The sequence below is a fragment of the Podarcis gaigeae genome (assembly GCF_964106915.1).
Source record: "Podarcis gaigeae genome assembly, chromosome: 6".
Lineage (NCBI taxonomy): Eukaryota > Metazoa > Chordata > Lepidosauria > Squamata > Lacertidae > Podarcis > Podarcis gaigeae.
This window is the reverse complement of record NC_139682.1, coordinates 24,968,789-25,112,967: the sequence shown is the minus strand read 5'-3', so window position 1 is coordinate 25,112,967 and position 144,179 is coordinate 24,968,789. Positions and strand designations below refer to the sequence as shown.

Sequence of the window (144,179 nt, the reverse complement as noted above, 5' to 3'; positions counted from 1 at the left end):
CTGAAATTGTGTTTGATCCAGGTTCTTTGGTACATAAGGAGAAATTTCAAGCTGTTCTTTGGATGCTGTTGCCATTGGGAGTGGATAGAAAGCCGGGGGTGGCAGCTGTAGAATTCTTGACTTCTTTGGTCAAAATGCTTCCAAAAAAATTCAGCAGTGGGGTATGCAGGATCATATGGGCAAAGGTGGTATTTCCAATTTCCTGGCCGCAAAATCATTTCTGGCTTTATGGACAAAAGCCCACACTTTGAATTCCTCTCAGAAACAAACTGGAAGTCAGTGCAGAATGAAATGAAACTCGGGTGGCAATTCAGAATGCTGACTTGCTTTGAGTTAAATCAGGGGCAGTAAAGCCTTTTCAACCAAAGGGCCACACTCTATTTTTGGGAAGCCTCCCAGGGTCCACTTGCTAGTGGTGAAAGGAGCTAGGGACAAAAGTGGGTGGAGCAATGAATTACAACTTTGCCTTTGTACAGTAGGCTGCTTCCTACACACACTCACCTTCCTACCACCACCTTTTATCCATATAAACAAGATGCCTTATCAGAGTTACAGTTGTACCTCAGAAGTTGAACGCTTTGCGAGACTAACGTTTTAGCTCCCAAACACTGCAAACCCAGAAGTGATTGTTCCAGTTTGCAAATGTTCTTTGGGGGGATGCAGGGTAGTGCCTGAGGAGAGGGGGTGTAGACTAAGAAAAGTTCTGAGTGCCAGATAAAGGACTGCATTGAGCCCCCAGGCATGCTTTTGTTCACTGGGCATGACCAATGAGAAGAGAAAGGAGCCTGGGCCAGAGGCCATTCTAGGAACAAGCACATGGTATAAGGAACAGGTTGTTTTTAGTCACAAGGTACTTTACCAGTGTTGTCTTGGCTACCGATTTGCTTGACCACAGCCTCTCTTGTTATTGTCCTCTTTTTCTCTTCTCCAACCCCCTTTTGCTTCCTATGCTTGCAGACTGCCTACTATCCTGGGGAGTTTTAGTCTCTAAGTGAAGGCTCCTAGGGGCTGGAGCAGTAATTACAATCAATAGTATATTTGCTAAAAGAAGTATATTAAATAACATGCTTGTTACTTAATCACTCATGTGGCTTCTCTATCCACAGTATGTATACATTACGATGCACGGTTTAATGACATGGTCGTGTCAGCATGTGGGTTGTGGTCACCCCACTACACCAACTACTCTATAGATTCCCTAGAAGCATCCGTCTCCTGTCACATGTGTTTATTCATAGCACATTTGGCCCAGATTGATACACAGCATTTCCAGTTTTCTCAGGGCTCTTGCCAGCGATGAGCACCACTCAAAATAGCAGGAAACTTCACCCCACGTTCCCTAGCCTTTGCCAAGGAACAGTCCACAAGGCCCCTGTTAGTATACTTCTGAACATGCAGGGTTTGATATGGATGAGACAGATGAAACCAAGAACAAAGTAAGCTGCCTTTTGCCTACCTAGTTCAATATTGTCTACTGAGTGGCAGAAACTCTCCATGGTTACAGGAAGCTTTCTCTCCCAATCCTACCTGGAGAGGCAGGGGATTTAAATAAGGCTCTTCTGCAGGCAAAACAGATGCTCTACCACTGAGCTGTGGCCCTTCCCTAAGCTACAGAGAGAGACATTATTCCAAAAGTTTTAGTCCTGAGTCATTTAGGGCATTATAAGTTAGGACTGACACCTTGAATTGGGCTCTGTAGTGTATTGCCAACCAACTCAAATCACACAAAATCAGAGTTCTGGTATTCTGATAAGCCACTCCAAACGGTGATGGTTACATTCTGCACAAACTGCACCTTCTGAATTCTCCTCAAGGGTATCCCCATGTAGAGTACATTGCAGTAATCTAATTGGAAGGTTAGCAGATCATGGATTATCATGGAAAGATTACCTCAGTCCAGGAATGACTGCAGTGCTCAAACCATCCAGAGCTGAAAATGTGCCACTGATGCCACCTGGGTCACCAGTGACAGTGCTGCCCTGCATGCAAGGGCTGTCCTTTATTTTTGCTATTTGACTTTTTTTTTTAAAAAAAGCTTAGCCTCCATTTCAGCAATATAGGCAATTTAAAATGTACATAGAATGTACCTATTTTATTGGATATATGCAAAGAAGAAATATCTCTTTATCAGTTTGAGGAACATCAACTTAATCACTACATAAGATTGGATGACAGACGGACAGATGGACAGACAGGTGGCAGTAGAGAGAAAAGCAGCCCTCTAGATCTGGAAGCTTTGCTGCACCTGAGATCTTGAGTCTTGGGTTAGCTTTGGTCCATCTTAGAAACAGAAGATGGGGCATTGGAATGACTCTCATGATGGTGCTGGAGTTACAAAGGTGTATGGAAAGCATGTTCCTTGAGAATGGAGAAGACTGAGGGAACATTATCTTCCCATACCTGCACCAAAACTCGTTCTCTAATGCCCTAGAAGGTAGGACTAGATTTAATGGGCTTAAGTTATAGAAGAAGAATCTTCTTAATGATGAGATCAGCTTGGTAATGGAACCAAGTACTTTGGGCAGTGATGAATTTCTTGAGTGATGAGATTTTCAAATGAAGGCTGGACAGTCATCTGCTGGGGAAGCAGCACTGGATTTTCTGGTCTGAGAAACCTACACCTTTAACCTCCAGCTCTAAGATTCTGTGATTTTTGCCTTGGAGTCAATCAATTGCAATGTACAGCCTGAGATTGCATGTGAAAGGGGGCAGCAGTGGACCGGCGACAACAGAGGAGTTGGTCTTCACTTTCACAGCTGACAGGGCAACAGCCTGGTGGTGCTGAGAAACCTGTAACATAAAGATTGAAACGTGTGCAGCTCCACCAGGAAATTCCATGGCTAGATTGAAGGCTGGTACCCAGGAATGTAGGAGTTGGGAAATTAATTTCAGATGGCTCTGAAATTTGACTGCTAAATAAATAGTCTGCCTATCCCAGTATAAGCATGTAATTTAAAACAGCGTGGGGCTTTCAGGGAATTAAGAGTAAAGTGATTTCTTTTTTAGAGTAACTTGAAGCAGCCTTAAAACAGAAGGCAAAGTGTCGACAGCAAAATTCAGGCAGTTATCAAGTTTAAGAGTGTCAATGAAGTAAGGTAACAAAAAAAGCACACTGTGTAAAAGCTATTCTGGCTCACTTGATAGACACATTGGAAAGGCAGTTTTGCACAAGTGTATTTAGTATGAACTGGGTCTTGACAAAGGCTCTAAGGGCTGACCTTACTATGAGCATTCAATCGACAACTTTTTTTTTAATTTTTTGATCTTCCTACAAAGTTGGGATAGCACCCCCCTTATTTGCTTGTTTTATTTACCACTGTTTCTACTCCAGCTTTCAGTTTAATACCAAAACCAAGGTGGTTTTCAAATGCACAATAGAAATAGTTGACAATACAACCATAGCAAAAGCAGTACTATACCAGCAGATACCCCACTTAGCACTGCACTGAATTCCACTCCAATGCTGCAAAAACACAGCTTGCAACATGTTGCATGTCCGTCCTATTTGTGTCATGACTGTACTTCCAAATCCAATCTATCGTTAGACCCATCTCTGGTCCACAAGAAGCCTTCAACTTGTGGTGCTTTTATGAGTGAATGCTGTGCTTCTTCCATCTGAGTCATCCCCATCAGAAGATGAATATCAGAGTGTCAGGGCTGGTTCAGATGCAGGTTGGCACTCAAGACAGAAAGACAAGCAGAAAAATTAGCTCCCTGTTCAAGAAAACAAGGCAGCAATGCCTACAAGCAGAACTGGCCCCAATGAGACAGTTGCCAGGACTGAAGGCCTTTGCCTTCTCCTTCCCTCTAAGTCTTCTCCCCAGCCACATGTTTTCCTAGCAGCCTCAAACTACATCAGGGGTGGGGTGGGGATCTGTGCCCATCATTCTGCTACATGCATAGCCCTCCGTGTCCTAGGAGAAAAAGAGGGCAGGGCAGCTTAGGACATCAGGAGCAACAAGCTCCTTCTCCTCTGCTTCATCAACTCACTAAATCCTGTTGCCTCTTCAACATCCAACCATTCCTTCCCTCCCACCCCCTCTGACCTGTCCTCAATGTCCCAACACCATTCGCCTGGCTGTGAGCCTTCCTCCTCTGAGGTTTCTCTAGAGGGTTGGTGCCTCCCATTACTCCTCTTCATCCAGCTAGTCCCTAACATGGAGCCATTGCTATTCTGCTTCACCTGTACAAGGCAGGATACAGGCACATGCCCAGCAAAGTATCCTTGATACAGGAGAGAGCTGAGGATGAAGGACAAAGTGTGACTAGAAAACATTGCTTGTATTTTAAAATGGGGTTAATTCTGAAGGTTAGGAGCATCTAAGGGAAAAAAGTGGATATTAGAGAAAGCAGAATGTAAAGATTTAACCTTTGCAGTAAACTACCTCACCCCTCCTCATTCTGAACTTTTATCAATTTGTTGGAATGAGCTTCCAATCTGTCCCATATTGATCACCAGCACCTTGTCGATATCGGCTGTTGTAAAGGTGAGCTAAGCCCGCAATTCAGGTTAATGGAATTTATGTCTCACTAAGACATGAGAATGAGACAGAAAAACATGCACATATGCACTTATGTGTGCAGATATATGGAGGGATCTGACTTCTCTGTATATGACAACATGAATTTTCTTTTTTTGGGGAAAAAGAGAGAGCACATCTTCAAGCACAGCAGCTTTCAGCCTGGATCAAGAAGCAATTTGACAGCATCAGCCTAAGCCATTTTGAAGCCTGGGGTGCCAAAATAAATAAATAAGTGCCTCTGTATCACTTCAGTCCATTGTATCAAAAAGTAATTACCACTACCACCCTCAAATCTATCATTTGATTAATGGAGGAGGGCTGTGGCTCAGTGGTGGAGCTTCTGCTTTGTAAGCAGAAGGTTCTGGGTTCCATCTCTGGCATTCTCAGGCTGAGAGAGAGCTCTGCCTAAAATCCCAGAGAGCTGATGCTAATAAAGAATTCTGAGGTAGGTGGACCAATGATCGATTACAGTATAAGGGAGCTTTCTGTGTGATTCTTATGGTGTCTTACAGAAATCCAGAAAGTGTCCCCTCTCTGCAATAGACTTTTCTCCCTGCTGCCCAGGCACTTGCATTCATTCTCCCCTCTGCAAACTAGAAACAGGTGTGTGTGTGTGTGTGTGTGTGTGTGTGTGTGTGTGTGTGTAAAAGAGAGAGAGAGACCTTTCTTCATAGGGGAATCACTCCAGCCTCTTGATCATTTTGGCGGCTCTTTCTGAACCTTTTCCAATTTAACAATACCCTTTTTGAGCTGAGGTCAGGTGACCATGAAGTGGTTTCATGATACTTTGGTAGGCATTCTGAAGATCACACACAGAGAGAGACTCTGAAAGAGCCGGTATGTGGGAGCCCTTGACATCTGACAATGTCTGATAGACCCTATGCACACTTTTCTGTGAATAGGCCCCATGATAGAGGAACTGACTTCAAAACAACAGGCATAAGTGTGACAATTAGCTTCAATCATTCCTGCAATTCAGTGATGGGCGGACATGGGATTTTCATGTAAAAATGCTGTTCTGGTCATAATTCAGGTGATAATTTTTTAATTTTCAAAGTTTGAATTTAAGCAACTTTTGAAATCTAGTGACGTTCCTCTTGTAGCTCTCATGAATTCCTTCACAAAGGCGCAGGGTTAGAGCAACTCCTGAACGTTGAAATTCTGGTTTTGTTTTATGTGCAGAACAGGCAACTTTCCTTGGCCATGCTAATTAAAGATTGATCACTTAGGTGGCATGTACTACCACAAGGTCTCCCACCTTGGGCTTTCAGTAAAAATGATCCACAATTAATTAACTCTGTGTTCAGTCTATCTGACATCTACTCTGGCTTAGCATAAAAGGGGCTTTTAGAGAGACCACATGCTGTGTATGTGAAGGAAGTGATGCACTAATCAGTTTTTATCCTGGCAAAGCATGGGCTTGTGCAGGTTGTGGCCACTGACACCGTATAACCAAGCCACATCTCTCACAGTGCAAAGCTAAGCTAAGTCTAGGCCTTCAGAACTGTTTTGACATTTCTCCACTTAGCCACATCAGAGAAATGGCTAGGATCTAGGGTAGCCAGTACTCTATTTGAACGATGCTTCTGTTTGAAGGGCTGTCCAGTCCAAGTCTGGTTTGAATATAAAGAACCATCAGCAAGGAGAGCAGGGATTGTGCTGGAGCCTATCAATATCACCTGGAGAGCAGGTACACAGGTCACATGGTCATGCCATTGACTATGATGGTGCAATGCATCACATAACCATAGTACCATAGTTGTTTCTAAATTTTCATCTATACAGTGGTACCTCAGGTTACATACGCTTCAGGTTACAGACTCCGCTAACCCAGAAATAGTACCTCGGGTTAAGAACCTTGCTTCAGGATGAGAACAGAAATCGTGCTCTGGCGGCGCGGCAGCAGCAGCAGGCCCCATTAACTGAAGTGGTGTTTCAGGTTAAGAACAGTTTCAGGTTAAGAACGGACCTCTGGAACGAATTAAGTACTTAACCCAAGGTACCACTGTACATATAAATCAGTACATGCAAATCTTATGCAAATCAATATCCCAATTTTCCCCCTTTGTTGGATGATGAGTATATAAGAGGCCATGTTGCTAGGCTCTCCAGATAAAAAAAAGGTGGTGCATGCCTTGTCAATGTCAGAGAAATAAGTTTCTTAGAACAGCTGATATGCTATTAAAACACACATATACTTCAGTTAGTGTTTTAACTGTCAAACATTTTAATTCAAAATAAAGTTCACTTTTCTGTGAACAATATAATTCTGACATTTAGTTGGCCTGTAAGAACATTTTAAATGGCTGTTTCTAGTTGATTTTGTTAAGGTGCCAATAAAACTCTTCAACAGTTGTGACATTGGGGTAGGGGGCAAGACAAGCGGTCATGGGTTAGCAAACGAAATGGATAACTTTGCTGTGCAGGAACATACGGGTGTGAGAAGGAAACAAATTTTAACTGATACCACTTACGTTCTGTATATCTTGTAGTGGTGTACTGCATAGATGTTTAATTTGGCATTGGTCTATTAATAGAATGACATCTGGACTTGTATTTGGGATTGTTTTTCTTTTTTAGTTGTCTGATCTTCATAGCTGTATTTAATTGAACTGAATGACTTCATTTGTGGATAGTGATGTTTGCTCCCCCCCCCCCCGCTCTTGTTGGAAGAGGTTTTTTATATGGAAAGATTAATAAATAAAGATGTTTTCAAAATGGAATTTAGGAAGATGTCTTGCATTGTAGTTGCCAGAGAGCCTCTTGGCAAAACAACTAGAAAGCTGCATGCAGGTCATAGGAATATAGGAATCTATCTTATACTAAGTCAGAGCACTGGTCCATCTAGTGCCATACTGTCAACACTGACTGGCAACAGTTCTCAGAGTTTCATGCAAGGAGTGCTTATAATTGTGAGCAGACTGGGTCTCCTTCCTTGCTGATTTCCTTGAAATGTATTGATGATCAAAGTGCAACTCTTGTATTGGATTTCTCTTCTGATTGGGAAATCACAATTAGATTACATCTCACCCTCTCTGACAATCTCAGGAGATTTGGTGATTAGAGAGAGACCCCTGCTTTCTTTTGACAAGCTTTCTAATCAGCAACATATTACTGGGTACCATAGTGCTAATCTAATCCCTCCCTCCCATTTACACATTCATTGACCTGTGTGATGGTTCGCTATAATCATAACCAAGTAAATTTAGTAATAGGCGCTGTAATTAACTCCGTTCTGTGTACTTGGGCCAGTACTTCTGTAAATATCAAGCATGTTGTGCTCGGTTTCTTTCCGAATGAAAGAAATTGGGTGTGCATATTAGGGTCAATTAAAATTAATTCTGTTTGTATCGACTGCCTTTTTGCTTATGCAAAGATTGTGCAAAGCAAGTGTGCAGCGAGGGCTTCCTTCCCTCTAAAATCCATAATGTTTGCGTTTGGAGCTGGGAGGAGGAGAGAATAAAAATCACAGGCTGTTTGAAATTTAAATCAAAGCAACTCTGGTCAATAGAATCAAGGTTACAGTGCCCTGGAAGGTTTTCATTGGCCAGTACCAAGATGCATCCTGGGCAGAAGTGACATGAAAGGTCAATTAACAGGTGTCTGAGGGGCAAGCAGGATGGATGCTCGGATGGAAAGGCTGGTTCTTGCGTATTCACGGGAGTCATCTGAGTTTGCACGGAGGTTAAATTAACCTTCATGTGGGAGCCCAGTTTAAGCAATAAATACATAATAATTTTAATTAATAGCTGAAGCTCCACTCTCCCCCCCTTTTTTGAAAAAGGCATACTTCTAAGTGGATGAGAGGAAAGCAGGCAAAAATGAGATGAGATTGTGGGAAAGTGGTGGAAAAAACCTGGGAGTCCAGTTTCTAGTTGATGCACAGGCCTGAAGCTGGATTTGATTGTTATTACAATCATAACTTGGATCCCGAATGCCTTGGTACTCAGATGTTTTGGCTCCTGAACGCAGCAAACCCAGAAGTGAGTGTTCCGGTTTGTGAACGTTCTTAGGAACCCAAACATCTGACGGGGCTTCCATGGCTTCCGATTGGCTTCAGGAGCTTCCTGCAGCCAATCAGAAGCCGTAATTTGGTTTCCAAATGTTTTGGAAATTGAACGGACTTCCGGAGTGGATTCTGTTCGACTTCCAAGGTGCGACTGTACCAGGAAACACAGAGGAAAAACAACATGTGGAATTATCTTGTGAAATAAGGAAGGGGAAAGGAGACAAGCTAACACAACTGATTCAGAAACATTCATGCACAAGGGCAAATTAAGGAACATAGAAATTTAGGAATCTGCCTTATGTCAGGTCAGACTGTTGATCCATCTAGCTCACTATTGTGTATAGGAACAGTATTTCTCGGGGTTTCAGATGAGGCATTTGCAGCCCTAGCTAGAGATGCCAGGGACTGAACCTGGGACCTCCTGCATGCAAAGCAGATGCTCCACCACTTCCACTTTTGGGGTGGCCTCGACCCAGTATACCTGAAGGAGCATCTCCACCCACATCATTCTGCCTGGACGCTGAGGTCCAGCACGGAGGGCCTTCTGGCAGTTTCCTCACTGCAAGAAGCAAAGCTACAGGGAACCAGGCAGAGGGCCTTCTCGGTAGTGGCGCCCGCCCTGTGGAATGCCCTCCCATCAGATGTCAAAGAGATAAACAACTACCTGACATTTAGAAGACATCTGAAGGCAGCTGCGTTCAGGGAAGTTTTTAATTTGTGACATTTTAATGTATTTTTAATCTTTGTTGGAAGACGCCCAGAGTGGCTGGGGAAACCCAGCCAGATGGGCGGGGTACAAATAATAAATTATTATTATTATTATTATTATTATTATTATTATTATTATCATCATCATCATCATCATCATCATCATCATCATCATTATTGGTGTGGTTGGCAAGTGCTTTCCTGATACCTGTGTATTCACTGAATGTATGAAGGTGTTTTTATGAAAGGCAGTCTCTCTTTCTTGATTTTTTAAAATTTCTGATCAGCGTGTTTTATCCCTAGCTCTTTTCCTATTAAATTCAGGGTTGTTTCTCTACCTCCCCACCTCCCTCCAGATGTCAGCCTTTGATATTCTGTGGACTGCAAAATGCGAGTGGAAATGGTCAAAGGCAGGAAATGGAAGGTTTGGGTAACAAGGTAGGGGACGGACGCATGCATAGTACAGGGAGATGTGAAAGGCAGCTCTGAAACCTAGGATAAGGATGCGCAGACTGCCTGTAAAAACAAACAAACAATAACAGTCCAAAGTCCTCAGTTTCCTTTTTTCACATCTATGATGAGAGCGTGTTCCATTTGGCTTGCAAAATAACCCTGCACCTACTAAGGAAGGAGGTGAAAGACATGGGGAATATTTTCCCATTAAGCTTGGCTTTTCATCTACTTCCCTGATAAATGTAGTTGATGCTGATGGTATTTTTTCCATTCCTATCTAATCCCTAGTAAGACTGAACTATAGGCTGCTGTCTTGTGTCTTGGCTCAGATAATGTTTTTGTGCTAACATAACATAATGCCATACAATTAGAAATTATATGTTAGCTCTTAGTCATAGCCCACTGAGTTTACATTAGACAAAGGAAATTAAACGGGAACCAGAGGAGACCTAGTAAGTGCTGTGTGTTTCTTTTCTACTCAAGGAATATTACGTTTCTATTGATGAGCACATCATTTATGTCTACAGAAAGAAAGCTATCTGTGCTCCGTAAGTAGGAGGTTTCTTGGATTCATATTGACTTGGCTTATGCTAGTAGCCTTCATCTAGTTTCAAGAGGACTTTTTCCCCTCAAAAAAAGGTATGCTGCTCAATTGAATTCATTTTACGTAGAAGCAAATCCCACTAAACTCAGAGAGGAGAGAGTTTAGATTTGATATCCCGCCTTTCACTCCCTTTAAGGAGTCTCAAAGCAGCTAACAATCTCCTTTCCCTTCCTCCCCCACAACAAACACTCTGTGAGGTGAGTGGGGCTGAGAGACTTCAAAGAAGTGTGACTAGCCCAAGGTCACCCAGCAGCTGCATGTGGAGGAGACTCGAACCCGGTTCCCCAGATTACGAGACTACCGCTCTTAACCACTACACCACACTGGCTCAGTAGGGTTTACAGGGCCAAAGTCATTTTGGGCTTTAAAGGTCAGCACCAACACTTTGAATTGTGCTCAGAAACATACTGGGAGCCAATGTTCTAAGACCAGTGTTAGGGTCAGCTTCCAGTTACCAGTCTAGCTGCTGCATTCCATGTTAGTTGTAGTTTCCAAGTCACCTTCAAAGAATCTGATGTTTTATTTAAGTTTCTATAATCATGTATTGAGAGTTTTCTGTCACTACTGGTTTATAATACCAAAGGCATTCTGAGCAAGCATGTACTGTCGTTTTTTGTGAAATATTAAGATTTTTTAGTTTCATTTCTGCAGGATTAAAATATTAAGTTCATTTTTTTAATAAAAATATCCCATTACTTGAACTTGGAAGATAGGTAAACAAATACAAACATTTTCAACTCTCCAGACTCTGAACACACACACACACACACACACACACACACACACACACACGTGTACACAGGCGCATAATTTTTACAAGCTCATAATAAGCAGATTGGCATGCAATTGTTTTTATTCTATTTTCCTTCACTTTGTTGCATGTAGCCAAACCACAAGCCATTTCTGTTCCTGATTACATATAGAGGCATGTGCAGCAAGATGTCAGGTTGGAACATCAGATCATCAGTGCACTGCCTCAACAATAAGAATCCCCCCAAGCATTCATCCATTAGGCATTCAGACTCTTTCACACATCCCCCCCATCTATTCTCTCTCCCCTCCTCTCTCTTGTGAAAAGCTGGTCTTTCCAATGTTTGGTATTGGTGGTAGGAAGCAAGTGAGTTGGTGGGGGCAATAGCTAGTGAGTGGGAGGTCACAAGCTTTGTGAATGCCTGACTCCTGATGAAGGAATTAATTTTTTTAATATTTATTAAGTTTCTATACCACCCTTCAAAGATCACAAGGAAGCATTGGAAGCCATGGTTCTGCCACGAGGAGAGTGAGACGGACAGACAGACAAGACATACTGTTTAATGCTTTACTGTGTTTGATATTTTAATTTTTTTGGAAGCTGCCCAGAGTGGCTGGGGCAACACTGTCAGACGTGTAGCATAATAATTACAACAACAACAACAACAACAACACACATACAAGCTTGGAGGTCTGGCAATGGATCACAGTGGCTCAAACGTTTTTCTGAAGAATGCTACACAACTTCAGCTGCTGTGCTCTGTGGTAGGTCCACTGAACTCAAACATTTGTATGCCTGCCTGCCTGCCTGCAGGTCTCCCTCTTTTTCTCATTCTCCTCATGGTGGCTGCAGAACTGTGGCAAGGAAATGGAGTATGTGTGTGGCAGAAAAAGGTAGGAACTTGCTGAAGGGACAGAGCAAGGGATGGAGGTTGATGGGATGGGACCGATGGAGGACTAGTCAGAACAGAAAGGTTTGTGGGCCTGATCTAACTCAGAGGACAGCATTTCGTGTTCTTCCTGGCCGCTGAAAAGCAGTGTTGACAACAGAGAGCCTTCCTGCACAAATGAGGTACCATAAGCAAAAATGACCCCTCTCAAGTTATCACCCGCTTCACCTCTGACAAGAAGGAGACAGAGAGAAAGGCCTGCGTTGATGATCCAATAATAAGTGCAGGAAGGTAGAGGACTTCTACTGGCACCAGGGTACCAAGCCACATAGGGCATATGATAACCCTTTGAAATGGTCCTGGAAGCAGCTAGTTCAGCACTCTTTAGCACTGAGGAGGCAAAACCTTCATATGTGATACCCATCAAAAGCCTGGAAGTGGTATTCTGCACCAACTGAAGCTAACAGACAATATTCAAAGACAGCTCAGTATTAAATTAATCCAAGCAGCAGGTTAGCAGGTCACGGGTACATCCTTGAGTTCAAGGGTTCTCAATGTCCACCCAAGTACAAGGCCTCAAACATCTGCAGCTACTTGGCAGAGGGATGTAGTTGGTGTCAGAGTTGGAGGAAAGCAAAGCAAACTTGGAATAAGCTTTTCCCATTTAAAAAAAATGCATACTCTTGATATGTAAGGGAAATTCTGTTTTTCAAAGATAAACAGAAAGCTGTGAACTTTGAAGGCTCTCACAATCAGGACCTTTATGTTGATAGCTAAGTAAAGCTCCCTCAATGTCCTGTTTTATTTCCTAGTCTTATGTCTACATAGTGGGATCAAATCACGAAGGTCTCTCTCTCTCTCTCTTGTCCTGCCTATATATCCCCAACGCCATGCTGTTTAAATAACAGTGGAGGAATGTGAGGATCAGACCATTCAAAAGAAAAATAATTTCAGATCAGTGGAAGAAGTGGCAGGACTACATGTGCGGCAGCAATAACAATTATCCAGGACCAGTATGCTTATTTGTGCTGGGGGCTCTCTTGAATGTTTGGGAACCATGGAGCCAAAGTTAACATATTGCTGAGATGTAGATAGTAAGATAGATTTGCAGGGCCTGGAAATCAGGGGGTTGGGGGTTGGTTACAATAATTTTAGGAGGCCCTTCAGTTTTATGTGGCAGAGCACACAAGTCACAACAAATCTGTGTAGGGTAATAGCTATCGGTGCCAACTAGAGATTGATGTATTGGTCAGTTTTTCATTATTCCCATCTTAAGTTTAGATCTCCACATCAATTTGCAATTTTTAAAAAACAGTTCTCATGAAAATTTTGTCAGCAGTTTATTGTGTATTTCTCTCAATGTACACATCTTTGTCTTCCATTTTGCCTAATATGCACATTTTTGCGAAGCAATTGTTTTCTAATATAATGCTTTTTTGCATGTTGTTTTCACTTACCCTCGTATACTTCATTACTTGGCTGGAGAACTGCATTGCAACATTTGGAGAAGTGTGAATTTCTAGGGATGGCTGTGTTTCATGTTGAGTATTGATTCAGAAAGTGTAAATTTGATAAGCTCGTGTTTAAATGCAAACTGAATCACATTTCTCTCCTATCCCTAATGGCTTGCAGTCATGCTGGCTATATATTACCTCCAGTATTAGAGGCAGCATGCCAGCTTTTGGCTAACATGAACAGGAGAGAGCTTTTGTACTCATGTTCTGCTTGTTGGCTGCACACAGGTTGGCCACCAGGAGAGGGAAATACTGAACTAGATGGGCCATGTGTATGATCCAGCAAGGCTCATCCTATGTTCTTGTGTATTCTTAGGACCAGAGCTTCCCTGTTCAGATTCAGCATACTTCTGAATATAGGTTTTTGAATACAGGAGAAATGCCGTAGGGTCTTTCCTGTGATAGTATCTGTGATGGAAATCCCTTCACTCTGGACTAAAGCTGGTCTTGGGCCCTCTTTCAACACCAATTTAAAACACATTTTTATTATCTCAGAATTGTAGTCGGCACCATTGCCCATCTAGCCCATGGGAATCTGCCCAGGCCACACGCCTCACCAGGCCACACCCCTCATAGAATCATTGAATTGTAAGAGTTGAAAGGGCCCCCCCATCTGCAATGCAGGAATTTCAGTTAAAGCATCCATGACAGATGACCATTCTCAACAGGCCACACCCCTTACTAGCCCTTCACCAAGCCCTTCTTGAGAACTTTTCACCTGAATGGAATCTTGAATTGTGATAATGTCTCTTCCTTCCCTGGAGGGAGGATAGAGAGGGTTGTGTGTGTGTGTGTAGAAAATCTGTCTTTTACTTGGAATAAATATAGACTAAAGTACAAGTCATATTCATTGCTCCATCAACTGTTTACCTGTGGTCATGCCCACTAGGGCCGAGAGAGAATTCCCAGCCTATAGGCACTTGCCCGTCCACTGGTGGAGACATAATGCAGTTAACACAACTCATCTTGGATACCATGTTGTACCCAAACATGTCTTATGCTAGGTCCTTGCAGAATCAGAAGACCAGTTGGGTAATTGAAGGATCAACATGGATGGTTCAGTCCATATCAGGGAAGGATGCATTAAAAACAAAACAAAAATCCATCACAGTAACATTTAAATTGTTTGCAGAACTTGCAGTGATTAAAAATCTGACACCAACTTTCTCAGTAGGTAATTTTTTTCTGGGCTTTTACCAACTTCTTGCTTTGGTTAATCAAACCTCTTGAAGTTCTAGTTGATTTTGGAAATGCTGTCCTTCCCTTCTAACCATAAATCCTTGCAAAAACATCCTAAGGGGTTTCAAGCAGCTGTCCTCTGTTGACAATATCGCAGCTGCATTTCAGTATCGGATACGTTTCCCTGTGGGACTGTGATATCCTTTGTTTTCTTTGGAATGGAAGGCAACTTGTGAATAAATTATCAGCTTCAATGCTACGTGGAAATGCATAATTCAAGTTCATTTGACAATGACTCTGAGGTCAAAGATTTGATGCCCACTCTGGATAGGTACTGTTTGACTTTCGGTTTAGCCATTTGATGACCATCTGTCCTGACGCTTATCACAAATGAATCCAAATGAAATGTCCTGTGGTTCTCTAATTGTGATCCATATGATATGGGTGGATCTACCTCAGGCATAAGAGGTGGGTGGAACATCAGGGTCTATCATGTGTTCTACTCTTCAACAACAACAATAATAATACTAAAGAAATGGGCACACATTGTTCTTATCCACCTTTGGAACATCACTACAGTGGGAGTAGAGAACAATGGGTCCTAGTGAGTGGTGAAGTCAACAGTTTGGTATGAGGCCAAACCAAAAGTGCTACTGGTAAAATCACTTTAGCTACAAGTATGTGAACTGTCTAGCATCTGTTTGCCTCTTGTGTTTTCAGATTCTGAGAATACTCCAAGAAATAAAAGCCCCATACCTCGGGTTACAGACACTTCAGGTTACAGATGCTTCAGGTTACAGACTCCGCTAACCCAGAAATAGTACCTCAGGTTAAGAACTTTGCTTCAGGATGAGAACAGAAATCGTGCTCTGGCGGCGCGGCAGCAGCAGGAGGCCCCATTAGCTAAAGTGGTACTTCAGGTTAAGAACAGTTTCAGGTTAAGAACGGACCTCCAGAACGAATTAAGTTCTTAACCCAAGGTACCACTGTATTTATAAATGTGTAATACCGGAAGCGTTGATGATCATAAAAAAGCAAGGGTATTCTTTTCTGTATGCTATAAACCACTTTTGGCCACAACTCCCAATGAAGCTGAGGAGGCATCTGGGTGTGACCCATCTTGAGCAAACCAATTAAAAGTTTCTGTGTTGGTTCACTTCAATATAAAAAAGCTTCTCTGGCTACAATATTAATGTTTATATCTGAAGCATCCGATACCTGCACAGATAACATGTATGTACAGAAGGAATGTGTACTATAGAACAGTGTTTCCCAACCTTGGGTCTCCAGCTGTTTTTGAACTACAACTCCCATCATCCCTAGCTAGCAAGATCAGGGATGATGGGAATTGTAGTCTGAAAACAGCTGGAGACCCAAGGTTGGGAAATACTGCTATAGATAATGATGTGCATAGCGGGGAGAGAGGGAATTCTACTTGCTGGCTCTGTCCTGATCTCCAAATGTTCATCTGAACAGAGCCTACATCTGCAAAGATTGGCCTCCAGTTTCTCAAAAACCTTTCATCCTCATGTGAAGGAGGCTTCCATTTTTCTTCTTCTTTGTCACAGTGCTTTAGAATTTCTTTAGAACTTTGGTGAATGTGTTTTTCTTTCCTTTGTACATTTTCAGGCTTCTATGAAGCCTATCTAGGATGATGCCAGAAGCCCTTCACACTGTTGGCTACCTGAATCCGTGCATTCTCTGGGGAACCTAGATCAGGGCCTCCAAAGGTGAGATAAATGTGGCAGAAGGTGATCGTTCAAGTGATCAGGTCCCAGTCATTTGGGGCTTTAAATGTTAAAACCAGCCCTTTAAATGGTACCTGGAAACAGACTGGATTCTAAATGAATATGGGCTGTACGTGAGACGGCTTTGCTCAAACCGAACATGTGGAAGTTGGTGACAGAAACAACAGGCAAGATTCTTGACACCCCTTTCTTCAATAGTTAAACTGTGGAACTTGCTCCCACAGGACACAGTGAGGTAGATGGCTTTAAAAGAGGAAGGGGCAAATTCATGGAGCAGAAGACTATCAATGGCTACTAGCCATGATGACTATGCTTTGCCTCCACAGCTGGAGACAGTAATGTATCTGAAAACTGGTTGCTGGAAACCACAAGAGAGCCGAGGCCTCAGTGCTGCTTGTGGCTTTCCCACAGGCATCTGGGTGGCCCTGCAAGAACAGAATGCTGGACTAGATAGGTCCTCTTATTCTGTTCTTAATCCATACATTAATTGTTTGTGCAGATGTTGCCTGGGCTACTGTAGTAGTTATAGGGAGAAGCAGGCACTGTGCTTTATAGGTGTTTTGGTCAACTGGCACAGGATGAGGCTGAGGAAGGTGATAATAATTCCTAGTATTTCTAAAGGGCTAGATGCAGGGGGAGCATTATGAATTGTTTTGGAACTTGCTAAACCCTGCCAAATTTTAATTGTTGCAAAATGGCCTGACTCTAACCTTCCAGCACTCAGAAAATGGCTTTCAGACATTTGAAATCTGGCCTCCTTAATGGCTGAATTGACTGTAAAAGTCTGCCTACGCGAGGTCAAATAGAAATGCAAAATATTTGGAAAGACTTGAGCTCCATTTATTGTTTATATAAACAGTAACTGCAAGTTGGACATTCATTGCCACGAGGCCTTTTCTCTGCTGTTATAAAGCTACCCCCCATTGAATACATTTGTTTGTTACACAGTAAATATTTGAAAAGGAATACTTTGTAATTAAATAGCAAGTCTCCACATATGTGATTGCAGTATGATTCCTACAGGATAAGAGAACACACTGTAAAGCCAATGGCCTCATCCTTTGCACCAACTCTGATAGATATTGTTGCCCAACGCCCAAGTGGTGTGAAATTCCAAGGGTTTCAGAAGCTTAACCAGGGTTCGTGTTTTCTTTTGGATATGTCTTTATGATATATGGCTTATTTACACCTGTACACAACCTGAGCCTATGATGGAGGGGTTCACAGTATTAGCACCCCAAAAGGGTCTTCTTTCTCCCATAGCTGCAGCCTTGGATTCAAACATAAATCAACCATTGCTTTCAAATGTTGCTCTGACTATCTCTCCAGCTTGCTGCTTTACTTCTCGGTCACATCACTGCAACTTTCAACTCTAATCTCTGGATTTGTCCTGAGCTGGCACAATGGCCATACCTATTTGCCTTCCCACACAGAGCCCTATTCCTTTGTTCCCCTTAATGACCTATCACCCGGGTTGTCACCTCAACAAAGGAAGCTAGCCTGGCTTATATTTTGACACTGGCCAGATCCAGGCATTAGAAGAACCTCACGTACAGCCTGCTTCCTCCCACCCAAATTCATAACAATAAGTTCATAATACATGCATTGGTGCTTGCTAATATGAGACTGCACATATCTCATGTGAGATGCATAGACTTACAGACTCAGACTCATAGAATTGGAAGGTTTCCTAAGGGTCATCTAGTCCAGCCCCCTGCAATGCAGGAATCTCAACTAAAGCATCTAAGACAGATGGCCGTCCAACCTCTGCTTAAACACCTCCAAGGAAGTAGAGTCCACAAACTTGCAAGGGACTCCATTCCATTGTCGAACAGCTCTCACTGTCAGAAAGTTCTCCCTGGTGTTTAGTCGGAATCTCTTTTTTTGTAACTTGAAGCCATTAGTTTGAGTCCAATCCTCCAGAGCAGGAGAAAAGAAGCTTGCTCCATCTTCCATGTGACAGCCCTTTAGATATTTGAAGATGGCTATGATATCTCCTCTCAGTCTCCTCTTTTCTTGGCTAAACATACCCAGCTCCTTGAAGCATTCCTTATAAAGCTTGGTTTCCAGACCCTTGATCATCTTTCCTCTGCACAGATTCCAGCGTGTCAATATCCTGCTTAAATTGTGGTGTCCAGAACTGGACAAAGTATTCCAGGTGTGGTCTGACCAAGGCAGAATGGAGTGGTACTATGATTTCCCTTGACTGGAACACTAGACACAGCCTAGAATACCATTAGCCTTTTTTGCAGCTACATCACACCTTTGACTCCTGTTAACCTTGTGGTCCACTAAGACCCCTAGATCCTTTTCACATGTACTACTAGTAAGCTAGGTGTTCCCCATCTTATATTTTTACATATGATTCTTCCCGCCTCAGTGAAGAACCTTACATTTGTCCCTATTGAAATTCATTGTCTTAGTTTGGGCCCAGTTCTCCAATCTGTAAAAGTCATTTTGCATACTTGCATCAGGCACCCACAAGGTATGCCTTTGAAGTATCTGCATTGATGCATATATCAACAGAAACAGAAGCTCTGCTGTTAGCATCTTTTCATAATATATGTTCTGGTGAAGTAGAAGATCAGTGAAGGGCTTGCTAAATGAATACACAGAGCTGGCTTAATTGCAAAAAGACTCATCCTTCAGAAGTGAAAGTCCATAACATCAATTTTCATTGATTTATGGCAAATGAAAATTGGTGGGAGCCTGCTTTATACAAATATGATATGACAACAAGGAGACACTTACCTAATTCATGCCATTTGGACTACTTAGGGACACCTTTGCTTAATTTGGGTCAGAATGGCCAATGGGTCAACTTAAATATCACACGCACACACACACACACACACACACACACACAAAACAAGGAAACCAAGAAGATTGGGGAAATGAAAACAGAAGAGAGGCTGAAAGGGAAAGAATGTGTCAACTGACAGTGTATTGAGAACCAATGGCTTGGTTAGCATGTCACATTAAACCACAGTAAAAAAATAAACATGGTGAAATTGCTGGTGCTTCACTTCAACCTTGCTTCTGCCATGCTGCTGGTTTGGCTTAGCCATGGTCTGGCTTAGCATGATGTCTCAACTTTAACTCATGGTTTGCATCTCTCCAAACGACAAGCAGTTACCAATGTTAGTTCTTACCTTACCATTTGCAGTTTGTGTGTGGGAAGCACAACTTAAGTTCAGATTCAGAGGCAATGCTAAGCCAGTCAGTAATAATAGAGCAGCTTTCAACAATTATAAAACCACAGTAAAACATAATAAGGCATTGTTTTCTATTCCACATGCAGCACCGCTTCCATTCTGCTGCAGTTTGTTTTCCACCAAAATCTCTGTAATTTGTCTTTCTGTTCACTGTGCAGAAATTACATAACTTATGGAATTAATTATGTAAATTACAGTGTCGTTATGTCATCCAGCCCCATTCATTTCAATGCAAAGGGAATGCAATGCAAAATGGTTGGGGGAAAATAATCAGCTATGTATCATTTGTGGACAGAACACAACAGCAAATGCTAATCACATTCACTGGATTGATTTTCATTCTGGAAAAATAAGTGAACACTGGCAATTTCCACTCCTGTTGCCATTCCCACCACAATTCTCCAACATCCTTAGCTAAAGTGCAAGATACAAATAAACTTAAGCAAGCAAGCAAACAAACAAACTGTGCCACTGGTCCTAAAACCACTGCACTGGATTCCAGTGAAGTACCGGGGCAAATTCAAGGTGAAAGTGCTAGTATATAAAGCCCTAAATGGCTTGGGACCTTACAACTGCAGGTGAGGCCTTGGGGATGGTCTGCCTTTGGTGTCTGCCTTGTTAGCACTGACCCATGATAGGGTCTTTTCAGTGGTGGTTCCCCAGTTATGGAATTCCCTTCTGAGTGAGGTGCATCTGTCTCCCTCATTATTAACTTTCAACAGAAATTTGAAAATATTCATCTTTACTCAAGCACTTGATGTTTGAAAGGCACTCTCTCTGGCAACTTTGAGATCACTAGCTGAAATATTTTTTTTAGCTCATTTTAGAATGTTTTAAACATTTTTTTTGAATGCTTTAAAACTTTTCTTTTCTTTTTAAATATCTTTAATCATTGCTGTGTCTGCTGGCCTGGGCTTCTTTGGGAGGAAGGGTGGGTTATAAATCAAGTAAGCAAATCTTTTTTTAGTATATACATGCATCAATTGTAAATCTGACATTTGGGATAAGGGGCAAAGTTTTGGCTGTTGTACTGGCTGCTTAAGACATGGGCTGCCAATCTGTCGTAGTGCACAGGACACATTTTCTATACATTTGCAAATTCTCAGGTGAAGAGATTCCAGTATACTTTCTACAGGTGTAAGCTAGAAGATCAACAAAACATCCCAAACATATGTCCACACGCTGTATGTCCACACGCATGATTGAGAAGTTGTGGCTTGTATTGAAAGACTGTCATTTATGGAACTCCACCCTCCCCTATTATTGGCAGTTTTCCCTTACAGAGGTTTAAGAGCTGCAGGACATGACTGCACTACTGGGACAGCCTTTCACGAGACTCATTCCATGGGATGGGGGTGGCATGGGGTTCTGACCTCTTGTGTTCTCTGACATTGGCTGGAACAAAACATTGCCAGTCTCTCATAGACATCCTGTACATGCCCCCCTCTCTCCCCTCCCCAATAACTTCTAATGCCCTCCATAAATAAATTGAATGGGATGCCTGCTTGACGGCGCTCTCAAAGTGCTTTTGACTCAGCTTTCGAACCCTGTAGCCGCTTTATTGAAACACAGCTGGATCCTTCTGGGATGGTCTCCAAGACACTCCTTTGATATAGATGAAATGCAGCCACTAATGAGCTGTTCCCATCTTTGCTTGGGGAGGCCGTTCCTCCGTTTTACATTTGTGCTACTTTAAAAAATAATAATAATAAGCAGCAGGGTTGGTTTTCCCTTTTATTTAAGGACTGAAGAAAGGGGAAGGGACTTGCCTACAAGCCACCTTCCCTTCCTTCCTTCCCTTCTCTCTGTGGGAAATGTGAATGTTGAGATGGCCAGGCCAAAGGATTTTTATAGAATGGGGTGGAGAGGTTTTTAATCCCCCCCCCTTCTTCTCTCCTGGTGAACACCTGGGCCTTCCCAGAGGGATTTCCTGTCAGCTGCAGGCTCTGAGGCTGTTCACATTTCTTGTTTGTTTTGCTTTTGAATAGCATTGGCCTTGGCCCTATGGTTCCAGTATACTTTTCAAGTGCCCACAGTGTAGTGGTTGGCAGAAAGCTAGAAAGGCTCGACAGGAGAATGAATATTTTTATATTCCTCATTTGCCCTGCAGAATATTTGTTACATGGTCAGGGCAGCTTAAGGGTAAGCAGGGAGCTGGAACAACAAGTCTATCCTCTCAGTTCCACCAGTGAAGGTGACCAGTTACATACCCTCCAACATTTCTCCGATGAAATTAGGGACTGTGCTGGAAAATAGGGATGGCCTGCAGTTAGAGTGGCCACCAGGCCAGTTAGAATGAGGTAATGTGCATGTGGATTTCCTGGAAGAGTGAATAATTGCAGGAGGGGCCATTTGTACTCCAGAGGCAGCATGGGAGGAAGAATACCAGGCTGCTGTTTGCTTTATTGATAACATGGCTGACTGCCATTAGAGGATATAGGCTTCCATTGAGTTTTAAATTCAAATAAATGGTTCATAATAATAATAACAATAACAACAACAACAACAACAACAACAAGAATAAAATTTATTTGTATCCTGCCCTCCCCAGCCAAAGCCAGGCTCAGAGCAGCTAACATCATATAAATAAGACAATATGCATAATACAATATACAATATGCAAATAAAATAACATACAATAACATTCAATATTCATTAAAATAATATAAAATGGTTAGGTCCCTTTAGTAAGTAGTTATGTCTTTTCTTACCTGAAGCCCAAAGATACCGGTGGCTTTCTACCACAGCACAGAGAACAGCCTTTTTTTTTGAAAGGCTTTTGGTCCCTGCCTGGTTTAAAGATAAAGAACCATAAGAAGGGAGAGCAGGAGGGACCTTGAAGTTGTCCACCAGTTGTCACAGCTGGATAGCAAACTAAGCAGGCACACAACCTGGTCACATTCATACATGCTATGATGAGATGAATTGTATTTCTATTTAAATGTCTTTCTAAATTTGCACCTATTCGTGTAGACATACAAATTAGCACATGCAAATTTTATGTGACTTGGTCCACTCTCTTTTTGGGTGAAGCTTAAGTAGCTACTGTGCCAATTCTGCTGAGCTGCACTCATCTGAAGTGCAGCTGATCTACCTTCTTTGAGGTGCATCTATAGACATTTTTGAAATGCAGAAAATCTAGAACAAGCTCTGATCAGGGAAATCACCACTTCAATGCAACCTCAGCCATGAACTCATGAGGGCACTATTCGTATAATCCATGCCTCCCCCTCCCCCCAATTATTGGTTCAATAGGATTGACCTACTGTAGAGATTTTTTGTAATAATAACTGCAATACATGTATGGGAAGCTCTTTGAGCATTTATACATTATTTCCAGGGCTTCTAAAGTGGGTGGTGCTACACCCTAGGATGTGGAAGGTGGTTACATACCATCCAACATTTCTCCAATGAAAATAGGGATGTCCCATTCTACAATGATAATTTTACTATTTATACCCCACACATCTTACTGGGTTGCCCCAGCTTCCAACACATATAAAAGCATAATAAAAGAGTAAATATTTTAAAAATCTTCCCTATACAGCGGTATCTCTGGTTACGTACTTAATTCGTTCCAGAGGTCTATTCTTAACCTGAAACTGTTCTTAACCTGAAGCACCACTTTAGCTAATGGGGCCTCCTGCTGCCGCTGCGCCACCAGAGCACGATTTCTGTTCTCATCCTGAAGCAAAGTTCTTAACCTGAAGCATTATTTCTGGGTTAGCGGAGTCTGTAACCTGAAGCGTATGTAACCTGAAGCATATGTAACCTGAGGTACCACTGTACAGGATTGCCACCAGCCGGCTTGGGTGCTGGATAACTCCATACCCTCCAACATTTATCCAATGAAAGTAGGGACATCCTAAGGAAAAGTGGGACATTCTGGGATCAAATCAGAAAATGGGACCGCTTCTCTAAATCAGGGATGTCCCTGGAAAATAGGGACACTTGGAGGGTTTGTGGTTGTGAAGGTGCCAATGACCTGAAAAGCTGGTAATACTGGATCAAGTTCATCATTTTTGTTGAATTAATTAAACTAAACAGTTAATTCAAATTTAGACAAATGTATGATTAACTGTTACCATTTAGAATGTTTGTGTGCTATTACCTTCCTTTGTGGGGCATGCAAACCATTATTCTGAATAATACTTTTTATGGTGTAGGGGGCACTAGGGATGAGCTCATGGAACCAAGTGGGTGGTGGCTGAAAAATCTTAGGGAACCATTGTGCTATATCATTGAGAAATACAGTGGTACCTTGGTTCTTAAACTTAATCCGTTCCGGAAGTCCGTTCCAAAACCAAAGGATTCCAAAACCAAGGCGTGCTTTCCCATAGAAAGTAATGCAAAATGGATTGATCTGTTCCAGACTATTAAAAACAACCCCTAAAACAGCAATTTGACATGAATTTTACTATCTAATGAGACCATTGAGCCATAAAATGAAAGCAATAAACAGTGTACTGCAGGCACACAGTCATTCAATCAGTAGTTGAACTGGGTTCCACACAGTCACGAAAACAAAAAGAGCCGCAAAAACAAAAATGCAAAATAAATAGTAAAAACAGACAGACCTCAGCGTAACACTCAAAACGGAAGTGTGGCACTCAAAACAGAAGCGTAACACTCAAAACAAAGCACGTTCGGCTTCCAAAAAAAGTTCGCAAACCGGAACACTTACTTCCAGGTTTGCAGTGTTTGGGTTCCAAGTTGTTTGAGTACCAAGGCGTTTGAGAACCAAGGTACCATTATATTATATGTATTATATGTATATGTACATATGTATATTTTTATAATTAAATGCCCCCTGCTCAGTGTGATTCACAAAGGAAATGCACAATTTTCTTTCTTCGGTGATTATCAAGTGGTGTCTTTCCAATGTCAATGGTACCCTGTGCAAGGCCAAATTTTGGTGCCCCCCCACCTCTCGCCTTGTGTTCTGCTCAACTTATTACATTCTAATTGTGATACCTGGCAGCACCCCTTAGGCTCGGCACCCAGTGCAGCAGTCCACAAGGGTGGGATTCAGGTTTGGATCTGTATAATGGAGTGTCTGTTGTCTTTGTCCATGGAGTTTTCTTGGCAGGGATACTGGAGTGTCTTGCCGGTTCCTACTCCAGGTGCATCATGTTTGGTCAAAACTCTCCACTATGACCTGTCTGTCTTGGGTGGCCCTGCATGGCATAGCTTATAGGGTATAAGGAGAAGGAGACAACAGAGGACGAGATGGTTGGACAGTGTTCTCAAAGCTACCAACATGAGTTTGACCAAGCTGCGGGAGGCAGTGGAAGACAGGAGTGCCTGGCGTGCTCTGGTCCATGGGGTCACGAAGAGTCAGACACAACTAAACAACTAAACAACAACAAGAATAGAGTTTCTCCTTTGAAGTCCTGCCATCTATGAACTTCTCACTACCTATTATCAGCCTTGCTGCCACTAGACTGTGCTCCTATGGATCTTTGCAACTGCTGCCATTTTCTCTTGCTTTGATTCATAACTCCAGCTCAGGTTTGATGATGAGAGGTAAGTTTCTTCTATTATTCAAGAAAAATCTATGTCTTCTGACTGCCACCTGAGCTCCTCTCCAACACAGTAAACTAGAATACAGTGGTACCTCGGGTTGCAGACGCTTCAGGTTACAGACTCTGCTAATCCAGAAATAGTACCTTGGATTAAGAATTTTGCTTCAGGATGAGAACAGAAATCGCGTGGCAGCGGTGCAGTGGCAGTGGGAAGCCCCATTAGCTAAAGTGGTACTTCAGGTTAATAACAGTTTCAGGTTAAGAATGGACCTCCAGAATGAATTACGGTAAGTTCTTAACCTGAGGTACCATGGTATGTATAAAATAGTTCTGATTACAAAATACATGTGTGTGTGTGTGTGTGTGTGTGTGTGTGTGTGTATGAATCAAGTGTATGCACTAGACAGTGGATATTTCCAACCTGCCCAGTCTAATGAAGGTTGTGTTTTCCTACTTTCTTGATGTGGTTATGATCACAATGCTGTAGAAAGACAGGCTGGGACAAGATACAGCTGCATCTGGAGCGGGGGAGGCATTCTTTTCTGTGGTCGTCTGATGGATTATCCCAGTCAACTCAGAAGTAGTTTGGGGTCCAGGACTTTGAAAGTGAGAGATTCCCTCCCCCTGCCCCCACCTTCTGTCTCCAGCTCTCTTGGGATTTTTATTTGAGTCACATTACACTCACTGCAACTTCAGATCAGTTGTAATCTGGCTTTAATAAGGACTTTATTTTTATGGGTATTATTCTTGGCTGAGGGGGGATTCCTGAGAGCTTTGTTGTCAGACTCAGAACAGAGGCAGCCATGAAATCTCAGCGCCAAGGGGAGACGGAAAGGCAAGAGGTGGATGTAGTCATCCCTAAACGTGGGTAGTTGGAAACTCACTCCAGGGTCAAACAGGAGAAGAAGGTCCCACTACTCTGAATGAAGAGACCGTGGCAAGATTTCCAGTAGTGGAATAAAAACAAGATCAGGACAGGCTTGCCAAATTAACGTTTTAGAAACAGGGGATGCTGTGAAAAGTATGATATGTGTTCCCTATAGTTCTCTGTTGCCACACTCACCAGATTCAATTGCTCTGCATGCATACTCCCTGCTCTTTTCTGTGATGAGGAATGGTGCACATATGTTCATTGTGGGCATGTCACATATTCATTATCCCCCCCCCCCAGTTCAACATCTTTAGATGAAGGAATGGAGGGGATGCTCATCAAATTTTCAGATGGCACCCAACTGGGAGGAGTAGGTAATGCTGCAGAAGACATTTCACAGCCCATATATACACATACCATACATTTTCAGCCATCGCAGAAGACAGAATTGGGATTCAAGATGACCTTATCAGATTGGAGAACTGGGCCCAAACTAACAAAACAAATTTCAATAGGGACAAATGTAAGGCTCTGAATACAGGCAGGAAGAACCTGCTGCACATATATAAGATGGGGGACACTTAGCTTGCCAGGAGTACATGTGGAAAGGATGTAGAGGTCTTAGTAGACTGCAAGTTAGATGCAGTGTGATGCAGCAGCAGCAGCAGCAGCAGCAGCAAAAAAAGCTAGTGTTATTCTAGGCTGCATCAATAGAAGTCTGCTGTCCCAATCAAGGGACGTAATAATGTTGTATTCTGACTTGGTCAGATCCCACCCAGAATACTGTGTCAGGTTTTGGGCATCACAATTTAAGGGGATTGACAAGCTGGATAGTGTGCAGAGGAGGGCAACCAAGATGACCAAGGGTCTGGAAACCAGGCCTTATGAGGAACAGTTGAGGGAATTTGGTAAAGAGGAGACTAAGAGGAGATGTGATAACCATCTTCAAAAGGGCTGTCACAAGGACAGTGTAACAAACTTGTATTCTCCTGCTCCAGAGGTTAAGACCTGAACCAATGGCTTCAAGTTACAAGAAAAGAGATTCTGACTAAACATCAAGAACTTACTGACAGTTAGAGATGTATGACATTGGAATGAACTCATTCGGAGAGTTGTGGACTCACCTTCCTTGGAGGTTTTTAAGCAGAGGCCATCTGTCTTGGTTGGCCATCTGTCTTGGAAGTTTTAGTTGAGATCCCTGCATTGAAGGGGATTGGACTAGATGACTCTTGAGGTTCCTTCCAACTCTACAATTTTACGAGTCTAAACAACTTTTTGTTGTTCTTTAAAAAACATCCTCATAATTTTCTAGGCAAATGTGAAGTTCTTGGAGTATATGCCAGACCTTTAAAATAAAGATGCTAACCGTCATTAAAGGGACAGTCATTTGGGAAGCTTTAGGATCCCCATATTTGACTTTTCCACAGCCTCCTGTCAGTGTTGGCCAGAATAAATACTACAAGGGAAAGTGTAATTTAGACCAGAGGTAACCAACATTCATTCCCAATCCCTGTGTGGTCCCTGGTGCATCCTGAAGGGACAGAATTTTAGGCTGGCAGATGGCAGACTCAGAAACAATAATAGGTAGAGCCAGGGACAAAAGTGTTATGGGTTAACTAATTGGAATGAAAACTACCCTGCTTCAGTACTGGTTTTGGCTACCTCAGATTAAAATTCCCAGCCATATACAGATAGAGGATGGATGGCGGCTAACAGATTGAGGCTGAATCCTGACAAGACAGAAGTACTGTTTTTGGGGGACAGGAGGCGGGCAGGTGTGGAGGATTCCCTGGTCCTGAATGGGGTAACTGTGCCCCTGAAGGACCAGGTGCGCAGCCTGGGAGTCATTTTGGACTCACAGCTGTCCATGGAGGCACAGGTCAAATCTGCGTCCAGGGCAGCTGTTTACCAGCTCCATCTGGTACGTAGGCTGAGACCCTATCTGCCTGCGGACTGTCTCGCCAGAGTGGTTATCTCCCGCTTGGACTACTGCAATGCACTCTACATGGGGCTACCTTTGAAGGTGACTTGGAAACTACAACTAATCCAGAATGTGGCAGCTAGACTGGTGACTGGGGTGGCCGCCAAGACCATATATAACACCAGTCTTGAAAGACCTACACTGGCTCCCAGTACGTTTCCGAGCACAATTCAAAGTGTTGGTGCTGACCTTTAAAGCCCTAAACGGCCTCGGTCTAGTATACCTGAAGGAGCGTCTTCACCCCCATCGTTCTGCCCCGACACTGAGGTCCAGCGCCGAGGGCCTTCTGGCGGTTCCCTCATTGCGAGAAGCAAAGCTACAGGGAACCAGGCAGAGGGCCTTCTCGGTAGTGGCGCCCGCCCTGTGGAACGCCCTTCCAGCAGATGTCAAAGCGATAAACAACTACCTGGCATTCAGAAGACATCTTAAGGCAGCCCTGTTCAGGGAAGTTTTTAACGTGTGATATTTTACTGTATTTTTGGTTTCTATGGAAGCCGCCCAGAGTGGCTGGGGAGGCCCAGCCAGATGGGCGGGGTATAAATAATATATTATTATTATTATTATTATTATTATTATTATTATTATTACTCATAAGTAACTCCTCCTTGTGGTTGATATCTCAGACAGCCTCTTTTGGAGCATTCATTCTAGACTGATTCTCAGGCATGTAGACTTAACACTGTGAAAAGCAGTATGTCACTAGTATCTACTGTAGCCCTAAAGATTTACAACTACTTAGTAAGAGAAATGGGTAACTGAGGACTTCATTCAGTGCACATGGTTATTTAGATTAGCTTAACAGCATGTTTTTAGTACTGATTTCAATAGGAAATATTTAAATGCATGTTTAACTTTTGTATTTAAATACACCAGACTTAACAGAAAGTAAGTATGCATGGGATCACTTTGTGCATGTGAGAAAGAAGCAAACGTACCTTGTTGCTAACTATCACTTCTGCAACCCTCGTTCTACAAATAAAAAGCCAAACAATGAAGAGCTACAGGTGAAGAGAAAAGGTAGACTTTTTCCTGGGCTTCTAAGTGCTTTGGGTTTGGTTAGAAGGAGTCTGTTGGCTAGCTGCAGTATGTTGTGCTTTCGTTTTTTCCATATGTGATCCCAGCCTGGGGTCACTTGAGAACTGTCCAAGTGATGACTTCAGCAAGAGGCTTAAGCAAATTGGGATCAGGCGCTGAAGGAAGAATTCTGGTTGTGGTCAGTCTGTCTGTCTGTGTCTCTGGAAATGAAAACAAGTTAAGAGAAACTGACAACAAATTTAAGATCATGAATTTATTAGTGACAGGCAATGAATTTATTGGGAAAGGAGAAAAACTCCCAAAGATCCTGTATTTAATATTTCTTGCCTTATATGGCCATGCAAAAATATCTTGCTTTTGCTAATGCATCATTTGGGGCTGTTTGCATGCTTTAGAAAATCATTTTTACAGACTTGGAGGGGCATCTGTATCTTTCATGAGGAAAGTTGTGGGATTCATGATCTCACACCTTTTCCCCAACTCAGAGTTCCCATGTATGTACGGGAGACATCTCATCTCTTTCTATGATCAGCATTGATGAACAGATTTTGAGGCACAATTTTATTATTATGTTTGCAGGGCAGGGTGATGGGGCAGGCCTATTCTCTAAGCATTAATATCTCCAGGGCATGGGATTATTGGAAAATGACAAATAGCCAGGCAGGCAAAGAAAATATGAAAACTGATGCAATAGAGGGCCAGCCAAGATTTCTGTTCATATTGCAGTGACCAGAAGAAATTTACATTGGAAAAACCCTTCTGCCTCCAGGGCTGAATGTTATGAACTTTCCAAGGTTTCTTTTTTTCTTTAAAAGAAAAAGGACCAAGACTACAAAAATAGGTAAGAGGGCTTTTCTACATTGTTTCTTATGAAGTATATTTTAGCAGGATAAGAAACAGTGGTGCTGAGTACTGCATCAAAGACAAAGGCAGATGGACCATCCATGCCAGCACTGTCTACTCTGAATGGCTACTCTCCTCCAACGTCCTGATACCTGAGTTTCATAAAAGTGCAGTCCTCTTCTCAAGAACAGTTGAGGTAGTTGATATGTTTTGCCTGGAAAAGATGTCTGGAGGCAGTTTGAGGATGGATGGTGGCTAACAGATTGAGGTTGAATCCTGACGAGACAGAAGTACTGTTTTGGGGGGACAGGAGATGGGCAGGTGTGGAAGACTCCCTGGTCCTGAATGGGGTAACTGGGCCCCTGAAGGACCAGGTGCATAGCCTGGGAGTCATTCTGGACTCACAGGTGTCCATGGAGGCGCTGGTCAGTTCTGTGTCCAGGGCAGCTGTTTACCAGCTCCATCTGGTACGCAGGCTGAGACCCTATCTGCCTGCGGACTGCCTCGCCAGAGTGGTGCATGCTCTAGTTGTCTCCCGCTTGGACTACTGGTGCTACCTTTGAAGGTGACCCGGAAACTACAACTAATCCAGAATGCAACAGCTAGACTGGTGACTGGGAGCAGCCACCGAGACCACATAACACCGGTCTTGAAAGACCTACACGGGCTTTCAGTATGTTTCCAAGCACAATTCATAGTGTTGGTGACCTTTAAAGCCCTAAATGGCCTCAGTCCAGTATACCTGAAGGAGCGTCTCCACCTGCATCGTTCTGCCCGGACACTGAGGTCCAACTCCGAGGGTCTTCTGGTGGTTCCCTCACTGCGAGAAGCCAAGTTACAGCCAAGTTTTTTTCTGGTTGCATCCTGCGGTGGCCCGTAAGTACCGGAAAGGGTTACTTCTGGGTTCTGCCACTCGCGCATGCGCAGAAGTGCTAAATCGCACTTTGTGCATGTGCACAAGTGCCAGATCGCGCCGCACACCTGTGCAGATATGGCACTTCAGGTTGCGGGCTTTTCATGTTGTGAATGGGCCTCTGGAATGGATCCCGTTTGCAACCAGAGGTACCACTATATGTGAATCTCCAAGTCTGAATAGCTGACACCTTGCCCATTACTGACTGTATTCAGGCTGCAGTCTCGCATTCTCTCCCTTTCTCTGTCACATACAACAGCATGCAGCCCCCGACCACCCGCTCACCACCATTTGCAGTCCTCAAGGGCAAAAAGTTGCTTAGTTAGCCCTGCTGCAAATGTTGAGCTACTGCAGTATCAAGTATCCAGTAGGGTCCACAGATCTTATTCTCTGTCATTCCCTCCTTCTTGTGCCCTCAATCTTTCCCAACATCAGGGTCTTTTCCAGGGAGTCTTCTGTTCTCATAAGGTGACCAAAGTATTGGAGCCTCAGCTTCAGGATCTGTCCTTCCAGTGAGCACTCAGGGCTGATTTCCTTAAGAATGGATAGGTTTTATTTTCTTGCAGTTGGTGGGACTCTCAAGAGTCTCCTCCAGCACCAGAATTCAAAAGCATTAATTTTTGGTGATCAGCCTTCTTTATGGTCCAGCTCTCACTTCCATACATCACTACTGGAAAATCATAGCTTTAACTATACAGATTTTTTTATTAGGAATGATTTAATGTTTACCACTGAAAAGGAGTGCTGAGGACATCTTTGTATTGACCCATACTCTAGAGAGACGACCTAGCTTCATGTAGTGCATTTTAAGCTCAGAAACACAATGTGATCACTTGAAAATTCTTTCCACAGGATGGAGAACTATCAGAAGGTTTCAGAGGGTTTTCCTAACGTGACCCAGAGATCTTGAAGCAATGCACCAAGTAGGTACTAGTAGATAGCTACTATGACTAAAGCCTTAGTAGAATGGAGCAATTAATCTTTTAGATATAGAGACTGTTGACATGAAATTACCCTTCCATAGCCTCATGATGGGTTCACATCACAACCTGGCTTCATATTTTTCCATTTCTTGAACACCACATTTGAAAAAAATGAAAGTCTTATTTTTCACAAGAATACTTAAAGAGTGGGGACAGATTGTGCAGTACAATTAATCCCACATAGTACATAACTTAATTGGAGGAAATTAAATCAAAGGTTATTTCATGCTGAACTCTTAACACATTTGCTTTTTTTAAGGTCACAAATCAGTTCTGTTTAATCAGATAGAGCAAGTATCATTTTTTGTTTTGTTTTCCTGAACATCTTTTACTCAGAAAAAGTCTCAGCTCCCAGCACGCTTATCCTAAGATTGACCTAAAGCTGGACCCCATCCCCTGCCTATCCTACAAATAAACCATGCATAGATTTTCATATATCTGATAAAAAAATATTCATGACTGCAAGAACCTGGAATTTTAACAAGCCTTTTTATTATCAAGCCAAGCACAAACTTTATCTGCATTTTGGGTTATTAATAGGTTTGTTCTAATTCCCTTTTTGCTTGAGGCCTTGCATGACCCTAATACTATATTTTACAAGGTAGTTTACAATTGTGCTGCTTTTTTTTTTTTTTTTTTTTGGTGTGTCTGTGAATTTTAATTCTACTGGCTTCTGTGCTGAATCCATGGGCTTGGATTGGTCCAGTTCCCCCAATAAATAACCAAACAGAGACAGCAACAGAGTGTGGTTTATTCAGATACATGGTTTAATTTCTAGGCAAATGATTCATTGTCTGTACACAGAGACAGCAGCTGGAGAGCAGAAGACCCACTGGCATGGAAAAGGCCAGGACTCACAGACCTTCCACTCCACCTCCATCTGTTGGCCATCACCCTCTTAAGGCTGCTATTTTTATGTCTCAGAATAACCCAAGAGTCAACATTATAAATGAAGTGTACAACATGGAAGGCCTTTGGGGGAGGGAAAAAAACCCATCAAAAACCTTAACCCTGACCACAATTTGGCTGTACGTTCTGTGTTTCTCTGAAGACATTTCACAGCCCATATATACACATACCATACATTTTCAGCCATCGCAGAACATTAACCAGCCTTCTAATACTTGCCGTATCTGCTGTTGTCACATATATTTTACATACTGCACAAACATTTGGCCTTGCTTCTTAAAAAATAAATAAAGATAACTCAAACCATGCTTACATCCCTGTTCCCAGCTGCCAGCTCTGAGAATGCTGTTGTGTTTGTGCACTTCGCTATCAGCGGTTTTTCCTCCCATTAAGCTCCAAAGTAAATCAAGATCGGGAGGAGATTGACTTTATTTACTTTGCAAAAGTTTCTGGTTCTTATGCATACAGATAAAAGCTTGACCTGATTCTACTGCGCTCAAAAAATTTCAAGAACCACATGTTAAGTCAAAAGGCTGGGCCAGGGGTAAAGATTGAGGAGAAATCTGATTCGGTTCACAATTTAAAGATGAACTTTCCTACTTTGCAGTTTCTGAAACGAGATGTGGATTGTAACATAGAGACCCTTCAAAATTCACACTGACTCCTCTGAATTTTGCATTGTAGCTATCTGATGTGAACAGAAATGTCTCTGCTTGTGCAAAGTGTGCATATAAATGTGCATGTTTGTGAAACATAACATACCAAATGCATTATGTATGGGGAAATCATTTTTTTTTAAAATGTGTATATTAGGCAAAAATACATGAGCAAATGTGTAAATTTAGAAGAAAAATCACACTAAAATGCTGCTGAATTTTCACGAGGACAATTAACAATGATGGTATGGTGTGGTGGTTAAGACCGGTGGACTCGTAATATGGTGAACCAAGTTCGCGTCTCCGCTCCTCCACATGCAGCTGCTGGGTGACCTTGGGCTAGTCACATTTCTCTGAAGTCTCTCAGCCTCACTCATCTCACAGAGTCTTTGTTGTGGGGGAGGAAGGGAAAGGAGTTTGGTAGCCACTTTGAGATTCCTTAGGGTAGTTTAAGTGGGATATAAAATCCAAACTCTTCTTCTTCTTCAATCATGCTTAGTCTGAATGTGGTCAGTGTTTGGATGGAAGTTTGGTAGGAAACCCTATATGCCAACTTGAGATCCACTGGAAGAAAGGTGGAAACTAGCTGTATTCAAAGAATAAGAGAACAGTTTTTTTGAGTGTGAACTAAGTGCATTTTCATTTCTTCTGAGTAATCTCTGGGAATAATTTTTAGGCCAGGGAGTGGAAGTTCCAGGCAGGTTAGTTTTAGAAATTAAGCACTGCCTGTCATGACTTGTTCACATGTTTTAATAGTAATGGTGGTATTAAATCCTGAGATTTTACACTGCACAGTGCAGAAATATGAACAAGCTTTCAGCTGCTTCTTATCCTTGAAGAAGCATTATGCAAACTTTCCGAAGCTTTCTTCAGGATTGTTTGCCTGCGTGCTCATTAACACTTACCAGCTCTCTTTCAATAGTCCAACAGCTATATGTGCAAATGGCTTCAGGACATGGATTTTTAGCTGCAATTTTTCACGCTTTCCAACAGCTGGTTTCAGACTATTTGAGGTGTGTGCAGAAGTGCCAGGATTGTTAGCAGTCTTATAAATATAAGGGACAACTCTGGTTTCCCCCTCCCTTTAGTGCACGTAAGTCTAAGGAATGGGTGACAGTTTACATGCACTCCTCCTACAAGTGGGCTGACAGAGAGTTAAACTGTCCAAGTAAAGTGTCTATTTATTGGGGACATGAGCAAGGGCTCAAGTAAACACACACATGATAATAGAATAAATTATTTGGGAAGGACTGTAGTTCAGTAGGAATACATCAGTCCTTGTCATCTGCAGGTAGGGCTGGGAGAAAACTTTGTCTGAAACCCTGAAGAGCCTCTGGCAGTCAGTGTAGACAATACTGAGCTAGGTGAAGCAGTGGTCAGACTCAGTTTAACACAGCTTCCTGTAATCTGCCTTGCATGCAGAAGGTTGCAAGCTGAATACTCCATATCTACAGGTAAATGCCCTGCCTGAAACCCTAGAGAGCAGCTATCAGTCAGAATAATGCTGAGCTAGATGGACCATTGGTCTGATTCAGGAAGGCAACTTCCTATGAAACCTATAATTTAGATTGCTAGCTTGTGTCTGTATTGTCCACATGATATGTGTTGGAATCTAAAAGGAACGCTGCCTCCATCTTTTCCCAAGGGATCAAGGAACAATGACAACCTAGTGCAAATGTGAACTAAACAAGTCTCGTTCATGCAGGCATACCTGAAGCCTTTGCTAAATTACATTGACACGCACAGGTTTAGGGTCTAAAATCTTAAGATCCTTCCCTACAGATCCTTTTCGGTGTTAAGATCAGCAGAGGGGAGCATCTTCATACTTCTATTGCCTCAGAGGTTTGGGATGTGTGTGATCTGAAAGAGGGCATTCTCTGTAAGGTAAAGGGACCTCTGACCATTAGGTCCAGTCATGGCCAACTCTGGGGTTGCGGAGCTCATCTCACTTTATTGGCCGAGGGAGCCGGTGTACAGCTTCCAGGTCATGTGGCCAGCATGACTAAGCCGCTTCTGGCGAACCAGAGCAGCACATGGAAACGCTCTTTACCTTCCTGCCGGAGCGATACCTATTTATCTACTTGCTTTCGAACTGCTAGGTTGGCAGGAGCAGGGACCGAGTAACGGGAGCTCACCCTGTCGCGGGGATTCGAACCGCCAACCTTCTGATCGGCAAGCCCAAGAGACTCAGTGGTTTAACCTACAGTGCCACCCGGGTCCCCTGGCATTCTCTGTGGAAGCCCCTAAATTGTGGATCACTCCATGCAGAGCTGTATCTTGCAACCACTTTATACAGTTTTCAATGGATGCTGGAGACACACCCTTGTACCCTGGCCTTTGACACCTGGATGCATAATTTTAGGAGCTGCCCTATTTTTGTGATTGTAAGTTGTTTTAAATTATCTAGGGCTATGAAGAGGGAGTGGCTAAAGAAAGATCCTAGGGTGAAAATGGCATGGCCTGTGCATGATACAATAGGTTTAAAGGATTCTAACAGCATTCTAAACAAAAAAAATTCCTTCCAGTAGCACCTTAAAGACCAACTAAGTTAGTTCTTGGTATGAGCTTTCGTGTGCATGCACACTTCTGAAGAAGTATCTGAAGAAGTGTGCATGCACACGAAAGCTCATACCAAGAACTAACTTAGTTGGTCTTTAAGGTGCTACTGGAAGGAATTTTTTTTTTTTGACTATGGCAGACCAACACGGCTACCTATCTGTAACAGCATTCTAGTCTTTCACCAGCAAGTTGACTATTCTTCCGACTACTTGACCCAATAGGCCCAGCTTTCGAGGACATTTATCCTCTAATCCCCTTTCCACTTCTAGCCTTGATCCTGGCATCGCCTTGTGGGCTTTTGTATTCTGGGAAACAAGCACCCTTTGTTTGCAGGGGAAAAGAAAAACAAGATCAAAAATTATTCTGGCCACAAAGGATATGATTTGCCTCACTGCAGCTGCAGGTTTGTAACATGAGCACTGATTTTTGTCTCTTGTTTCTAATTACTATACTGCACTGTATATTATCAGGCAGGGCTATTTTGGTGAATTCTAAGCATAAAAAGTGGAGAAATTAAAGTTACCGTTTGTGAAAATGCCTCTTTTTCAAAATTGATTGAAATAGTCTTTAGTAAAAAAGACTTCACTCAGAACAGGACATGAGGTTGTAGTCCTACTCAGGAGCACATGCTAGTCCTAAGTCAGAGTAGATCTGTTGAAATCCATATACCTAAGTTAGCCATGTTCACTAACTTCAATGGGTCTACTCTGGGGCAAGCATTGGCTACCATCCATGATGTTTTTTACAAGAACCCCAAAAGTGAACAGAGAACCCAAGTGATTGACATGTGTGACTGTCATGGTAGTGTAGCCAGGTGATCTTGCTGAACTACAGCACTCATCATCCAGGGCCATTGGTCATACTAGCTAGTACTGATGGGTGCTGAAGTTCAGTGACATCTGGAGGGCCACAGGTTCCTCATCCCTAGCGCCACCACCAACCAACCCTGGATTGTGATCATCACCTTACAGTTTCCACATGCCACTGCTTCCCAAATCATCTGTCACAACACTCTTCCTCTATTCCATCCTCCCAAAAACTCCATTCATCCAAGCTTTTTATTTGTTGATCCCCAGGCCATTGCCCCTGCCACCACCCTTAGCTGTTGGAAATCTGTTGGCCTCCAGGTGTTGGTGGACTCCATTCTCAACAGGCTTAGCCAGCTTGGCTAATGGTCAGGATGATGGGGATTGTAGTCCAGCAATATCTGCAAGACCACAGATTCCTCTTCCCAGTTGTAAATGCAAGCAATCTGAAATGCCATACTTCACTGCACTCCATTTTGCTTGCCTCTATCTATCTATCATCTATCTATCTATCATCTATCTATCTATCTATCTATCTATCTATCTATCTTCTATCTATCTATCTATCTATCTATCTATCATCTATCTATCTATCTATCTATCTATCTATCTATCTATCTATCTATCATCTATCTATCTAATCTATCTATCTATCTATCTATCTATCTATCTATCTATCTATCTATCATCTATCTATATCTATCTATCTATCTATCTATCATCATCTATCTATCTATCTATCTATCTATCATTTATCATCTATCTATCTATCTATCTATCTATCTATATCTAATCTATCTATATGATCTATCCTCTATCTATATATCATCTCTCTCTCTTCATTATGGTCAATGACCAATATTGGCTTGCCACAATCATTGACACTTACACTGGTAATTAATAGGGAATGGCAGGCCAGGGGCTGATGTTGTGGAATGGAAATACAGCAGTTGGAAAGATGTACCTTTTTGACCTAATAATGGTACCTAACAATGGCTCGGTAATTTGTGTTTAGTTTGGTGGGGTAGAACAGGCTGTATTGGGAACCACTAAAGAGCCCAATAATCCTTCCAGGATTTATGCTTTTGACTCTGCTTCTGTAGGCTTCGATTAGTCTCACTTAAATATCACTGATGAAAACGAGAAGGGTTGTTTGTGAAGCCAACGTTTTCACAGCTTAAAGGGATTGTTACAAATGTCACCCTATTTTTCTCTCTTGTTATTTTGGGGATTTGGCAAAGAGCCCCCCTTAAAAGTAGGCCACCATGTCCTTTCCTATGGTTCATTATGAGTGGGCTGCTAGGAAAACTCTCGACTGCCAAAGCCTCTATTTTGGTTTCCTTTTTGCAGCATGAGGGCAGAGTTTCCTGGAGGTATCGCTTTAACCAGGGAATTCTCGTGATAGTCTGTAGTATATAATTTTAACTTTGAATAGTAATAAAAGAAAGAAGAATCATAATCCATAACGTCGCTTTGCTATATGCATTTTCTATAGCTGCATATAGTATTGTTGGTGTAAGTAGCAACTATTCTATAGCTAAGGCTGCATGACAGTCTTTTCTGTATGGTGCCATCTTTAACAAAACACACTGCTTTCCGAGTGGAGGCTGCCCGAAGAATTATTTTTCTTGCAAAACGCTGGAGTACCATTCACTTGGACACTTCTGAATTATGAAAGAATGAAAAAAAAAGGCACATTTCCTGTGGGAAGACAAAAAAAGTGCTTGAGACACATACAGCTACAGCAAAAAACAGCTAAAAGCTTGAGACTGGGCTTTAGGGTTGAAAAGAACCTTTATCTGAAGGGAAATAAACAAGAGGAAACATAGTAGAAAAAAGTGGCAAGTGGGGTGCCACAGGGTTCTGTCCTGGGCCTGTTGTTGTTCAATGTCTTTTCAAATAACTTGGATGAAGGTATAGAGGGAATAGTCATCAAATTTGCAGATGACACTAAATTTGTGAGGTGTAGCCAATGCCACAGAAGATCGAATCAGGATTCAAAATAACCTTAACACAATCTTCCTCAACTTTGTTGGACTACAACTTCCCAGATGTTGTTGGACTACAACACCCATCATTCCTAGCTGGCAGGACCAGTGGTCAGGGATGATGGGAGTTGTAGTTCAACAACATATGGGGACCCAAGATTGAGAAAGGCTGCAAACTGAATTTCAGTATGGACAAATATCAGTTTCTACACTTAGGCAGGAAGAACCAGCTGCAAAAATATAACATGGGGGACACTTGGCTTGCCAGTAGTATGTGTGAAAAGGATCTAGAGATCTTAGCAGATCACAAGCTTAATATAAATCAACACCCTGCCCTGCATCCCCTAAGCTAGGCTGTTAGCTTGTGCAGTAGATGATGTTGCCCTGCCAGCAGTACTGAGGAAAGATTCAATTGCCATTCTGGAGTGTTCTTCATACATGGAATGTGTGGAGAGGGCGCCATCTTGTCGTTTACCCCAGGCAGGAAAATGTCTTGGCCCAGCCATTCACAGCTGGTGGTGCTCTTTCGCTGACCTGGAGAGGAGCAAGGCAGGTTGCTGTTGCACCTGCACCATGCCAAGCTCCCACTACTGGGTCAAGGTACACTTTAGACACTCGTAGGCGTTCTTTTCCTTGCCATATATATATATTTTAAAGACCAAGCCAGCTTGGGCAGACTACAGATATTGTGAATATGGCAACCAGTTAATAAAGACCTTATTATGTGTAGGGTACTTCTGTACACAGTTTCCTCAAAGTCTTAATGTGCATCTCAGATTAGAAAGCAAAACAACAGCTAGGCCCTAAGAAACTCTTAAGTTATTCCTGGCTCCCAAGAACATGACTATCCTCATGCTATATTCTGATCCCTATGCATCTGGGTGCACACTAATGCATGCAATAGGGTGCTAAATGATTCACATCTGGTTGCACCCGCTGCATATGTTTGCTTACAAATGCCAGGCAGAAAAACCAATTTACATGTGTACAGCACCAAGCTTGCTCTTTAAAAACTAATAAAATCCTGCTGCATTTCTAAGTTACTGATTGTAGCAAAGACATCTGGTTTCAAAATAATGAAATTACGCTTTAGAACTTCTTTTTAAAAAAATGCCTAGAAATCATCAGGATTTTGAAAGTAGAACACATGAAAGCATCTCCTTTTCTTTAATTTTATCTTTTGGAGTGGCCCTATTCTCATCTAGCAGGGTATGTTCATTTTTAAAAGACAAATAGAAAAATAAATGTTTGAGCTCCATTTGTGAAAACAAATGGGAATCCAAATCAATGAGTTCTACATGGACATTTACTTGTTTTTAATTTGTTTGAAATGTTTGATTCATTTTTCATCTGTTTCCACTGGAAAGAGACATTGAAAGAGTCTGAAATAGCCTGTACAAGTAACAGAAAGGTTACAAGGTGGGCAGAAGAAGAGCAAGCACACAGTGAAACTGACAGATATAATATGAGGCCGATCACACAGGGGCGCAGTTTGAAACATGGCAGGCCTGATGCCAGGGGATTAAGAGAATGAATGGAAACACTATGCCGTTTGGATGGCAAACAGTGAAGGGTATGATTGAAAGTAATGCCATTCTTATGAATGGAAATCAAAACAAATGAAAACAAAATGGCTGGGTGAAATAAATGGGAAAACCTCACCAGGAAATGGTCTACTCACAACAATTGGGTTATAAGCCTTACCACCCAACCAGATAACCAATCACTACCACCATTTACAAAACAAAATTGGCCTTCTTGGGAATGTTGGGAATGTTGAAATCTTCCAGTATGACAATCTCAGGGTGTTCCAGTACTACACATGGGACCACCTTAGGTCTTGAGGAGGGAGTTAGGTAGTGGGGTGAGAGATGAGATGCATCCACAGAATACCTGCTCTGTTTCTATGAATCAGTGCCAAATTAACATTTCAAATCTGGTTCCCAAGGGGACTGGTCTCCTGAGGGATGGAACCCCAATGGATAAAGGTGACTTCCCCAGTAGCACCACGCTGGAAGGCTTGCTAATGTGATAGCCTAGTTCCCCAAAGTTGGTGGATGAACCAGAGGAAGGAAAATTATTGCAGCATATCAAGCTTCTTCTGATCTGAACACTCCATCCCCTGCACCTCACTCCCCTCTCCCTAGGATTGTTGGAACAGGGTTCCCCAGTTGCTTCCTTCCCCGCTTCTCTCATTCAGTCACCTGTTCCAAACCTGTTTGCCACTGAAAATCATATAAGGAATGCTACCAGAGTGATCCAGCAAAATGGGTTTAAATGGAGTTGAGAGCAAAGCAGATATAAAAATAATGCAGATGTAGAAGATATAGTAAAAAAAATGATCTGTGCATGAGATGTAATAAATAATATTGCTTCTTCTTTTTTAATCAGGAGGAGGCTGTGGTAAATTGATTAATTCTGCCTTATAAATTTTCTGTGAAAACACAAGCCTTAGGGGGTGTACCTGCTGTTCAGTCTTCTCGGTCTGCTAGGACAAGGGCTCTTTCTCTAGCAGATGGGTGAGTTTTAATGCTGCACAACAGAGGGATGCAATGCAACAGTTGCACTAGCAGAAACCCATTTTGTAACAGATTGCACAATCCACCGTGCAACAAAGTCACCAACGACTTGCTTGTGCATTCTCTTATGCAACAGTTCTGCTAGTGCAAAACATTTCGGCAGCAAAACAAGTGTGTGGCAATGTAACCTGAAGTTCTGCTTCCCCTCTTCTCTTCTCTCACAGCCTTACATGATTACCTCCTCCCTAAAACCCTTTTGCTCCTTCTTTAAACATCTACATAAACACAGCTCAGAAAATGATTGGGATGTGGTCCAAGTTTTGTGAAGCCAGGCTGGTGGAAATGATTTGACTACAAAGGCTATGGCAGTTTCCCCAATATCCAGTGGCAACGTAGCCTTCTCTAAACCAGCAGGAGGATATATTCTAATTTCAGATATGAGGGTGATGGGCTTGATTTGATGGGGCTTTGGAAAGAAACATGGGAGTGTGTGCTCTGCACAGCAGTCTGATGTGCCCAGTGTGATGCTCCTTTTGCTATGTCTGAACAAAGATATTTTATTCAAATGAAAGTTTTCAAGCGATCTGTGAATTTTTGTAATGCTGTATTTGCTAAACGTGAGCTGAATCTGTTGCATAACAACCTAATGTGAACTTCATTGCAAGTGGAGATGGCCTGAGCAGCCATTTCGGTCGCCTTTCAGTCTCACTGGAACTCAAACGTATGTCCATTCCACTCTGCTCTGACCAATTGTCCTGTCCTGTCCCACTATAGGCAGTTGGCATGTCTTCTTTGACCATTTTTTAATGTAAAGTACACTTTTCAATGTGTTTGATCCATAAAATATGATTTTTAATGTATCTCTTATATAAAATACATAGTTTTGTTTCTCTTTTTTTCCACCGAAAAGGCATTGCAAAATTCAGAGTAGTGTGTGGTCGGAGTTGATTTCTGATCCACAGGCACACAGGAGTATCAGACCAAATTCAAAAGCAGACCAAATTCATTCTTCCCTGATTCTTAATTTTAACAGGCACAGCTAGGCAGCTGGGGAAAACCAACTGGGCTCTGTCCCCTTGCCTGACGATTCACACATAGCCTCTAACCCGTCGCAGGCCACTCCAGCTCTGCTCTGTCAGTGCAAGTCATTGAGCTTCCAGCTCAGAAACAGCATGGTTTTGAATTCTAGAAGCTGACTTGAATAAGAGAAGACTGCTGTCTTCATGTTCTGCTTTTAAGTTTCCGAGGTGCTTTTGGGCGTCTTTTTTAAAAAACAAACAAACAAACAAACAAACAAACAAACAAACTGTGTTGCTTTTTAAGCAAACAAAATAGAAGTTTCTTTTGGGGCTGATGTGAGGTTGAATCCAGATGGCGTGCCCAAAGAAAGCACTCTGCAGATGATTGAAATATTAAGGAGGCTTCCTTGAGGAACATCAGAGAAATTGGAGGCCTCTGCAATTTCAAATTTGCCCTGCCCTTGGTGCATTTGCTCTGGGGAGTATCTTAAATGAGGTGGGGCCAAGTGGGTTGTGACACATGTACACAACTGGTTGCAGATCAAGAAGGTCTAAAGAAGAAGTGAAATAATATTTTAAACATTGTTTCCCACTTTCCTTCTTTTCATTCCATCCTTTTAACTCTGTTGGATGGATATAAGATGTCAGAGTTGAGAATTGAATATTCCAGTGAAGTTGAGGCTTCTTTCATGAAATGTAGGCTGAAAGTTCATAAACTACCAATTGAAATGTAGCTTACCAGTCATGTGCTGTGGCCATTCAAGTGACTGAAAGCTCACCACCTCATTCTGGAAGTCCAGGCACACAGAAAAAGGAGATTTTTTCTACTGCCAGAGACATCATGCCTCTGAATGCCAGATGCTGCTCTGTTGAATTCATGTCCAGCTTGCAGGCTTCCCACCAGCTTCTGGTTAGCCACAGTGAGAATAGGATGCTGGTTTAGATGGGCCAATGGGCTGATCCAACAGGCTTGTATTATATCATTTTGTTCATATGAGATTTATTACACACAGGGTTGACTCAAGACATTTTGGCACCCAAGGAACACTACAAAATGATGTCCTGTCCCCTCCCCCCATCAGAGGAAAAGGAGTAACAAAAGATGGAGATCAGGGAGAAGGAACATCAGTGCCTCCCATTTACTAAGAGGCACGGGGCAGGGGGCTGCTGACGAGGTGGCAGATACGACCTGCAAGGAGTGCACCACAGCTGTCAATGCCACCATGGCAGCAGCAGTGGGCAAAGCATTCCTTAGAGGCATGCCCCTGCTGCCCCTGTGGATCCTGCAACCTCATACACCTGGGGGATGGGTGAAGGGTTGTGTATGGTAGAGGCTGTGCAGAGATTACAGTAGAAACAGCCTGATGGGGCACACTTTACACCAGGAACATGGCATGTTGAAAAAGGGTTATGTCTTCCTCTCCCAGTCTTTTGTTGTCAGCAGAATTCTCCACTCCACTGGATACAGTAGTTTTAAGAGTAAGTTAAAGGGAGTCTGAAGCTGGAGACGATCATTTTTCAGAGTTAATGGTTTAAAAAGGAATCACTCCTTGTGGTAGGTAGACTCATTCCCTCTGCTGGCCGGTTCCCAGGGTTTTTCACTGTTCCAAACCCCCACCGAAAAAACTTATTGCCTGTCTAACTCTACAACTACCTTAAAATCATTTTTGTTATTATATTTAGTGGTTTGTTGTGTGAAAGAGCATAAGGATACCTCTGCTGAATCAGGCCGATGGCCCATCTAGTCCAACATCCTGTTCTCACAGTGGCCAACCGGGTGCCCATGGGAAGCCTGCAAGCAGGATGTGACCACAACAGTATTCTTCCCTCCTACAATTTCCAGCAACTGTGCAGGAGGGTTCTCCCCCCTACACACCCACACCCAGAGTGTACTGTGAATAGACACACAAGTGAAATATTTCAAACATTCATATGTTGGCTAGTCATGGAAGTGACTTTCGGGAGTGTTCCCGTGACTGAAAATTGTAATATGGCTAGAGCAGAGAGAAAGAAAAGAGGGGAAATTTTCACTTAATGTAGCAGGCTGGTAAAGACAGTCAACCTATCCCTTGATACTGCAGTTCCTGTTCTACCTCATTTACCACCACAATCCTCCATAAACCAAAGGGAGCACAACAAGCCTAATGTAGCATGAGGAGTGAGGCGGGGTTAACTCAGCTGAAGAGATTTACAACAACCCTTGAGAATGGTGGGGTTTAGTGAGTAACACCCCCCTCCTTTGCACTGTCACAATCCCCCTCTGTTTTCAATACTGCATACACACACACACACACACACACACACACACACACACACTGTTGAGGACACACTTTTAAGTCTTTTGTTTTTCCTCATTAAAAGTGCCAAGATGCATGTCAAATGCCTGAAGCAGTCTCTGGCTTTTATAGTTTTATTATGGTACTATTACGACTTGTCTAATTTCTTTTTATTTTTGTGGCTGGGGTGGGGTGGGGGTGGGGTGGCAGACTTAATGCATCTAGTGCAAGTGTTTATGTCAAGCAGAGCTAATCTCTTGGGCATCCGTTGATGGGGTGGAATTTTAAAGGGGCATAGCTTAAATTCTCTTTCCCTGTTCCCCAGTGTGAAAAACAAAAATCCAATGTTGGGAGAATCAAACTAATTAATAACCCCTCCTTTTTTGTAACCTGATGCTGAACTGGGCATATTTAGAGTTGAACTTGAGAAATATTGGTGCATATCTTTTTAATGCAGTTTAATGCTCAGAAGTTATGGTTTTTTTATTATTGGAATAAGATATAGCATGAGAAGACGACTGTTGAATCAGACAAGAAAACCATCTAATTTGGCATCGTGTTCCTAACTGTGGCCAACCAGATTCATCTGAGAAGCCCTTGAGCAGGTAACTGAGGCAACAAACTCCTCACATTGCTTGTTCCCAATGTTTAGTATAAAGAGATACTCTGAAAAGGTGGTTCTGTTAGCTATTATGCTTAGTAGACAATGAGAAACTTATCAAAGATACAACTTACTTTCTTCTGGATCATGCCCAATTTCAGGCCACTTTCACAACCGATGCTTCATGGGGAATTTTTCCTTTCCTCCTCTTAATTAGAACTCCAGCCGTGTTCTTCCTGTATTTTTATTTCAAAATAAAATTCCATGTCACACACCCCTAATACTAGCGTAGTGTTTCAACAGTTCAAAGTGGTTTTGGTTTGGGTCCAGAGTAACTGAGTGATTACTTTACTCCCTGCTATATCCTGGCTGTTGCAAAGGATCTGAAGGAGAGACCCTTCTCTGTGTCACAACTAGACTGGAGGCATAGCTAATGGCAGCAAGAGATAGGGGAATTGATGTGGGTGACCCCCTTCTCTGGTTATATTTTCAAGGTAATAAAGATGTTTTTATTTTGGCAAGCTTTTACCTGATTAGTATCTTTTATCTGCAGTTTCGAACTGTTGTTTTTACGACCTTTTTATTTTTGGATTTTGCATTCCTCAAAGCCATAGGATCATGTGGATCTCCTTTTCCAAGGGCCGAGAGAGAGGGCAGGGGATTCCCCCATGTTGAGAGGGCTGAACACAAAGTCCACTGCCAGTCTGCTCTCCACTGTACTCCAGTGGAGGGTGGCATTGGTGGAGAGCAGACTGGCATGCATTCTGGCATGGTCCTCCTAATGACACACCCCTCGAAAAGGGATCTCACTGCTCCTGGGATGGACATATGCATTTTCCTTCCCATGGGAACCAATGGGATGGAAAACCTTCAGTTGTTTTTTTTTTAAAGAGAAAAGAGAGAGAGAGAGAGAGAGAGAGAGAGAGAGAGAGAGAGAAGAGAGTTTGTACTTGATATCCCGCCTTCCACTACCCTAAGGAATCTCAAAGTGGCTAACAATCTCCTTTCCCTTCCTCCCCCAACAATAAACACTCTGTGAGGTAAGTGGGGCTGAGAGACTTCAGAGAAGTGTGACTAGCTCAAGGTCACCCAGCAGCTGCATGTGGAGGAGAGGAGACGCGAACCTGGTTCACCAGATTACGAGTCCACTGCTCTTAACCACTACACCATGCTGGATAGGTGCTTCCTCCCACTCTCCTGACATGAGCTTTGGATCTAACAGTTCATCCTCCACAATGCCTTCCTCCCCAGTCTAGTATGATTGTTTTGCTAATGCATTTTTACTTTAATGTGCTCATTTTATTATACTAAACTGTTGCAAGCCACTCTGAGCAGTGCATGGTGTTGAGGAGGGTGGAGCAGAAGTCTCTATGTAAATAAAAATAGAACATAAAATAAACAACTGTATATGGTAAAGTCAGTCTCGTTGCCCCTCTTATGGCAGACAGGGAGGGGACTGGGGCTGAGAGAGGAGCTTGATCGAGCCCACCTAGTAAGCTCAAGGCAGAGGTGACATTTGAACCTAATTCATAGTACATAGTACAGTTCAGACAGTTGAGATCCCCCGCAGTGGAAAAATGCTCAGTGTAAGAGAGCTACAGTGTTTTAAAAGCATTTCCTACATGCAGCAAAGCCAAATCGGCCCAGTAGCGTGAATTTCCTTTCAAGCAACACTCATTCCTTTAGCACTTGATTATCATTGCCAGACTGAAAACCATAACAAGGAAATCGAGACAGACAGTACATGCAACAAGGCCGGGACCTCAGTTCTGTGACTCATCCTTTTGGAGAGCACTGGCTGCAAATAACAATGAAGCTGCGATGGTACCTCTCTGCACATGGCATGTGAGAGAGGTTCGCAGCCAAGAGGCAAGAAGTCTTTCCACTTGGATGGGAACAAGGGAAATGGACCTCCCTGCAAAGCTGGACTGAAGGTCATTTCAATATCCTTTTTCCGCTGAAGTTCCCTAAGCTGCTGCTCCTGTCCTTCCTTGGCTGACCTTTGGAACACAAAAATCAAGTTGCTTCCTGTTCTTAAAGTCTCAGTACTTGCTGAGTTAGTCAGTCTAGACTGGGTGTGTGTATAAGGTGAATCTGGACCTGGTTCAACCAGGACTATCTCAATTTTTTGTTTCCATCAATAACATAAAATAAAATAAAAGCTGTCAGTTCCATTCCTGTATTTCTGACATATTTCTTTTCTTTTCTTTCTTTTTTCATTTTGGTCTTTCTGTTTAAATGATTGTGCTGAAATAAATAGTCTATGCAACATGGGGCATGTTTGCTCTCTGAGCAAAATCTGAAAATGGTCTGGGTGATGCAGGGATGAACAATCTGAAGCCCTTCATCTGTTGCTGGACTACAGCTCTCATCACCCTTGAACACTGGTCCTGCTGGCATCCAAAAACATCTGGAGGGTCCAGGGTCCCCAAGGCTGGTGTAAAGGAAATAGTCACTGTGTACCAATACCTTAAGAAGTGTTCCTGACTGTATATGATGCTGCAAACTACAGAGAACAACACATAACATTTTTTCTTAAGAAATGTTTCCTGGAAAGTAAAGCAGGCACACCACCCTCAGCCACTTCATAATAGCTTTGGGTCATTAATTTCAATGGATCTGCTCTATGAAGAACTAGCATTGACTACAAACTTTAATGTTTAAATGTTCTCTCATGTGGATGCTCAACTACTGTAGCTAGAATGTTGTATTTACATGCTAGAAGAGTGTGTGTGCATGTGCGTGCGTGCAGAGGTTATTTGTTTTTAATATCATGACTGAATATTCAAACATTTGTGTCCCCATCTGCAATCTGAAGTGGTACAGTCCAGCAGGGGAGCATCATATTGGCCCCTGGTCATGTGCCTTAGCTCGCAGTCTCCATTGGCTAGGAATTTAAAAACAAACAACAATAACCTTGGGATACAGACATTAAGAGGTAAAAGGTAAAGGACCCCTGGATGGTTAAGTCCAGTCAAAGGTGACTATGGGGTTGCGGTGCTCATCTCACTTTCAGGTTGAGGGAGCTGGTGTTTGTCCACAGACAGCTTTCTGAGTCATGTGGCCAGCATGACTAAACCACTTCCGGCGCAACGGGACACCGTGTCGGAAACCAGAGTGCACAGAAACACCATTTACCTTCCCGCCACAGCGGTGCCTAATCTACTTGCACTGGCAAGCTTTCAAACTGCTAGATTGGCAGGAGCTAGGAGAGAGCAATGGGAGCTCACCCCATTGTGGGGATTTGAACCGCCGACCTTCTGATCGGCAAGCCCAAGAAGCTCAGTGGTTCCCATGCCTATCTGATTGCCTTAATCACAGAAACTTGAAGGCCAATTTATATGACTAAACCAGTGCGCTTAAAATGTGGGTCAATCTCAGTGTGTCTGCGGGGATTCCTGTATTCAGTTCATGTGGTCATGCTTCACCAGGCGATATATATATATATATATATATATATATATCCTGTGCTCACTCATCTCACATGTACAAAGTTACCACTCGATATATTCCTTGGGTAGCGTTATTGTGCTGCGGTGAATAAAGGTTGATGCTGGGCATATGGTGGATCAAGCACATGACCACTCAAAAATGTACTGCATTCCGCAGGGATCCTCTCAACCTACATTCTCAACATGCCCAACTTAATTGTGTGAACTGGCCTTTGAGAAATCTGCTTTTCTGTTTTCGTTATTAGCGACTTGACAATACGTTGTGCTGCCGGTGTGGGATCCAATCCTCCAGGGTGCATTCCCGATCAAACAGTTCAGATAACACAAAGACTTGTGTGCCGTTGATTTCTCAGGGACACCCTTGAAGTCCTGAAACCTCAGAACTCTCTAAGTACAACACTGCTATGCATGGACACACTTTCTACTAATCTCAGCACATAAACACTCGGGGGCTCCAGACGCTTGGAGAAATAAACACACTGACTCAGTATTAATATTTTATTGCAACACACTAAAGTTAAACCTCGCTGATCCAGAGTGACCTGCAACCACTCAAGAAAATGTTTCTTTTCTTTTTTAAATAATTTAGCTCTTTATGAGGGAACAACATAAAGCGGAAATGGTCCCCTGCATGGCAGACATAATGCAGATAAGCAATGCAGTCTTAGCCCCAGCAAAGTCACTTGTTTACGGGGATGCTACTTTGAGCGAGTTCATGGAGGACAGCTTGCAAATGTTGGGTCCAGGGATGCAGGGTGCTGTCTTGTATTGCCAAACAACATGTTTTCCGATGCAGTAAGGAGAGAGTATTGCTACATGTTTAAAGGGTTTCGTTCAATCAAATATTGCCAGCTTGTCGTTATTAGGGCTAGCTTATAGTAAAAGGAAGTTGGATGTAAATTAATGACCAATATGATTCAAAAACACCAAGAATGTTCCTTTGCATGCTCCTTCCTTGCAGCTCAGAGCTGGATCAAAAAAGGGGGTTCAGATTCAGAAGGTGTGGCCCACGCCCTCTGACTTCAGTTTCTTCCTCTTCCTTTAAGCTTTGAGGGAGACTCTCCTTTCACAGATGAAAGGTTTGCCCTATGAACTGCCCTTTTCACAAGCACTGCAAGCAGAAGGTGGGTACCTGGCCGCAGAGAACACTGCCCCTCCTTTGAGTAGTCACCTCTCCCTCTGAATTTTCACAGGTCTCAAACTGTAATGGCTGTCGATTTGTTCTATTTTTAGAACAAGGTATTTATATGCTCTCCTTGTGCATTTTCTACGACCCTGGTTGTAGCTCCTTCTCCCCCTGCTTCCTCTAGTGTTTTTACAATTCCCTTGCTGTAATTGATGGCCTCTTGGTACTTTCCAGCTCTGTCATTCTGGAACTCTTGCCTAACAAGACACACAACTGGTCACACAGTGGAAAATATCTCATTTATGTTAATCTCCAGCAGGTTCATTTAATATTGTGTGCAGCGAACAGCACCAGGGAACAGAGCTGGATCCAGAGACGACCCAAGGTATATATTGGCACCGTAACAGAGATATTAAATGTTACACACATACAAAACTACTGCTTCCCCCAGCATAGAAACTATTTTCCACCAGCTTTTTTCCACCAGCAGCAGTCTTTTGCATGGACAAATGTTTCCTAAGTACTGTGCTTAGATCTTTAATCACTTCTCCTTTACAGCTATGTAACATCTTGACATCCAGGTTGGCTGGAGCAAAAGGTCAGGCCAATATCCCTCCCACTTCATGGAAAGTTCGCTTGGTTTTTTTTAGCATTTGATAATCCCTATGCACATATCCCTGTTATTCATGTTGTCCCCATGGATGGCTTGCATATTCTGGGTGTCTCTGGGGAATCAGACACAATGAACAAATCTGAGCCAAAAATTAATGGCGTGCAGATTTGTTTTAACATTGGATTCTAACATGCAATCTTCCTGTTCCATTGCCTCTTGCTTCTTGTGCCTGACATCTCAGTGAGCCCCAAGCCATGATTGCTTCAGGCTCCCAGCGTGTTCTCATGAGCCAGTGTTTCCTCTGGTGCTGCCCATAGCAAAATGTCATTGTAGGCAACCAACCACCTAGCTGGCCCAGAGTAAAAGAAACTGTGATCCTACAAAGTGGGGCATCTACATGGGTGGCTGAAGATTTGGGAAAAAAAGGTGGTGCTGAAAATGTTGGGCTTCTTATACCCTGTGTTTTGAATGTTCCACATGAAATCAGTGCTAGGCAAACAGTAGCATGAAGGCCATTCCATTATTTGAGGTAAGCAAGACCTCTCTGCCCCAAATTAAACCTCTGTATCTGAGCTTCAACCATTGCTTCATCTTTAAAAGTGAGCCGGTCCTATTCTGGCCCATGGAACTAATGGAATTCAGTGCAAGAAAGCAACCAAGATATTTACATTGTCCACAGCAAGGAACACATAGAAAATTAAACCGTAGGCTCCAGTTGTGATCCTGTGCCAAAGAGTACTTAGCATAAGAGTTAATCCAGCCCTGGAGGAATGCAATCCCTCTCCTAAGAGTCTGCATCTGCAATGGTCAGTGGGGATTCTCCACACTGATTTCAGCTGGCATCGCATCAGGCCTGAAATGAACTTTGCCTGCAGGAGTGTCTTTTTGAGTCATTCTGGATATAATCATACCACGCAGAACACAGAGACATCAAATCTCTATTTGGCTGTGAAAGTACAGAAAGATGCCTCCCAAGTCCAGCTATGCCGGGAGAGTTCCCAACTAATTTTTAGAAATTCTCCAGTGTCTCACCAGTAGTTGGCAGACACACCAGTTATTTGCATGGACAAATGTTTCCTAAGTAGTGTGCTTTATCTCTTTAATCTCCTATCCTGTACAGCTAAGTAACATTTGGACATCAAGTTGGCCAAGGTGAAAGGTCAGTCCAATAACCTTTTTGCACATTCCTGCATCCAGGAGATGAACCTGAAGGGTGAAAAAATGTAGCTTATTCCTGGTAACTGAATGAACCTTTGCCACCTCTGGCTTACCTTCCCAGTTTTGTTTGTTTGTGTTTTAAATCAGCCCTTTAAATAATTATTTCAATTTCCCTTCCTTTGTAATTTATGTTCTTTTATTTTGTTTGGTTTTAATGACTGCTAAGCGCTCTGACATATGCACATGAAGAGAGCTACAGAAGTGTACAACACTGATTGATTGCTGGCTGACTGGGGGGTAAGGAAGAAGAGAAAATCGCTTGTTCGAGACTGGGACTGTTCCTATAGTGATGCCACAAGGGGCAGCAGAGAACACTCATGAGAAGTGTGATGGATAGCAGTACTGTGATCGGTACCAAAATTCTAACAGGGTGTTCTTACAACTAGGGAAGAAGAGTAAGTAGAATTTTAATGCAAACTTTTAGGAGTTAGCTAAAATCAGAATGGTGTGGCTTTGATTGTACTTCGGATTCATGTAGTGAAGAATATATACACATTGCTCATTTTGGGCACAAAGTTAATTTAAGAGCAGCTGTGCTTCTAAAATTGCTCTCTGCTTCTTCATTCAAATCCAGTGAAGGCTCAAAGGAAACTGGAAGTTTTCATTAACAGTGGAAACATGTACTGATCATTGTTGATGTATACTACACGGGGCCACTGATATCTCCTGAATGATTTCTGGAAAAGGTAGCTTTTTCTCTCTTTTTAAATGGAGGATGAGTTCACTCTCTCTGCAGTGCTGCTGCTGATTTTTCATTGCTGTCTGATCCACAACTCTCTCTCACACACAGTTCAGTAGGCCTTAATGGGATGGTGGGGCCTATCACCATATCCACAGCCCTGCCACACATGGCAGTTGGAGTGGAAAGTGGTGGGTGGGGGCAGACAGATTGGTTTGGGTCCAATGCTGTCATGTGGCTGTAGCAGGCTTCCACTGTGTTTTTAATGAATAGCTATGCTGAATATCTCTGTACGTCTGCATTCACTTATGATCCTTCCAGACCTGTTAAGCATAACAGTATTTGCACCTTTCCCCAGAATGAGGTGCCTTCTTTATCGGCATGCATGCAGATCTGAAATGAGGATGAGGATTAGAATAATGGCTGTTAATGTCACAAAGACACAGATGTTTTCCATAGGCAGGAGAAAGCTTGGCTATAGTATTCTTGCATGCGGTTTCAAGGAGGAAGGGTCTTCGTTCCAGGAGAAAGTTTACTGATTCTGACACCAAATTCAATGCTATCACAAGTAAGGTAGTGCAGACCAGCAGAAGCGTGGGCCATTATTACACAATATGTGTGTGAGTGCCCTTTGTTCTGTCCTTGTAACATCGTGCCCTCTTTTACTCCATTGCAACACCCCAACCCTCACTAGCTCACTTCCTTGCATGATTTTGCTGTTTCTGTACAGCAGAAATACACTGCAATGCAAATATTTCAAAGGGGAAATCATAGAGGCCAAAGCAAGTAACCTCTCTTAGCATATGCTAGGTATCCAACTAAAGAAGGAGCCGAGCATGTGTAAACCTGTGAGACAAAGCAGTGCAGCATCAGAACTGGAGCAGAAAAAGTAGTCAAAGCCAATGCTTCAGTTTCAGCCAGTGGACATAACCAAGAGAGCACCTGCTATCCCCCCCCCACTTTCTTAACATTTGAAGTCGGTGCACTTATAGCAGGGCTGGGAAACTTGTCTATCCCAAGGGCCACCTTCCCTTCTGGGGCAACCTTCTGGGGACCACATGCCAGTGGTGGACAGATGAGAAAGTGGGAGGAGCAAGTAATGTAAATTTACCTTTGCACAACAGGCTAGTTTGCACACACACACACACACACACACACAGAGAGAGAGAGAGAGAGAGAGAGAGAGAGAGATCCTAATCCTTCCAGCCAAGCAAGAGGAATTATCAGAATTAAAGGACACACTCCAGCCAGGCTAAAGCATTCTGAAAGAGTGCAAAACAGGGTCTGAGAAGGGTGTGGCCTGGGGAGATGGGGTGTGGCTGGGAACAGTCCCAAAGGCCAGACGGAAAGCCCTGGAGGGCCACACACCCCCTCCATCCCCCAAGCCTTAAGGTTTCCCATCCTTGATTTATTGTCTGTTTTCTGTGCAATGGAAACCTTACTTCCTTTGCCCAAAATGTACCCCTGAGAGTGCTAGTTTTTTGTGCAAGCAACAACCTAAGAAACCTACTGTCCTCGCCTCGATTGTAGCTGTGGTTCCCCCAGGCCCTCCACCCACTTACCCACCCACATGCCTTTGGGCCAACTGTAGCATAGACCTTTGCTGCAGAGGCTGCACATGCCTTTGTGCCTGGAGAAAGCTGATTACATATACTCCGGTACAGTTGCCAGATTTTGCAAGCGGGTGGGTGGGGGGAGTTTCTGCATTCCAGGCAGTAGGGAATGGAGCCCTCCTCCCACCAGCCTGATCCCTTTCCTGCTACTCCTCCACCCCAATTGCAGCTAAATGGTAGGCTTGTTCTTCTCACAGGGGTCCCCTCTCCCTTTGTAAACATGAAATTCCTTAAACAAATATGGCAAGAGACATATATTTTTAAAGGCCTGTGTTTATTAAAAGAGAGCAAGCCAATCCTTGTGTTTATGTGCAGTAGGGTGTGTCAACTTCAGAGCCAACCTCGCTAATGAAATTCATGTGTTTCCACCTTCCAGCTGTAAGGGGGAAGGAAGGGAGAAGGAGGAGAAGAAGAAGGAGAACCCCCAACAAACCCCCAACATTATGTGGTTATATGACAAGCGGGAAGGTTTTTGTTGTCATTTTGCTCTGAAAGCATCAGGGGGAAGAGATGAGGCAGCGAAGCAGGGCTTGGAGAAGTAAGTGAACTAGAGCAACAGAGGGAAATATTCTCCTCTTCAATTAGAGTAATTAAAAAGTAGTAAAAATAAGCCACCCGAGAGAGAGTCTAGCCAAAACACAGCCTTAATGCACAGTTATAGTTTTGAAGAGTCTGCTGTGGGCCCTCCACCACGTGTTGGCACAAGTCCCTTGCGTCTGCCTCTGACATTAAACAGACACCACCGCAAGAATAAGGACGGGGCAGCGGTTGGATCTCGCGCAGGTATGTAGCCTAACCAAAAGCGGAGCAGCTGAGGCGTGCAGCGTTCATCACAGAGGCCTGCCAAATGCCACTTACTTTACTGAGGCATTGTAGCGCCAAGCTGAAGTTTAAGTTTAGCAGCCACATCAAGTATTTTCAAGGAATGGTTTTGGAGGCCCTCTTCAACTCAGAGGAGCTGACGGTAGGAGAGTATGAAAACCCCTTTTGAGTGCCCCAGCACCCTCGCCTCAAATATTTTGTGAGCTAAGGCTTAGGGGTATAAGTGTATCTCCGTGGGGTGAAATAAGAACCAGCACTGAGACACAGCTAAAAATAAGTGTATGTGTATGTAGTTTGTCTGTATGTAATCGGCCAAGCTAGTTTCAAAGTGTCAGCTCTCCTGAATAGGGGCTAATTGCTACCTTTCCTGTTTACTCTTACATCAGTGGGAATTTGTGAGAAGAAATAATTGTGAGTGATATTTTGTCGATAAATGTCTCCAGGGTTCTGCTACCCACCAGAGTCTTGAGGGTTCCTCCATAAAGGCCTAGGACACACTATATTGTTCTGGATGTTGTTGGTTCCATATAGAGAAACTGTGTCACACACTGCCTAAATCACATAGTTTAAAAATCTCTAAATGCTACTGCTACACATAAAGCATAGGAGATATTCGACCTCAAGTCAGTTTAATGATCCCAAGATCTCTTGCACTGCACTGCCAGTGCAACCAGCATTGGCTCCAGACCTCAAGTTGAGGCCATGTGTCCCAATTTAACACATGACAGTCCTCTTTTTGAAGGGCTGTCCAGTCCAAGCCCAGTTTAAAAATAAACAACCATAACCATAAGAAGTTTTTCATCAGCTGTTAGCATGTGAATGGCAGACTGAACAAGCACAAAGACATGGTAAGAGGTATTGTGTTTCTATTTTAAGTTATAGTACCGGTAATTATTTCTAGATTTGCATCTATCCATGTAAATTTGCACATGCCAACTTTTATGCAAATCTTTTACCTTTATTGTCTTCTTCTTTTGAAGATGTGTAAAGGGCTACTCTAATTTGAACCCGAGTTCAGTCTTGCAGTATATGAAGGGGAAATATAATGTCCGATCTGAAGAGTGCTCTCTTCTGAATATTGATCTATCCCTATACCTGAATTTACAAAAGAGTAATTCTAAGTTACAGGCATCACTTCCCAGACTTTGGTATCTTGTTTTAGAAAGTAAGGAATGGTTTAGCGCATACTGAGATCCTGCTTTTTCTAATGGTTTACAAGTGTGCTAACAACATTGCTGGTTTCTTTTACAGGCAAGAAAAGGGCAGTTCCATGGACTGTAGATTTGCTGGGGAGGTGGGACATTACCCCGAACCTTATATGCCTGGACTTCTTTTAGTTCCCTCTTCTACACATGCATTTTCTCTCTTCACTTCGATTTGTTACTCCTGCTCTTAAACTTTAGAACATCATCTCTGAAGGATGTGCTATACACTGTGTTGAGCTACATATAGACTACCATGAATTTTGAACGTTTTCTGGAATAACTATCCATCTAGACTAGGTATCCATCTAAACTTGGTATCCATTGAAGGATATCAAGGCTATGCACTGCCTCCACAGTGGGAGGCAGTAATTCTTCTGAATACCAGTTGCTGGAAAGCCTCTCCTCCTTCCGGAGGGGAGGGGTTGTGAGTGGGAGACGATTCCCGTGTCACACAGGGTGCTACTAGCCCCCTGGCCATCAACATAGCTGGTGCGCCACGCCCCCTGCCGGGTGCCCAATCAGGAGTCACAAAGGGGGCATGGTTTAGCTGCTCAAATGCGGCCGCGCCAGCTATTTTCACCATTGCATTCCCATTTTCGCCACAAGTTGCCCACCCACTATTCCCTTAGGGCATAGCTTCTCTTGACCTTGCTATGGACCCACGGTTGATCGCCCTGGTTGCCCAGGGGGCCTGGTAGGAGTTTTTTTCCAATTGGCAAATTAATTGGCACCGGCCTATTGGTTTTTTTTGCCTACCTCGTAGCAATCGTCACAACTTTCTCGGTATTGGAGGTTAGGCATTGGAATGTGTTGTTGGTGTATGGAAGGGCAAGGTGTGACCATCACAAGGTGTGGCCATCGCCTACCCCTTCACTTATGGGTATTCTGTTAAAGGAATCCAGCAGTCGTGGATCCTGTCCTATGCCTGTGTGGTGGGGGGCCTTGGCACGACCCTCGGTGACATCAGGGGAGAGCTTATAGTTGTATTAGCATCAACAGGCTTCCCCTACTAGTGGTTAACCCCTTTTCAGACTCACCCCTCCCCGAGTGGGTGGAGTGAAATTTGCTGTGGTCCAATGCCTAAGCCAATACCTTCTCACATGCCCATTAACCTAATATACTATGTCCACGTGTCTTTATTCCCCAAGTGGGGATCGGGTCCTCGAATCACAAACCACAGGAGGGGAGAGCACTTAGTGCTTGGTTCCTGCTTTCAAATTTCACACAGGCATCTTGGTGGACACTGTGACAGTATGCTGGACTAGATGGGCCATTGGCCCGATCCAGCAGGCTCTCCTTATGTCTGTCTGTCTATCTATCTATCTATCTATCTATCTATCTATCTATCTATCTATCATCTATCTATCTATCTATCTATCTATCTATCATCTATCTATTTATCTATCATCTATCTATCTATCTATCTATCTATCTATCTATCATCTATCTATCTATCTATCTATCTATCTATCTATCATCTATCTATCTCTATCTATCATCTATCTATCTATCTATCTATCTATCTATCTATCTATCTATCTATCTATCATCTATCTATCTATCTTTCTTTCTTTCTTTCTTTCTTTCTTTCTTTCTTTCATCTATCTATCTATCTATCATCTATCTATCTATCTATCATCTATCTATCTATCTATCTATCTATCATCTATCATCTATCTATATCTATCTATCATCTATCTATCATCTACCTATCATCTATCATCTATCTATCTATCTATCTATCTATCTATCTATCTATCATCATCTATCTATATCTATCTATCTATCTATCTATCTATCTATCTATCATCTATCTATCTATATCTATCTATATCTATCTATCTATCTATCTATCTATCTATCTATCTATCTATCATCTATCTAATCTATCTCTATCTATCTATCTATCTATCTATCTATCTATCTATCTATCTATCATCTATCTATCTATCTATCTATCATCTATCTATCTATCTATCTATCTATCTATCTATCTATCTATCTATCATCTATCTATATCATCTATCTATCTATCATCATCTATCTATCATCTATCTATCTATCTATCTATCTATCTATCTATCTATCTATCATCTATCTATCTATCTATCTATCTATCATCTATCTATCTATCTATCTATCTATCTATCTATCATCTATCTATCTATCTATCAATCATCTATCTATCTATCATCTATCATCATCGAAAATTGTGTTCAGGGGAGGGGGGAAACAAATTGATTTTCCACTGAATATCTGACATATGCATAATTTTCTCTTTTCTTACCTAGTTCTCACTGGGGCAGGGACATGAGATAAAATAAATATTAGCCTTGCATAGTTGACCTTTCCAATTTATTATTAGAGACTTTAAAATATACTAACTGTCTTATTTGTATTATTAGCAGCTTGGAAAATATGCAGGCCCCCATAGACTCCTGCAAGAAGCCGAATGGCCACGCAGCCACTAAATATTAATTCTTGATTGCTTTATAAATAGATCACATTCGATGCTTGTTTAGCTTGAGCGAGAGCACAGAAGGGCAGCAGAGTTCACAAGCAAGAGGCGCAGAGCATGGCGCAGATGGAAAACGAACACGATCTCTTCAAGTGTTGTTACCTTTATTCACTCTCCGTATTGAAACTTGCCAGGAAAACCAGAATTGTGGATGGGCCTATATTGTGTGCACATTACCCAGAGATATAAACATGCTCCATAAGTTTCACACAATTATTATTGTGCTTAGTGGCTTACGGTAGTTACTTGTTAAAATGGCATCCCAAAATTCTCCAGGCTATTTGTAGGTGGTGAAATTGTGTGCTGTGGGGTGGGTTGGGGATTTAACTGAATATTCTTTGGAGGCAGAAATTTCCAACAGATTGCGTGAGGGTGAAAAAGAAAAAAAAAAACTCAGAACATTTATGTGACATCACAGTCCTCCTCAGAGAAGAGCTAGGAGGATACGGCCTCAGACCAGTCCTGGGACAAGCTCCATCTGTGGGCAAGGGCCCAGGATCATGTGACAAGGCTGAGAAAGGGCTGTCCGCACCCAAGGAAAGCTCAGTTTATGACATGGAGGCCAAATGGGTTCAAAGCCCAAGGGAAAGGTCTCACCATAAATGCCTGATGGAAACCTGCCCCATCCAGAGAAGTGCCTGACTACAGGCAAGGACTCCTCAAGGAAACCTCTGGAAAGAAGGGATAGGAGGCTGAATTTGGGGTGTGCTTCCAGCAGCTCCAGCAAAAAGCCCCCCAGTACTTGGCTGGGATAGCTGCTGATGCAGCTCTGTACACTGTCTATGTACCAGCTCTGTGCCCTGCCTGTTATTGGATCCCCTGCTTATGCCAAATGTAGCCTTGAACTTATCTGACTCTGCTTCTCACCTGGCCCTTTGTTGTGGACTTTGCGTGCTTGAACTGGCACTTGGACCAGCCCTGGGTACTGCTTTGGTTGTTGCTCCATTGGTGGTGCTTCTGGCAAGTTTACTTAGTGAGAATAATAGGACATCAGCAGAGAAAATTCAATGTGCAACTTAATGGTTAATTTTGTTCTCAGTGTCAGTCAACTACCCAAGAGAGTGTGTGGGTGTGGGTGTTGCTTAGCATGAAGCTCATTGAGATAACACATGCTATGTGCAAGGCCTGTTCATTATGAACTGGATTGTTCAGCTTCTTCAGTAATCAAGGCTTTTCCCTCTGGACTCCATTTGTGTTATGTAAGTGAGGTTTTTTTTAACAATGTGTGCAACAACACTCTTCTGCCCATGTTCCCCAGGAACTGGTGTCCCAAGGCACATTGTCTCTGATGCTGCAGGTAATATATAGTCACAATGACTAGTAACCATTGAATTTGTCTAAGCCCAAGAGCATAATCCGCTGTATACATTTTAATATATATATATTTAGCAATATTATTGCTAAAGCAACTCTTTTTCTTTTTGAGGCAAGGAGATTTGTGCCTTTGGCATGCGAGTTAAAGCAATAGCTTTTCAAGGAACAATAAAACCTGTGAGTTGGCCAGAAATATAGCTGCTTCTGAAGCATTATCACATGTGTTCTGAGACATGGAAAGGAGAGGGAGAATGTTCTCTCTAAGTGCTCCCCTGCCTCCATTGATCTGTTTCAGTTGTGTGACCACTCAAACTAACAATTTCACCTTTGGCTGGCTGAGTACTGTATTGGCTTCTGCTCTGCGCTCTGAATTCGGCACCCACTGACTGGTATTGAGGGTGTGCATCTGGCACTGGGAGAGGCTGCAGCACATTAATTGCTGCAAACTCCTTATAATGCATATTTATTTTATATCAGCTGTAGGGCTCTCTGCTTGGAAAGTGCAGCAGCAGTATGCCAAAGGCTGGCATGCGATCGTGGGATAATTGAGCAATTAACTTATGCCACCCCTTCAGTATAAACGTGGCCTTTCTCCATCGCTGTAGAAACGGCAGTCATCAAATCACTTATCCTGGAGCACCCTCTTCAACTGTGCCAGAGCAAGTGGTTTGAGGATTACAGCCAAGTTTCAAATATTTCCAAGCACTTCATGTTCAGTCTTAACAGGAGAGCTGCTCCCCGCCTCTCCTTGGTGCTTTCTCCAACTTCCAAGTGCATTAGCTGCTTAATAGCTATTAACACACAATAGTAGTGGGGGTGGGGAGGGGAGAAGAATATTGGTTTCTACGATGGGGGAGCTGTATCGGTGCATTTGATAAGGAGTCTAAATTAAACCAGAGGAGAAGAGCTATAATATTTAAAAATGGCAAGCAAAATAATATATAATTTACAGAAAATGACAGGGTAATGTCAAGGCTATTTTTAAATTGACAGTAAATTAGAATTCACAGAAACCCTCCAATAGGTTTAGCAGATGGCCTGGATCCTCAAATCCAAAACCCACACACTTCATTTCCTAGTACGCTAAGAACAAAATAATAGTAGGCAGCCTTTTGTAACTTGGGCTGAGATTTCAGAACATTTCGTGCTATTAAACTACACGGAAGTTAACTTTTTAGCTAGACTGCAGTGTGCTGGGTATATAAAACTGGCTTCCAGTGTAATCTAGCTGGTTGGGAAAAGAAATGTGGTCTTTGGAACAACCATTAGTTACATCCATTGGATCAAGGTTGAGAATAAAGGTGGTAAAATTTAACTCTTTGAGACAAATGATTTTTTTTAAAAGTAATATTTATTAAATTTTCCAATAAAAACATACAAGTACAAAACAACTACAATGAAAACAAACACAAACAAAAAACAACAAGTATAATTTCAAAACTTATTTTCTCAACCTTATTTCCCCGACTTCCTCATACCTCACCATTTTGTATTCTAGTTTCATTATCCCATCAGCAACTCCATTCCCTTATTTCCCAAAGGTTTTTTACTAATTCCATTCCTTTTCTTACTCTAATGTCTCTGAAAACCAATATTTTTAAGTCCATGTCATTCTAACATTCTTTAATCTTGTAATATTTATTAAGATAGTCCTTAAATTTCTTCCAATCTTCTTCCACTGTCTCTTTCTCCTGGTCTCAGATTCTGCCCGTCATTGAGACAAATGAATTTTTCATCATGGTCATCAAGGCACTTCTACCAGAAAGAGCTGGTGTTGTTTTCAGAACTTATTTTTGTAATATGCTATGATATACATATTTAATTTCAGAAGTGTGTCTTTCCTGCATTTTTCAGAAAGAACCAAAAATTGGATATAAAGGGAGGGGGGATGATCAAGGACTCAGCCAAGACCAGGTGGGATTGTTAAATTTTAATCTTCAGTTTGAAGGTGTCAACACTTGTCTAAAAGAGCATGGAGGATGGAATATCCAATACAGGCACACCTTTGCCACATGCTCAAGCCAACATGCAGTTGCCTGAGTCTGAAGGTGTTCACCTTCATTGCATGCAACATTCACATCCTCATCATGGATACCATTCATGTGGTGATGAATGGACTTTTTGAACCCAGTTGTTGATTGTGCATTGGCTTAGGAGTGTGGCCAGTCTAGAGAGGGCAGAGCTAACTCCCACATGCCCCATTCACATGTACTACCACAAATCCCTGAAGAAAGCATATGCCTATTGGCAATCAGATGGGAAAGTGTGCAGAAATGCCAGTGGGGAAGCACTGCTTTTCTGGTAATTCTCATATAAACAGTTTGGACCTAGAGTCCCAAATGTGCATCTTACTCCTCCTGAAAGGGGGGACTGGGATTGTGTGTGCCTCTTCTCTGGAACTGGTTCCCTCAGGCTGCAGATGAAGGGAATGCAGTGAAAGGCAAAATGAGGTAGATGTGGCAAAGGTGTGCCTGTATTGGAGCAGTGTTGGACAGCGGCAACCAGCGGGGTGTATTCCAGATGTTGCTGGACTCCAGCTCCCACAAAATCCAGCCAGCATGGCCTTCCATTCCAACAACATCTGGTGGGCACCACGTTGTCTCTTCCTGATGTAGATGTAAGCAGTTTATAACTTGAGCAGGAACATGGAATATCTAGTTTAAAGCTTGGAGGAGGTGTGAGATTTCATAAAATCCGAGAAACACTGCCCTGTGTTCATATTTCAAGGGAATTGTCCTATTCCAACTTCATTTGCAGTTATGATTCCCATTTGCAAAGAGATACATCCATTAAGCCACACACACATATGTGGGCTGCTTTGGATAGTGACAGAAACCTGGCTTCTCAGCATATGTGGGCTTCTCCATACTTCAGGAGGGCTGTAGCGAGAGTTGCCTGGAGAATGCTGATTCCACTCCTGCTTTAGCCTTTTATTTTGGTTGGCTGACTGGGATTGTTTTCACTCTCTGCCAGGTGCAGAGTTGAATGGCAGGCCACACTCAATAGCTTCTCTTTTGCAAATCCACCCACGGTACAGATTTCTGTGTTTATCACACTTGGTGACATGTAGCTTGAAGAATTCCCCACCACCACCCCGGTCTCTTTAGCTGAGTGTTTCTTTCAAAGCGAATGTGGTTGCAGTTGGGAGAATTTAGGTGGACGAGTTTGAAAGCAGAGGATGGAAAAGTCAAGAACAGTTATCCAGAACTTTGTAGACAGCAAGAAGGGGAGAGCTGGCTCCAAAATCCTGTGCAAACTACAATGTATAATGTTATATATGTAATAAGTGAAAAAGGAGGCATTTCAGTGCATGGATAAAGATAAAAAGAGACTTGATTTTTCTGTATAAAATGAAAGCCATGTTAGTCTTCTCTAAAAATGAGATGTTTAATGGCACCTTGACACTAACTGTTAATAATGTTGTGAGTTGGTGGTGAGGTTGGGGGTGGGAGGGAAGGCTGTATTTGAGTTCTTTCCAATTCCTGGATCCAGAATTTCTGGAATAGCCTGGAAGTTTATTGGTAATAATTCATGTATGGTTGTTAAGGTAAAACAGGAAGTGGCTCTGTGCCAGAGTACAAATGAGTGGTGCCACTACCTCAGTTGTCTGTTAGTTAGAAAGACCAGCAGCTGAGGTGTGCAAGCTAGAAGCTACAGGCTGGGCAGCTGAGAGACAGAACCATGCCTGATTTCTGCTTGAATCCAGAGCTGTGACTATGGGAGAAGCAAGAACTTATTGGAGTGTTAATGCTGTGAGCCCCTCCATCGTAGGCTCAGGTTGTTTATATGAGTAAATATATCATAAAAGAAATACATCATATATCATAAAGACACCACAGTCTCTTATTCCAAGGAAACTGGTAAGTGCCTGGAACCTCTTCAAGTTAGAACCCCTCACATATCAGACACTGGCCAGGTTTGAACCATGTTAGAAAGCCACATCCCTTGCACAAACAAGACAGGCTCTGTGGCCAAGGTCAGTGGTGTTCCCACAGTAACTCCATTCAAGAATATGTGGAGACATGGTGAGGCAATTGCTCTTTAAAGAGTAGGCGGAAGGCTTCCTCTCAGAATCTCAACACTGAGCACCGCAGTGCAGAGATTAGGGAGATAGAGCATTTCTCTTTAAAGATGAAGAGTAAAAGGCAGCATTTCCCTCCACCCCACTGCAGAGCTGGTATTGATATTAAATGATGTTTTCCCAACATTGCAATCATGTTTGCTTTGTTCCAGGAAACTCTGACTTCTTAATCTTCACAGATCATTCTGTGAAAAGTGAAAAGCAATGTTGCCCTTCCACCCCATTCCCCGCCATCCCAGCGGTGTGACTTTGTAGAGCATGCAGAGACAGCATGAGATAGCTGTGTGTGAGAGAGAGAGAATGGAAAAGAAGAATGGATAGTGTGTTTCTCCGAGTGTGCCTACATGTGATAGTGTGGAAGAGAGTTGTGTGCCTCCATATAAGATGGGTTTGCTGCATGTGGGGAGAGTGTGCATGAGTGGTATGTATGAATGGTAAATGTGTGTGTGTTGTTTGTGGCCTGGGTAAGCATATATTGGGCATGCCCGCCATTGCCATGTGGCCCCCAAAAGGGTGGCTGACCATCAATGTGGCCCTTTGTCACAAAGCTCCAAAATTATGGTTGTTGAGCCTAAAAAAAATAAATGAGGAAAAATGAGGAGACTGATTAGTGTAATAACATCATGGTATATGTTACATAAAGGGTTACTTACATTTGTCCTAGTCCAGCCCTCCATTTACTGAACAATATGATATAGTCCAGCAAAAGACTTTAAAACACACAAATACACAAACATTATGTCTCTAGCCCTCTGCTTTTGATTATGCATTGCATCACAGGTGAAATTTGGGTTAAAGATAATTGTAAATATGGTATTGATATTAAATGATGTTTTCCCAACATTGCAATAATGCTTGTTTTGTTTGCTGGAGAGTTTATTACTTTTTGATCAATAGTGTGTGAGATTTGTGAGGGAAATTAGCATAGTGAATATCAATTAGGAGGAAAATCAATGGCATTCAGACAAATAAGTGACTTGAAAAAGTCCCATAGGCATGCACATACTCTCAGAGATTCTTTAAAGCAAAATGCATTTCATTTTGAATTCTAGAATGGGGCGGGGAAGGGAAAAGAGAATGATATTGGATGGGAAGGGAACAGCCGCTGATGGAGCTACAAATGTACAGCTAGGGGAATGTATTACCACTTAGTGTTTCTAATTACTTCAGTGCATGGCTCCTTTTCTCTCTCTACTTCAGGGATAGTTTCTCTGTTTCAGGGGGCTGATCTCGGGAGCCAATCTCAGAGACCAGGGGTGGCCAATACAGTGCCCTCTCTGGTTACTAGACTATAATTCCCACCCACCCCCCAACCATGCCTGGGTTAGGGCTGATGAGAGCTGCTATCTAATACCATATGGAGGCATCACATTGGCTACCCCCATCACAGGGACCCACTTTTTAACAGGGTGGTTGTTAAGTCACACCAGTTGGTCTCTCCCGTTGGTCCATGCTGACTGGGACTGATGGGATTTGTATTCCAATAACTGCAAGTTCTCCAGCTCTGCTCTAGGAATTGAAGCTTGAGAAAGAGAAAGGTGTGCCACCTGGTATGGCATACTGTCTTAAGACCTGCATGCCCCATAGCTCCTTAGTGCATGCTGGTACTTCCTATGGACAGGAAGGAGGAGACAACATGGTGTGGATTTTGATTGGTAGCAGGGAAAAGCATCACAATAAATCAGGAACAATGAGATCTCATGGATATGATTTATAGGAGCCAGTAAACAATTTAGGCCTCTGATAATCAAAACAGTGATCCAGGACCATAAAGACTGAAATCATTCGTCAAAATTTGCAGTTCTCTGAATTTTGTAGTTCATTTCGCCAGCAAAATATTGCGTATAAAAATGCACACACTAGGGTAAAGTGTGCAATAAGTGCATATATTCGTGAAAGCAACATACAAAAATGTGTTATAGTAGAGAAACTTGCTGAACAGAAGTGTTCAGGTTAAATTGGTTAAATTAGGTTAAATTGCATATTAAAATGCTTATCTTAGGAGAAATTTGTACTAAAATGCTGATGAATTTTCATGACAACTTGTTTTAGTAAAAAACAAATTGCAAACTGATCTCGAAATATGGAGAACAGATCTTGATTGAAAAAATGAGAATCTGAGAAAAACAAAAATTGACAGATTCACCCATTCCTAGTCTGAAAGACACTTATGTAAAATTTATATATGCGATGTCATACTTTCTTGCCTATCTACAGATACAACTCAGCAAGCCAGAAAGGTAAGATGCTTAAACAAAGGGAAGTAAAAACAGCTCAAGGATCCCAATCAATCCCAAACTTCTCAAAACAGAAAATGTATTTGTGTGTATGTGTCAATTGTTCAAAACAGGCGATGGCGTGTGTGTGTGTGTGTGTGTATTGAAACAAGTTTGTACTGTCTTGGGCCCAGATCAGTGATGTGTGGACATTTCTAATTACTAAGTTTATGGCTGTTCTTAATCTCTTGGTCTCAAGAACTAGTACACTTCTAGACGTGCCTCTTTGACATAGTGACCAAGTTGGTTTTCATTCTGTAGATCCATGCTGTGGTCCTAACAGCCTAGATGTTGGTTGTTGATCATGAATTTTTCAATGTCTCTAATCTCACAGGTGCCTCAGCTGGGCTTCACACTCAGGCAGCTGATGGGCCTCACACCCCTCAATGTGCAATGGCCCATATGCGCCAATGTGTGACATCTCCCAGTACTCTGTTTGCCTCTGGTAGTCATCAAACTCAGAAACAGGCTGTGCATACACAATACATTGAATGTACATTTTAAACACCACCCCCCCAAAAAGAATCACAGGGACTGTAGTTTATTCCTCACAGAGTTACAGTTCTCAGCACCTTTAAATACTACAGTTCCCAGGATTGGGTACATGCACTTTAAATGTATGGTGGGTACACAGTCAATGTTTCTTCAGTGTAGTTCCTGCAAAGCAGGGATGGGGAGCCTGCGACTCTATGGATGTTGCTGGATTGCACCTCCCACCCTCCCTGACCATTGGCAATGCTGGCTGGGGCTGATGGGAGGTGGATGCTGACAACACATGCAGTAGAAGAAAGAAGAAGCCCATCCTTTGCTTATAGCTCATATAGAGGTTTGTGTTCCGGTTATTCGTGGCATTTGAAAAGCTCTCCTGCAGTCCTGTTCTGGAATCAATGTTTAGAATAATAGCCCTGCTTGCCTCTGAATTGAGCTGGTTAATAACCATTGCTGGGGAAATCAATCAGTTCTATGATATCTTATTACTTACGCTAATTTAATCACAGGGAATGGATCATTGCCTCAGTTCAGAGGGCAGAATCTGTGTGGGTGGGTGGAAGGGTAAGGAGAAAGAGGAAGCAGGGGAGTGAAGACTCCATCAGTTGGAGGGCAATATTGACAAATGAAAGATTAAAGGAGTTGGCTAGTGGGCAGAGGGGAGAGGCAGAGGGGCGGGGGAGAGAAGGATATTTCCCACCATTGCACTATATTGTTACAGTCAGATATCCCCCTCGTTTCTGTTTGTCTCAGCTTTAGTTCTTGAAAAAAACCATTGGAAGATTATCAAAGATAATAGGCTGCTGTGGACTGGGGTTGCCCATTTTTCAACCAGCCACTGTAGCTTTGTCTCTAACAGCAGTATGAGCAGGGGATCGGGTTTAGCTTTGAAAAGCTTCATCTGCTGATTTCTGCTGGTGAAACCTCGGCTTAAGGGACAGAAGCAGACCAGCAGGCTGTTGTTGGCTGGTTGGCAACCTTTTTGTGGCCTTGTCTCTTTGCACATGACACAATAGGAAGGATGGCGGTGGTGAGGGGAGGGGAAGAGACTTTCATCATCACTACTGATACTGAATTTAATATATGTATCTGTTCAATAGATACTAGCTAGTAGCCACAATCCAAAGCAACACCTCTTGTGTTTGTGCTGCTGTTTTCACTGGTTAGTTTTATGATTTTATTTTAATATTCCATTGTACCTATTTTAATTTTGTGACCTACCCTAGAACCATTTCATGATGCCTGGGTTCCAAGTATAAATAATAAATATTTTATTTATATAACAGAATTTATTTTATTTAGAGTACAGTCGTACCTTGGAAGTCGAACAGAATCCGTTCCGGAAGTCTATTCGACTTCCAAAACGTTCAGAACCAAGGTGTAGCTTCCGATTGGCTGCAGGAAGCTCCTGCAGCCAATCAGAAGCCGCGTCGGAGGTTCAGGTTCCAAAGAATGTTTGCAAACTGGAACACCCACTTCTGGGTTTGCAGCGTTTGGGAGCCAAAACTTTATACTCACAAGGCATTTGACTCTGTAGTCAGCCTTTTTTAAACTAGATGGTTATTTTTTAAAACTTCAGAAACATTGCGAGAAGCATTGACAGCTCATGAGTAAAAGTGGCCTGGCCTGTTATTGTGCATTTAATAGCATATTTGGCAATCACAGAGTGGCCAGATGCAAGAAAGGAGAGGATTCCCATACCTTTCAGAGCTGGGTACAAGAGGGAAATTCTGCAGTTATAGCTTGTCATGCAATCCACACCCAAAATCCCTCCTCACAACTGTGCAGAATTCTCTTCTAACCAACTCTGCATTACAAGGATGTCTGCAAATGTGACATGAAGACAGGCAACACTAACCCTGCCATTTGGGACTCCCTTGCAGATGACCGCAGTGCCTGGAGGCAGACAGGCTGTGTATCAGAGAGAAGAAACACGCTGGTGCATCTTTAATAGCAAAAGTGGACGCCTTCATCTTCCCCAACTGAAACAAAATATCTCTCTCCCATATTGGTCTCTACAGCTACAGCTCTCCCACAGTTTGACTTTATCCCAAAAGGCACATTATTCCATTGTCTCCCGAGGTCGACGGATGCCAACAAATGCAATTGGAGGAGGAAGCAGCGGCAAGGGCAGAGGGTGAAGAAAGAGCTGTGAGTAGATGGACCCTTTTTAATCCTTTGGACCCCTTGGAAAACTCAACAGCCCTGCTGCATCTGGAACTGGGTGGGGAGAGTGCAGCTGATTGGGACACAAGTGTGGGCAGCCTGAGGAAGTACCAGCTACCTTGCAATTTTGCCAAAAAAGCTACCCTAATAGAGTGAACATTAGGGTGATGTTTGTTGTTTCCAAGTCCAAGAACTCTTCTTGTTGAGCCTAGGGCTTGTCAATCAGAATGTCGGCAGTTTGAATCCCCACGATGGGGTGAGCTTCCGTTGCTCGGTCCCTGTTCCTGCCCACCTAGCAGTTCGAAAGCACATCAAAGTGCAAGTAGATAAATAGGTACTGCTTCAGCGGGAAGGTAAACGGCATTTCCGTGCGCTGCTCTGGTTCGCCAGAAGCAGCTTTGTCATGCTGGCCACATGACCCGGAAGCTGCCTGCGGACAAACGCTGGCTCCCTTGGCCTATAGAGCAAGATGAGCGCGCAACCCCAGAGTCATCCGCGACTGGACCTAACGGTCAGAGGTACCTTTACCTTTACTGCTGTTTCCAAGCACTCTTCTTGTTGTGTGACTTTGTGGGTAGCTGAGTGTTTGTTTAGACCCAGAGTCAGAACCCAGTGGCTGAGAGGGAGGGTGTGTCCAAAGGAAAATGAATTGATATTGATTTGTATATATTAGTAGCGTTTTTATATGTCATTTTTGTATTTTTGTTAAAAAAAAGTAAGTTCTCTCATGTTGCTTCAGTTTTCTCTGCACTGCTTAGAGATGTTTCTAATATATTAAGCAGGATAGAAATTACACAATTAATCAATCACCTACTGGAGATACAGGACCACCTGTCCTCTTCTGCATCTAGCCCCTGTATTAGCCCATGAAGAATTAGCCCATGAAGCTTTTCATGGCATGAAGATAAATGAGAAGTTTAACCTGCTCGTTGCTGCAAAGTGAGTAGCTACAGAGCCAGATTCAAAAGTTGGCAACCCTGTTGGGAGATGTCTGAGGAGTATTATCTGCTCAGCCATGAAATATGTTGGGTCCTATTGCTTGGCACAGGATTACAAACCCATTAAGCTTCTCTGAGTTTCAACCTCCCCCTAAAAACACACCCTTGGACTGCAGCACATATGAAGGAGCAGACAGCACTGTCTTTAAAAAATAAATCTTAGGACTAGGGACATCTTGCTGCAAACAGATGCTATATGGAAGCTCCTCTGGAGTCTTACCTGCAAATGCAAAGGAGCAATTACTCTTAAGTCCTTGTGGTCTCTAGACCCCATTAACTCCCCCTTTCAAAACAGAAAAAAATGTGATACCCCAAAGCTAAACAGCTGTGGAAAAATAAAACTGCTGCAAAAGCAGGAAGCAGAGAAAATCAATGAAGATAACTTGCTTAAGGAGCCCAACCTGCTCTGCATAGCTCAGAGTACTTCTCCAGAGGAAGTGGTTTTGAGAGGGGAGAGTGTCTTTCATTCGAATTCTGCTGCTGTTGTTTACCTCCTCCCACCCTTTGCCACCATCAAAGGAAACTTTTTCAAGAGTGATTCTACGGAGCTGAGCAAAGCATGTCCTTGTGCTCCTGTGCCTTGCCTGGGCTATAGGCCAGGACTCTTTGATCCCTCTCATTTGGTTGTTGTTTCTTTATTATTTTGCTGACACCTTGAAGCCTTTGTTTTCTCTGCTCCCCCTTTGCTTTGTGCTGGTTTTGCAGTCATAAAGAGCTGTAACAACTTTGATGTTGTTAACCCTTGACTGATCTGCTTCTGTCTTACTCCTCTAAAAGGCCTAACCTTTGTTTCAGTGTGCTGTCAGGCATTTTGACTTCACTCTCTTTGTAAATGTGGGCCTTATTCTTTACTTTGGATGGCCTGAAAGCATGAAGTACTTCTTAGCTCATTTTCAAGGTTACCTCCCGGCTAAGTTGCGAAATTAGATACTTTATCTTCCCCCACAATGGCCCTTACAGGAACATGTGGGGGGCTGGTGCATTAAGTTTTTTATTTTTACATACTCTGAGGACAAAGAAGCAGGACTAAACATCCACACTTTGTGGGGTACCTGTAGTGCTCCAGAAATTGTTGGGCTCCAGCTCCCATTAGCTCCAGGCAACATGGTCAGGGGTGATGGGAACTGGAGTCCAACTACATATTTGGCAATGCAGTGGCACCTCGGTTTATGAACTTAATCCGTTCCGGAAGTCTGTTCTTAAACCAAATCCGTTCTTAAACCGAGGTGCACTTTCCCTAATGAGGCCTCCCACCGCCAGTGCCCTTCCACTGTTCGGATTCTGTTCTTAGACCAAGGTAAAGTTCTCAAACCAAGACACTATTTCTGGTTTTGCAGAGTTTGTAAATCAAATCATTCTTAAACCGGACTGTTCTTAAACCGAGGTACCACTGTATTGTTTTGCATAAATTTGCATATTAGGCAAAATTGCATATAATCAAATGCATATTAGAAGTTCACTGATGAATTGTCTTAAGACCTTTTGAAATAATTATTCACCAACATGTGGTAATGCGGAGAACTGAATTTGAGATTCGAAAAATAAGAAACTGAGGGGAAACAAAACTTAGAGATTCATCCACCTCTACCTCCAACCCTCCAGACTCTAGAGCAGATTTTCAGGGATCTGCAGGGGAAAGAATAAATGGCAAGAAAGGCCAATACAATTGTTTCCCATGAGTGGGACATTTTGTGAGCACCCATTCACAAGACCTCTGGATCCAATGCAACTCATTGCATACATGTCAGATTTTATTGTGGTCAGTATGAGCCCCAGAAAAATGGTATAAGAACTTTCCTGCTGTATTTTTAAAAATATGCTGTGATGTTTCAAGTGGCAGGTCCTGCCCACTAGCCAAGCCGAAGTTGAAGAGAATAGACAGGGCTTCTTATTTGTGTTGGGCAACAACCCTTTCTTCAAATATATTCCATTCAACTATAATATGAGTCCAAAATAGTAAATGCTCAGATCTTTTCCTGCCTGTTTTTCCTTGAAAATTCTGTTTTTAAAAGCTGAAAGGATACTTTTGCATTTCTTTTGTTAAAGTGTTTCACTGTGGTGAAAAAAATGCTCTAAGTGTCCATGTACCACTTGGATAGGATATGGGAAGGGGGGGGGGAGGGTGGAGGCCTTGATGATAAAATTGCTCTATAGCACAACAGAAACAATAAAAGTAGTGCTAGTAAAACTCCATCAAAAATTCAGGATTCTGTAAGTCTCCAACAAGTAATCAATGGACTGATATAAATCAGCTTTCGGCAGCTCTGAATTGCTCTCCTAAATAGCCCTGTTATTAGGTATTCATTTTACATTTCCAATAAGCTTCTACTCTGCAGTTAAAGCTGCCTCTACTCTCCCTAAAGGAAGGGAATTGAGGCTGTGTTGTTTGTGAGAAGGATTTGGAGTTGAGTTTCAAAAGCAGAGAGCCTTGGGACATTGTAAATCATATGCCAATTTTCTCCCAAAGAAATCAAGGATCTTTGCCACCTGGGCTCCAATTGATCACTGGAGCTAGGCTTTTAAACCCTCCAAAAAGTTCCAAGAGAACACATGGGCAGCTTGACTTTAATGCTAACTTATTAGCAAGTTTGTTAAGATCACAACACAACTAAGTGAGGGCCTAGCTCTCTCTGACACTTGTGATTATCAACAGGATGGTGTCACCAGGCTGTCATACTTTTTACCAGCTGCCTTATTGCCAGCACAATTTCTTCTTTCAACTGAAGGCATTAGTCCTCGAGAAGATCTGCCCAACTCATTCATGTCCATCCTTCCAATGCACCATGTGCCAAACACAACTATGTGGTGTTGTTTTTCTCAAAGCTTTTTGGAACGTCTTGGCCCTAGATTCTCTCTCTACCAGAACCCGGTTAAAACTATGATACTGATTGATGTGAAAGGTCCCAGAACTGGCAGGCGTGAGATATACAAACACAGAGCTGAAGGACATCCCACTTGTAATGTCTCTACAGGAGGACAAATGCTTGGAGTCTATTGTTGAAGAAGATTGCTTTTCATCAAGATGACAGGGTGCAGCTGCTTTGGCTTCTTGGAAGCTGTTCCATTTCCTCTTGGACACAAACTCCCCAGGGGGTTCCTGCACACCGATCTGACATCGATAGCTGTGCTGACTTAAGGCCAAGCAACATGCTTTCCAATTAATGGAGGTTCCCCCGCCCCATAATTATGACAAATGTGTCTGTCTATTGTCAGTGACATCAACGGAGCCAGAGCAGTAAGAACCAGTCCGGCAGGAGACTGTCATTGTTAGCCAGAGTGATGGATGAGAATGACTTCTGGGTAGTAGCTAGCTATATTGCAAGCTCAGTAGGGCTAGGGCTAGTGCAGAGCCTAGGGAAAGAGGGGTGAGTGAGGAGGGAGTGAGCCTGGCCTTTTTGTAGTTGAAGAGCTGACACCTAGACAAAAAGCAGAATCTGTCAGTTTGGGGTATGAGTAGGAACTACGATACATTTCCTATTCCTTTTTGATAAAGTGAGTTGATGCTTTATAGCAGTATTCCAGCTGCATGAACTGGAGGTTTCTATGGGTCTTTTTGTTAAACAAATGTTGGGCTGTGTTCATGCCCAATATACTTGAAGAATATACATGGCATTTGGCCCTTTAAAATGCTCACTGCTGCTGTATGCTTGCTTAGGTTGCTTAGACATGTGGTCACTCCCAGCTATCAACACAGCTTACAAGGAATAGCATGAGTTGGACAGCCCACAAGCATAGCTGTCCATGTGAAGGGATGTCCAGAGCAAAATAGCACGTGTCCTACTTTACACAATACTCTATTTGAACTCTGTTTGAGGGTCTGCCTAGACAAGGAAAGAGAGTAGGGTCCTTGAATTTGCTTGTCAACAGAATGGGTGGCGCTGCGGTCTAAATCACTGAGCCTCTTGGGACTGCCGGTCAAAGTTGGCAGTTCGAATCAGTGCAACGGGGTGAGCTCCCATTCTTCAGTCCCAGCTCCTGCCAACCTAGCAGTTTGAAAGCACACCAGTGCAAGTAGATAAATAAATACCACCGTGGTGGGAAGGTAAACGGCATTTCCGTGTGCCCTGGCTTCCATCACGGTGTTCCGTTGCACCAGTAGCGGTTTAGTCTTGCTGGCCACATGACTCGGAAAGCTGTCTGTGGACAAATGGCAGCTCCCTTGGCCTGAAAAGTGAGATGAGTTCCACACCCCATCGTCACTTTTGACTGGACTTAACTGTCCAAGGGTCCTTTACCTTTTTTACCTACTTGGAGAGCAAACTGAGCAGTCACACAAGTTACCTGATTACTTTTACATCTCACCATAGTGGGAATTTCTATTTAAGATACAGTAATTCTTTCAAAAAATGAGCTGATTAATAATAATAATAATAATAATAATAATAATAATAATAATTTATATCCCCACCCATGTGACTGGGTTTCCCCAGTCACTCTGGGCAGCTTCCAACAAAATATTAAAAATACAATAAAACATCAGACATTAAAAACTTCCCTAAACAGGACTGCCTTCAAATGTCTTCTAAAAGTCAGATAGTTGTTTATTTCCTTGACATCTGATGGGAGGGCGCTTCACAGGGTGGGCACCACTACTGAGAAGGCCCTCTTGCCTGGTTCACTGTAACTTCGCTTCTCACAGTGAGGGAACTGCCAGAAGGCCCTCAGAGCTGGACCTAAGTGTCCAGGCTGAACGATGGGGGTGGAGAAATACTGAATATAAATTAGAATATGCCACGTTTATGTAAATATGTGACTTCCCTTATCTTCTTTTTTGGTGTTGTATAGGTGGCCAGCCTTTCCCAGGAATATCTCTCACATATACTAAATAAGGACCACATGGGTATCTCACCTGTGGCTTTTCAAATTTTACTTGACTAGAACTCCCATCTTACCTGATGGCAGTTGGAGTCTTCATGAAAGCAACAACTGTAGGGCTACCGTTTAGATCCCTCTGCCTTCCATCATGGTTTATATATTTTAAAATCAATATTAAACTATTGATTGTCATATGAAGGACACACCACTTGGATAATGTTATAATAATCACCCAATTGCTGACAACGCACAAATAAAACAAAACCAGACCAAAAAGTTCACTCTAAGGCTGAATCTATGAACACTTTAGCATTTAAAGACTTTTAATAGTTAAAAAAAACACCAAACCACTATTTCTGACTTCCTGGTTTTGCCTGAGGAGAAGCAGGAAGTTCCATAAATCACAGAAAGATACTTCTGGCAAGATTACTAGGCTCCTTTTGCTTACGTTTGGCATTTGGATTGTCTGGAAAAGGTTCAGAGAAGAACCGGGAATTGTAACCTTCTCCAAGCCTAGTTTGAACTTTCAGCCACAAAAGGTTGAAACTGTAACTGCTATAAATGACTTGGAGGCCTCCTCTAGATCCTTTTCACCCACGTATGAAGAACAAAATATGAGTGGTTAATATTTGAGTTGAACATAGTACAGTACTCCTGAAACAGTCAAGAAGAAGGAGGGAGGGAAGGCGGCAGCGGTGGGAGGGGGGGGGGAGAACTAGCTAGACCCAAACAAAGCACAAACAGTTGTTGCAAGCTTCTTTAACATTCTGCCAACAAAACCCTTATCTGACCTGTATCACTTTCTGGTTTTTGCAAGGCTAATTAATTGTTTTCTAACAGAGTTCATTGTTTGTGCACCAATAGTCTCCTAGGCTGAGATTGGCAACTATCAAGTTTTTGAAATATATAGTGTAACGTAAGCAAAGTTTGTTCTAGAAAATGTTTTATTGAAATACATGAGTTTATCCTAACAAAACATTCTGAGTTAATCTAACACACACACACACACACACACACACAGAGAGAGAGAGAGAGAGAGAGAGAGAGAGAGAGGGGAGAGCCATATATATGAAAATGCTCTTTTGTTATGGAAAATGCCAAATCAAATGTGTCTTTCAAACGAGCATGTAGAAAGGATAGCGACATTGCTTTTTCACCTCTCATGCTGTCCTTCACTTATTGTTTTTAAAAAATGAAGTCAAGCTAGACTGTAACATCAATTTGAATTATATTTGTATCACTGGTTTTTGTTTCTGAATGATTAATGTTTTTTCCTGTTTGAAACCAAAGCCCCGGGTTCTAGTTTCAACATTTCCAAATTCAGTTTGAGAGCATTCCCCATGTTTTGGGTTTTAGAAGCCCACATTTTTTCATTACAATTCAGATTGGAAAGCAATGGTGCTTTCCAACTCTCCACGGGGTTCTGAACAGACTGCATGCATGGATTATGTGTGGATAGTTTAATCCAGAGGTGCGGAACCCTTTTCAGCCCGAGGGCAGCATTGTCCTGTGACCTTTCAGGAGTTGCATTATAGAGGTCAGTGGGACCAGAGGGAAAAGTAGACAGAGCAACAAATTTGACTCTTCTCTTTGTTCAGTAGCACTCCCATCTCTCATATAGAAAAACTGCATCAAAATTTCACTGGTTTGCTATTTAAACACACAAAGTGTGTGTGTGTGTGTGTGTGTGTGTGTGCATTTCAAGGATTTGCCATTTAAATGCTACTATTAAAACTGCAACCAATTCATCTTCCAGTCACATCTCCTCCTCTTCTAACTAGCAAAAATCAGGTTTCCCTCCCACTCTCCCTCCTGCTCTACACACAAACCACATCAAAATTTCAATGGTTTTAGTTGCTTCAAGTTACTTGTGCTTGTGGTGAAGTTTTGTGCTGTTTGCTTGCCTGCGATGGTTTCTGTGAAGTTCCCCGCTACTTCCTTGATTTGGAAGGGACTTGTGAGTGTCAGTGGGATCCAAAGTGGTGATGATCAGTGTGTCTTCCAAAGGTGACAGATGTCCAAGGAAGGAGGAAGACTGGCAAATAATGCTTCACAGCAGCCATTAAAAATATGGTAGGAGGTTGGTGGGCCTGTTCTGGTCTTCTGACTTCCTGTACCCTTTCCCAGTTTTAGTCACTAGGTGGTACTGGACTTAATTATTAGGTGGTACTGGAGTAATGATTTTCTTGTTATATTCCTTCTATAGGAAGACAATAACCCGCTCTGCATATCTGAAGTCATGACATAGGTTGCTTTTCTCCTCCTAGCAAAACTGAGTTCAAGTGCTACACCATGAACACAAAGTGTACATGAGAACCAAGGAACATAGGAAGCTGCCTTATACCAAATCAAGCCATTAATCTATCTAGCTCACCACTGGCTTTTCTGAGTTTCAGGCAGGAGTCTTTCCCAAGCCTACCTGGAGATGCTGGGATTTTGAACCTGGGTCCTTTTGCATATGCACAACAGATGCTCTACAATTGCAATTGGCATGAACTTGTTGAATGTTGAAGAGTGGGGGAGGCACCATCAGCGACGAAGTCTCAGCGTGAGGGTATTGGTGGTGGGATGATAATGAGGGGTCAGGGGAAGGAGAGAGAGCAGACAGGGAGGAGGAGGGATCGGAAGCTGCAGAGGTAACATGGTTTAGTGAGCAGGAAGAGACGGTGGCAGAGAGCAGTCCATAATCAGAGGCAGAAGTGGAGGCTGAAGAGGAGGGGGGCCCAGAGGCACAGATGAGGTAGGCTGCTGAAGAAGCCAGGGATTCTCCCCCTCTTGCTGTGACCAGCTCCCCCCCCCGTCACCCAGAACCCTCAAAGGTATGAAGACAGCAGAGTAGAGTCAGGCAAAATGAATGAACCTCAGATTGCTTGAAAAGGAACCAAAGGAGGAGGGCTGTGGGAAGGCAGGGAAATCCAGTCCTCACAACTGCCTTATTAGGGCAAGATCCACTGGGAATAGTTGTTGTGCTCACTAGGCCTGAGCTGTTTGTTTCTTTGAATAAAGAGTTAACTTTACTGACACCTTGTGGGTTATTGCTGACTTGCTCCTGACAGCAGCAATACAGTCCATCTCCAGAATTTCCAAAGTTACACATCCACCCATTTGAAAGGGGTTCAAAAGCATGCTGACTAAGCTGCAATCTTGAAGTATGGTGAAGAATTTAGAAGATTACTTTACCAGGGGCATGAATTGTCTACCCTAGATTTACTTGATCGACCTGATGTGCCACAAGTGGTTGTGTGAATCAGTCATTTCACTGGTACTAGCATAGCAACAACCCTCTCATAAGTAACACTGTACATAAAATTCTTGGCTAAGGAAGTAGACAGACAATAGGGTCTAGTACCTGTCACACCTTGACTTGTTGAGTGCTAACACAGCCTGGGGGATCCGAAAGCTGTCATTACAAGACATTAGCATGAGAAAAGGAGCACCCCTTCTGTTTTGGCATGTCATACCCCGGTGACAGGGAGCACAAATACAGTCAGGAGCATAGAACAGTGTGACTCAGTGTTGCCTTTGACAGTGTTGGGCACCAAGGCTGTCACTCTTTTGACATGGGCCCGCCCTCCCCACTACCCACGCTGGTGTTCGAAAAACAGCAGCTCGCCCACCACTTTCATTTCCACACAATGTGTCAATAATTACTTGTCAGGGCTTTTGCTCATAGACCCAGGAATGGTGAATAAATGCTCATTATGCTGGGGGAAGTGGGGAGGGGGGTAGAGAGAGTACTGTTGCAAGCTTTACTATAAATCTTGTGTTACAAATGCTCACAATAGGGGCTATTGACACAGCGGCAAACACTCGCATTAACTTGTAAAGTCATGCTGCCGTAAAGAGGGTTTGACAAACTAACTTGCAGCTGAGGAGTTTGTTGACCTGTTCATTGCCTGCCTTGCCAACCAAACTAGGCCCTGTCTGTAGTAAAATCCAGGAGGAGGTGGCTGCTGTTTAAACAGCCCTGTTGTCTCTCTGAGGCGACATCCTTATCCCCTGCTGCATAGGAACTTTGGAAATAATTCTTTGCAAAATGTAATGGTGTAACAAGAACAAAGTAGAGCAACAACTCAGGACTGGTCTTCAAACTTAAAATAGGAGTAGTGGAATACATAAACTCAAGATAGGCTTCTTCCTTTTTTAATGGAAGGGGCTGTCCTAGCAGAAATTTGGTGCTGAAATGGCCTTGGCAATCGCTTAATATCTGGCACTTATCTCATAAATTACAAGGTCACAATTCAGCACAGAGTAAAGCGGTCTTAAGCCTGTTCATTTTCTGCCCACAGGGTTGATGGTGGAAGTTCCCTCTCCAGGACTTCCCTGTGCTGCAGTGCCTCAGTGGCAACAAAGGTTCCCTATAATAACAGCAACTTATTGCTCTGGTGGTTGAGTTTGGAAATTGTTGGTTAAGGGAAAACATTTCACACACGTCAAGATTTTCTCAGGAACCGTGAGAACAAAAAATGAAAACAGAACAACTTTGGCAACAGAGACACATCCTGGCTTCCGAGGGTCAAACTGGACATAGCTTGGTCAGCTGTGACTGTTGTTCATGTGTCTTTTCCATTCACATATATAGAAGGCTTCAATGGGTCTAATTTTTTACATCAAAAGGGATATAAAGGTGAGGGGAACGGAACACATAACCTAGCACCTTAGAAGCCTCTGACACATCTCCCAAAGTACCTCTCACCCACCTGGCTCTTACACCTGAAAATAGTTGGGCTGGGAGAAAATATTGTGAAGTGATGTGCTGTGGAAAAATAAGAGCAAAGAGGGTTGAGCTTGTGTCATCTGAATCCTTTTGCCATAATATTCAATCTCCACATCCTGCTTTATGTGTAAATAAGGGTGTTGGAGAATTCCAACACAATCAGAAATGGGAATGAAAACTGGAATGGAATAAATCCAGTGACTGAATTGGCATTCACTGTTGTTGCTGCATTCAGTCTGTAAATGATATATAATTTATTATGGTCCCACCTCTACCATTGGCATTGTGTTTCCTTTGCATTGAAATGAATGGAGTGGAATAATACAATGACAATTTAAATTATGTAATTAATTAATTACACAAAGTACATAAGTTATGCAAGTTACATGCATTTGCCACAGCAGATAGCGAGACAAATAACATAGCTGTTGGTGGAAGATGAACTGCAGTGGAACAGAACCAGTTCCGCATGCAATAAACACAAGGTGGAATGGAAAACTTTGTGTTCGTACATCCTTATGTGTGAATGAGGAACTCTCATAATAAATGACAAACCTAACCATCTAGTTTGGCTCTCAGAGCCAACTTTCAGTTCTCCAGGATGACTAGGTGTCTGCATATCTGTTAATATATATATATATTATTAAAGTTTTTAAACATAAATGCAAAAATAAAAAACAGTATAACATATATCATAACATACTTTCGTAACTTCTTTGGACTCCCTCACACCTCCCGCTCCCACTTGCATCATTGTCAATTCTTGCCTGCAATTTATCATCTTGTTTACAATCTTGTATCACATTCATTTAACTCTAATCTGTTAATTCTCCAATAGGTTTATAATTTTTCCTCAACTTACTTGTCATCTTAGTTCCCTCTAATTTAGTGGTGCACAATTATTTATGATCTAGCATCCTTTCTTAACATTCAACCAAATTACAGTGTTTTTTTAAATAAATCTTAAATTTCTTCCAGTCTTCTTCAACCCTCTCCTCTCCCAGGTCTCGGATTCTGCCAGTCATCTCGGCCAGTTCCATATAGTCCATCAGTTGCATCTGCCACTCTTCCAGTGTGGGTAGATCTTGAGTTTTCCAGTTCTTAGCGATGAGTATCCTTGCTGCAGGACGCAGGTGGCGCTGTGGGTTAAAGCCTCAGCGCCTAGGACTTGCCGATCGAAAGGTCGGCGGTTCGAATCCCTGCGGCGGGGTGCGCTCCCGCTGCTTGGTCCCAGCGCCTGCCAACCTAGCAGTTCGAAAGCACCTCCGGGTGCAAGTAGATAAATAGGGACCGCTTACCAGCGGGAAGGTAAACGGCGTTTCCGTGTGCAGCTCTGGCTCGCCAGAGCAGCGATGTCACGCTGGCCACGTGACCCGGAAGTGTCTCCGGACAGCGCTGGCCCCTGGCCTCTTGAGTGAGATGGGCGCACAACCCCAGAGTCTGGCAAGACTGGCCCGTGCGGGCAGGGGTTCCTTTACCTTTACCTTTATCCTTGCTGCCCATATCTGTTAATATAACATTAACAGTTAAAGCCAAGATAAAACAAACTAAGTACAAAATATGACAGGAATGTGAGAAATTCAACAGCAGGGAACTACCAATAGGAACACCAAACCACAAATGCCAAATTCAGAGTCTCCAAAGCTGAAAAACACTGCCTTTGCCCTGCATCTAAAGATCTGCAGAAAGGGGGGTGGGAATGAACCTTCCTTAACACCTGCCCCACCACTGAGAAAACATGTCTTAGGTAGCCCTTTGCCATAACACTGATAAAAGAGGGACCTTGAGGAGGATCTCCAAGGAAACTTTCTGCTAAAACTTATTCCTTCATCTTTTATAAATAGGCTCCTAACATCACAATCCTGCATAATGCAAATGGGTGAGGAACCTCAGAGCTTTTGCTGTATGTTACTGGCTCTTGTATTTTTTATATAGGCATGCAGTCAATGACTGCACAGGGAGTAAAAGGAAAGAGTTGAGTGATTTGCAACATTTAGTATCCACTTCTGTTCTTTTATATAAACTTATTCTCTTTTGCCTATGGTTCTATTGCCTTTTCACAGTTCCTTGCTGTTGCCTTTTGCTTGTTTAACTCACGCTGATTTACTTTTTGATTGCCATTTTGTAGGTATTCCCCAATGTTTGTTTTAAACCCCATCCTATTTTCTGGCTTGTTTTCTTTTCCCCATTCACATTAAACACACACTCCCACCCTCCCCGCTTCAACTTTCATTCAGCCCAGCCAGTATAAACGTAGCAAATTTCACATTTCATGTTTGTCCTTAGCCAGTTTCCAATGCATTTCATTTTCCAGTGGTAATGTAATCCCTTAAACTCAAGCACTATTCATTAAATATATATATATATTGTTTAAATTGTAATTTTGGGTGCATATTCTGAATGTCCTTAAGTTTTGGAAACAGCTTATTTTAACAAAACCTAAACATTGGCCCCATATCACTGGATAATATTGCCTTAGCCAAGCCTAACACTGCTTGGCAAGTAAACCTCCCACTGTGTTGGCATAATAATGATTTATGTACAACATGCCATGGCTTAAACTATGATTGTGTAAACTTGTGTGGAAACCACAAGTTTAAATCACACACATTTACAAGGTATTTGTTTTTGTAAATGTTCATTTAAACCGAACAGCAACATTATCAGAGGCAATGCACTGAAGCCACATATTCACAACTGCTGCTCTCTTTACCAGAGCCAATTCTGTACCCAAGATGTTGCCAAGCCACATCTGGATTGGATCTGGAGTCAATCCATAGCTCTAATCCGTGTGTGCCATGTCCTGCCGTCTTTGCTGTTTCTTCCTCCAACTGGCATTTCTTATTGGAATGGCAACTAAAAAGTTTTATATAAATTGCCATTTTCCTGCTAACCATTTGCCAGTGAGAATCTTGGTTAGAAGTGGTGGACAAGTCTCCTCTTCTGCTCTTCTTTGTCCATACTTAATTAAGCAGAGGATTGTGGAATCCGGAATATCGACACATACATGTAGTTTATTTTCTGTGTTTTTATTTCAACAATTTGTATGCTGCTTAACCACAGTCATCTCAAAGTGGTGTATAGGAGACCCAATACAATGAGAACAAAAAGTTGTTGTTGCTGCTTAGTTGTGTCCGACTCTTCGTGACCCCATGGACCAGAGCATGCCAGCCACTCCTGTCTTCCACTGCCTCCTGCAGTTTGGTTAAACTCATGTTGGTAGCTTCAAGAACACTGTCCAACCATCTCGTCCTCTGTTGTCCCCTTCTCCTTGTGCTCTCCATCTTTCCCAACATCAGGTTCTTTTCCAGGGAGTCTTCTCTTCTCATGAGGTGGCCGAAGTATTGGAGCCTCAGCTTCAGGATCTGTCCTTCCAGTGAGCACTCAGTGCTGATTTAATAATAAGGTAACATTATAAAATTAGAGCGCCGTTAGAAAGGTTGCTGGAATAAAATGTTTTTACTAGTTTTTGTTAAGAGCTGCCCAGAGTGGATGGGGCAATCCAGCAAGATGGGCATCATCATCATCATCATCATCATCATCATCGTCATCATAAATGAATCTATGAAAAACAAGTTTAGTCAGCACAGGAAGTTTACCAGAGAGGGTCCTGTCTGACCTCAGCTAGAAGGGAGTTCTACAAAATTGGGTGCAGAATATTGACTGCATGGCCTCTTATAGAGATTAGCTGTGCATCTGAGCCATGGGGGCCACTAACAGTGACTCTCCCAAATACATCAGTATATCAGTATATTTAGCTGGGACAAGGAGTAGAAAATAGGGACTGTCCCTAGTAATAATGACATTTGCAGCTTATGGAATCTTATTTGCATGGAGACAAAATCATATTGTGAAAAGCATGTGGGCTGAGACTTGTTCAGAAGACCAACAAGGAGAAGTGAATGCAGCTGGTTCCCCATGAATGGCATCTTGGAAGTCTTGCTTGAAGGCTGTAGACAGAGAGGTCATCCTGACTGCGAGGATTTGAAAAGCAATGGGAAACGATAGGCTTACCATAATCACAAATGCTTCAAGGTGTTCCTTGAGCCTGTCAACAGTGTTAACTGCTGCTTTTCTTCACTGCAAACCGTTGGACATTTCCTGCAATGAGCAGTCATTTGTAAATGTTATGGCGAACAGAAACGGAAATGAAGACTCAATTTCCTACAAAGCTCAAATTCAGTTTAAACCATGGTGTGTCGCTTCCATTTATACAGCAGAGGTTAACATCATACGATATGTAATAGAAGTAAATCAACTTGATGGATAAATGAATACAGCATTCAGACTGCATTAATTAATTAAATGTTTGGGGTGGTCTTTAGCATTGTATCACACCATTATGGCATGCAGCATATCATTTATTACTAGAAGTGAACTCAAGAGTGGAGTTATTATTTGGGTATCTTTTATTAATATTTATTTAAAATATTTCTTGATCATTCTGTTTCCAGGATGATTTGCAACAATAAAATACATATAAAAAAACCAGTTATAGTAATAATCACAATTAAATCACATCAAATTTCATCCCACTGAATGTTAACCTTAAGTTTGGTATTAACTATTATTATTATTTACATTTATTTATTGCTTTCTACAAAAAAGGTCTCAAATTGACCCATAAAACACAAACAGCATAAACAACCAGGTAAAACCCAGATACGAAAATAAACAAGATCCAATAAGCAAAATCCCTGAAGTGTTTATTCAATAATACTATAAACAGAACAATTCTTTTTCATTCTATTTGAGCACCACAAAAAGTCTGAAAGCATACCAGTGTGTGATTCAGATAAACTACCCAAAGCCTGGGTCAACAGAACATCTTTACTTGCTACCTGAAAGCTGACTGTGATGGTGCCCAGTGTGTTTTTTCTGAGGAGAGTGTTCCACAAATGCTCTCCCCGGCAAATGATTGTGTGAACAAAAAGGTAAGGATGGGGGAGAAATTATATTCAGTTCACACTGAAAGGTGAACTTACCTGAATCATAGAATTGAAGGGACCCCAAGAGTCATCTAGCCCACCTCGCTTCAATGCGGGAATCTCAATTAAAACATCCATGGCAGATGACCAACCAACCTTTGCTTAAAAACCTCCAAGGAAGGAGAATTCACCACCTTCGAGGGAGTCCATTCCCCTGTTGAACAGCTCTTATTGTCAGAAAGTTCTTCCTGATGTTTAGTCAGAATCTCATTTCTTGTAACTTGAAGTCATTGATTCGAGTCCTTCCCTCCACAGATGGAGAAAACATCTTCCATGTGACAGCCCTTTCAATATTTGAACATGGCTATGCTATCTCCTCTCAGTCTCCCCTTATACAGCCTAAACATATCCAACTCTCTCAACCATTCCCCATAAGGCTTGATTTCCAGACCCTTGAAGACCTTGGCTGCCCTCCTCTGCACACGTTCCAACTTATCAATATCCTTCTTAATTGTGGTGCCCAGAACTGAACCCAGTACTCCAGGTATGGTTTGATCAAGGCAGAATAAAGCAGTACTATTACTGCCCTTGATCCAGGTTAGAATATCTGTTGTTGTTGTTGTTGTTGTTGTTGTTGTTGTTGTTGTTTTCTGCTGCATCACACTGTTGACTTATGTTAAGCTTGAGGTATACTACGACCCCTAGATCCTTTTGAGATTTATTACTGTCAAACCAGGTGTCCCCCATCTTATATTTGCGCAGCTGGTTCTTCCTGCCTATGTGCAGAACCTTACATTTGTCCCTACTGAAATTCATTATATTAGTTTTTGTCCAGGTCTCCAATCTGTTAAGGTCATTGTGAATCCTATTCCTGTCTGCTATGGCATTCTCTACCCTTCTCACTGTAGATTTGATGAGCATCCTCTCAATTCCTTCCTCCAAGTCATTTATAAATACATTGAACAACAACACAACCAGAACAGAACCATTAGTGAGCCCTCTTTGGGTTCAGCCAGTCAACCAACTACAAACCATGCTTTCCAAAAGAAGATGTGAACTAAAACACGCAAATCCTTTGAAATTTGCACTTCTCTGAATTTTGCAATACAGTTTTCCAGCCAAGTAAGGTGTAAAAAAATTGTGTATACTAGGGTAAAGTGTGCATATCATTTAGATAAGATACAAAAATGCATTATAAGGAAACCCTTACATCTTACATGGGAGTTTGGTTCCAAGGGCAACAATTATACACAAATATTAGGTATACCAAAATTGTGTTAACCTTGGAGCTACCCCATCACTAGCCAGCCTCCCTTCTATAAAGAGAGAGAGCATTCCTACCATGAGCAGAGCCAGCATGTTAAGCTGGCTTTGCCTGAGAAGCAAGGCTAAGAGCTTAAAAGGCCTTTTGTGCTGAGTAACCTCAAGCGGACACGGCACAAAGCCAGCTTTTAAGCTTTAGGCCTTGAATCCTGTGCAAAGTCTGCTGGGTTTACCCTACATGCAGCACAGTGGTGCTGGGAGTGGTTGGGATGCTCTAGGGAGATCATGCACAAAGTCAGGTTGCCCCACAAGATCTTGCAAGAGCATCCCCACTACTGCCATAGCCAACACACTATGTTTGTTTGTTTGTTTTTAACTAGGAAAGTAGCTGTTATTGACACCATTTCTGACTTGGTCTGCCCTATGCTAGGACTGCTTTTTAAATGAAGTGAGAGTGTATACCATGATCCTGTATGTTTATGCCATTTTGGCTGACTTTCCCTTGTCTACCTGAATTAGATGTTGTCAATCCAAATCACGCTGTGGGCCTGAACTGGAGAAGGGCTGCAAAAGGACGACAAAGCTGCTATCCTCCTGGGTTCAATTTCAGGAGTGTTCCTCCATTGACTTCACTGGGAATAAGTGCATGTTGCTGGGAGTAGAACTCTGCGGTTATATAAATGCATATTGTTAACAATAATGGACACATGTCTGAGAACTGGCAGAGTGAAAACATGTGGAAGCAGGGGGGCAGATCTGTAGTTCATCATGGATGGGTGAACTTGGCCCCAAGTTCCTAGATCTCCACGGTCATCAATCTTGTGCTGTTACATGTGAATAAAAACAGGAAGACTAAAGAACAAGATTGGGAGAGATGGGCTGGAGGAGAACCATAATCCCCTCTTAGTTTTCACCAGCATCAGCATCCTATGAGTCAGTGGCACATGACTGAGTCCTTGGAGTCCATCTGTGGAACCAGGACAATAAGCAGAACATGTTGTTGCCCTGAGAAGAGCATGCTTTCAGCATCTTTTCTGCCCTTATCTCTTCTTATTTATGGCTCCACTGGGAGAAGAATGACCTCCTATCTTTTTCCATGGTGGGTAGATTTTGTTTTGAAAAACACCCTCTTCAGAGCTGACTCCACAGCCAATCGTGGTCTAGTTTATAGAGTCTTAACTTGTCAGAACTACAGCCGAATATGCAATGCAGACTTGCTGTTGTTGTTTAATTTTGAAAGAGATTATGAGTCCCATAACCCTGAAAGAGTTGGTTAACCTCTCCATTGCTTGATATTTCATGTATTTTGTTCTGTGAACATATTTGTCCAAGTTAGTTCTAACCGCCATGGAAACAAAAACCACAAGTTTTTAAAGCACTGTCTTTGAGGCATGCCATTGATTTAAGGAGCTGTGTGTGTTTATAAGGTTATTTCGGAACAAGCTTTAGACTGAAGATTATATATATATATATATATATATATATATATATATATGTGTGTGTGTGTGTGTGTGTGTGTGTACAAAGGATTTGTGCAGAAATGTTTGCTTCCAGAATCATCAACTGGTGCAACTGGTGCAATGCTGACATAAAGTTTGTTGGTTTGGAGAGAAAGAAAGAGAGATATTTGCCTAGACAAAGAGGCTCTGGGAAGGTTTCTATAAGTATGCACAGATACCCCAAAGTAAAAGTTAACAAGAGAATACAGTGTGTGAACCCTTCACCCCCTCTCTCAGTTATTTCCTGTCTACTGTCACCCAGGAATACCAATCATTTCTGACCTGAGAAGGGGGTTAATTGAAAATATGTGTGGAGGGATGGGTAGCAGCACTGTGGCTTGTAAAGCCAGGGTTCCCAATAGTATGGGATGAGTCTTCTGAGCACAGTGGATCAGTGCACATTTTATTATGAGTGCACACAGGGCCGGGCCAGCCACTGAGTGGGTTGAGGATGCCATCTCAAGTGGCAGAAGCCCCCAAGGCAGCACTCCAGGTACTCTGCCTGCCTTGCCCCCCCCCACCAGTGGCAGAGCAGCAGCAGCAGCATTTTGGGTGAGATAGTGTCCATTTAAACTGCGGGAGGCAGTGGAAGACAGAAGTGCCTGGCGTGCTCTGGTCCATGGGGTCACGAAGAGTCGGACACGACTAAACGACTAAACAACAACAAAGTGTCCATTTGGGCTAATATCCAACTCGAAATCAGAATGATCTCACCAAAAATTGGCACCCATGGCAGCGGCACTTCTTAGAGGTTTTTTTTTTTTAAAAAAAAGTATTTGTGGAGTATGAATTGATTCAACAAATTAATATTTTTCTTTTTTCTTTTAAAAAAGGGCTTCTGCTTAAGAGGATTATTTTATTCCACTATGTAACTTTCCATTTTTTTGTTGTTAGTTGTTTTGCAGAAGGGAGTTCTATCTTGTCGGTGTCAGCTCTTATTCAAACTGTATGCAGCTAGGAAAAAGGCAGAGGTGATTATTCTGCACTTTGGGAACAATTGAGAGCAAATTGAAGCAAACCAAGATAATAGCTGGAACACATGGTGTTCCTTTCACCTGTGCTGCTCCATCGTCTCTCCCCCACCGCCAAATGGGACCCAAGAGCTTTGAAATCTCAATGCATTTTGCCTGATCAGACACTTCACGTACATATATAAATGCATGTGGTTCAGTTTGTGTTCCACACAAAAGCAGGCAAGGTAGAAATGTTTCATTTAATTAAAATTGATTTTAAAATTCCCTTGATCAATATCAAGTTAAAATTCATCCCTGCAGCAACAGGAATGGCAAATCTCTGATGGAGATTTTAAGGGTGGCACTTTTGGTGTTCAGGAGTGAATTCAAAGGTTGGATGGGCCCCTTTCCTTTGGTTCAAGGAACCATGCTGTTTGGTAGGATTGCCACCAAAATTGTGCCTCACACACAGTGTTATTCTGTAGGCTGTGCTGTTACGAGTAGAATTTCCTCATATTACCTAAGTATTCCAGGGTGGGCACTCTTTCAGGTAGCCTGGCTCTGAGTTGTTTAGGGCTTTATATGTTAACAACAAGAAATAACATTTGTGCCTAGCAAACCACAGCCCAGCATGGAGCTTCTTCCTTATGGTGTGATCCTACATCACTGTATATCTCAGTTATGTTGCCAGATGATTATATGGGTCTTTGCCACTTGACCAGCAGGATGTAGACCACAAGGAAGTGGCTCTGACAGTCTCTCTCTCTCTCTCTCTCTCTCTCTCTCTCTCTCTCTGTGTGTGTGTGTGTGTAGCTGACATAATTGATTAATCTAACTGATTATTCTGTTTTCACCTTCACTGATTGCAAATAATATATGAATAGGACATTTATTGGAAGGCTTTACCATCATTTGAAAGGCTTCTTGACTCATACCAGCCATACAATGCAGGCAAGATGTTATTCTAATCCTGAAATAACAAATGAATAATTTTGAGTTTTGGCAAAGGCTAATCTTTTTGCTTGCTCGGGATGTTGCATCAGCTTGATAACCGTACCAGGAACAGAAGAGGATCCACCTGACTCCCTTGACGTAATCTGGCAGAGAAGCTACAAATTCCTCGGGTAAGAAAGTGTTGCCATTACTCACAGTGCTGCACATTTTTATTAGGCCCAGCTAGAAGATATAACTGACACTCTTTTGATCATGAAGCTTCACAGTGTTGCCTGTTGGCCTGTCTCCTGTTCAGTCAAGCATGGATCCACTTCACCAAGGATTTGTTCATGAATTGCTGTCCTCCATGTTTTACATAACTTCCTTTTCTTTTTCTTATTTCAGTACAGCTGAATGCAATTTATGGGGAAAGAAAAAGTTACAAAGTGTTTGAATACAAAGTGTGGTTCTGATCACAGTTACCTTGCAAGATGCTGTTTTAACCTTTGCCACAGTCTCTGGGTTACAGAGGCTTCAGGTTACAGACGCTTCAGGTTACAGACTCTGCTGACCCAGAAATAGTACCTCGGGTTAATAACTTTGCTTCAGGATGAGAACAGAAATCATACAGCAGCGGCGCGGCAGCAGCGGGAGGCCCCATTAGCTAAAGTGGTACCTCAGGTTAAGAACAGTTTCAGGTTAAGAGCGGACTTCCAGAATGAATTAAGTTCTTAACCAGAGGTACCACTGTAAAATGTATTGGGTTTTTTAAAATTCATTCTTTTCTTTTTTCTTTTCTTTTCTTTTCTTTTTTCTTTTCTTTTTTCTTTTCTTTTCACCTTTCCAATGGGAAATGGCTAATGACTGCACACAAGGTTTTCACTTCATTCTACTTTAAATGTTGAAATAAGACATTTATGTGCCAGAACAGTGGCTAGGCTATGGGCCCAAGAACGCCATGCAGAATCAGTGGTAGACCACTCACTTTGTTTGTGCTGCATAGCTGTATATTTTATGGGGTTCTATTGTTGAACTTGTTTGTATTTCAATATACCTTTTTATTGTTACATATAGTGTGACGTTAACTTGTTCTAAGCTGCCCTGAGAAGTACATTGGTGGGCTTGGACTTTTTATATACATTAATTTTAAAAAGATTCCAAAAATGCATGAGTAGACATTTGGGCTAGCCTCCCTGATGTGCCTGGTGGATCTGCCATCAACATCTCTGTGTTACATGCTTGTGAAAACGAAGCTTAAGAGCTCACAGACAGAAGCATGTAGATATTTTCCACATAAAGGCGATCGTGTTTGGACCAGGGTCCAAACCTGCACAGAGAAGGGTATATTGGTATGCTCAGATGCAACTTTCATGCAAACAGTGAGGGTGTGGTCACCAGATGCATTGGGAACACAGCCACATGACCAGAATGCATGAAGAGGGTTGTCTGAACTCCCCTCATCCCACTGTCCTCCCCTGTCTGAGTAGGTGATATAATACTGGGCCAGCATTGATTCATACTTTATGAATCAGCTCAGATATAGGCAAGTAACTGCTCATGCAAGTGGTTACCTGGCTTGTGTCAGTATAATGTTGGTGAAGCTTATGTGGAGGATACAGATTCAGCAAAGAATTCATTGTCCCCAGGATATGCTATCCTTCAAAGCTGCTGCTGAATCTTCTGTGAGCATGTTATTTAGCTGTAACTAGTAGAGCTCTTTCGTGGGCAGCTATTCAACCATTTCAGACTCAAGGCAAGTGTCTGTGTATAAAATATGGCATGACTTTTAGCATAAGAGAGTTTCCTGCATCCTGAAAATAAAAAAATAATAATAACCAGCAGATTCTGAACACAGATGAGTTCACTTGGTGAAACAAAAGAAAGGGTGATCTGTAAGATGTCCAACACTACCTGGTCATATGCATTTTTGTGGGGTTGGCACAAGAGGATGTCTGAAATGGGCATTTGCTGTGGCAGCAAGTCTGGCAAAAGGCCCAATGCCCCACCAGTGCCTCCATTATTACTAGTATAAATCGTCCAAGAAAATCAAAGATGGCATAAAAAAGGCTTTTCTTCTCCCAGCTAACACACTTGCCTTTTCAGTGGCCCCTGGAGCAAATGCTGACAGGCTGGATCAAAAATATGTTGGAGGCAGAGGTGTGCAGTCTGCTCCAAAAGGTATCATGGATGTAGTTTGACAAAGAGAAGCAACAAAGTATAAAACCAGTCAGGCTCCTTGGTTATTTCACCAAATTTCAGTGTTTGGCTTGTTGACACTAAGAACACAGGAAGCTGCCTTATACTGAGTCGGACCCATTAGTCCATGTATCTCATTATTGTCTGCAATGTCTGGCAGCAGCTCTTCGGGGTTTAAGACTGGAAACATTCCCAGCCAACTTGAGATTCTGGAGATTGAACCGGGACCTTCTTCATGGGCGACAGATGCTCTACCAGTGAACTATGGTCTTTCCCTTTCTATAGTTTTTCTGAAGCTGTGAGGAAAATACCCAGTATGCAAGGACTAAGTGGGTGTTTGGTTGCGTCTTTACTCATCTGTCCAGTTGTTTCAATTGAAATTGAATTGCTGGTGCTTATTATTTATCTCACAGATCCTGCATTAGTCCATTCCAACAGAGAACTCAGCAAACACTTATGCTCTGCCCCATGGCTTTTTATGTGAACCCAAATCATTTCAGCTTGTGGTAGCATTCAGCTATGGCAAAACGTGCCCCATGTAATTTAGTGATCAGGAACCCCCCACCCCAGCTGCTGTCCTAAGAGCATGATTGAAAAGAGTTGAACAATGTCATCTTTTTATGTGAGGCTGAGGTACTGGTTAAGTCAAAAATAGGAGCAGTGCCAGTTGAGTCATCAATGCACCACTTCCTGAGTCACAGATTTTGTCCCAGTTACTACATGGAAATTAACCTCAAATTGCAATCCATTGACAAGGCCTGGTAGTGATTTATTGAATACGGGTTTTGAACATTGAGACATTCCTCTTTGAGAATGACAAAAATCTGCATTCTCTCCCACTAGCCCTGCATTTTAAGTGTACCTCCCTGAGCTTATGCATCTGGCTAGGATGAAACTCCACAATGGGATTATCACTAGGTATTGCTCATCGTGGAGCCTGTCTTGACACAACTTACCAAATGGTTGATGAGATGGGAAATAATTACTTTTATTGAGCAGTTCTGCTACACACATGCACAGGGTGGGACTCTCCATTGAAATGAAAATGGTGCTCTGCTTTACAGGAGCTTCGTTTTGTGCTCTGGACTGAGGCACCAGTTTATTTCCTTGCAGGAGGCTAATGCTTGCAGCTTGGCATATAGGATTGGTATCCAATAACATTGTCATAATAAGCCTTATGGCACTGGAGTCTTGCATGGTCACTGGGTCTCTGGAGGTCTGCCGTTGGGAGTTCTCTTGTGGCTTCTTTTTGGCTCTCCTGACCCCTGTGGGCACCCGTGGGCAGGAGAGAGGTTGAAAAAGTTCCTCCCCTGCATCCAAAATCAATACCTTTTAGAAAGAAATGAGAGAGAATGCATGAAGCCACTAACCAACTTTTCCACGAAGTTAGGCGGCTTCCAAAAGTGCCTCTTTTGAAGTTCTGCTTCCCTAATTCTGAGGGGTCTGGAACTCAATGGCCCACCCACATCTGCCCTGCTGCATGCTCCCTAGGACTGGGTAGAGTGCCTCAGGAGAGACACTGCTGTGAGGATGTGGGTGGGCCGCAGCAGCATTTTGAGAATGTCTTTCAGATCCTGGAAACATGATTCCACAAGCCAGCTGAGGAAGCCCATGGAGCACCCTGCCTGCCCTCAATGGAAAGTGGGCTTGTTGAAGGTTTCCTGTCTGAAACTTGGCTTGAGAAAAGAAAGAAATGGTGTGGTGGGGGGGGGGGATAAAAATATTCACTCTTGTAGCTGGAGTGAAGTGTGCTTCTTCCTCAGCTCTTCTCCAAGTGAATGAAAAACTGCTCTGGAGGAACTGTACTGCATGGCTTCATTTCCTCTTCATGTGAGCAAATCATTCATTGACTCAGCATGAGGCCAGGCCAATGGGATGGTTTTTAATGCTCTCTTGAAGCCACTGTAGTAATACCTTTCCACATCTATTGCAAATTGCTTATATCTCAACCTTTCTCTAATTGGTATTCTACAACTTTATTTAAGAAAGGGAATGGCTGTGTTAATAATAATAATAATAATAATAATAATAATAATAATAATACCAATAATACCCTGCCCATCTAGCTGGGTTTCCCCAGCCACTCTGGGCAGCTTAGAGCATATCTAAAAACATAATATAAAACATCAAGCATTAAAAACCTCCTGATACAGGGCTGCCTTCAGATGTCTTCTAAAAATTATGTAATTCTATATCTCCTTGACATCTGAAGGGAGAGTGTTCCATAGGGAAGGTGCCACTACCAAGAAGGCCATCTACCTGGTTTCCTGTAACTTCACTTCTCACAGTGAGGAAGCCAGCAAAAGACCCTCAGAGGAGGAGCTCAGTGTGCAGGCTGAAGGCTGGGGGTGGATATGCTCTTTCAGATATCCTTGGCAGAGGCCATTTACGGCTTTAAAGGTCAGCAGCCACACTTTGAATTGTGCTCGGAAATGTACTGGGAGCCAGTGAAGTGCCGATACAGTACGGTACAGGCCCTATTCAGGGGTGCTCTGAGAAATAAGGACTTGCTACTTCGAAAACTTGGGTTAACATCCGAGGACTGCTTTTTTTACTAGGAATTCTAACTTAACCTCGCTTTTTGAGCTCCGCAATCAAATCATGTCTTCACATCCACCTTAAATAAAGGAAGGCATACGGACTCCAGAATCTGGCACCCTTATTTACTGCGTCACATGTCAAGGTGAGAGGGGCTTCTTCATGATGGTGTGTTCCTAAGGGGCATGCACTTCTGCTGTTTGAGAATCACACGATGGAGTTGGCAAACAAATGGGTCACATGGTGCAATGAAGATGGGCACAGCTAGGCAGTGGACACAATGAATTTAAGGTATGGTTGGTGTGGGTGATAAGCAGCAATATCCAATGGCTTTTTTGAGAGGTACAGACAGTAGCTGCCCAGGTGGTGGAATGTAGCCATTCACTGTTGCTGCTTGCCTAGATAGGAGGGGGGCAGTGGCAAAGTCAGAAGTAAGTGGCTGTGCCAGTGGAAGTGCCAGATTGGCAGTAGAAGCCTTCTGCTGCAACCATGCAGTCCCAAACTCCCTGCAGCTCCACCTGCATCCAAGTAAGCCGCAGCAATGCTAGTGTTGGGAGAGTGACTTTGTGGCTGCACCCCCTACCCCGTGGGTCTCAATGGGTTTGGAAGTCCATTAGAAACAAGCATGTGCACACAAACAAAAAGAGCCTTGGTATTTCTGCAAGTTTTCAGGCCTTCAGGGCAGCATTCTCTTTCTGAATGTGTTTTCTGTGATAATTCTTGCGGGATGACAGATGTCAGTTTCCCTGTAGATCTTCTTTGAGCCAGGACTACCGGTCATGTTTTGTGGTATCTCTCCATAAAACATACACTTTTAATAAAAATAGTAATAATCTCGCTCCCTGATACTACATGCCTTTCTTGCTAAAGTTATACCTTTATATCAAGTAAAGTGTGGTGACCTAGTGTGGTGTAGTGGTTAGAGTGTTGGACTAGGACCTGAGAGACCAGGGTTCAAATCCCGACTTAGCCATGAAGCACACTGGGTGACCTTGGGCCAGTCATTGTCTCTCAGCCTACCCTACCTCACAGGGTTGTTGTGGGGGTTAAATGAGGGGGGTGAGAACCATGCACCCCACCTTGAGCTCCTTAGAGGAAAAGGTGGGATATAAATGCAATAAAATTAATGGATGAATGAATGAACAAAGAGAAAGACACACACTGCTGAGGAGCTCTATACTCAAGTTAACACAGCCCACTGAAAGCAATCTCATAGGCATGCTTCATTGAAAGCCCAAGGCTGAAGGTTCATGATGCTGTAACTTCACTGAAGCTAAGCAGGTCTTCATGGTTTCTACCTTGATGGAAACACTCTGCGTGCCACTGACTTCATGGAACAGAGCTTGCATGAAGAAGGTACCAGAATCTATCCCCAAAATTTCCGAGCGACAGGATCTAAGAACCCGGGTCACTGCTGCCAGTCAGTGTAGACAATGCTAAGCTAGATGGACCAATGACCAGCCTTTGTATAAGGCCACTTCTTAGCTTTCCCTACCTTGACCATTCCGAAGCCCACTAAAGCATCACAGAGACTCACATGTTTTCTTCTATTGAAAATGTTTATTTGACCCTTTTGTAACCTTTGCCTTGGCGCATGTAGCCTTCTGGCATAAGGTCACACAACAGTGAGGGGGTGTCTGGATGGTGGTGGGGGGAGAGAAAACCTTTAGACATCTGTTCTGGTTCCACGGCCAAAATCTGGAGGGAAGACTGTGCCAGTTCGGCAGCCGTTCCTACAGCTTTGCAGTCAGCTTGTGCACCGTGCCAGCGTTAATAATGTGGACTTCCTGCTGTGGGGCTGGCACTGGCAGCTTCCTAATTAGAATCTTCTAAAAGTGGTGAAGACTGAACTGGTCATTTCCCCCGCTTTCCCCCCATTTTTGGCACAATGTTTCATTAGTATTTTTGTTTTGGCCATGGGTAGAGGAGGGGACTGGGGTTTTTATTTTGTCTTTCAAATGCACAGAGGGAGAGAGCAGGATTAAATGATCCAAGGACTTAATAGGTTGAACTATTATAAAGGCCAACTCGCCTTGGGGGTGCATAGATATGACTGCTTGAATTTCACAGCTCATACATTTTCCTGAAAATGCTTGGCAGCAAGATCTCTACACCCAAACATCCACATAGAGTAGACCACACCTGCTGAGTGAGTGTTCCACAAGCAAGGAGCAAAACTGTAAGCAAGGCCTACCATTGCTTGGGAGTGAGACCTATTGATCTCAGCAGAACTTACCCCTTCAGTAAACATAGAATAAAAGAACCATAGAGTTGTAGAGTTGGAAGACCCCAAGAGTCATCTAGTCCAACTCCCTGCAATGCAGGAATCTCAACTAAAACATACATGACCATCCAAGCTCTGCTTAAAAACCTCCAAGGAAGGAGAACAAAAAAAATTCCTTCCAGTAGCACCTTAAAGACCAACTAAGTTAGTTCTTGGTATGAGCTTTCGTGTGCATGCACACTTCTTCAGATCTGAAGAAGTGTCCATGCACACGAAAGCTCAGATCTGAAGAAGTGTCCATGCACACGAAAGCTCATACCAAGAACTAACTTAGTTGGTCTTTAAGGTGCTACTGGAAGGAATTTTTTTTGTTTTGACTATGGCAGACCAACACGGCTACCTATCTGTAACGAGGAAGGAGAGTTCACAACCTCTTTAAGGAGTCCATTCCACTGTTGAACAGTTCTTCTTTTCAGAAAGTTCTTCCTGATGTTTAGTCAGAATCCCCTTTCTTGTAACATGATTCCATTGTTTTGAATCTCACTCTCTGGAGCAGGAGAAAATAAACCTGCTCCATCTTCCACATGACAGCCCTTGAGATAGTTGAAGATGGCTGTCATATCTCCCCTCATGTCCTCTTTTACAGGCTAAGCATATCTAGCTCCCTCAACCATTCCTCATAAGGCTTGGTTTCCAGACCCTTGATCATCTTGGTCCCCCTCCTCTGCACACATTCCAGTTTGCCAATATCCTTCTTAAATTGTGTCACGCAGAACTGTACACAGTACTGCAGGTGTTGTCTGAGCAAGGCAGAACAGAGTGGGACTATTACCTTCCTTGACTGGGACACTATACTTCTGTTGATCCAGCCTAGAATAGCATTAGCTTTTTCTGCTGCTGCATCACACTGTTGATTCATGTTATGCTTGTGGTCTACTAAGACCCCTAGATGCTTTTCACATGTACTACTGGCATGCCAGATGTCCCCCATCTTATATTTGTGCAGCTGGTTCTTCCTGCCTAAGATCAAGCTAGTTGTTTAAAAAAACCATATCCAGATGATGGTTTGGTCCAGAGCCCTGTGTTAACTTCTTATACTGTATATTAAAGGGAGTGGGAATTTAATGTGGTGTGTCATACACAGAGATAATTACAAAGTAGATTACTGAAAATTAGTGTAACCAATGCATGTGCATTTAGTTGCAATGAGTTTTTAACTCAACTTTGTGTATTCAGTGCCCACTAATACAATTTTCTGGGCCCTGTACAAAAGTTGAACTCCCTCTGACTCCAGGGACAAAATCCAAGTGTTCCATCTTAACTGGCATGTGTGTATTGCTGATCAGTAACCCCATGTTCGGCCTCTAGCTGGGGAAATGGAAATAGCCAACTATTGGCAATCTTCCTCACCCTTTTCCTTAAATAGAAGTCCTTGGCATTGTCATGCTTTCTGACTGGTAATGCATTGTGATTGATATTACAGACTGTGTCCAAAGTGCAGAATAATACAAGTCTTCTAGCTGGCATGTTCTTTTCACAGAAGCATATGCAATTCAATTGACTAGCTGTCAGGGTAAGGGGAACTGCTACCTCTTGATACTTCCCATAAGTCAGGAAATACAATGTAATCATTAAGCTATTTCAGTATGTGGCTGTTTGACTCTCATAAAGTAAGGTAACACTGACTTTATTTCCCTAGTCATCTGCTAATGAAGGGTATTATACATATTGTATGCCTGTGTACATAACTGTGGAATGTCCCTCTCAAGTTACATTACCTGACAGGGGAGAAAAACACAAGTTCCCCCCTCAAGACAGCAAATAAGTCACTTGTTCCAAACCTTCTGGTACCTGTGCAATATCTCCAATTTGACCTCTGCTGTATTCATCATGGCACATTATGAACACAATGTCATTTACACTGAGATTTGGTACAAGTCGCCTGCATGTGAAGTTACTCAATGCTGAATCATGAAAGCATTAGGGAAGGATGGGAATGAGAACTGTGCACATATTGCCACCAAGTCCTATTATGAGACAAGTTGTTTGGGTCTGAGTTATTTGTTCCTGTCATTTTCAAATAACTCAGGTTTTATTTTAGGTAACTCCTCCCAAATATTGATTTTATATATCTGAGAGTTGTTGACCTGTTTCTTTTTTCTTTATCAGCATCGTAACATGGTTTCTCAAGGCAGGAAACAATATGAAAAACAAAGTATACATTACACCTCCAAACTAAGGCTCTGTTGAAAACTCCTGTTGGAGCACTTTTCGCAAATTTGAGAGAGGGAAGATTTCTGTAAACCATCACTGCCTTAGATGTTTTTCACTGCGATCATGTTTCATATTCCTGCTTCTGACCAATGGATCTGTGGTCACTGGTAGAGGATACCCTCTCTCCAAATCCCCCTTAGATTAAAGGTAGGAAGTACTGCCCTCACACAATGTTAGCTTAATGGCAATGCTAAGTCATGATGCCTCCTCTGTGATGTCCCCACCATGTGAGGGAGAGAGTGGGCATGAACATGTTTCTCCTGCATACCCACCCACCATTTCCATGTGTTCTACTTGAACAGGCTCCCTTTGTAATTTAGGACACTGGGCCTCCAAGGTTTCAAATTACATGGTGAACCTATTCAAGTAGCAAAGTTTCCCTGTTGCATAATTCAACCCCCAACACGTCAGTTGAATATGAGATTGGATGCGGCCCAATGGGCTCATACAGTGGTAATCTTGATGTGGAGAGAATGGCTAAAGTGGACAAGATTGACATCCTGATTAGCACTGTCTTTAAGCCAGATCATCTGCAATATAAGAACAATGCTTCCTACCCCCTCAGAAAAATCCTAGGTGGAAAAGAAATGGCAGCCAACCAAAATTTCAGGAAGCACCAAGAGGGAGAAGAACCTTTGACATTATGCTTTCACATTCTGCCAACCTCATGCCATGAGGAAAATATGGTGAGGTTGGGGGAAGCACTTCAGTTCACCCCAGAAACAAGTAATAAAAACTGCATCCTTCACAATTAAGAACACGAAAACAAATGAATAACCTTCTGGATCAGACCTGTTGTCCAGTTAGTCCCGCATCCTGGTCTCACAGTCGCTGATCAGATGCTTGTCGGAAACCAGCAAGCAGGATTTGAGTAAAAGAGCACTCTCCCCTCCTGGAGTTTCCAGCAACTAAAATCCAGAAGCATTATTGCCTCCAACCATGGAGGCAGAGGCTAGCCAATTCCATGAGACACGGAGATGACAATCCAGTCTTTGGTCACAGCCTCCCACCAATATTCTGCTGTATGTAAGAATGTCATCTACAGTCAATCCTTTGTCAGCAACCTTTCCATGTACATTAAACTGTGCTTGTATAGAACTATATGCACCCAGTAGTATGCTCAGGGCAAGGGCTGAATTGGGCCCTTGATCTTTCACTCAAATGCAACCCCCCCCCCCCGGTTATTTATTTTAGTAGGTTGAGAAGTAATCTTCTAGGGTAAGGGATTGTGTGGGAAATGCCAGTTAATGGTTAGCAGCATCTTCAAAAAGACATTTTGTTTTCTTTGGTCCCTTTCCATTTTTTCTGAGATTTATTTTCTGTTCCTTATCTGGACTGTCCTTGGAAACTAAGTGAAGAAATGCAAAACATACTAATATAGTAACTGATTTACTGAGTCATATGAATGATCCATCCACTCCATCTTGTCTACAGCAGTAACCAGTTCTGAGAGCATTAGGGTTTTTTATGTTTTTGTTTCTAAAATAAAATATAAAACAGCACAGGCAAGCTAAAATCTCTGTTCAGGCTTTTGAGATGTTGGCCTCCTATATCACTAGTTTATTTTAAGGACATTTTTGGAAAGCAGATGCATGCCCTGGCTATTTTAAGGCATTCACCATATTCAGTGAAAGTGCCCTTCGTCAAGATCCATATGTTGTCTTTAGTTTTAGGAAAGTCTTCTCTAACCTGGTGTCTTTTGAGCGGGGAGCAGGGCAAAGCTGAATGTAGCTCAAACCAACTAGCCCCATCTGCTGGTATCCAGGTGCATGGAGTGAATGCCTGCAGGGAAAGAGCCTTCACAAATAGGTGCGATGGTATGTACAAAGGTTTCTATGCAACCTGGACCCCTGATCATGCAAGTTCCAGATTGCACACAGGGCTTTGTGTGTACAGGTGTGCGTGCTAAAACTCCCTCCGTGCAAATTTCAGTGTGTGCTACATTGCCAGTCAGCACAGCTTCAGTCTCCCCCTACCCCATGCATTGACCTGAGGTGTTCTTCTGAAAAGAGTCGTTTATATTGGGGCAGCAAATGGGGTGCCCTCCGGATTTTGCTGGACCACATTCCCTGCATCTCTGGCTTTGTTTTGACTGTGGTTCCAGCACCGTGTTGTCTACCCGTGATTTTTATAGTACTTTCAAATGTTCAAAGTGTTGCGCACTTTGGTCACCTAGTTAAAATCCTTACAACAACATTTTAAATTAGTAAATTAGCCTTGTCATCCCACAAATTGCAACATGGAGGTGAGATTTGAAATGGGGACTCGGCTTTTTAGCCACTGACAGCACCAGCTCTCATAGGCAACTTCATAGCCTAACAAATAGCACACTTTTCTGCTTTGCACAGAAGCAATTGGTTCTTCTTAGCAGGGTTCATTGTCAATGTTTAAGACAGGGTGCCCTCCAGATGTTGTTGGACTACAACTTCCATCAGCCTCAAGCAGCAGGGCCAGCGGTCAGGGATGACGGTAGCTGTAATGCAACAATGTCTTGATGGCTTTGCATTGGCTTTTCCTGATTGGCAAATAAAAGTCCTGGAGCAGAGAATGCATAGGCCAAGGTCTCCTTTCCACCAACATCTATTCAACTGCAAATGCAAGTTCCTACTCCTGTGCAGATGGAACTCATTATCATATTTACCTTGTGATTTGAATAGCATACATTTCTAAGGAAGGGACTAAAGCGGCAATCCTAACCCCACGTACCTGGGAATGTCCCATTAAAATCAATGGACTTACTTCTGAATTGTAATGGCAAGGCTTGCAGCCTAAGTTATAGTGAGAGATGCATTGCTAGCTGCTCTAAAGACAGCAGCCAGCATCTCCTCCCCATCCCTACCCTAGAATATCCACTGTTACAAAATGGACAATGCCATGTCATCAGGCCCTGAGTTTCTTGTCCCTCTTCAACTGTCAGTTGCAGGTGTGGGGAAACCTGATCACATCATGTCACACCTTTTGCATTACTAGAAAAGAGGATGAGCTGAGATGTCCGTATTCTTGCAATGAGCAAAACATCGAGTTTGGGTCCATTTAGGCTTAAGTGTCTATCCTAAAGCATCCTGAGAAGAGCATTAAGCTTTGAATTTTCAGGCAGGTTTCTTTCCAAAGAAGGAGTGATCATCATGCGTGCCAGGGTAGACACTATCTTTTCTGCCATTCTCAGCCTTCTTGTCAACATTTCAATGATCACACATCCCTGCCTTCTAACCAGACTGCTCTTGCATGGCAGATACTAAGAGAGCTACAAGGAGCCACCTCTAGCAGGGAAGCAGCAGGCATATAACATATGCTAGATATCTGTGGGCAGTCAAGGCTGATGAAGCATAAGAGAGGGGCTGTGGTAGGAAAGGGGCAAGGACTCTCTGCTAGTTGGCTGGATGCCATATCCTAGGCTATGTTAACAGCTTGTTGATGTTCCCTGCAGGGCTTGTGGGTCAAATCCATAGGTCAAGAGAATGAGGGAACAGCATTTGTTATGGATGTGGAAGGTAAGTAAAGTTAGATAAATGTAACCGGCACAAGACAAAAGATAAGATCGAGGCTGAAGAGGGGCAAGAGGAAGGACATTCAGCTCCAGACTTTACCTTGTCTGGGAACAGCCATATGTCCAGTTTCTACCTGGGTTTCCACTCACACTGTGTTGAAACTCACTGTACTAATTAAAAGCAAACTTGCCCAATGGCACAAGATGTTGGGCAGCAGCTGATTCATGACCTAGTCAAAGCCACAGGGAAGAGGGAAGAGGATTTTCTTTTGAGCCAGGATCCATGGGCATATGGCCGACCACGTGTTTCAGGGATAGATCCATATGCTCCACTTCAGAGCCCATATGCTCTGAGTAGTCCTTTTGTCACAATGTGCCAGTGACCCTTGTTCTCCTTTGCCTGCAATTACCGTTGCTCATGTTGACAACGATAATGGAGAAAGATGATGAAATACTACAATTCAATACATACCCTTGCTTTCTTTTTAAACAAACTAAAATTCCCCTGGTCAAGGTAGCTCACATTATTGTGATCTCCCTTTTATGCAGAGCCAGAGAAGAGATCTACTTTGGGGCAGATGACAGGCCAGTCTAGTTTCTTATTTTGCTAGTTGTTGAACTGCTCTCTGCACATTAAGGAGAATGGGTGTATTTCATTGGTTCTGACCACTTAACAAGCAAATATAGAAAGCCTCTACATTGTCTGAATCCAGATTCAAACACTCTGGGTATCTAGAATACTAGTACCCAAACCACTCTTTAAAGAGAGTCAGGGTTGCCGAAATAACATAATTTTCTTGGCCCGAGGAAATTGGGCCAGTGTTTCATTATATACCTTTAGGCACCAGGCAAAAATGTTTCTCTTCAACCAGGCCTTTGGCTGGTTAACACCCTATGCTCTTTTAAATGTGTATGTGGGAGGGGATGAGGGTTATTGTTTTGTTTTTGTTTCTATTATGTATTTTGTGGTTTTGTCTTGTATTCTTATGTTGTGAACCACCCTGTGATCTTCAGTTGAAGAGTGGTATATCAATGTAAAGCAAGTGGTTGGTTTAATACCTTTTGCTATCGGATATCATGGTCAAGATAGTGACCCCGTTCTATGTACTTCAACACTAGAGCCAAGGCATGGTTCTCCACTTAGGCTGGGGGAGAAATTCATATCAGATCACATTTAAAAGCCAGCCTACCTAATTTATATTTCCTGAAACAATACAAAAAGTGAATTTCATCTTTCTCTGAAATTCTCCAACTAGGTAATGTGTACAAAAATGCATATAAATGCACATGATGGTGAAAATAACATACAATTTTTTTGCCCGTATTAGGCAAAAAATGCTTTGCAAAAATGTACATATTAGAAGAAATCTGTACTAAAATGCTGATGAATTTTCATGAGGTTTTTTTTAAAAAAAATCAAACTGATGTAAAAATGTGGAGAAATCTGTACTAAGGTGCGGATAAATTTTCTTGAGTGTTTCTTTTGTAATTAAAAAAAAAAATATCATAGCATGCCCACATAATTACATTACTGTGGATTAAGTGTGGAGGCTACTTCAACCCATCAATAGCTATCAGTGGCTACTAGCCATGAGGACAATGTTCTGCCTTCACTATCAGAGGCAATATGCCTCTGAGAGGGTTGTTGCAGTCAGGTCCTTCCCACAGGCCTCTGGTTGACCCATCTGAGGACAAGATGCTGGACTAGATGGGCCTTTGGTCTGATCCAGCAGGCCTCATCCTATATTTTTATGCTCATCACTCATACCTCTTTGCTAATTCCAAGTACGGAAAACGTGATCCCTGCTGCTGTGCTTTCATCTCCTGCAGTGTCAGGCCTTCAGCGCTGTGAAAAATGGGCTCGCATCCTACTGTGAATTTAAATACTCCCAACCTAGGAATAAATGGATCTCATGGCTCATTTATCTTTCAGCCTTTAATTAATAGTGGTTAATTGTAGTTATGAACTGTGGCATTCCAGTCTCTGTCAACCATACATTTTATTTAATATATTCTCATGAAGATGGTGTTAGCTTGTAGGAGAATATTATTGAAAACAACTAGTTGTCCACAAATCTGTATTCTCTCTGTTTAAATGGCTTCGGGTGGAAAATGGAAACGATGCATATTTTCAAAAGTTGTAGAAAAAGATGGGAATCTGGGCTTAAGGGATCTGCCAGTTAATCCAGTTGGTTTTTTTTCCAACCCAGCCAGCTAATTTGTGGGTCCTGTAAATCTGAGTTAATATAACATAGTAGATAAAAGACTCAGCAGTGAACCAGAAAGGTTCTGCTTCACATTTTGTTCCTGTTATTACTTGAATGCGTGTAGGCTCTCCATACTGTTGAGAACACAACTACACAAAGCTTCTGATCATGTGCAACACCTATGCACATTCCATAGGGCTTAAACACTGGTCTGCAGGGCGAGTGGGTTTCCATTTCAAGCAGGAAGAATGCAGTACTAAACCTCCAGTCAACAGCCAGTAGTGACTCAGGCCAAATAAATGATGACTTCTGGTTTAAAAAGCTATTGATTGACTCTCGAGTTCTGGCCACATATTCATGGTCTAAGCTGCCCATACTGGGCTTGCAGATTTTCATGTTATCTTCAGCCACATGTCCTTGGCCTTTTAACCTGCACAACACAAGAGCTGAACCCGCACACCAATACAGTACAGTATTGCTCAAATTGTAGCAGGGATTAGTAGGTTGTCTTGAAATGGAGACGCTCCCAGGATGCCCACCGTCCAAATTTCTCTCAGATTTGGAGTTCTGAATGAACTGCCTTGTTTCCTAAATGGAAATGATGCACTGTGAATTCTACAAACTTCATAATGCAGGGCAAATAAGTAGGGGCTTAACGTGTCCATATGCAGATTACATTAAAATTTTGTGTGTGCAGAATACACTGTGGCACACCTGCACTCATATGCCTTGATAAAACACTGGCCAAGACGCAAAACTGGAGTGATTGTACATATGGCTGATTGAATATTCTGTCTCTGTGTTGTTTCCCTAATTCCCAGAAGTGCATGTGTGCAGCAATGAAAGGATCGATCTATTTCCGGTTTGTCTCCATTATACATGGGTCCATTCATAAGTTCACTGTTTCCTTTTTCTGCATTTAAAACACACACACACATGAAAATGTGTGTTTTGGTGCATAATCAATCATCAATCAATCAATCAATCAATCATCACCTTTTACATATATATAGCAAAGCAATTTTACAGGCAATTTCATTTTTGTGTGCATTTAACCTGAAAATGTGCATTTTAATGCATTTCATCCTAAAATATGCATTCTTGTATGCTTTTTAACATTTTTAAAAAAATGCATATTGGTGTGGGGTTTCTTGTGCTAAGTCCTGTATCACAAAATTCAGAGAAATATGAAACCCCCAGAGACGAGTGCATTGCAATCCATGTATTAGTCTGGGAAGTGCGAATCAAGTTAGTTTGCTTAAAAAATGCAGTCTAAATAAAATCCTTGAGCAAATTTTTACCAACTGCAATGTGTGCATCAGTAAAACACCGCATGAAAAGAAGCTTGATGGAAACACAAGGATTATCACATCAATATTCTTCTTTCTTTGGCAGTGTTTTTATCTATGTTCAGATGCACATATATCAGTAATGCAGAGGCAGAAAAATGCATGTAAACTTAAATCTGTGACAAACGATGTGTGCTTTAATCCTGAGATTAATTTTAGAAGTTCTGTTAATTAATCTGTGCAACACATGGCACAGTGAGCCAGAGAAACAATAAAGGAAGTGTTCTTGCCACTTCATTTTTGCTGTAGAAAAAAACAATAGAAAAACATCCACCCGCAAATTGCTATTGCTATAGTACTTGATTTATGAAAAAATGTAGCCCTTGAAATTTTTGGCTCCACCAGATTGGCTCCACTGGTACACCCTCACAGCCCCAGCACCATCCACACAAGCAACAGCAACACCAGTGTTAGCAAGGGGTGGACAAATCAGTCAATTGTGGTTCTCTCTGTTGTTTTTTTCCAACCTTGACTTTAGTTTTCCACATTTCCACAAATGCACCAGCATTTTAGTTCAAACGTCTCCTTATAAACACATTTTGTATATATGTTTGTATATACTTATAGAGTCGTATTTCTGGTTATGCGTGCTTCGGGTTATGAGCTCTGCTAACACAGAAGTAGCTGTTCCTGGTTGCGAACTTTGCCCTGGGATGTGAGAGGAAATTGCGTGCTGGAGGCACGCATGTAGTGGGAACTCCTATTAGCGAAAGCGCACCTCAGGATAAGAACAGTTTCAGCTTAAGAACGGACCTCCGGAATGAATTAAGTTTGTAACCAGAGGTACCACTGTATTTGTATATAACTAACATACATAATTGCAAGCAATTTTCACCAATATAGTACATTTCTGAATCCTATTTTCATTAATAAATGTGCTTTCATGCATATCACTCCCCACCCTTACTTACGTATTTCTTGTACATACTATTTTTGGGAGAATTGCATTGCAAAATTCAGCCAAATGTGAATTTCAAGGGATAATTGCGTTTCAGTTCACATATTGGTTTGAGAAGAGTGGATGAGGCAGTTTTTCACTAAAATGAAACACTTGACACGTGAATTAGGAGTAGCAGGTATTGAATGTATGTGCACACTGCAGGATCTAAGGCCTCTTTCCTGTGAGATTTCCTCTAGGGCTCTTCTACAGTGGCCAACCATTGTTTTTTTAACAGAAAGCTGCATCCAGTTAGCTCGGTGTAGTGGTCTGGAATTACAGCACAGAGGAACCATTCTGAATTGGACTTGAAAACACAGTCCCTGTAAAAATTCAATTGTTCATGGAAGATCCAATTGCTCTGGCAGAGCAGTGTTATGTTGAAAAGCTGAAATCATTCGTTCATGCTATGGTGGCAAACCTTGACAAAGTATAAACAAACCAGTTTCCGCTTGGAAATAGCTTTATCATCAAAGATACAGGCCTACTTCTGCATTGTTAAACAGCAACATTTGTCCTGGCCAGTAGTATTGCAAGGTGGAAGAAACAGTTTTTGATCTCTGGTATCAGGCCCTGACCTTCACATATTATCAGGAGCAACACAAGCATCCTCCAGTAATCAGTTCTGAAGAACTTGTATGGGTCTAAAAGCACAGCAAAGGGTATCATTTGCATCTGTGGAGTTCTTGAATTGGTCTCCTAATGGGTGTAAGAGCCCTACTGAAGCATCCAAATATAGGAGTCCCCTCTAGTGGTATGCCCAGTTCCCTGCATGTCCCAGATGAAGCTTCCTCTGCCTATCCCCATAGCTACAAACAGGTTTTTTTTCTCCCATGTTTGTGGAATCTTGGAGACTCCCGGTCAGACTCAGCTCTGTCCAAGGACTGCCAAAGCTTCCTTTCCTCATCTTCCTGTGCTTTTTGTCTCTCTGGTTCTGGATACCCTGGCAGTACTTTTAGAACATGGCTAGGACAGCAGTGGCTCATTGAAGCCAGAACACCGGTGGCTCTGTATCACTTCTGGCCTTGCCATGCTTGCTTCTAGTCAAGCCAAATATGTACCTCAAAGCCAGACTCCTAACAATGGACTCTGTAGCAGCTGTGAAGTCTAGACCCATGCTTCAGTGGTGTATCTGCATGAGAAAATTGTTGTAGTGCCAAACTTTAGGGTCAGCTACACAACAACATTAGCCAGAAATTAACCAATTTGTGAATTTGTAGGCGTATCCTCAATAATAGTTTGATTTATCACATTTGTCCCTCACAGTAACACAGTTCTAAATCTGGGAGATCAGAAGATAGCACCATGTCCCAATTTCTCATCCAATTCCACCTATGTAAAGTATGAATAATGTTTATTGATCACACAGAAATATTATGAAAGCAGACTTAGTGAATAATTTCATAGAAATGCTAAATAGTTGATCTGTATTTCTGTTTTTCTATTTGGTTCACCATACATTTAGATCAATTAGATGAAAGCTATAGAAATTTCAAGGAGATTCCTGCAGTGAATCTGAACTCTTTATTCTAAATTAATAATCCACTGACAAGTTTTTTTTTAATGGATTGAGGAAGAAACATTGTGTAGTATTTTGTATTTTGACTTTTGAGCCCAAAATCAAAGTTTAAATGTGTTCTCCTCGGAGGCATCAGGCCACTTTTATGTCTCTTAAATAAATAAAACTATGGTGCTCCCCCTTTATTTCTTCAGATGGATGAATCAAACTAACCAAAACATTATAGTGAGGTTTGAAGTGGGCTTTAAACAAAAATAAGTATGCAATAAATAAAACCTTGGCTTGTTTGTTTTTAAGAATATTATTGTACAAGATAGAATGGCATGACATCAGGGCAACATTGCAATATTTGTGAAAGTACTAAGTTTAGCTGAAGTCATATGCTTGGCAGCAGGAGGATTCCAGATCTTTTGATGAGTGGGAATAGGCACATTTATAAAGCAAACTTTAGTGTTCCATAAAACACTGGAGTAGCTTGCTAGGCAGCAAATGCAGCAGGAAATTCAAAGATGCCAAACTAAATATTGTACTTCATTGTTCATGTGTTTGCTTCCTGAACAGCCTTCTCCAACTTTGGGTTCCCAGATGTTGTACTACCAGCAGTGGTGCACTCCTTGTGGTGGTGTGACATTCACCAGGATGCGATGGGGTGGGACAAGTTGTTCCAGAGCCCCCAGGGTTTAGGTCAAATCTTTATTATTTAAATTGTAAAAGCAGATTAGTCCTATTTATTGAGTTTCTGCCTGTTCCCAACCCACCAGCCATTCTCTCTGCCTGCACAAAATCTCTATATTAATTCCCTAACACATATAGTCACAGGCTCTCCAGTAGTAAGACTGGGGGGAGGGCAGTATTGGACTAGGTGTACCATTAGACTGATTATGTATAAGGCAGCTTCCCATGCATGTTGTTACATTGTGCATACTGGCAGACTCCAAAACTGAGGGCAGTACCAATGCCAATGGAAAGAAAAGGAGACCAGAAGAGAGAGTTCTCTAGCAAAGCTCTCTCTGGGCTGCACGACTTGAGACTACCACTGGAAGTCAGATGATTGACTGCCTAGCTAGCTAGCTAGCTAGCTAGCTATATCATTCATCATGGCAAAAGTTTCTAGCTTAGCCTACCCCATAGCTTGTTTTCTATGGGTAGGGGATTTGTTTTTGTATGGAAGAACATTTGATCAAATGAGCACCCCCTGGCAAGGATACAGCCTAAATCAGCTCAATGAGAACTAGGTGTGTTGGTACACCTGACATAAGTTATGGAGTGCCATCTAAAGGCCAGGGGAATCAAGTCATAACTCACAGCTGTTTATCCTCACCTTCTCAATAATTTCCCCACATTTTGAGGCCAAAGGAGGTTGTTAAGAAAACAGAAGCCATTTCTTGTACATAACATATTCTCTACAATTGCATTCTTGCACCAAACCTATGAACTTTTGTTGAATTAGAAGAAGCCATTAAGACTATGAGCCAAGGAAGAAAGCTTTTCTTCCTGACCTTTTGGCAATCATTCCGGAACCTAAAACTTGCTATTTTAATTATCACTGTTCCTATCTCCTTAATTCGTGTAGCACTGAACTCTATGAAATAAAGAACACCCAGCCAAGAGGAGAGAGAGTTTTAGCTGACGTTCAGGGCATTTTTCTGAAATTCGGCTGCTGCCCTTGATGATGTGTGGCAGTTCGTGCCTTGGGTGGATTTAAGGTATTTGCTCGAGATAAATCCCGTTAATTGTCCTTATAATTTAATTAATTCTTCACCTTCATCCAGAAAGAACTCTTAAATTTTTACATTGCAGTTTTTTATTTCAAGTCACTAAGGGTTTTTTTTTTTTGCCCATTGCTATCTGAAGAGTCATGTTAACACAAGATGAGTCCTACTTCTGAACATCCACACACCCTTGTCCCTGCCTCTATTACTTCATCATTGCTGCGGTTGGTAACCTTAACTTTTATGTCACTTTCCCACATAAGCTTCCCAAAGCATTTCATCACAGCACAGAAACCACAGTACTTTTAACAATAAGACCTATCAAAGCATAATTACAATTGTAATCTACCATACGCTCATTCAAAGCATAATTAATAGAGCAATTCAGTCAAAGCGTAATTAATTACAGCATCTCCAAAATGACAAATCTACAATTTATTTCAATAATAAATGTAATTATAATAGTGTGTCATCATGCAATACCAGTTCCTAAAATTAACAATGTCAATTACCAATAATTCCATATCAATAATCACCATATATGGAGATGATCGTGTGATCCTGCCTGATTATTGCACATAAAGCAGTCCTGATAAGCAGAGGTGCTCTATTCCTGGAGAGGTCTTTTCCAGCCTCCCCACTTCACATCCTGAAACCACATCCTGACTGCTTTCTAGAGAGTCAGACTATTTCTCCATCCATCCAGCTCATTATTATCAACATTGACTGGCAACAGCTCTCCAGGTTTTCGGACAGGAGGTTTTATTTTGCAGCCTGACCTAGAGATGCCAGAAATTGAACTGGGATCTTCTGCATGCATTCTGCTGCTGAACTGCAACCCTTCCTGAATCTGACACACTAGACACCTGCTCTGTTCTGCACGCCCCTCTTCCACTCCCTTTTGCTGACATTTCAAACCAAGCAAGGCCCCAAATTCCTAAATGAACCCCTTTCCTCTCCTTTTTGTGCTGCAGTGTGAGCCTAACTGTTTCTTGATGGAATGTTTTCATGGCATATCAGTCTCAGTGTTCCCTGAATTAACTTGTTCACTGAAGGGTAGAAGATGCTTATCTGGCCCGACAGCTTCAGTGTCAGTGGGATTGTTGATAGTCCCGTGAAACTACGGTGGGCGGGTGGCGATCCTTATTTATGTGGAATGGAGACATATGGCCAGAATAATCTGCTCTCTTTCCTCGGTAATTAAAACATCTGTGAGCACAAAAAGACCAGAAGAAGACAAAAGCCCCTCGCAGTGCTAAATAATAAAGGAGCACAAAACATGTACAGAATTGTGGGGTTTTTTCTTCTGTAAGAGTGGCTGAATCTCCAAAGATCAGTCCTGGTAACTTTCATCTAATATATGCCAGCCAGGGTCAGTGCATATAACCTCCCCTGCTAGTGGCAGCTTCTCTGTGCTAATAGTCACCATGGCATATTGCCTGCCTTCTCATGCTAGATCAGCTGACTCGTATGCTTGAAGCAAAAGCTGAGGTTGTCTTTGCCACTGCTGGGCACCCATGCCGACATATGGTATGAGATTCCAAGCTCTGCTTGTGACTAGTGAATCGAAGGAGGCAGCTATTACAGGCACAGACCTTAGAAAACGTCAAGCACAAGCACGGTCATCATGTGTTAACATTATTGAAGTCTAGTATTTATTTAAGCACCAGCCTATCATAAAATTTGGGGAAGTGAAAAATCCCAGAGATTATTACAGTCCAATCTACGAAATTCAGGAGGTGCGAAGTAAGTTAATTCAGACCAAATAAATTCCTCCTGTGTCCCTAGTCAGGATTCAGGAGTTAAACCCTCACATTAATTCTGTGCTTTGCATATTTCTTAATCAATCATCCATTTCCTTACTAAAACAGCAGTACATTCCATAAAAAAGGCCTTTTTAGAATTAGCATTGAAAATCATTACTCTCTGGGAATCCATCCACAAACAACACATACCACTCAAACAATGGGCAATGTAGAGTGTTACTTCCCCCGCACCCCGCTTTCTTATTTTGGTATTTCCTACTCATTTGATGAAGAAATTGAGCATTTCCCCATCTATAATTGTTTATTTTAGCCTCTTTAACTAGCACTAAGTCCTCTAAGGATAAAAGGATGAAAGAGAATGTTTACTTGTCAAAAGGAGAACAAAACAAAATTAACCACCAGTCAAATATATTTGTGTTACAGACCATTAAAGTATTGGGCTTTGTCTGGCTCAAAGATTCAATTAAGCCCAATCCAGTTATAGGTGTAGCTCCTAATTAAAGTATTTGACATCTTCAAAGACATAAATATTTATGCGTGATAGCACCTTTATTTAACAGTAAACTAACTTACTCTAACAATGTTTTTTTTAAAAAAGGATCAGGCTCCACTGGGGAGCTCATTTACATTTATCCACACGAAAGGCTCCAGGTTTAGCAGGTGTTATTTGATGCCATATACAGAAAGGCACAGAGTCAATACATATCAACTCAAAAATAAGCCCCATTGTGTTCAACAGGACTTGTGTCCAGGTGTGCAGGGTTGCAACCAGAATCACCCACTTTTGTAGGCATAACAGACTGGTGATATTGCCCAGTTGGTTAGTGTGTGGTTCGATCCCCATAAAGGAAAGATGCATATTCCTGAATTGTAGGGGTTCAGACTAGATGATCCTTAGGGTCACTTCCAACTTTATGATTCCATGTGATATCCTGTTCTATGAGATGTTAATATCTCCATAAGACAGAAGCTGAAAACATCTCCTTGTAGAGGTACAATCAGCCTGTATTTTTTTGCATGGGCAGTTGCTACAATGGATTTGCTGGACTTCTTGGTACAATGTCTGGAGGCCCACAGATTTCCCATTCCTGGCATAGATGTGGAGCATTTTGTTTCCCCCCATCATGCTTGAGATTACTGCTAGGGAACTAGTCAGCACCTCCTGGCTCCTAATATCATTCCATCCCACAGGTGTCTTTGTGGTTGGGGTGAATTTAAAGAAGGGAGGAGTGGCAACATGGAGGGCTGGGGTTTCCCCAAATCTTGGTGGTCTTTGGGGCCTTTCATTAAGTTTCCTGAGTTCAGGAAATATTGGAAAATTGAGCAGAGGTGAGCTGCGGAGAACTTGCCCACCACTGTTCTGAAGTCTGTGCTGAGATAGTACAAAGCTTGCTAATCATGTTAGCCAACAGAGTTTTATACATTCAGATGAACTTTTCTGTTAACAAAATGCTTGCTTTATTTCTTTACGGGGCTCCATTGCTTACTGTATTCCAGCATCTTAAACCTATGCTTTGACTAGCTGTGGGAGGGTGGGGAGAAAAATACATACCCTCCAACTTTTCTCTGATGAAAATAGTAAAGGCAAAGGTAAAGAGACCCCTGACAGTTAAGTCCAGTCGTGAACGACTCTGGGGTTGCAACGCTCATCTCGCTTTACAGGCCAAGGGAGCCAGCATTTGTCCACTTCCACAGTTTTTCCATGTCATGTGGCCAGCATGACTAAGCCACTTCTGGCAGAGCCAGAGCAGGGTCTGCCTGGGGCACTTCTATTGGTTGCTGGCTTGGCTGCTGCCCCCGCTGATTGGCAGCCAAGCGTTGTCATTTCCCTGTGCCTGCCCCTTTCCCCCCTCCTCCTCACAGCCAGCAGCTCCCACCATCCCTTGCCAGGCCTTTCTTTGAGGGCAGACCCTGGCAAAATGCCCTGGCCGTTGGCAGAGGAAACACTTCTTGGTGGTTTTCCAATCCTTTCCCTCCCTCTTGCGACCTTCACTGGAGTTTGAAACCTCGCTTGCGCGCGCCATCTATTTCCATTGGCTCAGCTGGCTGGGAAGGCTGCCTCAGTATTTCAGGAATGCGGTAGTCATGGCAACGTTCCCCTCTCCCTTCGCGCTTCTCCTGAGCCCACGCTTTCTGTCTTACTCCAATTGCAAGCACAGCCTTGGTCAGCTGATCCATCGACTGCGGGCGGGGCGCACGGGAAAGCTTGTCCTTCACAGTTGGGGACAACCCCTCCTCAAACAACATTTGAATGGGTTCAGAGTCCAGATCCCACCCGAGCCGGTGGATCAACATCGCAAAGCGCGACCAGTAGTCTCTAACTGATTGGCTCCCCTGCTTGCACCCCATCAATTCCCGTCAAGTCACATTTTGCTCCACTTCACTGGAATACATTGCATCCATCGCCTGAAAAAAATTCCTAAGGTCCTTCAAGGCAACATTTTGCGTCACCATTAGGGGCCTGATCCATTCCCGGGCCCCATCCTGTAGATGCCCGACAATATAGGCCACCCTTTCCCCATCATCAGCAAAGTCATTATGCTGCAGTTCCAAAGCGTACTCTATTTCTGTTCGGAACGCGTTGTAGTCCTGGGGCTTCCCCCCAAACTTGTGTACCAGTCCCGGTACCTTCCTTGCGACGGGGGTGGGTCTGACCTGTGCATCCTGAGCCCGCCTTTCGTCCAGCCGCGCCGTCAGGAGAGCCACATGCTGTTCCAAATCTCGGTTCCTCTCCACCAGATTTTGCACTCCAGCTGCTTGCTCTGTTGCGCCGGCTTCTCCAGTTTGGTTCATTATGCTGCCTGCCTGTTGCTGTGCACAAGCAACGTCAGGGACTGACGAATTGCTGTAATGGTTATAGGGGTTGCTCGTGCATAAGTTGCCGCCACTCCTGGCTAGGTTGCCTGGTTAAACCTTTTCTGTCTGGACAGCCCTTTACTTTGTGGCTGTTTCAGTCGCTAGCAGAATCCGTCAGTGGGCGTTTCTTGAACCTCTTCCAGCAAAGAAGTTCTTTGAAGCCAAGTCTCCGCCTATTCTCCCTGCGTAGAAGTCTTCTGCGCAGGGTGGGTGTGGGCAGCGGAGGACCCGTGCTCTCCCTGCTGGTCTCCGGTGAGGAGTCCTGGAGCCCCCTCGCCGATTCCCCCATCTGCCCCCCTTTATCCCTGGTGTTACGCTGATTTCCTTCCCCAGCCGATGAGCTGCCTCTCTCTCTGCTGGGCCCTTCTCCAGCATCGTTTTGGAGCCTTGCCTCCGCCTCTAGCTCCGATGGCAGTTCCCTGACACTTCCTTATATAGGTCTGCCTTCAGATGTTTCCTAAAGAATGTATAGTTACTTATCTCCTTGGCTTGGGGTCGCATAATTCGATGCCGTCCAGCATTTATCCAATGAAAATAGGGACATATTAAGGAAAAGTGGGACATTCTGGGATCAAATCAGAAACCAGGATGGCTTCTGTAAATCTGGCACTGCCCCTGGAAAACAGGGACACTTGGAGGCTCTGGAAATATATAAATGGAAAAGCCTGCTGCATTAAAAAAGAGAAAAGCTTTCATGAAGAAAAATATACCCGAGCTTCTTTTATTTATTTAGGAATTGACATTTATTTTTCAAAACAGCAAATAATAACTTGAATCCCTGGATTGCAAGCAGGAAGGTCATAAATACTTCAGTACAAGTGGTGCCAGGTGAGCCTGTACATAGCTTTTCCATTTACCATTTTCCCTGCTGCCTCTCCCCTCCGCTCCATGAGTTTGCATGGTTGTTAAGAGAGAATCAAATCAAAGTCAACCACATCCCTCCCTCCGCATGCCATTAACATCTTAAGAAAGGTTAACAGAACAAGGTTGCATCTTTCCTTTTGCACATGCCTTCTTCATTAACAGCAAAGCTGGAGAGAGAGGTGTAAACATGGATCCACTACAGGGCAAACTGATTCTGATGCCTTGCTCTTTCCCTCTCCAACAGTTGTACATTTGAGAGACCCCTGTGGAGATGTTTCTCAGGCAGCAAAATGGGGAACCAGCCCAGCTTTTAACCTGAGAAAAGCATTTATAACATTTGTTAACGAGAAAGGGAAAGAGACAAAAAAAAAAGCAACAACCCTATATTCACACTGCAGGCCTTCGTAGCTGGTTAGTGTTAACATTGCTTCTGCAGGCATAAGGGGAATTGTAGTAAGTCTTCCAAGAACAGAGAGCTAGTTTCATCTTGTTTGACACATTGTTTCCTGATAAGAGCTTCTGGGAAAATACTTCAGTTTTCTTGTCAGACAGAGCACACTGAGTTGCCAAGAGAGACCCTGAACCCATAGGCTCCTGGCAAGAGAAAAAAAAATGGAATCTGAGCTGTAGAGGCAGAGGGATTGGTTACAAGATGGAGAGAGGGAGGGTAGTGGCAGGTCTGTGAAATGTGGGCAAATGTTGGCATGGATAGAAATCAAACGAGCCCTTTTGGCAATGCTTGACAAAGAAGGAAAGCTTAGGTTGAATTTTCTCCAGGATTCCTGGCTGCTCTTTTCTATGTGGGATCTTTCAGCATGAAGTTCTATTCTATCGATGACTACCTTGCTGCTCCTGAGACTGTCAACTCTTGAAATACCGCTGGGTGATCTGAAGGACATGAATGCAAGTTCTCATCCTGGTGACTGGAGGAGTGTGTGCCCTTGATGACAGCTGGTACAGAACTGTGGGGTGTGAGTGTGAATGTATACATTTCCTTGCATATTGTGGGGTGTGAGTGTGAATTTATACATTTCTTTGCATATTGCCATTTCATTAGAAAAATCAAAGTGGTTTGTAAGAAGAGTGTGTGTTTGTACGTATTACACCACATTAAACACTAAAATCACAGATCATCAACTATAGATGGTTTTCTTTTCAATTGTCTGCCAAGACCTGGTGCAAAGAAAGGTTTTCATCAGGATTGAGCCAAGGACACGAAAGGCTCAGTGTCAATGTCAAATAAGCCTCACCAACCCAGAGTGTATAGATAAATATAATTAATAGCATATAAAATGAGCATTGTTCTTCTTGCAATTTTGCTTCATCCCACCCACCACTCTTCGTTTGGGGAGTGTACTTAGGGCATGTGTGGCAGCTCCAGCATGGTAAACCATGGCTTGCAGCACCATACTTGCTGACCAGCACATTCTTAGCACATAAATCCATTACTACAAGTGGTGGGTGTGTGGCTGAGATAGCTTTTAAAAAGTGATTAGTCAAGTTCATGGAGGTCTGCCAATTATTGTCAGCTGTGTTAAAAGGAGGTTCACCTCTGATTATCAGATGCTGGGGGCAAGGAACCGAGGCTCTCTGCCTCTTGCTTAACTTATGGGATTCCCAGGAGTATTTACTTGACTAATCCTGGAAGCAGAATGTTGTACTAGAAGAACCTTTCATCTATTCTAGCACTGGCATGATTTGATGCTCTTATCTAACACAACATCTGATCCCGCCTCTTTGCCAGCAAAGACAACCCTCCCTTTGAAACCTTCCCTCCAACATGACTCACACTAGTCCGTCAGAAATCTTCAGGCTTGGAGGAAAGTCACAAACCAGCCCTTCTCCCAGGCTACATGGAAGAAAGAAATGCCCTTATGCAGCACTGCTTGCCTACTAGGGCAAGTAGCAAACTACTGCTGAGTCAATGCTACCAGCTTTTACTGCTGCTCTACCAGTAGTGGTTTGGGTCTGGATGACAGAACACCAGCAGATGGCCCCCTGCCCCTGCCCCTGATCATATAACAACAACATATATTCTGCTTTCCAGGACCTGTTGCTCATAGGTAAAGGTAAAGGGACTCCTGACCATTAGGTCCAGTCGTGACCGACTCTGGGGTTGCGCGCTCATCTCGCTCTATAGGCCGAGGGAGCCGGCGTTTGTCCACAGACAGCTTCTGGGTCATGTGGCCAGCATGACTAAGCCACTTCTGGTGAACCAGAGCAGCACACAGAAACTCCGTTTACCTTCCCGTCGGAGCGGTACCTATTTATCTACTTGCACTTTGATGTGCTTTCGAACTGCTAGGTTGGCAGGAGCAGGGACAGAGCAACGGGAGCTCTCCCCGTCACGGGAATTCAAACTGCCGACCTTCTGATCGGCAAGTCCTAGGCTCTGTGGTTTAACCCACAGCGCCACCCACGTCCCTAATGTTGCTCATAGGATGATACTAAAGAACAGAATAGAAAAAGTAGCAATGGGGGGGGGCATTAAAGTACATAGGGATGTGTGAGAGAGAGGGGGCTCTCCGTAAGATCAGTTGCCAAACATTTACCATTTGCTATGTCCTGCTATAATTTTTGGTTCTGCTTTTAAAAACAAAACAAAATCTCACTGAAAACTGGTAGTTTGAATTTATCCAGATTCCAAATCTCAGAAATGAATGCACATCTAGCCAACACAAACAGATCGAGTCCTGGATTACACAAACAGACATAGAGTCCTGTTTATTTCAGCAATGGTAACAGACTTCTGCCAAATGCCAGTACTGGATTAAAAGCAGCCCGCAGCTGTATATGATTCAGCACTTTGCATCATCAAGTCGGCTCTTTGATTTCAAAAATTAGGGCTAAGTCTATAGCTGCTATTCCACCTCCGCACATTCTGTAGCATTCATAAAATATAGTGGAAGAAAAGCACCAAACTGTGCTATGGGGCAATCTGCAGTCATTTAATGGGACTTCCTTTCCATTTCCATTGAAGATGTCCAACAGCAGTGCATGGTGCAGTTTGCATTTTCCCATTCATTGCTAAGTGGGAATCAAAATAATTTTACTACATATATTGTGTTGCTTTCATTTAAAACACTCCATTCTGCTGCAGGTATTCACAAATTGTCTTTAGCATGAGATGGCATAATTAGTTATGCTTGTTTATACGTAGAAAGGCTTCCCTTAAATTTATCTGAGAATTGGATCTGGCTGAATAGGCCACTACTTCGATCATTTTGGCCTAGGAGAAAATCTGTTTGTTCCCTCCTGAAACATTACAGTGTTCATTTTACAGTTTAACTGTTATTTTTTGCTGCTCTTATTATATGGAATCTAAAGCCAGATAAAGCTTTAAGCTAACTGGTTGCTTATTAATTAGGCGGGCATGTTTTATTGACGTTCCATCCTTGTTGTCTCCTAGGCTGCTAACAGTAGGGCTATTGTGACTCACAGCAGTGGCCAAATTTCAATCAGGGGTGTGGGGTGGGGAGGCACTGCTGCTGATGTCTCAATGCCCCCTGGCTCTTGAAAATTTATTGATCATGTTATTACCTTTCCTCTGGGAAACAAAAATAAAATGTTTAGAGTGGACTAGATGACCTCCCGGGATCCCTTCAAACTCTACAATTCTGTTCTTCCACGACTCTACGTCAGTTTCTCATCCTTTTATTCACAAGTCAATTCCATCCCATTTATGCATCAATCATCGGCCACTGTTGTTAATTAATTTATTTCACCCTAAAATATGCATTTAGCGCTCTCTCTCTCTCTCTCTCTCTCTCTGTGTGTGTGTGTGTGGTCCTGTAACTAACTCTCTCTGAAGGCAGCCCTGTTTAGGTAAGTTTTTAATGACTGATGTTTAATGTATTTTTAATCTTTTGTTGGAAGCCACCCAGAGTGGCTGGGGAAACCCAGCCAGATGGGCAGGGTATGTATAAATAAATAAATAAATATCTCTCTCTCTCTCTCTCTCTCTCTCTCTCTCTCTCTCTCTCTCTCTCTCTGTGTGTGTGTGTGTGTGTATTTCAAGGATAATAATACAAATATAGTCCAAGTAGTGAAAATCGGTTTCCGGTTCCTATCTTCCTTTATGGAGGCAGCCCCCACAACATAGCGGGGATCGAAGGCGGAGAAAAACAAGAATGATAGAGGGTAAATCATTCTTGGAAATTCCTCCCATGGAAGGGTGGAACGGGCTTCACACGCAGTCAGTCTTGGTACCTAGCTCTCGCTCCGGCATGGAATGCGGGGGGCAGGGAGGCACTGAATGTAAAAGCACTTCGCCTGGCGAAAACCCTCCTATGTCACCATTATGAAGCAGTGGTTCTCCAGTGTGGTGTAGTGGTTAAGAGCGGTAGTCTTGTAATCTGGGGAACCGGGTTCGAGTCTCCGCTCCTCCACATGCAGCTGCTGGGTGACCTTGGGCCAGTCACACTTCTTTGAAGTCTCTCAGCCCCACTCACTTCACAGAGTGTTTGTTGTGGGGGAGGAAGGGAAAGGAGATTGTGAGCCGCTTTGAGACTCCTGAAGGGGAGTGAAAGGCGGGATATCAAATCCAAACTCTTCTTCTTCTTCTTCTTCCTGTTAATTGGAATGTTAATTGGCTTTAAAGTCAGGCATGCTTTGAGAGAAGATGTAATCAGAACTGTGAAATTACCCAGCTGCATTGTTCTGACGTTTGGAAGTTAGGGTATTAATTTGGCCACCATCTCCAGATGCAAAATTTTAAAGATACAAAATGAGCTTGGATGGCAGTATGGAATAAAACTTGTGATTAAAAGAACATTTAGCTACGTGTGAGGTAAGAGATGGGGGGGCGCTCTAATGCTGAAATTGATTATCTTGGAAAATTAGATTGGATACCGTCTCAACCCCCCTTAAAAAAAACAGAGAAGAGATACAACTTAAGTGGACTTTGGCTCAAATGCAGTTGTAAAGTTGAAATGAATTTGGAGCCTTGGATGAGGGAGGCATGGAGACTTTGATGGTGATCAATTAAAATGAAAGTACTGGAAAGCTGGATCCCTCTTTCTTGGGCTGTGGAAATTTCTAGATGTTGACTGAGTAGCAAGAAAGAGTGGACTGTTGGAGTATGTTTTTGTCCAGAAACACCAAGCAAGGTGAGAGCATGATGGGATCTAATGAGAATTTTGAGAATTCTCCAGGATTATCGCCCCACCCCAGCTATGCTGAGAGACAAAAGCAATTGGAGGAATTTCAAGAATGGGACAGCAGACAAAAGCTAAGAACTTTATAATTGGACATATTCAAACTTACACACGCAGGCAGAGAAAAGGAAAATAATTAGAGCACCTCATTTGAAATCCTATGGAAAATTAGATAAGGTATTAACATGAATGATAATCACTAAAATGCAGCTGTTATATTAATGATTAATATACCAACTAAAATGTAATACTGAAACTAATATACCAACTGAAATGTCATAAAAAAATATGAGCCACAGCAATATAAGAACTGGACAAAAAACAATAATCCAGGAGTGCGGGAAACCACTTGGATGAATTTGGAAAGAATTTGAATTATTTTGATGTTAATCAAAATCTGTATAATTTGAAAAACTGTGGTAATATTAGAAAATTAATAAAAAATTATACAAAAAAGAGAATCAGGTTGATTCATTTAAAAATGCAGACCAAATGAAATCCCCAAGCATCTTCCAACTCCCGCCTGGACTGTGCACGGTGCACTGATCAGTAACTCAAAATGGGGTCTTTTCTTGGGTGGCACCCTGGCTATGAAACTCTACCTCCCATCATAAATATAGCTGGCATCTACATTGTATGGGTTACAGGGCTAGCTGAAGATGTATCTCATCCCCAAGGGATGTGTGGGCAATAAAAATGCACGACTGATGGCTTGGTATGGAATATGGAACAGACCCTCTAGTGCAGTGATGGCCATACTTGTCCCTCCAGCTGTTTTGGGACTACAGTTCCCATCATCCATGACCACTGGTCCTGTTAGCTAGGGATGATGGGAGTTGTAGTCCCAAAACAGCTAGAGAGCCAAGTTTGACTATCACTGCTCTAGTGGCACCAATCACCTGGTGGGTGGGGTACCCAGATTGATTCAGCAGAAAGCTCAATGAGCAGAGCAATATGAAAGCAGCTTTCTGTGCTTTAACATGCACACACACAGGCTTAAAAAAAAAATCACAATAATTTCCCCAACAGCTGTTTAAAACCAGATACATGTCTGAAACCTCCTCAGTGATCTCCGCACATCCTTCTGCATTTTTCATTTATCATCCCTGAGTAAATTCCTAGGAACCTCTGTTCTAATCAGATGTGCTGTCTCTCTCCAAATTACAATTTTTTAAAGCAAAGAGGGGAACTAAGTTTTTTGAGGTTGTTTTTTTTAAGCCCTTTATAAATTACCTACGAAGTTCCATAAACATCAGATTGCAGCTTTTGGGGAAGGTGGGGGTTTAATTGTAGCTTTAAATGTTTAATTCTGAGATAGGTTTGCAGCAGATACTCAAAGGGATGCTGATGGTGCTTTTGTGACACAGCTTCCTTCCTGTCAAATGGACAGCACTCACAGAAATAATAGCCCAGATTCCCCTAAAGAAATCTGCCTCAAATTGACGCTGAGCTGGTCTGGCATCTGAGAAAGAGCTAGGGAGTGCAGTATTAACCCACTAATTGCTCTGGGATGCATAGTTCACAGCCTGTGAAAGGAGGGACGTAAACAGAGGACTGTGGATAATACGAGAAGAATGGCCAACTTTGGCTACACATGGGAATGAAAAGCTTAGGCAAGGAATGGCTGCCATAACTGGTGTGGTTCAGGTTTCAGTGCACCCTAGAGCTGATCTTCCTGCTGGCCACGACTGGATCTCCTATATACCACCTTGTCATTTGGAGCATCCATGCAAGTTTCCATTGAAATGTAACACATTGGCAGGTGAATTGCAGTCCACAATGGAAACAGCATTCCATTTTGAAATGTGCTTTCTGACTATCTCTTACTGGAAAAATCAACTGCCCATTCACATTCCAGCTTGTTATATTTCTGTTGCCTTTCCTTTGCCATTATCATTTGTTGACTCTAGGCAAGGCCTTGGTACTTTGTGCACCTTTAGTTTCACTGGAACTTAACATTACCTTTTTATTTTTTATGTACACTTAAAGCTACATAGTGAGAGCCAGGATGGTGCCGTGGATAGCATGTTACTAATACTAGCACAAGGAAGACCAGGATTCAAATCCACATTAGCAATATATCTCCTTATGTGATCATGGGCCATCCACCATCTCTCAGGCAAACTTACCTCACATGGCTGTTGTAGAGATAAAAGGGTGTGTGTGTGTGTGTAACCAAATATGCAGACCTGAGGGCTGTGAAAGAAGAATAGAATAAGAATGTAATAGACTGCAAGAAATGAAGTTACAGGGAACCAGGCAGAGTGGCACCCGTCGTGTGGAACACCCTCCCATCAGATGTTAAGGAAATAAAAAGCTATTTGACTTTTAGAAGACATCTGTAGGCAGCCCTGTATAGGGATTTTTGTTTATTTATTTATTTTGATGCTTTCTAGTGTTTTTAATGTTTTGTTGGGAGCTGTCCAGAGTGGCTGGGGCAACACAGTCAGATGGGCGACATGAAAATGAAAATAATTTAAATATATTTAAAGTCCTTAAAGCAAGTGGATCCCTAAAGCTTTGTCCCTTTAACTAGAACTTAAGTGAGCTATCCTATAGCCAAGCACTCATAAGAAGTCTCTGCCACCTTCTCCAAACTCCTCATCAATACACTGAGAGTTGCTCAGCTGGCATGGAGAGTAAAATAGTTTACAGCATGCGAATTAGATCAATTAATTTCTAACACGAACCTAATGAGCGTTTTAGAAGAGGATTTAATGTCTCATTTACACCCTATAGCTATCTTGTTAAATGCCAATTAAGTATCTAAATATTTTTAGCAGCTTAATGAATTACAGTATAATAAGTAATAAGGGATCGTCACTTTTTTTCTGAAGTATAAGAGACTCAGCGTCTTTTCAGGAAACAAATGCTATGGAAGCAAGACTATCCACACTTTTCAACTGTACTGAAATCATTGAAAATTAATAGTACCACATAATTGTACATATGGTGGAAGGTGGAAATAAATCTTGAGTTCCTGAAAAAAGCACAAACAATATAGTTATTTGAACCATTGCAGCTAAAGTGTGATCCACTAAACTAGCTCCAGAGTGGGGACTATGCCATTTTGGATCAATTTGAAAATGACATCGCTACCCATAAGTGAGATCACAGATTGCTGGAGAACAAAAAAATATTGCAATGACCCCAGTGAGCATGCAATTAATTTTGTCAGTATGCATGACTATGCAGAAGGGTTGGACCAAAACTGAATTGCATTTTATGATGACTATTCACTGCTAAGTAAATATTTCAGTGCATTAAGCTTTTAATTGCGGGAAGCAAATTATTCCCCTTTTCACTTTAATGCATTGTGGATGTGTAAGCTGTGCACAAGCTATGGGAAGCAAGAAGCTGGCCCAGATAGACTTTTGATCTGATCCTGCAGGAGTCTGCTTATGTCCTTATAATGTGTCTCTCCTGATCTTGTCAATGAGTAGAAGGGAACAATTGTGCACGCCCATAGTTCAGTGTTAGAGCCAAAAGTCCCTGATTCAATCCCCTGCTGTCCTGTATAAATACTAAACTAGATGGACCAATAAGTTTGAATCAGTAGAAGGCAGCTTCCTACAAACCTCACAAATCAGATGTGCTGGAACCACATGGACACAAAAGAATGGATCATCTGAACATCATCTATGTGCGTACAATTCAATGCAAAGAAGCAAAAATTGTGTGGTGGGTTCCAACATTTAATCAGAAAATCAGCCATATGATTGAATTGTTTGGATGCTATTTTCTTCAGGAAAGCCCAGTGAAGATGAAGCTGGCACACATAGTGAGTGGGAGGAACTCTGCACATTTGGTCTCAATTATTGAGCCAGACGAGGGGAAAATATCATGAAATCTGTTTCGTAGAGTTCAAGGATGCCCATTTTATATGACAAGGAGACTTACTCATTTGTCCACTACTTTTCACTGTTTCATAGTTGGACTCTGTCAGTGGCTGGCTGGCTTATAAAAACCTTCTAAATCAGAGCCAAAGGATACTACAAGTCCCAGATTCTTGAGGAACCAGGTGTGGTCTTCTACATAGGAATATATAGAATACAGTGGTACCTTGGTTATCAAACTTGATCTGTTCCGGAAGTACGTTCCAAAACCAAAGTGTTCCAAAACCAAGTCACGCTTTCCCATAGAAAGTAATGCAAAACTGATTAATCTGTTCCAGACTTTTAAAAACAACCCCTAAAACGGCAATTTAACATGAATTTTACTATCTAACGAGACCATTGATCCATAAAATGAAAGCAATAATCAATGATGATCTATTATTTAAAAAAAAAAATATTACCTGCACTGATGATAGTCATTGTTTGGATGGGTGGGTTTTATCCATTTACGCAGTCAAACAATCAATCACTTAGTAGCTGAACTGAGTTCCATACAGTCACAAAAACAAATTAACTGAAAAAGCCTCAAAAACAAAAACGCAAAATAAATAGCAATACCAAAAGCAGCAAACGTAATCTGTTCTGGAACTCTGTTTGACTTCTGAAATGTTTGGAAACCAAAGCACAGCTTCTGATTGGTGCAGGCGCCCTGGAAACAATAGCTGACAACCGCATTGGACGTTCAGCTTCTGAAAAATGTTCGAAAACCTGAAAACTTACTTCCGGGGTTTTGGCGTTTGAGAACCAAGGCGTTTGAGTACCAAGGTGTTTGAGTACCAAGGCATTTGAGAACCAAGGTACCACTGTACATGAAACTGCTTTTTACTGAATTACAGCATTGGTAATTTCAGCCCAGCACATAGCTATGCAATGCCCTCACCTGAGCAAAATGAGGCAGGGGTGGTGAGGCAAAAAATGCATGGGTGCGCTGGCAAAGCCAGTCTGGTACTCCCACCAATATGCCCTCATGTCACAGACTTCACTGTCCCATTCCTGCATCATTCTAGTACACAGGAGAGGAGCTCTGCGACATCACCCCACTAAGCTGACCACTCATGCCTTGACTAGCAAGTGCTCCCCAAATCTCAGCCAGGCATCTTCCTCATCCCTGCTGCCTGAAACCATTTTTAAGTGAAAATGTTGAGGATTAAGCTCACAGTCTTCTGCATGCATAACATGCATTCTGCTGTTTTATTATTATGAAACCCACCTTTTTCAGAGCAAGGAAGCCAAAAGAAAACCTCAGCTGGCAGTGCCATGAAGCTACAAGAGAGGAAGGTACCGGTATGTAAAAAAATGACTATCTTGGATCATGTTAATTGGTGCTTACATTTTTTCTTTTAAAAACTGGTGCGATAAAAGAGCAAGGCATCCAATTTTAGTTTTCATTCTGTTGAAAGGGAAGGGGGGGATCACAAGAAAGGAAACAAGAATCTCCTGCATTGCAGCCACTTAAGTGTTGAGTTCCCCACACATTTTCCTTTTCCCAATTTATGAAACAAACTAACAAAAGAAAAAAAGAAAAACCTCCAAAGTTAAACTAATACGAAATGGCCCCTGTATTTGAACTTGTCGCACGGAGCTACTTTAAATTTTAATGCAAGCTCTGGAGTAGATTTGTGTAAGGCAAGGTAAAGCAAGGCCCATGAAATATTGATTCTGTACATTTTCTTATGAATTTTTATACTCCAATTTAGTAAATTTTTCATCTCGCCTGCACTTAGAGGTTGCCTATAAAGTCGTTACTACCAATTGTATTAACTGTTGTAAATAAATCATCTTGGTTTGGGCTATTTGTCTGAACATGGGCAGACAGGTCCCAGTTTTGTTTGAGCTCTGACATCCAGCAGCTTCAGACAGATGGGGCTAAAAGAGGATGATCAACATTTAAAAGTCATCAGGATGGGACAGGAACAGGTGAATACTGCTCTCGGTGTGTCACTGGTAAAAAATGGGATCCTTCCAGTATTGCTGTCCATTGAGAGATGACAGTGGAAACACACACAAACACACACACACACACAGAGAGAGAGAGAGAGAGAGAGAGAGAGAGAGAGAGAGAACCACACAGTTAATCAGTGCTGGCTTTGGATATTTGGACATTGATGGCAGTAGTGTAGTGTTGGGGAGGGCAATGCAAAATTTCAACACCCAGTACTGCCTCAGTACGCTGGTCCCAGTAGAAAATGACTTCTCCATGCAAACTAGGAAGTGACCTCTCCAGACAACAGAATGACACTTATTTTTCTTATCTCTGTAGCTTCATTCTCCATTCTCTATTTCCCTCCCACCCAGTGCCTCCGCACAATCCTGGGCAGTGGCAACCAATGCTATGCCACTGGTTGATGGGAAATCCTCAATGATGGCTGGTGCCTATTGGGATTCGTGGGTCAGAAGTCAGGGAGACTAATGGTAGGTCGATCAAGTGCCAGTGACAGGCAGAGCCAACCAATTCTGTCAGTGTTTGAAAAAGGGAAAGGTTCTGAGCTCCTTTGCCTCCTTTGCTTGGTCCTCAGACCCTAGATGGCACAAAGAGTCCTTGAGAAAGAGTACTTTGCAGAATGCTGCTTTTATTATAAAAATCTTCTTCTCCAACCACAACCGACAGCTTTATACATATCAAATGCAACCAGCTTTCTACCATCCGACCAACCCACACCCAACACTAACATTGACCACTCTATACAGGTATAATTAGGTGAAAGGTTACATGAATCATTGTAGGCCGCTGACTCATGCTGACTTAGTTCTTTTAGCATTAAAGAAACAGCGGCCAATTTTTAGCCGTGACAAATTCTACTTTTGCCCCGGCCCGGCCTCCTCCCTGTTGAACACTACAAGGGCAGTGCTAAGGAGGAGGAAGCTGACAGATAATCCCAGCCTCTCCATTGGCTGTAAGTAGGAAATCAGGCAGGTGGGGGCTATCTGAGGGCAAAGTGAGATTGGTCTGGCAGTGGTCTACTTGCCATAATGGACTAGTCTGCACTGGAAATGCTGACACAACCCCTTCTAAAACACCACTCACAGAACTTCATCCACTGACACCCCATCACCCCTGAGTGCTCAGGGCAGGGATTATTCAGATTCACAGCATTTGAGTCCCGTAGACAGAGGATGAGAGGCCGGAGCTTGCGGTTGGCTCATTAGCTGTGAGGCTCATTCTAATGTGAGTAGAAGCAGCACTCGCTCACTCTGTTTTCTGCCGTTCAGATTTATTCGAGACTGATAATGTGTGGTAATGAATGAATGAACAAACAAACAAACACGACAACTCCAGGAAAATGACATATCGTACAGTACTGTTTCCAACAAATAACACAGTTGGGTGCTAGCTTCCCCGCTTCCTTGTCACTGATCGTTCTGTTCTGTTCTCAGATAACAGTAAGATTGCAGGCTTCTCTGCAGTTTACATTTTTTAAAAGTTGTTGTGCATGCCATTTCTGTGTCTATAAAGATAACATGGGAAGGGTTGCCAAATGCTTCTGTTTCCCAAAGTGCTCATGAAAATTTTACATATGCCTTGATGAATGGAAGATTGGCATAGCCAGCTTTAGCTGTGGGGATCGCTACTGAGGTCTGGATCCCAGATCCTTCTACTCAAACAGGGGAAGATAATACTGAGCATCTTTCTGTACACATCTACAATACTGAGCATCTTTCTGTACACAGGCCTGATCCAGCAAGACAAACACTCTGTACACAGGGTCCTTACACAGGGCTTGGCCTGGGCCAAGCAAAGTGGTTTAGCTAGTCAATGCATAATTCTGACAAAATTGCCCTGGTTGGACCCTCCAAAGTCACTCAATTTTTTCCCTCTTCCAGGTACAATTTGGTAGCAACTGTATAGGGCTGTATAGGGCTGGAGAATAACGTTTGCCTCTGTGACTTGCAAATTTTACTGAATTTTTGAGAAACCCCTACTATTTTATTAATATTCGTGAAAGCAATAAAACTCAAGTAAGGTCAAGTCCTTCAAATACTGAACAATAGTTTTTATCTCCTTCAACAATGTCTTCCCTTGCTATTATAAAAGGATATTTTAATTCGATTTCTAAAGCATAGACTTTGGATTGAAACTATCAGTGTAGCAGAGAAATGCATAGAAGCAATGTCTTGTACAAATCTTTCTTATATTGTTGCCATTTCCTGAAAAAATCAAAACCTGTCACTTTGTGCCAACTGTCAATACCTTGGCCTCATATTGAATTAAATTTAGTATTTTGAAACTGACCTTTTTGGCTGCCTGTGTATTTCTAAACAGCAAAGAATATACTTAATTACAGAGCCTTCCTCCCACTTGGTACAACAATGCCCAAGCTTCTCTGAGAAGAAGAAGAAGAAGAAGAAGAAGAAGAAGAAGAAGAAGAAGAAGAAGAAGAGGAGGAGTAACCCGTTCCGGTACTTCTCGGTTTCGGTACGTCCGTAACCCGAAAAAGCACAACCTGAAGTCTCTGTAACCCAAGGTATGACTGTAGTCCATTTGGAGACAGGAGGGATCTCCAGAATGGGAAAACAGAAGAGAAGAGAACCACAAGATCAGCCACCTCATTAAAGAATTGTCAAATAAAGAACCGAAGCCATTGTGTATCAGATGCCCCTTCAGTTTAAGTAAGGGAAATGCCAAGTTAGGAACATAGCAAATTCTTCAGGGGTCCATTGGCGAAGGACTGTAACTTAGTGGTAGAGCAAATGCCTTGCATGCGAAAGGTCACAGGTTCATTCCCTGGTATCTCTAGGGAGGGATGGGAAAGACTTGTGCCTGAAACCCTATAGAGCCATTGCTAGTTACTAGGAACAGAGAGTGATTCCTTCCACATGCTGGTGGTCAACAACTCACCATGTTTACTGATGGGATCTGGAGTCTAACAACATATGGATTACCTACCGCTGACCTAGATGAACCAATGGTTTGACTCAGTATAAGATTCTAAGATGAAGTCACTAGAATCCTTAAAGAAGGGAAGTCAGGTGGGGAGTGACAAGCTCTTCATTGCTTCTGCTTCTAATAATGTGAGGATATCTAAGGATGTTATATATTTGTTGCCCATATGCCCTTTGAGTCATTTCAAGAAAAATAGAATTGTGCTTGTTTTGTGTGCGCCTTTTGTATACATCCATCTTGGTTTTGCTAAGGAATAGCACCCACCCATCTGATGCTGGAGCAAGCAAACAGACTATGCTGAACCTTGTGTGATCCCTCTGAGCTCATTATGCTGCAAGTGTGCTTCAAAGGACCTTGGGAGCATGTTTCTAAGGGAGGGGGCGAGGTCGATGCTTGGATGGGAGAAGCCGATTGAAATCAATGGGAATTGATTTAGAGTGTGGGGCACTGTGTTAAAATCTCCAGTCCTGTGATAGAGCTTCATGAATATTAACAGGGATAGAATCAATAACAAGCTGATTTTCAGATGTAAAAGTGGCTCCTTTTTGTCTGTAGATTAAAAGAAATAGCCATCTTCCTCCCCTCTTCCCCCCCTCTCAGTTTTTTTTAAAATGAAAAATGAGATGCAAAACTTAGAAAAGCTGGTCAAGATATTTCAAACACACATAATATGTAGCATACAATTATGTCTAACCTTGTTTAAAGTTATTAGATAGGACTCATGTAGGACATGTATTATTCATGGACATTGTTTTCCTCATGTGACTTAAAATCTGCCACTGTTTTTGCCCTTTCCTATGAAATTGTCCAAGTGTGTGAGATGTCTTTAGAGACGGTGTATAATGTAGTGCCTATGAGGAAGCACTGTGGACTTCATTGGGCCTGTTTCCAACCCTGCCTCAGTCAAAACTGGCTCATTTTAACCGTCTATAACTGTCTATAGGCAGGCCACCATCTGACTCTCAGCTTCCTATCAGCAGACAGTCACAATCACCCATCCTACAGGGTTGCTTTGAGTATCACACAGAAGTACATGAAGCACTCTGAACATTCTAAAATAGGGGTGGCCTTTTGCTTGATGCTGTAGAACAATTCCTCTGACATTTGCCAGTTGAGGTCAGTGAGAGCTGGTGTCCAACAACATTTGGATGGTCTGCTCTAAAGCATCATGGGCCATATTCAGAGCCCACCACAAGGATTTCCACTAGTGCAACAAGGATTTCCCCCTCTACCTCTGCACCTCTGTCAAGTCTACTTTGGAGGGTCAGGAGAACCCCCAGAAAAGAACATGGAGGAGGAGCAGAGAGAGCATTGCATCAGGCAAACAGAAATGCTTGCACTGACAGAACCATTTCCTTAGTGCTGTGTTCAATTCCACTCTATGGGTTGGGTCTCATAGTGTCCTCCTATAAGCAGAATGAGCCCTTCCATTCATTGAAGAGACTTGGAACTAATAGTGGCGGGAAATGAGGTTCATAAATTGCCCCAATGGGCAAGATGGTTGTGACAAGATAGGATTCAACGGGCTAAATTCTGTTTACAAAGAATAATTTTAAATATATCAGCAGAAGACCAGAGATGGCATTTCAGTTTATGAAAGACAAGAGTGTAATACTATCAAAGAGGAATCAACAGCACATTATTCATTCATGAATCTTGGGGAAGGGAGAAATAAGGAACAATATATGCCACTAATGATTATGTAGAAAACAAAATAGAGTTTGAATATTCAACTTAGCTATTAAACTTTACTCAGAAGAATAATATGCAAGATTAAAATTAACTGCAACTTCACTTTGCTGAATGCTACTTTGCCCAACTGAACTCCACCAAGCCTCTAAATAAAGTTTACTATATTATCCCATCTATCCTAATTACATGGCCTTTTAGGTTAAGAGAAAAACATGTCTACCAATCCAGAGTGAAATTCCAGGAAACAGGCTCCTTTTGATGCCTGTTACTAGAAATCAGTGTGATCCAGGATACGGGATCCCAGAAAATCCAAACAGAAAATTAGTCCAGGTAGAAAAATTAAAGTATCTAAAAATATAGTGAATTCTGAACCTCAGCTGTGAAGAAAATAACCAGAGCTATACACACACACACAAAAGTGGAAAACTCAGCAAAGATAAACGTAACCCAGTTTCAAGAATAGTAAGAATCTTTGGGGTAAGAAGGGAATCTAAAAGCATTTTTTCTTCTCTCTGTGTGTATGTTCCAGAGAAGAGATAAGTTACAGCACAAAAAGACAACAGAAACAGCTCCTTCTGTAAAAAAGAGATAAAGCCAAGATGTAGTCCAGAGGAGAAAACTGCCACTTCTCTCTGCTTTCCACCATCCCAGAAACTTCTTTCCAGCACACTGATTGGTTCCTTTTAATTGCTCCTTTGCTCACCACTAGAATTGGTTCTGTATTGGTACATGACAGGTCACTGGGCAAACAGCTGCAGACACCATTTTCCATTGCTTTAGGGGTTTGCATGATCCCAAGCCTTATCTTCGCTTAACCAAAATCTTGTCAGTATTTCTGTTTCTCAGACCCTCCACCTGCCCTCCACACAGTCTTCAGGCCTATTCCCATAATAAACCAGAGTCTCTTGACCATGGTCTTCTTCCATTCCATCCCACAGCTTCTGGGGTGGGCTCAGAGGTACCCCCACCCCCAACTGAGCTCATTAACAGAGGCTTCCACAAATAGGAAGGGCTGCAGCTAGTAGTAGATAATCTGTGCTGCATGAAGAAGGTCCGAGGTTCATTCTCTAGGTTGGTCCGGCAATGTCCTCTGTCTGAAATCCTGGAGGGCAGCTGCCAGCCATTGCAGATGGACCAATATCTCAGGTAGCAGCTTCCTAACAGAGGGAATAGGTATTATTTTATTTTATTTTATTACTGAGTTTCCCCCGCAACACCTCTAGCATTGTACTGGAGGATCCCCCAACCATTCAGAATACCTGAAGGAGGGTCTCCACCCCCATCGTTCTGCCCGGACACTGAGATCCAGCACCGAGGGCCTTCTGGCGGTTCCCTCACTGCAAGAAGCCAAGTGCAGAGGGCCTTCTCGGTAGTGGCGCCCTCCCTGTGCAACGCCCTCCCATTAGATGTCAAAGAAATAAACAACTATCTAACGTTTAGAAGACATCTGAAGGCAGCCCTGTTTAGGGAAGTTTTTAATGACTGATGTTTTAATGTATTTTTAATCTTTTGTTGGAAGTCACCCAGAGTGGCTGGGGAAACCCAGCCAGATGGGTGGGCTATAAATAAATAAATTATTATTATTATTATTATTAGTAGTAGTAGTAGTAGTAGTAGTAGTAGTAGTAGTAGTAAACAATCTTTTGGGACTGCAGCGTGCTGCAGGGAGGAGCTTAGACTTGAGAGCACCCCATTCCATGTTTAGAAATCTGCTTCAAACCCATCTGCGTTGCTTTTATTGCTGTTACACTATGAGTTTTCCACCTCTGATTCTTTGTAACTATGTTCCCTGCTCTATCATCATCTTGCAGGCACATAAACATAAGTGTTATGCAAAGCAAACTCCCATCTCTGCCCGGATAGTGTCATATGATTCTGAAAAACTCTGGCTGCCCCTAACACACAGCAACCAAGCCTTCCATGCTTAGATTGAGTTTAGATGTGCTTTCTGCAGAAAAACTGCAGATGTTGCTTCATAACTCAAATGTTTGGAACAGCCATTATGGATCAGTTATCACACATCATTGTATCCAATCACAACAAGCCCAATGAAGGAGGCATGCCAAGTGGTGTTAATTCAACAAGGAGTTTCGCTTGCGCTTAAACCCAACCTGTGAATTTAGCCTTATGATGGCCAGTGGCAAAAAGTTTGCCCAATCTGCAGTCATGGCCACTGAATTTGGGTGGGTGGGTCGAAGAAAAATAAGACTTTTCATTTGTTGAAGGGTTGGTACTACAAATCCCCAAAAGTTGCTGTTTTAAAATAAAAGTTAATGCATTATAAGAGGCTAAAGTTATACATGAATACCTCTGGACCTTAATTATCCTATAGAAGGATCACAAAACGATAGCTTTATTAAGGTTAACCTCAAAATCTTAAAACAGTATGCATGTTTTTGAGTGCTACTTCAGTGGGATGGTTAAGCAACAGTAGATAAACAAACAAGAGGGGGATGTGGGAGTATCCCAATACATTTTGCTGTCTGAAACAGAAGGAAAAGATGGCACCCTTCCAGATCTGGAGGAAGAAAGCTATATCAAGCATCTACTATCCAAATATTCTATTCCACTCTGGACTTTTTGCATCATTTACCTTGCAATCCTACACATTTCTACACAGAAATAAGCCCCATTAATTCAATGTGACTCCTTTGTGACTTTCCAGCACAATCCTATGCATGTCTACTCAGAATTAAGTCACATTGACATAGGATGTCAGTCCAAGTTAATTAATTGTGCAGCTCTTTCTAGCAAAACATTGTTGAATTATTGTCACCACTCAACTTTAGATAAGATACCGTAAATATTCACAATTTCTTTTGGAAATAGGTTCATGGACCAAGATCCGCCCTTTTCTGTTGATTCTAATTTGCTTTAAACTGAATTTAAAATTGTATTTTTGAAGTGTTGTAATCTGCCTAGGGACCTTATGATGAAGGGTAGGTAATAATAATAATAATAATAATAATAATAATAATAATAATAATAAATTTGGATATTACCTGGAATACCTCACTGAAAACATAAATTAAACATAGTATTTTGGGAAACTTATCAAGAGCCGGAAGGGGGCGGATTATAATTAGATTGTTTGGATTAGTAAATGATGGAAGATTGTATCTCTTAAAACAACAAGCCTTTGCATTCAGTGTTTGGATTCAGGTCAGATAAATTTGTTTTCATTATGTTTTCTTTGTTACTAGGAGTGTGTCATTTCAGATGTCCCTGGGGAGTTGGGACAAACTATTACTAATTAAGGAGGGCTTGTTTACCAGCTGAGTTTTAAGCAGTTTTCTTTTGAGTGTACGTGTGTGAAAGAAATAGGAGGGAGAGTGCTTATTAACAAGACAGTTTGAAGTCCTCTTTACCCCAAAATATTAGAATTGTTTTCTATTGCATAAACAGATAGTAGAAAGAGAGAGAGGGCAACACACACACACCTGGTGGAGGCTGGCCTAAGATGCCTGAGAAGAAGATGCATATGGTCCTCACTCTTTTCCAAGTCCAAAATCTAACTGGACTAGCAGCTGAATCTCACTGCAACACTGGTCCTGGAACAGCATCACCCAACAAACCTAAGAACAGAAAGATAGATAGGGAATTCAGGTGGAATGCTGTCTACACTCTGCCTAACAGTAGGGCTGGCCCTGATCTCCACCCTTCTTATAAATCCCCAAACTTACTATACAGCTTACAACACTTTTTAGTGATAGCTGATCCTACGTTTGTAGGATACGGACTGTGGAAAGGCATTCTGCTTCCATTTCAGTGATCTTTGATAGTGACTTACCACTCCCACCATTCCTGTTCATGGAACATTTATTTGATTCTTACTAGTTTGTGACTCCATGCACGTATTATATATCTCGTGTGTATGAATTTTGAAACAGTATAGTGTTATAAATATATTGTCAGTATATTATTAGCTGGCGTATTTACTATCATTGTCAATAGGCCTATGGAAAGCATAATGCTGGTGCTCAACAAAAGAGGTTTAAAGACTGTCTCAAGGCAAATCTTTAAAAATGGAGTATAAACACTGACAACTGGGAAACACTGGCCTGTGAGCGCTCCGGTTGGAGAACAGCCTTTACCAAAGGTGTCATGGGCTTTGAAGACACTTGAACTCAGGACGCATGGGAGAAACGTGCTAAGAGGAAGGCATGCTTGGCAAATCCACACCGTGATCAACTCCCGCCTGGAAACCAATGTCCCCACTGTGGAAGGACGTGTGGATCCAGAATTGGCTTCCACAGTCACTTATGGACTCATTGTTAAAACCGTGTTTATGGAAGGCAATCTTACTCGGCTACGAGTGATCGCCAAAAAGGAAGAAGAAATTGTGTTTGAGCCTCTTTCATTATATGTATGTGTGTGAATATAAAGATACACATATGTGTGTTAAGTTAACATTTCTTTACCCAGTATTCATGTAGAGCAGAAATCAAAGGCAGACATTGTATTCTGGTATGTGTAGGTTTTATGTTCACATTATGAACCCAGCTGAAGCAAGAGCCACTTAAAAAATTTCATGTATGAAAATGTTTGCAGAAAGGCAAACTCTTATCTGCAAGCATTTTTCTGGCCAGCTTACACAATAGTACAGATGCATTTAATTGGCACATTGTGAATCAAGCATACTGCTGATAATTCCTTTTAATGCACCAACTTTTCAAGGGTTGGGGGCAGATTAAAGACACTCCTGTCTTCTACAGTCACTGGAAATCACAGCAAATTAACCAAAGCTGGCCTGTTAACCAAACAGCTTTCAAATGGAACTGTCAATTTCAATGCTAATTTCTTCTTTTTCATCTTTTCTACATGGAGTAAGTAAAGAAAAAAGAAAGAACAGGAGGGGAAAGCCTATCACATTAAAAAACAACAACACCCACTTTTCTCTTGGGGAAAACAAAGAAAATTCCTGATTTCACAGATGCTCCTGCTTAAAAGAGGTCTTGTTACTTTATAGCTCATGAAAGACAAAAAGGCAACTGCTTACTGGGATTTGATGTTTATCTCAGCATAGCAAATCAAAGTTTTACTGGGTTCAGAAATGCCAAAGCAGCATATTTTGTACTCCTCAAAAAAAAGGGGGGAGAGAAAAGGAAAAAAAGGGGGGGGAGTCAGTGCCTGGAAGTGAAAAACATCTGCATCTAAAACAGGACAATTAGCAACAAGCCATGAGTGATGCTAACGCTCTTGGTCTATTTTTGGTCACCAGCTACGTGATCAGGAAAAGCAAGAAATGTAGCTGCCTTGCTTAACTCTTAATGCACCATGTTGTTGTTGTTTCTTAAAAAAACAACACAACCCAATTGTGCTCCTTATTTATCACATTAGAAAAAAGGTTTACTGTACCGAAATGTACAGTGTCTTACTTTTGCTTGAGAAAGAATGTGTACACTTGTTTTACACAGAGTAGGACTCATTCAGTAGTATTGGGCAGACCAAATTATGCCACTTCGACTGGGTCACCCAGCACGCCACGTTCTAGCTTCAAAAGAATAAATGAGCTAGGTAAGCCCATGGTCTATAAGTAAATTTTCTGTATTCTCCATGTAAAATGGGCAAGAGTGATCTGTTATGTGAACTTTCATCACACTTACTTAGGAAACACTCCACTCCTTACTTCCAGGTGCCTTCTCAGAGTTGTTTTCTAATAGATACTGAGTTCCTCTGATTTGCTAAACTTTATTTATTGTATTATGGTGCTGGAGGAGACTCTTGAGAGTCCCATGGACTGCAAGAAGATCAAACCTCTCCATTCTGAAGGAAATTAGCCCTGAGTGCTCACTGGAAGGTCAGATCCTGAAGCTGAGACTCCAATACTTTAGCCACCTCATTAGAAGAGAAGACTCCCTGGAAAATACCCTGATTTGGGAAAGATGGAGGGCACAAGGAGAAGGGAACGACAGAGGACGAGATGGTTGGATAGTGTTCTTGAAGCTACCAGCATGAGTTTGACCAAACTGTGGGAGGCAGTGGGAGACAGGAGTGCCTGGCGTGCTCTAGTCCATGGGGTCATGAAGAGTCGGACATGACTAAACAATAACAACAACATTTATTGTATTTAGTTGTGGCTTAGTACAAAACAAATTGCCTCTTACATTTCTTAAAAAGAAGCATCCAGTACCAAATTCAAATACTTCAAAAAGGGTATATAATGAAATAATGTGGCATAAGACCAAGACAAGAGGCAGGCTACATTCAGAAAGGACATGAGTTAAAAACCTGCTTGATGAAACACAGTATTACTGAGAGCTGGATGGGTCAGCAGGGAGGCGTTGGTCTTGCACAAGCAGAGATATAGTCTACTGCTGTAGTCTACTGGAATTCCGTCAAGGCTAGGCAATCTACTCCATCCACCCAGCCCCAATATGTGTAGGGCAGGGGCCATAAGAAACATGATAAACAGGAATGGACCAATGGATACATTTCCACATCCCCTCCCTATGCAATGTATTTTTTTCAGTGGGCTAGCATAGTCAATGAACATGCATGCAAAATGCCCCAAACAGAATCTTAAATGCAAAAAAGAGGGAAGAAAGCTATGACTGATGGCACCTTAAATCTTTAAAATGTATTTTATGTCTAATATGAGTCAAAAACTATGCCATAATCTTTTCTTTTCTTTTACTACAGTGGTGCTGAATAATTTCACCACTTAAATTGCACCTCTGGCAGCATTAAAGCTTTCCCAACTGAGTGTTTTAAAACCAAAAGCCAAATAATTTAAAGAAGCAAAAACTGGAAAATTGATTGGATGGCAACTCCAATTTTAACAAAAACAACAAACAAACATAAGAAAGCACAATAATTGAAGCTTTGTCTACTAGAGTGGTTTACAGCATAATTTCCTACACTGCATATATTTTCTTTATGATTAGTAGACCTTTAGGGTATTCCACCCAAGGAATGCTCTCCTTTGCTTATAAAAAAAGAGGGCAACTGGGAAGAGAAAAGCGAAGTAGGGAATCCATGCGTGCCAGTCTGAGCATCTCTGAGGAAGGGCAGGCAAGAAATTACATCTAGAAAGATGTAAGGTCCAACATGAAACTAAGCACCACTTGCACTTCTGGCAAGAGTACAACTCTGTTGCTTTTTGGCCACTGTTAAAGATGGGATTAAATAAATTTTGTTGTTTAGTTGTTTAGTCGTGTCAGGCTCTTCGTGACCCCATGGACCAGAGCACGCCAGGCACTCCTGTCTTCCACGGCCTCCCACAGTTTGGTCAGACTCATGTTTGTAGCTTCGAGAACACTGTCCAACCATCTTGTCCTCTGACATCCCCTTCTCCTTGTGCCCTCCATCTTTCCCAACATCAGGGTCTTTTCCAGGTAGCCTTCTCTTCTCATGAGGTGGCCAAAGTATTGGCGTCTCAGCTTCAGGATCTGACCTTCCAGTGAGCACTCAGGGCTGATTTCCTTAAGAATGGAGAGGTTTGATCTTCTTGCAGTCCATGGGACTCTCAAGAGTCTCCTCCAGCACCATAATTCAAAAGCATCAATTCTTCGGCGATCAGCCTTCTTAATTAAATTAAATTAAATTAAATTAATTAAATTAATTAATGAAGGCTAAATGGAAACAACATACCACTGAATCCCAATAATTGGAGGGAAACAGTGCCCGGAGGGGGACAGGATTGCCTTCATGCCCTGCTTTTGGGCATGAACAAACCTTTTTTGACGTGTTTAGGAATGCATAATATGGCCATTACTCGTCAAGACAGCAGTATTCACACCTTTGGTCTGTTCCCCAGCAACCCCATGTGAATGGAGCAGGTTTCCCCCCTACATTTGAAGCTACAACCCTATTTGTGCTATTGATTTCAATAGGGTGTGATTTGCAAACGAATGCTATGCTTGTTTACTTGGAAGTGTCTAGTGGGTTAAGTGTGTTTAGGATTCCAGCCTAACACTGGAATCCTATCTAGAGGAAACCAGTGTAACTTATGCCAGTATAATATACTTCTATTCAAGAGCCTCTGAAAGGGCCTACCACTGACTAAACCAGCAGATGAGTGTGGATCCAAGGCTTTGGCCCTGTATACCTGATGGAGCATCTCCACACCCATCATTCAGCCCAGACACTGAGATCCAGCTTCAAGGGCCTTCTAGTGGTTCTCTCACTGAGATAAGTGAGAACAAAAAAATTCCTTCCAGTAGCACCTTAAAGACCAACTAAGTTAGTTCTTGGTATGAGCTTTCGTGTGCATAAGTGAGGTTACATGTGTATAAGTGAGCTTTCACTTATAAGTGAGCTTTCACTTTCACATGTGTATAAGTGAGTTTTCGTGAGATAAGTGAGGTTACAGTGAACTAGGCAGAGGGTCTTCATGATCGTCGTACTCGCCTTGTAGAATGCCCTCCCATCAGATGTCAAGGCAGTAAACAAATTTCAGACTTTGAGAAGACATCTGAAGGCATCCCTGTATAGGAAAGTTTTTAATGTTTGATGTCTCACTGTGTTTTAATTTGTTGGAAGCCACCCAGAGTGACTGGGGTAAGCCAGTCAGATGGGCAGCATATAAATAAATGATGATGATGAGTACTGGGTCCTGGTTCTCATGATTGGCCTGAACAGAGTTTGTAATAGGGGTAAGGAGAGACTTACTCCCATCCTGCTATGCTGGCATAGGAACCAACTTACCTTCTGCTGGCTAAGCACCAGGTGAGCTGGGATGGGGGACGTACACTGGCATACACTCAGTTCAGCTGGGAAATATCATGTTCCGGTGAATTCAAGCTTTCTCATCCCATCAGATCTTGAGTTTGGATGATACTGTTGACAGCTGTCAAATAGAGGACACTTTCAACTAAAGGACTGTTCTGTGACAGCCCTTCAAAATGGAGGATTATCCTCTGTAATGCAGGGCACATGGCCACCCAATGTGAACACGTCCCTGTAGCAGTACACTGTAGCAGTACACTGATGGCTTTTAAAGAGGTCTTGAAGACTTTCTTTTATTTGAAACTGCTTTTAATTCTGTTGGTACTTTTCTGCTTCTGGTTTTATAATGTGCTATTTTTGCTCTCTGCTTTGACACTTGTATTATTTTAGTCTGCTGATATTATTTTTTGTCCGCTACTGTGATGATTTTTAGATGTGCTATTGTGTCCTGAGATGATATTTTTTAAAAAAAAAAAAATTAAGTATTTTATGGAACAGATTGTTTTTAACCTGTTGAGAGTTGCTTTGAGAGGGGCAACCCTGAAAGACAGCCAATATAAATATGGAAAATAATACATTATTTGAGGGGATAGGGTAAAAAGAAAGAAAGAAAATCTCCTTCATTGCCATCCCAATCTGGATTTGAAGGGGAGGGTAGATGGAAACATTTGACATATCACCTAGGCAGGGCCAATCCACCCGTGAGGTGAGGCAGTTGCCTCAGACAGCAGATGCAGCCTCCACTGCCACTGCCCACTGTCTCATCCTCCACAGCTGGTTGACCCCTTCATGCCTAGCTGTGGTGGGTGGGTGCGGAGTAGGAGGCCGGTGGCAGGTGGCAGCAGAGGAGGTGGCCATAGTGGTGGTGGGACAAGATTTTCTGTTTCGCCTGAAGCTGCAAATTGTCCTGGACCAGCCCCACACCAAGGTTGTACCTCCTATCAATATGGTATTTCACAGCTCCAAGCAATGAGCAAGTCTGTCCATTTTGGTGTCTCTCCGCTTCTCATTTTTCCAGTCTTGAATTCATTTCTCAACATTTCCACCTCATTTTTTTTTAAAAAAAATCCTCCTAAAGATCCACCAGCAGTTCAGTTTACAGTGGTACCTCAGGTTACATACGCTTCAGGTTAAATATGCTTCAGGTTACACACTCCACTAAGCCAGAAATAGTGCTTCAGGATAAGAACAGAAATCGGGCTCCAGCAGCACAGCGGCAGCAGGAGGCTTCAGGTTAAGAACAGCTTCAGGTTAAGTACGGATCTCCGGAACGAATTAAGTAGTTAACCTGAGGTACCACTGTACTGCAAATTTCTCCCAACATGCACAGTTTTGTAGGTATTTCTGCAAACCATTTCCTCTACTGTAATGGATTTTTTTTTTTTTTAAAGTCATTTTCACTAATACATGCATTTTCCTGCATTCCTTGCCCCTCCCTGTTGTATTTATTTCTGTGCATATTTCTTGACTGGAGAGCTGCATTGCAAAATATGGAGAAGTCTGAATTTCCAAGGATGGCTGTGTTTCAATCCTTGCATGGCTTTGAGAATTGCAAATTTGGTAGGTTTGCCTTCAAATGTGAACTGAGTCAAACTTCTCCTTCACCCTGAACAGCTCCTAATCACTTTAAAAAGGTGTGCATATGGTGATGCCCTAATAATTTTGCCCCATCTGTAAAGCATCCACTAGTGAGGGCTATGACACAAAAGGATTTCCTTTAGAGGAATGAACAGGTTTGGGCAGGTGGCCATAGCTTTGTTTTATTTAAGGGGCAGGGGAATGCAAGGCAGTGCCTGTCAGGCTGATATTGAGAAAGAAATAGACCCTCCTTGCCCTGTTTGAGTCTCCCCCTTTGCTTCACATACACTCTATAATTTTCAGGGACTTGATTTGGAACCTTAGAATGTCTTCTCACTTACACTGGGAAAACGGTTACCTGTTTTCCTTTCACAGCAGGCTACTTGTGCATCTCAAAAGGGGGTGGGGAGAAGGGCCTGAGATTTGCAGCACTGAAGAAAAGGGAAATGTACAGCTCACCAGGGACCTATAGAGAACTTAGCAGCACAACACCCACTTTCATTGAGAATTCGAGCCATAGTTCGCCCATCCATCTCTCTCTCAGCCTGCTGCCCCCGTCTCCCTCTCCCTGGGCCACACATGTGTTTAATCTTAGGCATGGACGTAAACCTGTCTATCCATTATTTTGCATCCTTCAAGTATTATTATAATCAGGCCAGTTTATTAAGAATTAATGCCCCTTCGTGAACTGAGGGTAATGGAATGGCCACATTTCCTCTCATGCTGGACTGTGATTTACTAATAGGGGTTTCAAGGGAAAGGATCATAAAAGAGGGAGGCCCCCACCCCTGGATTAATATTTAATCAGGTGTTGAGAGCCTTGTGCAGGATTCTGGAGTTGCCAATGGAAACCTGCCAGGAAAGGCCCTGGATCTTAAAGGGAGAGTGCTAGCTTTGCAGGTTAAGAAAAAGAAAGAAAAAGAAATGCAGGACAGAATGGAAGATATGAGCTATGATTTCCATAAAGCTTTTCAATGCATGCTTACCCTCATTTAATCGCATGAGTTGTACCATGGAAGTGAACAGCACTGCCCTTGCTTGAACATCAAGGGCAATGATTGTAAGCCATCAGAAACTGAACCTCAGGATCTCTCTCTGTTTGCATGTTCCCACACTTGGGTTTTTAAATATCAGCACAGGGAAGCAACCATGGTGGGACACAACCACCTTTGTGATATTGAAATCTGCCATGAGTTTTGCTAACTTGCACATGTACCATGCTCAGTATTGAAACCATTTCTGTTCCCTTCAAAACAGCTCCTCACAAAATTCCTTCCTTTTGTGAAAGGAAGAATTTCCAGTCTGTCCCAAATGTTGTCTGAAGAGCTCTGGATTTGTGCACAGCCCTAATATTCATCCTGCACTGATTGCAAAACATTTCTGATATAGCATCCAAATTTAAGGCCATGAGGAGTGATCACAACTGCAGCACGTTTCTGCAACACGGCAGGGCAAGCTTATCCTTGTCCTGATATCTGAAATGTGATATCTGAAAGCACTCCTTTTCCAGGTGGAGCAGTACAATTAGCAGAGTCCATCACATATTAGCCTTGCTGTTTGACTTCACACTCCTGTGGTTTCCAGGAAACCAGTCAAACATGTGAGTTGGAATTGCAGGCTGAATTGTTGCTAAGATGCTCTCCTGCCCTCCATTGACACTGTCCCCCAAGCATACATCATTCACAGAGCCGTTCAGCAGGGGCAGCCTAGCATGATCTCTCATATATCACCCCAGATTGTGGTGTCGTGATGCTTTAAAGCTGTGTACTGAGTAGTTTGGCATTGATTGACCTCACTGTGCATCTGTTCTGCATGCTTCCATGCAGTGTTATGCTTTGTGTATTTGAAAAACACAGCCAATAAAAAGCATCTGTGTGTCTGGATGACTGGTTATATATCTTGTGTCACTTCCACTCTTCCTTTTCTTTTAAGCACACAACACAGTTTAGCACTCTGTGACATTGCAATAGCATGTTTAACTGACTGTTCCTTATGCATTTTGAGGATTCATATATGCATTTTTGGGCATGTTTGTAGACATGGAAGACTCAAAAAACCTGGGTCATTTGTTTTGTTTTTGTTGTTACAAGTTTGCTAACACCCCAGTTCAATTTGTACCAGAGTTATCTGTGCAGCACCACTGTAACATCATGTTTTATCATTTTGCACTGGTTTGGCTTTATTTATAATTCATCCTAAGCATTTATATGTGGCAGGTTGTAGGTCCAAACTAAATGCTACAGCAGGGATAGCATGGTTGTTGAGCTACACTTCCTATCATCCCTGACCACTGGCCATGTTGGCTGGGGGCCAGGGTTTCCCAAACTTGGCCCTCAAGCTTTTTTTGGACTACAACTCCCATCATCCCTAGCTAACAGGACCAGTGGTCAGGGATGATGGGAATTGTACTCCAAAACAGCTGGAGACCCAAGTTTGGGAAATGCTGGCGGATGTTGCTAAAGCTGTAGCCCAGCAAAATCTGCAGGTTACTATGGTATCAGGAAAGGTGTTGGTTCTGCTAACCTGAGGGACTTTGCATCCTCTCTTCCCTCCACACATGCAAATGCTGTCCCCAAATCTGTTCTGGAGGGTTGGGGGAATCTACAGAACAGATTTAGGGAGTGCACAGGGGGTTGAGAGGGGGAGAACATTTTGTTGTGCAAAAAGAAATCCTTGCAGTGCTGGAGCCATATGCTTAGCATTAAGTTGAATACAACCCATTGAGTCTTTTCCTAAAGTGCTAATCTGCACTGCTACAACTAATTCACAGACAACATTCTGTAAAAAAAAATCAAAATGCACTACATCCTCTTCAGGGCTTTCACTTGCAGGAACCTTGTAGGCAGGAAAGCCTCTTTATAATTTGATAAACCCTAGTAGGCGCAGGTGCAGCCCTTCTTGCAGTGGGTTAACACATTTATTGCTGAGCCTCATCACCATTTGCAAGGCAAAATACTTGGCTTCTGGTCTAGAAAACACTGTAGCCATGGAACATACAGTAATTGCTTATGCTTGACATGAAAGGGCAGGTTTGACTTAGCTAAGTGTTAATAAAGGCATGAATCAGAACTGTAAGCTATGGGGAGACTGAAATTTGGGAGGAAGCACCTTCCATGAGTGGAACTCCCACTCACTGAAAACACCGTCCCCTCTTTTCAGAGATCTCTTCCTTCTTCCTTAGATACCCATGCCATAGTCCAAAGCATTAAGAGGTGAGGGGTCACTGTGAGAGGAGAGGGTGGGCATGTTACCTTCTGCTAACCCTCTTCCAAAGGTGCTTTTCAGAATCCAGCCCTTGGACTTTGATTATTTCTCTGAGGAAAGTATTACTCTGGAGCTCCTGGAAAATATGGCCCTGGGATGCCATCTGTGCATATTCTATGCATAGCATGTTGATGAAGCATTGCATTTTGCTGTTCATTGCTTTTCAGTGCCTGACAGATTGTTGCGAGTGTCTTCAGTGTGTGAAACCCACAAAGCAAAGCCGAGCATTTTTGCTACCCCAAGGAGGTTCAGAGTCCTGCTTCAGCTAAATTCCCTCTTTTTAAAAACTCTTCGTTTAATAAACACATTTTGATCTAGAAACCAGTCTTAATACCCCGTGAACATGAGCTGCCCCGG

At 42.5% G+C, this 144,179-nt stretch overlaps 1 long non-coding RNA gene across 1 annotated transcript; it reads left to right on the top strand.

The window, feature by feature from the left end:
* Positions 1-59,485: 59,485 nt before the first annotated feature.
* LOC310848006 lies at positions 59,486-118,862 on the top strand. The gene is made up of 3 exons (XR_014566125.1): positions 59,486-59,522; positions 68,505-68,634; positions 118,703-118,862. It is a non-coding gene; the product is annotated as an uncharacterized lncRNA (long non-coding RNA).
* The last annotated feature ends 25,317 nt before the right edge of the window (positions 118,863-144,179 follow it).